At 45.7% G+C, this 115,463-nt stretch overlaps 7 protein-coding genes, 1 long non-coding RNA gene and 1 pseudogene across 11 annotated transcripts; 5 read left to right on the top strand and 4 right to left on the bottom strand.

Annotated features, from left to right (window-relative positions):
* Positions 1 to 265: 265 nt before the first annotated feature.
* Positions 266 to 15,915, top strand: LOC125727761 (kremen protein 1-like). The gene is made up of 9 exons (XM_049004670.1): positions 266 to 553; positions 8,205 to 8,367; positions 8,926 to 9,017; positions 11,305 to 11,429; positions 11,712 to 11,865; positions 12,208 to 12,540; positions 13,331 to 13,531; positions 14,006 to 14,090; positions 14,201 to 15,915. Exons 1-9 carry the CDS (start codon positions 478 to 480, stop codon positions 14,355 to 14,357), a joined length of 1,386 nt encoding a protein of 461 aa, XP_048860627.1. The 5' UTR covers positions 266 to 477; the 3' UTR covers positions 14,358 to 15,915.
* A 117-nt stretch (positions 15,916 to 16,032) lies between these two features.
* Positions 16,033 to 34,739, bottom strand: LOC125727760 (E3 ubiquitin-protein ligase znrf3-like). Of its 2 annotated transcripts, none has more exons than XM_049004669.1 (8): positions 34,044 to 34,739; positions 27,899 to 28,021; positions 23,665 to 23,739; positions 23,416 to 23,547; positions 22,853 to 22,960; positions 22,508 to 22,648; positions 20,035 to 20,137; positions 16,033 to 19,764 (listed from the first exon to the last, which is right to left on the bottom strand). In XM_049004669.1, exons 1-8 carry the CDS (start codon positions 34,254 to 34,256, stop codon positions 18,227 to 18,229), a joined length of 2,433 nt encoding a protein of 810 aa, XP_048860626.1. In that variant the 5' UTR covers positions 34,257 to 34,739; the 3' UTR covers positions 16,033 to 18,226. The 2 variants fall into 2 exon arrangements, with proteins under 2 accessions (XP_048860626.1, XP_048860625.1); XM_049004668.1 differs by having other exon boundaries at positions 22,853 to 22,963; positions 34,044 to 34,738.
* A 6,442-nt stretch (positions 34,740 to 41,181) lies between these two features.
* LOC125727759 (X-box-binding protein 1-like) lies at positions 41,182 to 43,692 on the top strand. Its single transcript, XM_049004667.1, has 5 exons — positions 41,182 to 41,557; positions 41,794 to 41,890; positions 42,026 to 42,142; positions 42,413 to 42,579; positions 42,687 to 43,692. The coding sequence occupies exons 1-5, from the start codon at positions 41,325 to 41,327 to the stop codon at positions 43,219 to 43,221; spliced, it is 1,149 nt and encodes a 382-aa protein (XP_048860624.1). The 5' UTR covers positions 41,182 to 41,324; the 3' UTR covers positions 43,222 to 43,692.
* Positions 43,693 to 47,642: 3,950 nt separating this feature from the next.
* On the top strand, positions 47,643 to 51,912 carry LOC125727757 (heat shock protein beta-1-like). Of its 2 annotated transcripts, XM_049004663.1 has the most exons (6): positions 47,643 to 47,804; positions 48,957 to 49,083; positions 49,326 to 49,722; positions 50,173 to 50,236; positions 50,398 to 50,524; positions 50,662 to 51,912. In XM_049004663.1, exons 3-6 carry the CDS (start codon positions 49,347 to 49,349, stop codon positions 50,812 to 50,814), a joined length of 720 nt encoding a protein of 239 aa, XP_048860620.1. In that variant the 5' UTR covers positions 47,643 to 47,804; positions 48,957 to 49,083; positions 49,326 to 49,346; the 3' UTR covers positions 50,815 to 51,912. The 2 variants fall into 2 exon arrangements, with proteins under 2 accessions (XP_048860620.1, XP_048860621.1); XM_049004664.1 differs by lacking the exons at positions 47,643 to 47,804; positions 48,957 to 49,083 and having other exon boundaries at positions 49,098 to 49,722.
* Positions 51,187 to 54,386, bottom strand: LOC125727758 (heat shock protein beta-8-like). Its single transcript, XM_049004665.1, has 3 exons — positions 53,653 to 54,386; positions 52,743 to 52,806; positions 51,187 to 51,622 (listed from the first exon to the last, which is right to left on the bottom strand). Exons 1-3 carry the CDS (start codon positions 54,005 to 54,007, stop codon positions 51,454 to 51,456), a joined length of 588 nt encoding a protein of 195 aa, XP_048860622.1. The 5' UTR covers positions 54,008 to 54,386; the 3' UTR covers positions 51,187 to 51,453.
* A 9,343-nt stretch (positions 54,387 to 63,729) lies between these two features.
* On the bottom strand, positions 63,730 to 68,776 carry LOC125727766 (uncharacterized). The gene is made up of 3 exons (XR_007388843.1): positions 68,241 to 68,776; positions 66,927 to 67,142; positions 63,730 to 64,860 (listed from the first exon to the last, which is right to left on the bottom strand). It is a non-coding gene; the product is annotated as an uncharacterized LOC125727766 (long non-coding RNA).
* Positions 68,777 to 69,135: 359 nt separating this feature from the next.
* LOC125727765 (serine/threonine-protein kinase TAO3-like) lies at positions 69,136 to 73,309 on the top strand (annotated as a pseudogene).
* Positions 73,310 to 83,223: 9,914 nt separating this feature from the next.
* LOC125727762 (uncharacterized) lies at positions 83,224 to 85,288 on the top strand. Its single transcript, XM_049004671.1, has 3 exons — positions 83,224 to 83,354; positions 84,232 to 84,365; positions 84,675 to 85,288. Exons 1-3 carry the CDS (start codon positions 83,303 to 83,305, stop codon positions 85,098 to 85,100), a joined length of 612 nt encoding a protein of 203 aa, XP_048860628.1. The 5' UTR covers positions 83,224 to 83,302; the 3' UTR covers positions 85,101 to 85,288.
* A 7,828-nt stretch (positions 85,289 to 93,116) lies between these two features.
* LOC125727771 (calcineurin B homologous protein 3-like) lies at positions 93,117 to 106,016 on the bottom strand. Of its 2 annotated transcripts, XM_049004689.1 has the most exons (8): positions 105,091 to 106,016; positions 100,827 to 100,896; positions 97,501 to 97,581; positions 96,334 to 96,476; positions 94,518 to 94,579; positions 94,322 to 94,429; positions 93,373 to 93,420; positions 93,117 to 93,235 (listed from the first exon to the last, which is right to left on the bottom strand). In XM_049004689.1, the coding sequence occupies exons 1-8, from the start codon at positions 105,149 to 105,151 to the stop codon at positions 93,164 to 93,166; spliced, it is 645 nt and encodes a 214-aa protein (XP_048860646.1). In that variant the 5' UTR covers positions 105,152 to 106,016; the 3' UTR covers positions 93,117 to 93,163. The 2 variants fall into 2 exon arrangements, with proteins under 2 accessions (XP_048860646.1, XP_048860647.1); XM_049004690.1 differs by lacking the exon at positions 100,827 to 100,896 and having other exon boundaries at positions 105,091 to 106,015.
* Between the last annotated feature and the right edge of the window lie 9,447 nt (positions 106,017 to 115,463).

Below are 115,463 nucleotides of genomic sequence, written 5' to 3'. Positions count from 1 at the left end.
AATACAATTCGCCCCTCGGGGTAATTTACCGGGGGATTTCCCACTTAATTAGAATTTCTTTAAGCTTTCTTTTAACTTTGCATTTTTTAAGTCATTGGTGTTTGATAACGGAAGGCATTCCTCCTACGGGGTATTTTCTGTGCAGTTGGGTGCACTGGCTTTAGGAATACGTAGTGCTGACAGTTCTGCGGCTCTAATGGTCCCCCCCCCCCATCCCAATACACACCCAACGTTTACAGGTCCAAGCAATTGGGCAGATCTGCTGCCATGTGACCTGAAATCGGATCTCACTGTCACCGCGGCCCCAGTCCGCGTTCATATCTGCCGCTTGTGGGGCAGAGCTGGCCGCACTTAGCACCGGTCGCAGCCACGTCTGCTTCGTCCCTTCAGCTCTGATCACCTGCGATCCACCTCCTGTCTGCTTGGACGGAGAGAGAAAAAAACCTACATTCCTTTGTCATTTTTATAAGCGTAGCGATGAACTCGTTTTTAGCCTCTGTGCTGTTTTTTGCTGGGTTTTTCTGCAGAGCCACTTCTTATCAGTTAGGCACAGGTAAGTAGCCTACTTTAATGTCACCTATTCTTCCCCCCCCCCGCACCACCAATTCTGATTCGTCTCGAAATGTACCGATTGATCTTCTTTCTTGTCCATTTACTATCTGGATCTTGCAAAACACGTTTTGATTTACTTTAATTAATCGCGCTCACTTAATTCTGAAAAATCTGATGATCAACGGTATACCATGACAGTACATCTCAGCTGCAGAATCCTTCAGTGTTCTCTATTATTCTTCGTAGGCATTATACATTTATTGTCGAGAAAGAGGTGATATTTCCATCTATGCCGGTCTCGGCACCTGACACTTGCGGTAAAGTTTAAAAAGCTGTTGGATGCGTTCCTATTAATAATCTAGGACTCATCTGCAGGAAGATCTGACGAAGGCAATACTTTTAAATTAAGTCCTACTTATTGTTTTATATTTGCTTTTAACTTAATTTTTTGTTAAATAGTGTTAAGGCAAACGTTCATACCCTATTTCACTGATATTGTATTTCTTTTTCCCTGCTTGTCCAAACCATCTTACAGTTTTACTGGTTTATACAGTCGGATGTTTTAATGGAGCGTTAAATACATTCTAACGATGTAAAGGTATCCCGGTCCCCTTTTCAGACCAGCAGTCTTCAGGTTGTAAATCAGAGTCCTCCAGAAATGCAGAATCTCTTATTGCATGTCATAGTTATCTACAGAATATTTTTCCGTTTTCACTCTAGTACCCAAATAGGCTTTGACTTCTTAATGTATTTAAGCAAGCATCGTTGCGCAGTGCAGAATGATTTTTCACGTGTTTCCCGACACGAGTTTATGTGTCTTTGCCACGGCGAAATGTGTTTCTTATTTGGGTTAGTGGAGCGTTAACTTGTTGAGGACCGGATCGCTGCGGGAAACCAGAAGCCGCGGCGAAGGACGGCGATCCCCGCGCTGTCTGCCCGGACCCTCTTCCTTTTAGCATTGCGTGGGTTTCTAGGTACAAGTGATGGAAACCAATGAAGATGCGCCCGGTCACCTGTAACAGTGCATAGTGCCTTACAAATTACGTTTTAAGGATTTCTTAAAAGCTTGATGTTCGGGATGATTCAACGGTGTACTGGCTGCCAGCCCACTCTAATGTATGTATTGGACTAGATGATAGATTTTCTATTGTTACGTGAACGAATTCATTCACTTGGAAAAAACAGGAACCAGAGCATGGATTTTAATGTATTCCCAGTTTTTGCAGTTAGTGTTCTGGAACTTAAACGGCTTGGATCGCTATGTATCATATATTTGGATACCGACTTATTTCGGAAACAAAATATCCTGGTCAAATTGTAATTTTTTATTGCTTTGGATTAAACTATGAAAAAATGACGTAGTGATGAAACGATTAGAGTGAAAATTTATTTAACTGAAAGGTTTCGGATCTCCAGCCAGGTAGAGGCAGCTGCAACTGACAACTGTTGCCAGGAGAAAATTTATATATATATACTCCTTTTGCTAAACAAGTAGAGCATTGTGATAACAAAGGTTGTGGGTTCTAATCCCAGGGAGAACACATAAATTGTAGCGCTGTCATTTTGGATTAAATTGTAAGATAAATGAATAAAAAAATACACGTATATTCAACTCGTGTTCTCAGTTCCTGTGTAATGTGTAAATCAATGTGTCCCGCAACTGAGCTAGCTAGTAATGGTGAACGTCTGTCAGAAATTTGGGGCTGTAGTTGGTTTGGAAGATTATACTAGGGATAGTACAGATCTTTATGACTTTGGACGGGACATCATTTACCCGGAACCGGACACGAAGGAGAACTCGGCTTCTGTCTCTTATTAGAGGCCCGTCCAAGGCCGTACACAGAATGTTCTGGGTTTTATTTCAAACAAGCAAACACCGCTTTGTTTCTTGATTCTCGCCAGATGCTCTTGGTAAACAACTTTCCAGATGTGGCCTGGATGCTGCCTGAGCTCGCACATCAAAGGGCACGCCGAAAGGACAGGCATTCCAGGCCTCCTTGTCATTAGAGCCTTTCCAAAGTGGACCAGGGGCAGGTTAGCTGGCGTAGGCTCTGTTAGTAGGAATTAAGCCTAGTTTGTGTTTCACTTGTCCGCATGCTGTTAGGCTGCTCGTGTGGTTGTGGTCGCAGACTTCTGCATGCATACTGTATTTGTCAGTGTACGCAGATGGTCGTGGGTGGTGTTTACGTATGGCAGTGATATTCCACCAGAGCAGCAGGCTATCAACTCTTTGCACATGTGCAGTCAGCATGCAAAAAGTCAAACCCTAATGACATGCGGACAAGTGAAGTATGGGGTTGGTCTTTGCAGTCCCCTTGACCGACTGACCCTCTGTCCTCTGTTCCGTCCAGTGGAGTGGACAGCGTGGGCACAATGAAGGCTGTTGTGCATACATACCACCCTGTACAGTTCTGGCTTGGGGGGCAAGAGGGTTTGATTCCAAGGAGGAAAAATGGGGTTTGCATTCTGAGAAACTGCATTTTGGATTTGTGATGAAAGGCAAATCTGTTGCTGGATGGGGATGGATGTTGGACTTCAATACATTTACTTAATTTACAGAAGATTCAGGAACATGACAGAAGGCAGAGAAACATCCTCCCACTGTCCTGCGCTCAGATCCGATCAGAGACTAAGTGTTTTCATTACAGGGGTTCATCCTGGCCTCGCTGGAAGATGTCATCTGTCATATTCTGTGGCATGAAGATTTCAGCTATTCTTATTTAAATTTACTTGAAGGATTTAATTATTGATTTCTAAGAAGTGAGTGCTGTATGGTAAGGTCCTTTCCGGCCCATCTTTGGCTCACTAAATTAGAAGGGTGAAGATTTATTGCAGGATCTGAGGATGTAGATGCCTGCTTGACAGACGTATGCGGTGCTTGAAACTCTTGGCGTAGCTCGAGGAGCTCCGATGGCTTTTCCCCAGTGACGCATTGGCAGGAGAAGCACATCATTCTGGGCCTGTTGTCATGGCGTCTGGCGCCTGACTTGCAGGACCGGGTTTTGGCAAACGGGCACTTCAGTCTTCATGGCCCATGGATTAAGACAGAAGTTTGTTCTGGCTCATGATGGTTGATGGACATCAAAGGCTAAAATTCACCCCAGGGGTACTTCAGGAACTTCCCGAATAGAAACGCATAACTGGTTGCTTAGGCTGGGGTCGTGAGGACCAGTTACCAAACCAGTTGTCTTCGCTGCAGATTTTACGCTGTCAGAAAGTTTAAAGTAAAGTAAAATAGTTTTTATTGCGGAGATGGAAACATGACAGGATCCGCTGGCTCGCCCAGTGCCCTCATTCTGTGCTGTATAGCGTAACCTCTTCAAAGACATGAATGCCAACCAGATCATGAAGGTCTTCTGTTTCCTCCATGTCATCTGTGTACAAATAAAAGGTTGACAGACTGTGGGATAACTTCTCACGTCTCTCCCACTTATTCCTTTGTAAATGCTTCACGGTACAGAGGTTAGCAGTACCACGGACGGGGCTCCCAAAGGCACATTGACACGTTACCCATCTGTGGCATGTAACTCCTTAAGGTACCTAAATCGGCCTGGCATCCTGCCAGCACCGTGGAAAAAATGACAAGCTCTCTAAATAAAGGGAAGCTGTTTTTTTTTTCCTTCTTCTTCCCGACTTTCCCCACCCTCCATTCCTAGGCTTCATTCCTAGACCAAAACCACTATATGGCTTCGGGAGCAAATTGTTTCCTTTGCATTATCCCAGACACTTTGAGGCGCCATCTCTGGCAAAGGAGTGTACTGCAAGGGGTGCATGACTTGTAGGTCTGTTGTCTCGGCGGGAATTTGCAGAGAAATTTCTAGGGGTTTGTTATAACCCAGTTCAAATGAACTCCCCCCCCACTGGTGTCACCTCAGTGATCTGTTTCCTCGAGTTACCTGTCCTGCTATTCAGGTATGAACCAGCTAGTCTCTTGCTTTAATGTAGCCGAGATGGTGACTGATGTCTGACAAACGCTTCAGAAGGGCAAGGTGATATAAAGAATATAGAGTAATTAGAGTGTTTGGGTGGCGGATTCTAATGAAAGGTTTGGCTTCTTTTTTTAACGCTTCCAACTCTTACAGATTTTTCACGGCTCAAGCTGTTCACAGTTGGAATTGGATTCACTGTAATCATGGAGTTTGTCTTGGCACACTTGGTCCTACTCAGCATGAAAACAAGATACGACGACAGCGAGGGCATCACAGACAGTACTCTGACAGACAAGCCTGCAAGTGCAACTATTGAGACCTCTAATTGTAGTACAGAGACTTTCTTTGTACTGCAACTGCCGGGGTAAAGTTCCCTGTTCAAAGGTACAACTATTAGCCCCTGGGGCAATCCTAACCTTCCAAGTTTCAGCGGTGCCATTCAGCCTTGCAGTCACAGCAGGAAAAAAACAAATAAAAATGCAGTACGACAACCAAAAAGAAATTCATAATTCAAGCTAATTATGGTTCTTGATTCATTTGTAGCCCTTCATGAAAGAGTGGCCTTCTTGTCCGTCTTCCTGCATGCGTGTTTGCGGCTTATGTACGTACGCGCGTGTGGGGGAGCAGTGACGCTTCACAATGCCTTTATTTAGAATGAGAATGAGGCGGTTGTCGGGGTTTCCTGATGGAAATGTGCTGGGCCTGAGGTCAACCTTTCAGACAGACGCCATCTTGAACATGCAGGAATTAGCTTCACTAGGCAGACTGGCTACTGGTCTCTCACGTGGCTTTGTCTTCTGAAGACCTTTCAAAGACGACGTTCTTCCTATTTAAACGTCTCGTCGGTTGTGGCTGACGTAACGGGATCCTTCTGAGAAAATGTTTTTGACCACAAATGTGTATTTTTGTAGTTGCTTACAGTAATTTCATTCTTTATTTTTGAATGGCTCGTGTGTTTTTCAGTGTTGTTTCAGAGCTCAGTGGACGATCGTCCATATACGCATCACGGCCCCTTTCTTAGCCTGTTAAGTCAGTAGTCCATTTAGGTCTTTACGCAACCCTGTAATTGTGCAATCTTAGGAACTGGGAGTTTGCCTTGGTGCCAGCACTGGACCCAGAATGCACAGACTAACCCAACAGGCACAAAGGGCACCGGAGACCAGTGGGGTTTGGCTGCACACTCTGACCAAAACCACCTAAACTTAACAAGCTCAATAGGTATTCACTTTTGGGCCTGAGGTCTGAAGCTCTTAGAGGTGGTATTGGGAGAGGCCGATGTGATTGTTAAGCTAAGTCAAGTTGCTCTGAAACACAAATAATTGGTCCTAGTGTCTGTGACCAGGAACTCGGACGGATGGCACACGCTGGAGTCCACCAGGACTTGAACCAAGACTAGAATGATGGGTGAAGAACCCTGGTTAATTTAAAAAAGAAAAATTCTCATGGGAGTTTTACTTGCACAAAAATATTCTGAGGGTAGAACAAAAAAAAAAACGATTGGTCCACAGAGATAACCAATCAGATTGTAGAGCAGATGGGTCCAAGCAACTAGAGGAGGTGGAACATGATCTCTCTGAACCAGTCTTTTTTTTCTGCTTTCAGAGCATTATTTGTGCAAGTAAAAAATGCACGAGTAAGTAAAATACTGTACTATATTTTCCTATTTCAGGAGATATGAAACACATGCAGTGCGTACACGCTCTCCGACTCTCTGCTTTGAATATGTTGTCCTTTGACCTCCATTCTTTACTTTGATAGAGTAATTTGCACGATAACTTATAACAGAGCGAAACAGAAGAAACGCATTAAAGGTCGGTCTTGACCACGAGACTGAATTAGCAGGACTTGACCAGCAATGGAGCAATTTGAGCTTCTCTACCTTTTGAATTGGAATGATTAGGCGACTTTGCATCCCTGTGCCTTTAAAAGGCACGTTTTCATTCCTTCCAGAAGCAGAATGACATGCTCTGATTGGATCATAAGGAGGACCCGGGCTATGGCGCACGTTTCGTTAAGCGCATATGCGTCTCTTGCAGGGCTGTGTGTCTGTTTTTAACGCATTTGTATGAGGTCCACACATGTGAGATGGTAGGAGATGGTTCCTTTATCACAGGCTGAGATGTTAGCAAAGTGTTCTGGTCTCTCCAATACAGCCGTAAAGATTTTTCTTTTTATTAAATATTTTTCCTCCTTTTTCAAATTACTGTGGTTGTTTTCGTGGATATTTTAGAAGAAAAAAAAAACCACAGGGGCTCCAAGAAACTTCCAGAAAGACGTTTATTTTGTGCCTCATGCTCTCTTGATGGGCCTTATGCTGATTTTCATGTTGATTTTTCTAATATTCTTTAAGCCTTCATTTGTTTCATACGCCGCAACCTTTTCATCATTATCCCCCCGATTCACTTCATCTGCTTTTCTGCTATTGGACATTTCCAGTAAAATGTTCACCCACTGATGCCCCCCCCCTCCACTTGCTCTGAACCACAGATAATTAACATTCCACTCATGCCAACAAACCATAGGCAAAATACGGACGGGGGGGGGGGGGCTTTCCGCATTTGCGGCCCCCCGTGACATCCGTGCCCATTCCCAGGGCACCGTTGGCATTGAGCCATTTCTGAGATCTTCTGACTTTCCCCCACGGCCTGCCTTCTTACCCAATGAATTGTTGGGCCCCCTTGGCAGCTTGAGGTTGATGTTGGCCATGAAGGGCAGGTATGTTGGAGCATCTTAGGCGAGGGAGCTGCAAGTTAATAGCATGGCACACAACTATTCACATGGGCTAGATTCTCCACGCAAGTTTTCATAGGTGAATCATCTTTATTATCTACCTGGGTTCTATTTACCTGGGTTTTATGTACCCTTTCATACAGGTTAATCTGGTCCACAGATCATCTAAATGTCTCCAGTACATGTGGGACACAGAATGCATGTACTTGCATTTCGGGTTCGTTCCCTCCTTACTTTGTATGGAAAAAACTCAGAGTTCACATGTCTTTGGAGTGAACCAATAGCGGACAGATCTTGGTCTTTAACTGTTGAACCAGTCTCACTCTGTGTGGGTGAGGCACGGGAGATGGCTGTCTAGTAGAATGGTACGAATAGCTCATGCTCGATATAATGATGCCTTCCTTGGTTCTGAAGTGCCATTCTTGTTTTTCCTGATGAAAATGGATGGTTTTCTGAGGTTAAGTTTTCTCCTGGGGCCCTGATGTGTTTTCACAGCCCTGCTCTTCCCGTTCGGCCATCGCCTCCCCGCCGTGCCATGGTTAGCCGCAGAATCCTTTCGGGTGCCAGAGTCTCTAAACCAAGTGCCCAAAAAAAGGGCAAAATGGACACAATGCCTGATTTTCTTTGGAGGTGCCCCAACTGGCATAATTGGACTTGACAGGCTGCTTTTGGGCCTGGTCTCCTTTCATTTCCTTTTTCCGTTTTGAAACGACCAAGTCAGTAGAAGTATCTGCTCTGCACTTGTGGAATCGTCTGCAAAACCGATCTCAAACGATTCAGTTTGCAAATTCCCGTTCCAGTATGGTTTTTGGGAGAATGCTTCTTCTACAATTTCGAAAGGAGAAGGCATAGGACTTTGAAATGTTGCTAACTGCGAAACATGCATCAACATCCATGCGGCTGACTAGTGACAGATGACTAAGGTATGACCTCCTTGTCCTGGCCTGAGGCTTTGCTTAGAGATGGTATTGTAAAGGGATTCTCCTGTTCTAGAGTGCTACACGGCCAACGGTGAGGACTACAGGGGCTATCAGAACCAAACTAGCCTCCACAACGGTCTGCAGTGCCTCTACTGGAACGAGACTCTCCAGCACCCCTACAACAGCGTCAAGTTCCCCAACGGAGAACGGGGCTTGGGCCCACACAACTACTGCAGGTAAAAGTCACTCCCCATCAGTAGTGCAGAATTAGGCCTTTTTTCATTCACATGAATACCGAGTGTGAATAGTAGTCAAACTTCAGGTCTGTGTTCCTGCTTTGATTATTTGTTCTGGGTGAATGAGTGGAACATTTGAAGGAGCAAAATGTTCCAAAAGAATTGAGACCTGCTGGCTTTCCCAGAAAAAAATCAGTAGAGGGAGACCCAAAGGATGACAATAGCTATAAAGGCCTTTTATTGCTGTTCTGCTACATTTTCTTGTAGCAAAAATGAAGTGTGCACATGTTAAATATCCAAATCCATTGCTGTTTGCATGTTCAGACCCTAAACAAGAACCCTAGCAGACTCTTTAACCTGGGAAAACATTACTGACAAGTTCCTTAGTCTAAATTGTTGCCTTGAGTTTTTTTGTCGATAGAAGATTCCTGGGGGGATTCTAGAAGTACTGACCAGTAAGTCCAGCATCGCTAATCAGAGAAGCTCTTGCCGATATGTCTGGTAAAGTCGAGCTGAGGAGGTGTCCTTTTGTAACGACGCTCTGCTCTATCTCTCCAGGAACCCCGACGGCGATGTGGGGCCGTGGTGTTACGTTGCAGATAATGAGGATGGAGTCTACTGGAAGTACTGTCAGATTACCACCTGCCAGAGTGAGTCGAGTCACTGGTCAAGGCTTAGTTTGGCCATTTGAAGTTTGTAATCCAGCCCCATTGCTGCTCATACTATTGGGCGAAGAGGACTTTAGGGTGAGCTGAGACACCCCAGTAAGGGCACACGGGAGTGTAGGTTTTTGCGTGTCTTAATAAATGCATCCGCATTCGGCAAGTCCTTCACCGTAGTGGTTGACTAGACATTTCCACATATTTATTTTGTGGACACTCTATTCCCTCGTCTTTGTGGTCCATCTGGTGATTCCTACACCCTTCTAGTCTAGGCTCTGCATTATTGGAATCTCAGTGGTATGGGTCTGGACCAGCGTGTTCCAGTGAACAATAGTCTGTTGTCCAACGAATGATGAACTTTAACCAGCAGCTCCTCCCCCAGTCCTGGATAAAAAGTACCCCTCTTGGAGGTGGTGGTGGTGGGGGTTGGGGGGATTCAAGTTATGAATGTTATTTTTGAGCAAAACCATGTTCAGAGAAACTGCAGACATTTACTACTGCACAGTATCAGCCTGTCAGATCGGAACAGTCTGGTGTGGAGGCGCCTGTTTGCTCCAGATGGACTTTTTAACCCCTCAAACCTGTATCTTTCCATCCGTATTTTTCACTCATTCTGTGATCTCCGCCTTGTGACCCAGAGGTGGCTGCAGTTTCCCCGGTCCGGGTCGGCTGGCCGCGGTCTCTCCCGCCACCCTCCTTTCTCTTGACCCCCCTCCTTCAGAGAAGCGGTTGCAGTAATTTTCCTGAAGCCTGAGGCAGAGGCAGGGACGGCTACTTGTGCTATGCTTTGAAATCCGCCTACACCTCGAAGGGTGTCGCTTTTAACCATGCGTGATATGGTACGGCTTAAACGCCGACCGTATTTGAGTCTATCTGCTTAGTATTAGCTGTAAGCAAAGCAGGTGGTCAACGGCACCTAAGATGTTTCTAAGAGTGGACCGCTACCAAAGAATGTAATATGGACAGTCCTGTCATTTTCCATCTCCAGCGGTAACAATGCTAGCATCCTTTAGTGCTGGTCGAGCCCTGAAGGAACTCTCTCCACCCCCCCCCCCCCCCCTTGAAAATGCTCCATAAATGTTATTGAAGTGGTCTGCGCACACCTGCACAGCATGCCTACAGGGAAACCCACCTGAGTGTTGCCCACCCCCCAAGGAATTCACCTGTCAGCTCCGACATGAGCCCCAGATCCAGGTGGGGTTCTGTTACGCAGAAGAACCACAATAGGGAACAAAGACGCAGACCACGTTAACTAACTAGCAGACCGTTAAAGTCCCAAGAAGAAAAAAACTACTTGAAGCAAGGAGACTTTGAAGCCCACGGTGGGAGGAATTATTATGGGCTGTTAATCATTATGTAGGATAACCCACTTCCCACTTGGTTGAAATGGCGCTCAGCAGTGTGCAGTATAAAGACGGCGCACAGTAATAATAACACCTTCGGGTTTAAAGCATTTGTTCTGTAGCTAGTGGAACCTTTGAACGATGTGTTTACATACATCTCGCTGCAATAAACATCCAACTGGGTTTTCAAAAAATGTTTGGGTAAAAACACAGGCCTTAGGAAGCACAGCTGAAAAAATTAGATGAGGTCAGGAGGCTCACCAGTGAGACCTTTTGTTTCTAATAGACTCTGTTGTATATTAATAACGGAGGTGGGTGGGTGGGGAGCAGAAGGATGCAGAAGCTTATACTTCAAAAGAACGTTTCGGAGCCTCTTTGAAAACACCCCTTGTGTTTTGCATTGATAAACTTTAAAGCGAAAGCATGCACAAACGTCCTGGAAAGCACGTCTCCATGCCGACGCCGGTGCTAGACCGTGGCTGTTGGACGTCCTGATGCAAATTACCAGGAGACAAAGATTTTTCATGTGTGTAGACCTGGCCCTGCTGTGGAGGTCTTTATCCTGCTTATATTAACGTCATATATACTTTGGCTTTGTAACAGACGCTCTCCTTTTGGGGGGGGCGGGGGGCTGATGGCCTAGCCACGTAGCCTTCCCACTCGAAAATCTCTGTCTATTAGAAGATTAGCAGTTTTAACTTGGCTGGCATTCTGATCACGTTGGCAGAGCCATGCACATGTGCGCTAAGCAGACCCCAGTAGGGTAAGACGACAAGGTCTGGATCCCTCCCAGCGCATAATCTCATTCGCAGGAAGGTGCCGTGCGAAACCCACCGACTTGAGTGCCATTTCCCGCTCATCTGAAGTCAGCAGGGGCACCATCACTCTGTGCTGTTTGTTCATCCGCCTTTCCCTCCTTTTTTAACACGCAGTGCCTGGAAACTTCGGCTGCTTTAAGGACAACGGGGACCCGCCCACCCTGACGGGCAGCACTGAAACCTCCAACAGGCTGACCATTCATGGCTGCATCAGCTACTGTAGGGCACAGAGGTACAAGGTAATATCACCTCAGCACACTGGCACAGCATTTGCCCCTTTTTTTAAATTACAGTGCAGTTTCAACATCTATGAAGATAATGTGGGCAGGGACTGATAAACTGACAAAAAGAAAGTATTGTTTTGGGAGGAAGTGAAACTAAAATCAAGCTTGTGGCCTGAGAGGAGCGGAGGCATCACAAGACTTTATACGGAACTAGGGGCAGCTAGCAGTAAGCAGTTTGCGGAACCTAGGTCACCTGACATCTCTTGGTTTTGTGTGGTCACATGACATGGTCTGCAGCTTGCTGGCATGGAGGCTGGATATGCCTGTTTTTGCGGCGACCACCTTGACTACACCCTCCACGGGGAGATGCCCAGTACCGAGTGCAACCACGTGTGCTTCGGAGACCACACCCAGCCATGTGGGGGGGATGGCCGCATCCTTGTCTTCGACAGTGAGTTCACGGTGCCCACCCCGCCGAAAAATAAGCCCACCAACCCCAGCCTACCATTTACATCTCGGAGTAGGTATTGTACCTCATGGGAATTTTATTTTACAAAAGTCTTCTGAGGGCAGAACGAAAAATGATTGCTTCAGAGAACAAACCAATCAGATGTCTTGGGCAAGCCTCCTCTAGTTGCTTGGACCTACCTCCTCTGTGAACTGATTGGTTATCTCTCTGAACCAATTATTTTTCATTCTGCCCTCAGAACATTTTTGTGTAAGTAAAACTCCCATGAGCCTCAGGAGACGCAGTTTGCATTAGTGTTGGTGATGTGTCCCGCTTGCTTTGCAGCAAGGGTAGGTTCCTGTGGTGGGAACTACACCTCCCCGTCAGCGGTTCTGTACTCTCCGGACTTCCCTGAGCACTACCAGCCAGGTCGCGTCTGCTACTGGACCATCCAGGTGCCAGGAGCGGAGGCCATCCTCTTCGACTTTGCCCTCTTCGATGTCCCGGACCAGACGGACATGGTTGAGATGCTGGATGGCTACACCAACCAGGTGGTGGCCCGCTTTAACGCCGGCAACCCACCGAGGGACACCACCAACATCAGCGCCGACTTTGCCATTCTTTATTTCTACTCGGACAGTGCTGAGCAGGCCCGAGGCTTTGCCGTGCAGTACCGAGGTGAGACAGCTTGGCTTGATTACACGCAAATGGACTGTGGCACAAACTAAGAACAGCATCACAAACATATGACATTCTTAAAAGACTAGAAAAGAGTTAGAAAGCAGTATCAGAGGAGATATTAACTCCTAACAGCAGTTATATGGGGAGGGGGGTGGACTCTGGGGGCCATCTGGCTGCCAACTCCCTGCCAGGCAATAACCTTAAACAGAAAAGTGGTGATGTGAGGGACTTTGAATCACATGGTGGATGGGAATTCCACATGCTGTGAAATCATTGGCTGGTTTAGCTCAACAAGAGCCAGTAAAGCGACCAATGAGAGGCATGGAAACAAATCCCACCACTACAGAACAGCTATCAGCCACAAATCCTTACTGAGAAGAGTTCAAATATGTGAACACCTCTGCAGCACCAGAACAGACCCAACATGCAAAGGAACCCAATCGTATCCTTAAGGTCCTCCGAGAAATTGCCCGTTTGTTATCCCCAGTGGCCTCCTGTGTGTCTTCATTGTGCCCGGGCCTCCCTGCAGATGAGAGCCTGCAAATGCGTTGCAGACATCTAAAAGAAAATCCCTCCCTGCTCAAGCTTCACTCCTTATAAACAACATCTGTGCTTTGGCAGATCCAAAAAGTGCATGTCACAGTCTGAAATGATAAAGGATTCTGAAGAAAACAGCCCACTGTCTCAGAAATGCTAGCGGGAGAGGGGTGGACATTCCTCCTTTTCACGTTTGTCGTCTTCAACCATCCCTTTGCTCTGTGCTCGTGTGTGCGTGTGTGTGTCTTAGCACTGCCAAGACGAGGACACGGTCCGCTGGAGCACGAGGAAGAAGAGGAGGAGGAGGAAGAGGAGGACACTAGCGCAGCCGACCCGGAGCAGGAGTCTGAGACCACCACAGAGCGCTCCAACAGTAGTCTGAGCGGCCACTCCAACCAGGTGGTCTACGTCATCACCTCCACGCCAGGCGAGGTGGACCACAACATCCCAGGTGCTCACAGTTCTAGGCCCCCTGACAAAGCCATGCAGATTTTAAGCAGTTGCCCCCTTTGAAAAACATCTTTACGTTGCTCCCCCTCCCCCCCAGACTTTGGGTAAGTGCAGCGCTCTTCAAATCTGAACCTCAATCTCAAATCCAGGCCTTGTTTTCAGTTTTCCCACGTAGTTAGTTTAATAACGACCAATTCTGATTGGGCGCAGAGGAATCACACCTGGCTCGCAAGTAAAGGAAGGCTAAAAAAATCAGTGCCCACCCCCGATTTGAATAGCCCTGGGTTAGTGTTGCAGTGATAATCTGAAATTAAATTGCTTGTTCCTTTTCTAAAATGAAGATGTTTGCAGGGTAAACAGTACAGGGTGGCAATTTGTCTCTCAGCCTTTTGTCATCCCTATCACCTGCTTTAATGTCTCCTGCTTCCTCTGAATACTTGTAATTCACCTTCACCGTCATCTCGTCCTATCACAGCATGGACCATGTACGCCATGGCAGCGCTCTTGACCCTGGTCGTCATAGCGACGGTGGCGAAATTCTTGCTGCACATGATTGAGAGGTGAGATTACATCCGCCGCCGATGGCCGTCAGTCTGCGTAGACGTGACCGCAAGTGGCGCAGTCTCTCTCAGTCTGAAGGCGCTCACCAGACTCCCGTTTCTCTCCGTAGGTCCTCATCCTACCCCGACCTTGCCGTACCAGAGACCTGTGCTCAGAACACGGCCAGCGACCCCTGGGTCATCCTGTACCGACCATCCACCATCTCGCTCTTCAAGAAGAAGCTAAAGAGTCACCAGGGTGACCTCAGCCCCCTGGTGAAACACTAGCAGCCCTGCAAGGGACCTGTCTCCTGTCGGCCTTTTGGGGGAGGGGTTTATACCAGAGGAAAACAATGCAGCATCGCACAAAGCACTTATGGACCAATCAGATGTGGGAGGGGAGGGGCCAGGGCTCTCCTTGGGCCGGCACTGCTTCTGCACCAGCCACTCCATCCCTGCTTCTTAAGCTGCTTATCCTCCTATGAATATGGCCAGTGGCCGGGTCCATTGGTTAGAAGACGCTATTACAGGAGGAGAACGAGGTTCGTCTTCACGGCCCCATTCAGGACAGAAAGCGCAGCGCCTGCCGCGTCTATGGGTGACTGCAAGCGATGGCCCTCTTCACCTCTGCACTCAAGCCTTGCCGTCACGCCTAGTCTTGCTAGAGGACTTCTCCAGCCACCATTGGGGCATTAGGGAACGCTGAGCAAGGGCCCAACTTTCCGGAGGAATTCCATCATCATATCACATTAACTGTAGTATGAATCCACTTCACACAGCACTTCTGTAATTAATAAATTGAGTAGTCTGAGCTTTATGTCCCAAAGCATGGATTGCAGTGAGAGCATTTTACGTTTAGAATCTTTGAGCCAAAGCAACGTCCAGGTGAGTCAAATAGCACATTACAAACTCAGGCAGCCCAAAATCTAACCCCAGGAACTTCAGTACATTAGTACTGACTTTCAACTAATTCAGCCACCCAGCCATTTGACTGACACTCCTATACAAATCACATTTATATACCAGGAAGGACTCATGGGAAATGGGAGAGTTGAAAAGGGGGGGGGGGGGTCACATGAAATGGTAAAATGTTATGCATTTCAACATAGAATGAGGGTGGCAGACAATCAGGATCCGAGGCACAGCTGCAACAGCAGGAATTCAGTACGAGTTTCTACGCCGCACTGGCCGACCATGGAAATGGCGACCGGAAAGGGCAGGCAGGGAATGTTTCAGGAGAAGAAAACATCACAAGTGCTACATTCATGGCTCACGGAGTACAGGCTGGTGGGATGTGGAGATGAAGAGACTGGACGTTGTGTTTGGGCGATTTAATCGGCGCTCGTCAGGCACATGCAGAGGGGGGCCAGTCGCTCCCGAAGAAGCGAGCGGCTCCATTCATTGTCTAGGTGCACAAATAACTTACTAGAATGACAAAATACTAAGAGGCAACCTGTTATTTATTTGTTTGTTTTTTTGGGGGAGGGGGTTTTTTATGGGGGTGGTTGTGTGTGAAATAATGCAGCGTTTACGCAAGTGCCTCTGCAGCAAGCCTAAAATGTTTTCACCACAGCGCCACCTGCTGCCTTTGTACAAAAGGGAATTTTATACAAATGTGAAATGTTCATAGGTGTTTAAAGTCATAAGTACAGGTTTAACTGCTATATACACTATAAAAGTTATAACTTGGTTTGGTTAAAAGTAGCTTGGTGCCTGTTGGCCACAACAGAATGCTAGACAATATAGTGTCACCTACCATGTAAAATACCGATAATTATTTAAAAACTTTATTTTTGTCTGTTTCAATGAATGCATCTGGTGATTTAATAAACAAAATAAGCACTCATGTTTCGAACTCTTCCCACGAGCAGTCTAAGGGCAGTGTGAGCGGATTACGAGGGAAGTTGATATCCACTGTGGAGCAAGACAGGGAGGAGTCCATTCTGTCACACAGAAGCTTGGGTAGAATGTGACAGTGCATTTAATTCTTAAAACACTGGATCCATCAAAAAATATTTTTTCCCCTATACATCCCAAAATAGGTACCAATTTTACATCAGATTAAAAAATATGCACCATTTTTGGTCAAACGCAATCTTTGTGTACACATTAATTACATCACTCAAAGACAGGGCATGAATAAAATAAAATAGCAAATACAACACAGGTTCTTTAGATGTTTGGCATATGCATAAAGACTGATGCACATAACACAATAAACATTTAAATGTTTATGACATTTATACATGAAGTGCTGAAAAATAGAAAACAAATCAGACAAATACCAAACCCCCCCCCCCCCCCCCCCCCCCCCAAGGGGGTGAAATTCTGTCTTACGAGAATCACAGGATCCACAGGTTTCTGTATCATGTTTTTCTTTCTTTTAACTGGTTTTTGCTGGTGTGAATGATTTCGTCATGTTGCCAATTTACAGTATACATTTTTTAATATTGAACCAGCCAGGTAATGTTAATTAGCATCTAGGTATTTTCATTCCAGGTTTTGCCGGATCTCCACTTAAATAAAATGTGAGCGCTTCAGTTGCCTAAAAGGGATAAGGACCTCCGTTCAGTCCAGATATGCAGCAAGATAACTCATGAACACAGCAGTAACCACTAAGCCTACGTTTATTTACTTGTCTGGTTTCCATGGGAAACCAAGTCTGCAGCTCCAAATACAGCAGTCAGGTCCGAGGGGTGGAAAGACACATTCTTTCCTAAGTACCTACAGCCCCCCCTGGGTCTCACGTGAGCTGGTTGCCATTATGTGCCAGACAAGCATCTCCAACAGTCTTAGTGAAGTAGACCTTACTGCCACCTGGGATGCCAACCACCCTCCACGCCATATTTGCACAAAACAGTAGAAATTTCGTTACATAAAAATATGTAGCCAAAACATTATATCAAAATATACATCATAAATAGATAGAATGTCTAAAAGCCCATCGATGGAGAAGGTGCCGTGGTTCAAGCATTAAATGAAAATTTCATAAAATTCTATATACACACATTCATACCTGGGTAATGCCAACATGCCAACAGCAGGATAAATTCTCCAGAGGGCAGTCGCTACAAACCAGCTCCGAAAACTCATGCAAGTAACGTAGTTCAGTTCGAGCCTTTGCTTTGAATATATGCAGACAAGCTCAGCTTTACCTATTGCAATTAAAATTGTTATGCTGCAACAACTGGGCAAAGAAGTGCCTATCATGCGTAATCAATACAACATTCAGAAGCATCGGCAGGGTGTGAATTTCTGCGAGGTACCAGAAAGAAAGAAAGAGAAAGTTTCACCCTGGAGGAGGGCAGAACGGTTCTCAGGATGGAAGAGCCTGCATTTCCCATGCTGCTCCCATAATCCTTTGCTCCCACTTCTCTTCCTGGTCAGCTTCAAGTTTGCATGGAACGTGTGGGGCTACCAAAAATGTATCCACCTGTTCGACGATGGGCAGGAACCACAATGTCAAGAGGGAATACTGAGACTAGGCATCCATCCATCCATTTTCCAAACCGCTTATCCTACTGGGTCGCGGGGGGGTCCGGAGCCTATCCCGGAAGCAATGGGCACGAGGCAGGGAACAACCCAGGATGGGGGACCAGCCCGTCGCAGGGAACACTCACACACACACCTATGGGCAACTTAGCAAGTCCAATTAGCCTCAGCATGTTTTTGGACTGTGGGGGGAAACTGGAGAAAACCCCACGACGACACGGGGAGAACATGCAAACTCCACACACGTGACCCAGGCGGAGACTCGAACCCGGGTCCCAGAGGTGTGAGGCAACAGTGCTAACCACTGCACCACCATGGCCCCTGAGACTAGGCACTATAATTTAAAATATTTAACATCTTTGCTTCGGATAAAAAAATAGCAAAAAAATATGTACGATATTTGCATAACTATACAATCTTGAGTATTAAGTACTACATTCCAAAGAAATTAGATGCTCATGGTACATTCTAAGCTTGTCGTGTACAAATGCGCAAGTTCACAATGGGCCCACAGGATTTTGGGATCCCGACTCTGAAGGAGGCCCCAGACCAAGGCATGCTGGGTACTCATGCGTAATGAGGTAGAACATGCACCTGGGATAAAGCGAGTGGGCGTGGCCTCTCCATACACTGTCTACATTAACCAGCAGCACTGAGGGGCTGTGTCACGTGGGGAAGCAGGCCTTGGGCTCCCCCTGCTGGCCGGGACACATGTTCCGAGAGCATGCTGAATCTCCATCGCTCCCCACGGCATGATACACCCCAGCTAGCTCCTTCCCCTCCCTTTCTGCAGGAGGGTGCCTGAGGGGGTCTAGGTGCTGTGGTGTTCTGTGGGCCTGACAACCCGGTCTGCAGAAGTTCTCTGTTCTGCCTGTGCCGGCCCGGGCCTGGTCAGAGGTGGTCCTGAGGTGGACGCAGCAGCACTGGCCGCTGTCCCAACCAAGATGGTCCTCCGTGGAACAGCCACAGGGCTGGTCCTCTGCGTCTGCCTGATCCACAAGACCGTCGTTACATGGGCCACTTGCATGGGAAGTTTGGGTCAACAAACCCTGGATGCGCTGTTCATCAACCATTTCCAAAAACGTAGCCTCTCCAAGTTGATAATGTTTTTCTTTAGCGGCAGCAGGCAGGATCTTGAGATGGCAGCCACAGGCCACAGTGTGACTACCTCGGTCATCCTGAACCACAGCACGGGAGTCCACTCTGGCGCCCTCTACAGCCCCAGATGGTGTAGTACCATTTCTTTCCATTGGTTCACTTGAACTACAGCTTCTCCTGTCGACGTCAAAAGTGCACTGGGTGAGCAGGTCTTGTCGCCTTTGAGAAGGGGACCCTGGCCGCCCATGCTGGGTGGGGGGGCTACCGTTCCTCATGTCCAACCCCGCACTCCCGCCAAGACTCCCACTGCGGAAAACGAAGGGGTCGTAGTCGCTGCTCAGCGAGCTGCGAAAGGTGGAGCAGCTACCAAACACGGCCCGGTTGCTGATCTCCGTGGAGTCCAGCATCGAGTCGCTGGAGGAGGAGCGGCCACCTCCACACCGGGCACCACTGCTACTGTCACTGCCAGGCCCATCTCCCAGGTAACCGCTGCATACTGACTGGTTGCCATGGTAGCAGGTATGGGCGGGGCCAAGGCAGGAATGGATGCCGAGGGCAAAGTCTGTGTGGAGCAGCGCGGGGCAAATGGGGCTGGATGTTGGGAGGACCTGTTCAGCCCCAGGACTGCTCGGACCCTGGGGGAAAGTTAACCCTTGGTAGAAGTAGTGCTGGTACATAGTGTCGTTTGGGGAGACACAGGGAGTTCTGGGAAAAGAGCGAGCATGAAGCCTGGAACGCCTGAAGGTGGACGAGTAGGCTGAAGGCTGGTGGTATGCCCCAGCGGGCTGGACGCAGACTCCTGCAGGCTGGGAGTAGTCCGCCGGGAGCCGGGAGGAGGCCCCACCTGCTTGCCGAATGGGGGGGCAGCCACGGAAGGTGGCGGAAAACCGTTGGGCGTACAGTGCGCGATCGGCCCGCCCACCCGTCGGTGTCCCTGTGGGCGCCAGGCTGCCACGGAGACCTGCGGCACTGGAGTTGGGGTATCCAGGGGTGGTGCGGTGCACGCGGCCTGGGTGGTGGGCCGGGAGTATCACTCTCTGACGACGACCATGCGGTGGGACCCCCGAGTTGATGCAGGCAGAACTAAAGTTTCCTTTCTGATGTTCTACACGGAGGAGAAACAGAAATCTAAGAATGAGCAGCAGCCCCCACCCACCCAATCTAAAAACTGGCCCCCGCACAAAATATCCAGCCATGACATGTAGCCGAGGGGCAAACCAATTAATGTACTTTAATTTCAAATGGACCAAAATGTTAACGTCCATATAAGCTGCAACTCACAGCAGCTCCACTATTCCAAATAGCTCATGTCTGTACCAAGACCTGAAGCAAAACCTGCAGCACTGAGCGCCCTGTAGGTGCCACAGAAGCTCACCGATGATGTTGCGCCGGCAGTGAGGACAGGTGTGGTGCTGCAGGAGCCAGGGGTCCACACACCTCCTGTGGAACCTGTGGGCACAGGAGATCACCCGCAGCTCCTGGGGGGGAACCAGCAGGGGGCGCTGCAGTTAAAATATTTTATTTTCAAGTCATTATTGCTGCTGCACTCAAACAAACATTTTCTGCGATTTCTCTTTCGATGAGCCAGACAAAAATCAGCCCTGACCTCACAATCCAATCTGATTTCAATTCACAAGTGCCAATTTGTCAATTTTGTCAAAAGCGTCTTTAGAACGTTCGTTGCGTACAATAATGCCAAACATTGACATTATTTAACCAACAAACAAAAGGTAATGTAGCTATCATGATGCCCTGTTAAACAACCAGAAAAGACTAGCTTTTGTGTCGGTCTTGCAGTTCATTTAGTTGTTAACATTTGATGTTTTCAGCACATAGCTAACTTAATTTTTTACTATTTAGACAGGGCTTGAAACAAAACATTCAGAGAAAGCCTGTTCATTTTTGACAGTGGGAAGGATTTTATGCAAAAAAAAAGAGAAGTTGGTCAGCATGATCAGGTGTGAGACGACAGTAATGAGGGAAAACCACGTGAAGTAGGTACTCCAGGTGACGAGGAATCGCGTATACATCCCAGGACTTCCACACGTCTGCATCCAACCTATCCTGGAATCCACTAGCCATGTTTATTTTCAGTCTGATCAGAGAGGGTGTATGTTTGTATACAATTTTTAGTCCAAGCTTCTTGCCGATTCTTCTCATCTTCCTCACCAATGAACGATCAAGGAACGCGTGCATTACTGATTGGATCGTCCTCGTTTTCATGTGGGTGCACCTGATCTGGATGATGTTACCACAGGCGGGGGGGGGTGGTGTGTCCGTGCGAGCCGTACATATGACATATGTCAAGGAATGCTAAAATTCCTGCATTGCACACTTTGCAGATGGCTTTGCCTTTGTCCAACTCCTGTTCATCGTTTAAGTTTCTAAATGCAAAATGCTCACGAGCATCTGCTTAAAGGCCCAAAGTCACTGTATACAGAGAGCCACCTTCTGCCATTGTTGTTAAGGGTCTAACTTTATGAAATTTATTAGTGAGAATGGAAACAGCACACCTATACCAGGGGTGTCAAACTGCAGTCCTGGATGGCTGGAGCCCTGTGTAGCTTATTTATTTCCCTGTTCCACCACAAATGATTCAGCTCAAGAGTTGTGAGGTAATTAGCACAAGGAGTTGAATCAAGTGTGTTTAACGAGGGTAAACTAAAAATTGTGCAGGGCTCCGGCCCCCCAGGACTGGAGTCCGACACCCATAAACTATACGATAACAGGACTAATACAAGTAAAACTCTATGAAAATATTTTCAAAGTCACTGGGAAAAGGCATATATTAACACTGTAAAATTTTATGGATTGATAATGAACTATCAAAAAAATCCATAATTTCTCCGAGCCCTACTGGAGTCAGAGAACACAGAGAAATCATGGGATGGGGGGGGGTGGTCGAGGGACTTCCCTTCTATGTTTAAAACCCACTGTTCCTCCATTTAGAAGCTTAGTCAGGATGAGAAGCATTTAAAAACCAGCTTTCTAAAAGTCAAAGACCTTTATTTTGAATGAGCAGCTATTTAAGCAGACAAATGTTATCGTCGTCGTTCTTCATTCACAGTAAGTGTGGGACTAAATCCACATAGGAACGTACATTTAATTACTTCCATCTGCCATGCTCCTCCCGACTGGGCCTTTTACGGGGGTGAGGCATTTTTCGTTTACTGGAAGACAACAGCCAAACACTGGGCATTTGTCACACTGCGTTAAACACCATTTTTTATTCACTTAACCTTGTTGCACCCCTCCCTGCCAAATTAGGTTTTAAATGAGTCTCGCTGTTCAACACCCAGTACCGCAGATACTTCCTGGCTCATTACAACATCAATATCGAACTGGAAGTGGAACTGAATTTGATCTCTGGGGAGGGGGGGGGGGGCTCACCACACGGCATTCTGATAGACTCCCACAGTAATGCTTAATCGTTCAGCTTCAGTGAGTGGTTGCATAAAAGCTTCTTTCAGTAAAATATAAAAGGTGCGTCGCAGGTGTTGTCGGTCACCGGTTACATAAGCAGGAGGCAGAGCTCATAAAATAAAGGTCTTAAAGTTTATCCCTTAATCCCTCCATCGAAATCAGAAACAAACCAAAACCTTTCATTTGCAAGCATACATTTCTAGAGAAAAAAAAAAAAACACACCATTTGTTCATTTTACCCTGCAGGTGGCAGCAGAGCTGCAGGCTGTGAACCTCACTGGCACCTTACTTAGGACGTCTTGGGAAAAAAGCCTCGCAGGCAGAGTTGATAAGCTCCCCACAAAGTGCAGCTGTTAGCTTAGTGGTGATTATCTGAAGTGGTTTACGGTGCAGCTGCTATAACCAGACCCCGTCCGGCGACTGACCTCCCCGTCGAGGTACCGCTCCAGGCAGATGGCACAATCGGAGGCGGAGCTGCCGCAGATCGAGTCTCGGTGACCCTTGGCCTTGAAGTGACGCGTCTCCATCTTCTCCAGAGCCTGCATGGCCGCCCTGTTCACCGACCCCTGCCGGGAGAGGAGAGCAGCCGTCCATCAGAGCACTAATGGCCGCTAGCCGAGTTTCGAGACCGACCGTGACGCCATGGAGATGCTTCAGAGTGCCAACCATAGCTCCTGCCTCGGGGCTGATCGGGAGCTGGCCCGGTGCCACGTTACAGAATGAGGTCTACGGGGAAAAAAAACGACGCCAAAGCGAAAGGAGAGACTCGCCTGGGCTCTCCGCTGCTTGAGCTTGATCTTGATGAGCAGGAGGAGGCAGACGAGGGACACCGCCACAAAGAAGGCCAAGAAAACGCCCATGTCAAAATACTCGGCCGGCTGCTGTGGAGAGGAAAGCTCACATAAGTGGGAAATCAGGCCTTTCCAGGGGCTGATTAACCTCCAGATTGATGGTAAGTGGGACGCTGAGAACATGCCAGGAGATATTAAAATGAAGAGCCCCGCAAATGGCAGTTAACACCAAAATCATTACTCGTCAACCCGGAAAACGGTGAAACCAGGGTCCAAAACACATTAATTTGCTCATGCTGAAAACCTGCTATGATCTCAGTTTTAGAATTGGCAGATTTCCCCATTTCTATCAGTGTCACGATGACTTATCAGTATTTCAATTCACCACTGAGATTATCATCATTCCTGTGGTTTCACACCAAAACTGGGTCTCGTCTTTTGTTCCTTGCCAACACGATACTTACACGCGAATTCAAAACACACGATCCAGCCGACACGCTTCTCACACACTTTCACGTTTTCACACGCTTCTCGTCGCTCACCTGGGGCGGTCCGTGTTGGATCCTGGCACGGGCGACCTTCTGCTTGTTGACGATGTTCATGAGCTTCACCGCATCACCCCCTTTCACAAACACCACCGGCCTCTTCAGGGGGATGTCCGAGCCCTGGTCCAGCTTCAAAGACGCACGAGACACGTTGGATATGACACATGCCATCAGCAAATACTTTTATACGAGATTATTATCCTTGTTCATCTTTTACTAAGCAGAAGGTGCCAGAGGTTGACCAACCTGGTCAATGGCACCAGGGTCCTCAGACACATCCAGGATGACTGCGGTGGCCCCTCTCTGGACAGCTCTCCTGGTCTGGATGGAAAACAAGACTGATGAACTAACATCTTCAGGCTTCAACGCAAAGGCAAGAAACTATGGTCATGACTACATGGGAATCCCCATCGGACCGGGCTGGGAAGGTCGAGGCTGCACTCACTGCACAGCGACATTCTGGGGCCAGAACAGGTCACATATTCTGAAAGTGCCCAGTAAGGAATTTGTAAGAAAAGGGAACAGTGCCTTTACAGTGTCGCAAACAGAAAGAAACAAAACAAAGTATCGAAATCTGGTGTTTGACTTGTCTTTTCTATTGCTGTGCCGATTTCCTTCCTTTAGTTATACATCAATTGATACTGAGATAATATGTACATGCATTCAATTTTTTTCATTGATATCTAAAAGCAATTCGGCCAAATTGCATTAAAAAGTTCATGGTTATTTAAACAAATCAGGATCGAGCTGTTTGTGCCCAGTGGATCCCCAGGTGCGACAAGGTAACCGGAGACAGTGCGAGCCATTGTGATTTCCATCCGGTGTGTCATTAACAGAAGATTCTCGTTGCGGTTTTTGATAGGTTGTTTCATGAAGGGACAGAGGCTAAAACTCCCCAAGTTTCAGATCCTCACACCTAAAAACAGTGCGATTAAAAAATCCATTTCACAGATGACAGGCGAAAGTGGACACAGTCATGAGAAGAAAAGCAGGACGTCTAATTGAGGCGGGAAACGAGGCAACGTCACAGCCATGACAGCAGTAATGGAGCCGGGCTGCGGAGGCCCCGCGGAGTCCTCCGCGATCCAGGGAGGCCCCTCAGCTCTCTGCCACTGCGTGACGCGAGTCCCGAGTAACGGTGCCAAACGGGAAGAGGGAGGTGGGGAGGCCGGGGGCATCTCCAGGAGACCACACAGCGCCCTGGGGCAGAACGAGCGGCGCTGTGTGCCGAGAGACCGAGCCCAAAAACGGCACCAGTGCTAAGAAGCAAAACGGGCTTCAGACCTGATTAAAATCAGCCTCAGGGTCAATCCATCACCAAGGCAGCCTCCCCGCTTGTAACCAAACACCAGATTAAATTCATCCGCTCTGAATGGAAATTCACACCATTTTCATCTCGAGAGCCACCTCACCAGACGCAGGCCTTTGGCAAAGCATCTAAGCGGCTTGTTATCCTGCAGGGGAAGGACATGCCCAGGTCTGATTTTGTGTCCTAACCTTCCATTACAGCCAATCAGAGGATCCCTCAGCCAGTATAATTAAGGCAATTAGGACTTTGCAGTACCTGCCCTAGTACAATCTGAGGTTGTATAGCAGATTTTTATTTCACACTTTTCTCCTTGATACCTCCAACTCGGTCTCATGACTGAAAGGACTGTTTAATGATTCCACACAGACTTTGATATGAGTGGCATGATCCGGCGATGGCTGCTTATGACGGAACCGAGGTGGGATCTTCAAGGAGCTTAAGACACTCTGCTTTCCTGCAGGATACTGGCCCTCAGCCTATCACCAAGCTTCTTTGCATTATGCAAATCAGATCAAAAAAAAAAAAAAAAGAGCACACAGAGGATCAGGTTTATCCAAGTCAATTTATTATTATTATTATGGACTTTGAGGAGAAACACACTATGAACAAAGACTCTATTCCCACGTCAACTAGTAAAAAGGCTCCAAACAAAGATTTACGAGTTTCACCCAAAAATATTCAAATCTAATGTTGAATCTGGAAGAACAGAAACTAGAAAAAGATGGAGGAAAAGCCGGAAAGATGATTACGTTTAGATCAGAGAGATGAAAGGCGTTCGTTAGGACATTTACTGGGAGAACAGGTCGAACCAGAGGCGGCCGTCTGATTCGTCAACTGGACATGAAAGACCAGTCACGCTATACACGCCCAGACGAGCACATTAATGACCGAACCATAAGAGAGGGAGACTGCTGTAAACTTGGCTCAGCATCTAATCGCTATGTAAACTTGCCTAAAGCACTGTCTGCATCAGCATTGTTCGCTAATGTCACACTGTCGGCCTCTGTCCGCCCTTCCTAACACCAGAGCACACCTGCCGTCGCACACGGACGGCTCACTGCATCAGGGATTTCACGTTTAAGTCGGAATTCACCAGGCTATGAATGCAACAGCCACAAACCAGAGCGTCTCGTTTGTTGGACCTTCCCATCAAGGCCAGGCTGCTCATGGTATCACTTCCCGTCGTTGAAGCTATAACCAAGTTCTCCAAGCTCACCTGCAGCATTTTACCAAGAAAGGCACATCATTTAAGGGGAAGGATTTGCAATGCCACCATAGCCCCAGTTTAAAAGGTTCAGGGACCGTGGTGAAATTCCGGAGTGCAATGCCACCATAGCCCCAGTTTAAAAGGTTTAGGGACCGTGGTGAAATTCCGGACACGGTGATTGGCATCCAAATCAGACAGTGCAGGACATCGCGCACACCTGTGCACCCACAGCTGGATGATCCCCCTACATCATGCTTGTATAACTTCCTGACCAAATTACATCACACTCTCTGATGGGAGGGGGGTCTGCTGAAAGGTGGGAGCAGGACCCCTATGGTTTTCTGGGGTTCCGATACAGCCAGTGCTGGACTCCCCAGGAAGATCACAGTAAACCTCAGATTTTGTGCTGCAGGCCGAGATCTCACTCAATACCCTTGGACAGGTACTTAGGAGATAATTCAGACCCTATTGATAAAACATGCCAGAAAGCACATTAGCAAGAAAGTAAGAACTTCTAATGAGTTAAGCCTCAAATTGCCCAAAGGTGAAAACCTCATTTAAAAGAACATTTCAAAGTGATTCAATCATGCTTTTACTAAAGCAAGATCTTAAAAGGCACATTAACAAACGCTTAACTTGGAAAAGGGACAGGCAGAAACTCTTAGTTGGCATGCAGAGTTTATAGCATGGGATATGACTTACGAGGCTCTGCAGCATGCTTTGCGGCTCAGGCAGACCGACGTGTGACATTCACGCACTGCACCACACAAAGCCTTCCTTGTGCCCTCGCATTCTTCCCTTCAGTTTACCCCGTCGCAATATTTAAAGGTCAAACATAGTATAACTGGCACTTCCTTTGATCTGACAGGGCAGGAGCAGGGAGATGAACATGACAAAGCTGTTCTTGTAAGCCAGTGTACAGTGAGTGATGTCTTAGCACGTATTAACAGAGCTTTATCACTTATTTTACTTTATCCAATTCATTGCCAGAAATCAAGGAATCCAAACAAACATCCCACGCCGTACATCGCAGCAGCCAAGGTTAAACCCGTTTTTTAGCAGTGGGGGCTCAGGAACATGCATGTGTTCTGAAATCCCTGGTCTGTCAGCTCAAACAGAACAAGCGGAAAAACCCACCAAACCCCCATTAGGTTGCCCCCCCAACCCCCACCCCAGCTGGCCCAGAATGAGACCCCATGACCTCTGAAACCTAGACAAACTGCTCTGAAATGAGGCGAGGGGCGAGCGGCGAGCGAGGGGCGGGGCGAGCGAGGGGCGGGGCGAGCGAGGGGTGGGGCGAGCGAGGGGCGGGGCGAGCGAGGGGCGAGGGGCGAGCGAGGGGCTGCCGGCGCCAGTGGAGTTTCATCTTCAAAAGGTCTGACAGCAAACAAAGGCGGAGCCTCAGGGCACGGCGGGCGTGCAGAGGAGGGCGCCGCCATTCCGCCCGGAAACTGGGACCGCCGGGCATGCTGGGACCTGACCGTTTCCAAAAGGCTAGAACAATCGCAGTGACTGTTTTGTTTTATTCTGCAAACTGACGCACGTCGGTTCAATGGCCTTTTCAAGATGCTGCGACTGACAGTTTCATCCCCTTCCCACCTCATTTACCCAGAAGCCTTTGCACACCCCCAGTTGGCCCCACCCTCCTCTCCTCCACATCAACACCACTACTGCCAAACATAGCCCAACAGCAAAAGCAGTGAAAATAGGATTATAGGTGTGCATGTATGTGTGCGTGTTGAGGGGTGATCTTAGATAATGCGCAGTCACTCACATCACTGCCCGCTATTATTCATCAGCAGGGTTCAGTGGATGTTACCGCCAGCCATTTTGTTTGCAGATTATTTAGGGGGACAGTGTTTTAGTGGAGTTTAATTTATAGGAAACACACTTCATACACTCAAATAAAAGCTGGATGTTGATGGCGATCACACAACCTCACAGAGGGGAAAATGCGGTCCTACCTTCCCGAGGACTGTGAGGCAGCTAGGGTCCAGCTCAGGCTGCTCCAGCTTGACCACACCCACCCAGCCGTAATCATGGAGATCCTCCTCGTTGTTGCCGTTGCAGAGACCCAGGGGGTGGACCTGAAACAGCCCAGACAGCAAGTCACACATCCAGCCACCAGGTAGCTGTGCGCACGCCAAGCGGCAACCTGCCAAATCAATACCACAAGGGGGCGCCGTCATCTGGCATGGGCGAGGTCATGGGTCAGGTGTCTCTTCACGAACCGGGAACTTCAAACGCAACAAATCCCACCTCATGGTTACGACCCCTTTGAAAACATGCCACTAACCACGGTAACAAAAGTAATTAAAGTGTGTGTAAATGTAGCTTCTTCTGGGAGAGGGCCGGGTGTCTTCAGCTAACGTAGATAAAAAGGCTTCCATTTGGCTAGATTTAAGCGATACTCTGGGGATGCGCAATTAGTTCAAAAAGTCAGATATTTTAGAGAAACCTTGACATCCTTTGGTCTCGAAGTATTTCACTGGAACAGGTTTCACCCAAGTCATGCCTTTTAATACATAAATATAAAAGCTTGTCCGAAGAACAAGTACCGTACAAGTCAAATTTTCACATATCTGAGCTATGAAAGTTACCAAAATACTGAAGCAACATGAGTACAACCCAAAGCATCTTGCCCTCACACACGCAGCAGCATAAGAAAGTAATTATGTATTCGCCAAGGACCGACACCACCAGGAAAACAGATTTTTTATAACCTCCATCTTCAGTTATAAAAACGCCCAAATGCTTTATAAATAAGTTATTTACTGGCTGTTTTAGAACGTTTTTACTGAAAATTTACTGAAACAAACAATGACGAGGTCCCTTAAGCAGCAAAAGGCTAATTTATTCCCCAATAACCTCATGAATTAGTATTACTTCAAATGCTTTGATGGACTGGCCTGATCACAAGCTCCCAAAAGCCACCCCTGCGCGAGAGGCGGCATCAGGGCGATGGACACCCTCCCCCAAAGGGCGGAGTCAGCCTCACATTAAAGAGCCACATCAGCCTATCACAGTGTGGGTGTGCAGGTTTCACAGAGTGTCAGGTGCACCTACTTGGCACCAGAAGGCGTCCCGGCACCCATCAGGATCAGGTGGCGGAGGATACAAAGGACCACATGTATTCCCAGTGGCCGTGTTCTGCTAATCGGGAAGGAGGTTCTTGCAGAATAATGAAGCGCCCTACCAGTAAAGGGTGGGGGAGAGTCGGTAGATCAAAGCCGAGAGACCCCCTAGGGGCAGAGCCAAAAATGATCCCAGTTCTGCGGCTACCCTCACGCGCACCCCCACCTCGTCGGAGTGCCCTTGAAGTCATGCCGGAAAGATGACACACACACACCAGACGGACCGTGGCATCGCTGGCGAGGGATTTGCAGCGTTTTCCCATAGTCCTCCCTTCCCAAAGGGGATAACGTTCAAAAGAATCATAACTTGTGGCCTTTGGCCTCTCCAGAAGGTCGGTGCCGTTTGGAAACCCCCAGGGAAACCCCTGACCCCAGTCCGTAGCAGGGGACTTTGGAATGAGTAGATCGCAAATTTGCTCTTAAAATGTCCCACACACACACACACACATACACACACACACACACACACAACCACATGTTTTAGGGGGTGGGGGCGGGCATATCAAAGAGTTCCGGGAATGTCATTTTTTTCCCAGAAATTTTACAAGAAAGTCAATTAATCATACGGTAACTCATCCCACTCAAATTATCCATGTCAAGACTGGCTCAGACCAGTTGAGACCCTAGGATGTAGTAATTATTTTGATGCCTTTATTAAGATTCTGGCATTAGCAGCATCAACCCCCCCCACCACTGAAGGACTTTTAATACAATTTAAAAATTAAGCTTAGATTCCAATAAGAACACGAGTCAGTCTGCACGTTTCCATCAGTAACTGCTTCACCAGGAGTTCAGATTAACAGGGCGACAAAGCTGGGCTTGTGAGCCAGTCTACTGCGAGTGAAGAGAGTAGAGGTCAAGGAGAGGTCATGCGAGCTGACAATTGCGAGTTAAACGGAAAACATTTCGTTGACCTTTGGGAGGAAACTGAATTACACAAGATCTCCACACAAACAAAGCAGAGACTGCATACAGCTGTATTAAGTGTCCTGAAGGTAACCCTACCCACCAGAAGTCCTACACTGACTGGATCCAGTCCACTGCTACTCCCGAGAACCCAACAAGCTTGTTGATCATAATAGAATAGCCACTCTACTACCATACACCATACCACAAGCTCAATGCTGTCTCCATGGCTACAAAAAGCCCACCGCTGCTGATTTTGAGCTGTGGTTGCTCATGTTCCGTCAGATTATATGGCCCATGGGTGGCAGCAGGGAAGCATGCATGTCAGACCCATCAACAAGAGAAGCAGCCTTCTAAGGCAGAATGTGACACAGGGCAAAACTAAGCTCAAGCCTGCGCAGGCAGCAGCCCAGTAGAGCGAGTGGTAAGTGGACCAGGCGCCCGTGCAGGTTAGGGACTGAACCAGCCCAGCTCAGTCTCTCAGGGGTTGGATATTACCTCCAAGGAGCGTTACTGATGCTGCCGCCCGGGATGGCAGAATAAGAGGCTTCTCTATCTCTCCATCATCCAAGAAGGTGCAAGTGAGCTACAATGATAGGAAGGAGATGTAGCCCTTTTGATTGCCCAAGCTCGATCTAGCACTTCCATGGGTTCCACTATATACCATCCAATGCAGATCTAGTCCAACGTCAACATATTAACCCTAGACCTCAGCATTAGATATCAAAAACCCCAACCAGAAGACTGGAGAGCATAAAACTTCGATAATACACCATTGGAAAGACAAGAGTGGATTGTGCCAAGATAGTACCCAGAAAGTACAGTGCATTCTGGGGGGAAGTCACTCTGCACAGAAGCCCAGACCATGAAAGAAACTGCAATTCCTCCTGGAAGACATATTAGTAGGCTTCTGAGATTCAGCCGCCCAATCAGGTGACTGTAGTTAGTAGGTTAAAAAAAAATTTTTTTTAAATCCATCCTACATTTGCACTTAAAGCCTGGTTTTGCAGGAGATTGGGGCTCTGAAAATTGTCCGGATAATATGCAAAACTCTGAAGTTTAAAATGAATTTGCTTACAACACTAATCTCGGTGAAGCCTAATCCAGCAAACAAACACTGTCCTGTTCATTGATATAAATTGCTTAGTCACACAGAAACGGGAAAATCCTGCAGCAATGGCCAAATGGTAATAAGGCAAGGTCAGGTAGCCCCCTGTGTACATGCCACAAGAAACCGGAAAGACCTGATATGATGCATACATTGGCTCTCCAGTGATGAAAACACTCAGTCACCTCGCATTAGAGCAACTGTTGACTGAACCTGAAGGCCTGAAGCTCAGGATGCAATTCTGGCTGCAATTACGTTGGATGTGAATGCTGCTGGTGTAGTTAACGTGTTTGTGGTTTAACCATGCCACAAACATTTCCTGCTTCAACAAAGTGCAATTCTGGACTGAACATTAAAACCTCCCTAACCTCCCTCCCGTTAATTGGCTCAACTTACCATAAAAATTAACCATAAACATATCAGACACAGGTAATGGCAACCCAGAGACAGACAGGGACAGAGAGGAACTCAAAGGGGGCGCTGAGGTGACAGTTCCAGGACAACAACCGACCGAACGCATGCTTAACTGCCTGAAAGACGACGTTCAAAGACATACAGGATGATGTCACCTGGTACCTGAGGCAACCAGAGTCATGAAGAAAGAAAGAGCTGTAATATAGGTTTAGTGCCGGTGGGAAGCAATTGAATCCTTTTAATTATCTACAAACACAGAAACTGCAGCAGAGTGTGTTACGGCCAGCGGCCATGATCAACACAAGGCTCTTAAATGTACCAAATTCTCTTGTTGACATTTTGTTTTTGGGATGAGCCCTTATTCACACAGCCCTTGAAATCAATCCAGCCAAAACCAGGCCGCACCGGTCTGGCACTCATAAGCATACCTGTATTCTATATCCACACTGAATTTGGACCTTTCCTCCAGTAAGCTGGGCGTGGGGAGGATGCTACAGACGCAACAGGGGGGCTACCGTGCCACTTCCGACCACACCAGACAGTGACTACCCTGATCCTCATATTGGGCAATTTGGGAGGGGGGTACGATGACCAACAGAATACGGGAAACCCATGCGAGTCGAAAAGTCAACCACCAACCCCCTTGCACAGAGCATAGAAGTTTCACACAAAAAGAATTTGAGGACAATGAAAAATGACTGGATATCTCTCTCGACCAATCAGACTATAGAGGGGGTGCTAGTGTAACTAGAGGAGGTGGGACCAACCAATCAGTTTTGATCATGACTCCTCTAGTTGCTTGCGCCCACCTGCTCTACAAGATGATTGGTTCTCTCTCTGGACCAATCACTTTTCATTCTGTCCTCAGAACATTATTTTGTATAATAAACTCCCACGAGCTTCAACGCAACCAGACTAACGGCTCATAATACAAGTTTGCCATAGATGACAGAGAGCAAAAGCTCACCTGATCCCCAACGCCAAAACAAAGCTGAAAATGTCAGTGCATTGGATTGTATGATGTTAGCAAACTCAGAGGGGCAGGGCAAACACACACAGAGCAAAGACTCTTCAAATTACCAGATCCACCTGCTGTCTCCAGAGAGACCACCCAGCAGCATTTCAAAGACCAGAAGAGACTCTTTCATGACACTATGAAAAACAGGAGCATTAGCATTACTTCTATTACTTTAAACAGACCATCAGGTGTAGTCACGGAACCAGTACAACAACCAACGGGGGTTAACTCAGAAAGACATTTGAAAACCACTGGATTATAAAGCATTCCACGTGGAGTTAATAAGCAGTTTGAAGTCCAGCACTTTAACCAGTAAGCGCCCGCTGAGAAGCTGCTACTTTCAGGAAAGCTGCCCCAGTGAAGCTTTCCATTATGATTTTTGCTGGAAGAGGCTAATTAGAAATACGCAACGCCTAAAAAGCCACATTCGGTCACAAACGCCACATGAGCTCATCTGGACTCCCGCCGCCTATGCAACTATACGACTTCAGGACAAGCTTATTTCAAAAGGGCCCAAAAACGCTGGCTGTAACATAAACAGGTGATTTTAAAAAGCAGCATTATAGCAATTTAACGCCACTACTGCTTAACGGCCCATAAAAAAAATCATTAACGAGAATGTCCTGTTTGTTTGATCTTACAACCCTATTGGTTCACGTTTCCTTCATCTTACACGTAGCAGTGAAATATATACTTAAACACAGCTAATTTACATGCAATACAATAATAAATTTCTTATCGGATGACAGAGAACAAATACCAAAAAATGTTGATGCAATCTCCATTCAGCTCCCCAAAAACAGCTGCAATAAGTGAAGCTGACGAACCAGGACCATGCCACACGCCATGTTGTTGTCAGAGACGGAAAACTATCCAGAATTCACTGGCAAGCAGCGGAGATCACGCCTTCTGCTGCACGAAATCCATAGTGCTGGGGCACCAAAACGTGGCGGGACGCTCACTGCCATCACGACCGGGCTCATCTTTAACTGGTATCAACACCAAATAAACACTGGATAGATTTCCCACCTGTCTGCATGAAGCCCAATAAAACCAACTGATTCACGCCGAAGTCTGAAACAGCGACTAAGTCGCACAAACGCAGTGATCTCCATCTGCATTGCAATACTGTAATCACATTCAACGGCTCGTGTGCAATTATGGGCGATTATAATCCACAATAAATACAATTAGTTGGAAAATGTTTTGCAACTTGTTTTTACATACTCGCCTTGAATCAATATTACGATTAAAGTCAAACACAAAACACACCGGTCATCGAAAGCTGTCAGGTTGAGTTACCAAATAACTTCAAGCAGGTTACGGATATCAAACAAACGACAGGGTGCCGCTTGCAACAAAAATGTATCTTTGAACCCGAGTCGACGTCCACGACAAAATAGGAGCCATCTTGGGACCACCCCCTCCAAAAAAAAGTTGGGGGTGGAGGATGATCAAAGTAAAAAGAAAAGGCACCGCATGCTGCCCAACATGCGTGGGGATAAGCAAGCGTTTCCGTGACCCCGTACCTGTACGATCTCGCCCTCTGCACTGATAGTGGCTCCAGCTTTGGAGAAACGACCTTGCAGACCCGTAGTGTAAGTCGTGTAATCCCCATTGGGACTGGACTCGAACAGAACCACTTCCACGAAGGCGGTGTCCTTGGCAAAGGCGCTTCTTGAAGCCGCCACGGTCACCAGGATCAGGAAGGCCACTGGATCGCTCCGCGGAGAAGTCATCATAGTGCCGTGCGAGTCGACGCCGATCGAGACATAATTCCCACTTGCTTGGGGAATGCCCCTGACTCAATCTGAGCACTTACGAAAACTCAAGAGATCGCAAAAAACCGACGAGCAAACTGCGAGAAATGCACGGAAACGCACTTATTTGCTCCCTCACAGACTTGTCATCTGCGAGGCGCCTCGCTTCTTTTGCACTTCCCTCGCCCGCTGTTATTTCTAGTCCTATAAAGCGGACCTCTTTTGATCTTCAAACACGTGATTTTTTTTTCCCAAAAGGGTTATCCCCACCCACAATATTCCTGACCCTTTACTTCCCACTCCCAGTTTCCCGCAGCTACTAAAGTTAAGGGCGCGCTACACTGCCAATTATGCTGAAAGGAGAAAAAAAGATAATCTTTTTAGTTTTACTTTCCTTGTGGTAGATTTGATTTGATTTACGCTCAGAAAATGCCTCAACGTGTCTACTGTCTAGGTCTGAAAACAGGTCTACGTGATAACAGGGCGCACCGAAGAACAAAACACGTTTTCCAAGAAAATTACCTTTTCATTCTGTAACCTGTACTATCGAAAACTAATCGTCTAGCTTCTTAAAACAGCACTAACATTAATTTAAAAATATTTCCCGAATTTACTGTGGTATTCGTTCCCGAAATATTACGATTATTTCTTCTTTCAGAGTTAGAAAAAAAATAACTGAAGCAAAAACTACAAAATTGTCCCTGTTTGGGAATAATTTCGACTAGCAATTTGAAATAGACGAAAAAAGGAGATATTTCATTTAATTTAGATTTCATTTATCTGTTAGGAGAATCAAACAGCGCGTTGACATTTGCCGATTTTGTGTAGTACTGTTGAATGCTGTCGATGATATGTGGCTTACAATGACACATAATTGTTACTTTATTATTGGTTATTGTTATTATTGTATTGTTGAGTTTTTACATTGTGGCAGTCAGGCAGATGCCGAATACTGCCACCTTCCACAATCTGCGTAAACTACGTGCTAAAAGATGTTTACATTTGCATCCCTCTCGAGTTTCATTCAATGGAATGGAGTCACTGGAATGCAAACTAACATTGAATAGAGGTTTGTTCCCCTGGTCCCAGACTAAACATTTCCCCCCTCCGTGTCTTTTCACTCAGAGGTATAGAAGGAGGAAACAGCCAAGAGAGCTGCCCATTTTTCCCCAGGGTCCACACCTACCCTCCCGAGTCAAAACTGACTGGAAATGTGCTGCAGGACTTACAAAGGGGCTGTGCAACTTTAGAAGTATCAGTACTTACTGGCAGCTTGAGGTCCCATCCCCCTTGTTTGAAGAACATGGCGGAGAACCAATAAAAAGGAACAATTTATTGTTAATTTTCCGCACATTACAAGCATGTGGGGAGAAACAGATGAATCACATGGGAGGTCGGACCACAAAACAAGACAGCAGTGAAGAAAATGCTCCTCGCAAATGCAGAACAGATTGATAATTGAGTTTATTTCATGCAGTGCCTTATGATCAGGGAATAAGCCCCCTTCCCCCCACCAATCATCTTGCGCTTGGTAACTGCATATTCCAGTGTCCCGTATTCCCTCTCCTCCATACCCCATCCCAACTCCTGACGCCTACTCTACCACATGTCACTGCCACACGGAATCCTACTTCCCAGGGAGCTCACAAAACCAGCCAATGGCACTGCTGCTGCTAAACAACCGTGGCTGAAAATGTGCTTGTGTTCGCAGTACAGGGCAGCATTCTGTACGTGAGAACAGGCCCCACGTCTCCACAGATCTACGCTACCTGTACTTGTTTTCCCCAGTGAGATTGCAAAAACGGAAAATAACAGACTAGTAAACACCACCGTGCTCACTTCCCCATATTCAGAAACACAAAGCTGTAACATATGTCAGCTATAAACTGCCTTGAGTCCCCCCCCCCCACCATACACCAGCTGTTTCTGAAAGCACGCTTTGAAAGTCTTCCACACACAGGAGGTTATTAGTTTCATCTCACTTAACTGGAGAGCTGCCACCAGGACATTAATTAAACTCAGAGTATGCTTAGTAGTAAACCTTAGAAGTTGTTATATTCAAAGTAGAGTCCATATGATAAAAAGGACAAGAGAAATGGCGACTAATTGGCTGGAATGAAATGATCTAATATAGTGACCATCATGGTCAATAAAAAGTTTTGTCTAAGATATGGTAATCGCAGTTCTGAAGAACAGTGCATTTTAACTGAATCGTGTTAAGTTATGCCGCCCTCTTGCGGTTGTGTGTCGTCGGGAACTGATGCTGTTTAACGTCCACTTTCAGAGCAAATCTTTGAGAGGCGTTAATGGTAACTGGACTGGTCAAAGTCCACGTGACGGTGTTCATTTGGATACCCCAGAATAGCATGAGCAAATATTTTTTAGAATTTAATATCTATACTATATATACAGGCTATGAAGTGATTTTGATGGTTTTGAAACCAATTCACTGCTTCTTTTAATGACGTGCACATTAGCTAATGCATTGATAAATTATGTAATGTTACTGTACTATTCCATTCATCCATCCATCCATCCATTTTCCAACCCGCTTATCCTACTGGGTCGCGAGGTGTCCGGAGCCTATCCCGGAAGCAATGGGCACGAAGCAGGGAACAACCCAGGACGGGGGGCCAGCTCATCGCAGGGCACTACTGTGCCATTTACACAGAGAACTGATCCGTTGTCATATTGCAATACTCAATTATGACAGCAGGTGGCACTAAAAACCAAAGAATCATTTGTACTAGAATGGCCCACCAGAAGATTAACGCATGTCCTGGTTTTAATTACATTTAGGCTTTCAAGCCTAATCAATTTCAAGGCTTTCATCGAAGACGGTAGCTCCATAATTACTATTTATGGGCCTCACATACAGCTGGACATTCTTCTTAAGAACAAAACTGCATTACACCAGTTTCTTATCATACAAAGCAAGGAACATTCAGTGTAGGAGAGGTTTTCCTCAAATTCTATAACTGCGATGTTAATTAATATTAGAATGCATTGCTGTCCTCTTTGCCCCATTTGCAAAGCATTTGCAATGTCAAGCATGTGCGAGCTTGCTTAACATCATATGACGAAGGAATTTAAATCACCGAGCCTTGTTTCCAGTATCTCCGTGCCCATAGAGCCGAGGTGTGTTATTATTTTCCATTGTGTGTAATGCAGAGCTTCATACTATTGGTTTACACTTCATAGGAGGGCAATTCTGGGCAGGTACCTTAGGGGGACTTTAGCACAGCTCCCTTCAGACTGTCATTAAATGATATCTGCTGGCTGTAAGTTAATAAGTAAGCAAGAAGTAAAATTTACAGCTATCCCAGAATCCCCAGCAGCTGCGATAATATACTGAAAGTGTCAACATTACCCATATGAATGGATTGGGGTTAACGAACCGGAAGTGTGCTTGTTTCTGGTTCATGGGGGCCTTGCTGAGCTCACACTTGGACACTTCTGAAACCAGTCAAACTGAGTTGAGTTAAGCAGAAGAATTCAGGCATTAATCATATTAAAAAATATATGTCGATGATTTGGCTTGTCACCCAGATATATGGTGTGAAAGACTTGTATTGGCTGCTGAGTTGGGGAAGAAAAGGGAGGCGTCTTGATCTGGAATCATCAATGTGTCCATACAAGGACAAAGGGGTCTATGGCAAGACTCATCTACACCATACAGACAAAGGCACCTCTTTTTCATTGAAATCAAGTATTTCATTCAGATCCATTGCCATAGCTGGATAAAATCAAGCACCTAGTCAATACCACTCTCCCCATAAACAGCATCTCACCTTGCTTTGACTCCCCAGAAACTTCACCTCACCTTGTTTTGACTCCCCAGAAACTTCACCTCACCTTGTTTTGACTCCCCAGAAACCTCATCTCACCTTGCTTTGACTCCCAGAAACCTCATCTCACCTTGCTTTGACTCCCAGAAACCTCATCTCACCTTGCTTTGACTCCCCAGAAACCTCATCTCACCTTGCTTTGACTCCCCAGAAACTTCACCTCACCTTGTTTTGACTCCCCAGAAACTTCACCTCACCTTGTTTTGACTCCCCAGAAACCTCATCTCACCTTGCTTTGACTCCCAGAAACCTCATCTCACCTTGCTTTGACTCCCAGAAACCTCATCTCACCTTGCTTTGACTCCCCAGAAACCTCATCTCACCTTGCTTTGATTCCACATGCTCATGCTGTCATCTTTATTTCTCCCTGTACCGGCATCTAAGACGGACGTTGGTTCCTTTTCCCTAACAATCAGTATTGAACCCCCACCCATCATCCCTGATGCTCTGGCCAGATGTTGTCCCACATGGGGAATATATAAATTGAGGTACTGACCGTATATACTTACCTAACTGCTATGCATGGTGGGAACCTAAGAAAGTTATGAAGCACCCAGAGAAACACCAGAGAAGATCTGACCTTCGCCCACAACTCTGGCCTTGTTAACTGAATTAAATAGAAAGTTTCATCATCTTAAAAAAATGCTATTTCTGTTTCTTTTGTGTTTTGAGACTATCGTGCTGCGAAAGATGCGATATACGATAAAATCAAAAAACAGTATAATGAAATTCATTAGTTCCTCGTAATAATTGTGTGCTTCATAAAGTTGTTCCCTATTTCCATTTTTAATGCCTTTCCATGCACTCTCTTGAAAGAGAAAATAAAACTTTGTAAGGTCTGAGAATTACGAACGGAAATGCCTCAAACTCTGACTCTCTGCCTCAATCTGATGCCTGTTTTTCAACTATCAACTTTAATCAGTGATGATATCTGATTCTCACAGAAGCTCAAACATCCGTACTGTATGTTGTTAAAAGAGTATAAGGTTTTTTTAAAGTAATTGTTAATGTGTAGATTAACGTACTCTTCTGTAGATAGGATTAATTGTATTAAAAATCTGATTTTCATAACATTGTATAATTGAAAGGCTGGAAACTTGTTTAGCACTGTTACCCTCCATCTGTAGACGCAGGTTTGAGTCTCGGGTTGTGGCGCCACACGTGTACAGTAGCATTCCCTGCCGTGTCACCAGGGGTTTTCCTCCAGTTCTCCAGTTTCCCCCCACAGTCCCAAAGCACGATAAGGTGTATTGCAGAGTGTGTGTCCTGCAATGGATTGGCCTCCCATCCTGGGTTAGTCTCTGTCTTATGATAGTAGCTTCCAGGAAAGGCTTCTGACACCAGTGACCCTGCATAAGACAAGCGGGGATGGATATAATACTAAAGCATGAAGTAATAACCAGGTTCAAGGTACCTGTGGACGCCTGGGAATGCCATCCTTCCTACGGGTAAAAAAAACCCAACAAAACCGCTGCCTTTGAAAATATACTACCTACCACTGACCTACCCACTCCCCCTCAGCTAATCCTCAGCAATCCATTTGGCAAATTTTATTACTGGGGACACCCCACCCTCGTAAAGATTTACCCCCCCCAGCTTGAAGTACAATAATCACTACAGGTTTCTGAGCCTGTGCAAATATTAGTGTAATGTAGCCTCACTGTGAATCAAGAAAGCGTGCAAAATAATTACATTGATTCTCAAAACATCTCTAATGGTCATTTTCACCCAATCCCAAGCTTTCCCTCCCCCTCTACACATGGTCCAATAAGGACCAAGAACAAGATGCACCCTCCATCAGTAAGTGTGTGCAAACACCGTCTGCTGCTTTTGACCCTCCTTTGTCAAACAACGTAGCACAGTTGCGGACGGCAGCCAATCCCTCACTTCCACCCGCAGAACTGTGGAGAGAGACTCTGCCGTGAAAATATTAGAGAGCCGGTCTATTCCTTTAAATCGCCAATTCCAAAATACTTGTGTCATATTTTGTGGCCCAAAATATATGGATATCTGACTGCTTTTTCTTTTTTAATGTGCTGTGATCACCAAGATGCGTTGGTGATGTTAATTAAATTGTTTACATTGACTAAATTAAATATTAAATTAATTTAATCGTTATATCCACTTGCTTCCTTCCCTCGAAAGAAACCAATGGACTTTTCTCATACTTTTACGACCGACAGCGTTTCATTATATATTGTGGCCTCTTAATTCTGATGTCGTAACTAGCCTTATGTTCCATGCTTTGTGAAACTACTGCCTGTTATTGCATCACTCATCTGTGGACAGCAGGTTAAAATGAGTTTACAGGAGAGGTACCACCTATTGGTCATCCCAAAGAGACGCATAAATAAGCGATGCTGAATGTAGTAAATCATTACTATAAATCGACGTCTAGGGTAACGTTTTGCAACCCTGTATCTACTTAGGATTGTCCCATACATAAAAATGTTTCAATTATAACACGCATTTATAATTTTGCATTTAACCCGGCAGCTTCCACATTTTGTAACACTAAGGTAACTATTTACAGCTTTAAAAAATCGTTAGCAGGTGCATATATGTTAAAAACAGCGAGAAATTATGCAAATCGTACGAAACTGCATATACAAGAACTGAAAAGTATGCATGAAACTACAAAAACTGTCATAACCCCGAAAGTAAAACCAATTTTAATATGCCAAGTGTACATGCTGGTTCACCCCCGAAATCCTATGAAAAAATATTTTGAATACCGCTATTTTCTATTTTGTGGTTCTCTTAATTATTTCAAATAAATTACTAATCATTATAAATTTATCACATATATCACAAACACCCATAGGGCGTAACAAACATGGATGTTTGAAAAGTTTATTGTGACTTTCGTGGATACATAATAGCAAATAATAGACAGGTATTACATTACAAGGACGTTAGGTGCGTTAAACGTTGCTGCTGTCACGGCGACAAAATTGCATACGGTAACTGATCAGAAAAAAAATAATCCAATCAGCTCACACCTTGTATTGACGTCAAACCCGCATACACCAATCACATCTCACCACGCCAATAGTATTCAGCTTCAGACGGAAATTCTGTGGATCATTAAGGAATCGGGAGGTGGGGTGTATCAGTGGGAAATATTACGTTTTTTTTTGTTTTTATTCTGACTAAAAAGTCCTGTTTTTTCCCCATAATATAAATTATATAAGGTACCACTATGGTGGTTGTGACAACAGGGACAGGGGGTGCCCATAAGATATATCTCATCTCCGGGAAACAGTCCGCGGGGTCCGGCGCAGCGGATGGGAGATTCAGCCGGTCGGTGTCGGTCGTCTTGCCCTCTCCGGGGAATCAGGCATCTTCGGATACAGACTCTCAGGGATCTGGGCCGCCTCAGCGCAAAAGACAGCGGCTCACACATCTGAGCCCAGAAGAAAAGTCACTGAGAAGGTTGGTGGTTTTTTCCCCTTTTTTATTTACCATTTTTTATCAAGTATAACAATTATCCGGAAGAGGCTGTCTACAATGAGTACTGTTATTTATTTTAAAATAGTCTTTTCCTTTACTAACATACTTCTTGCTCGTGGTTGGATTCCCCCCCTCCCCATCCCGATGTGCTGTCCGCGTGGCAATATGGCCGCCCCTGCGCATCCGAAAAAAAAGCCTTTACTTTGCGTTTCTTACAGGAAGCTGAAAAACAGGGTTGCTGCCCAAACAGCAAGAGACAGGAAAAAAGCCAAAATGGGCGAACTGGAGCAGCAGGTTTCTGAATTAGAATTGGAGGTGATTAATTTATTCCCCCCCCCCCCCCCATCTAAAAAGCTGGAATGAATTTTATTTAGCAGATATCACACATATGTGCCGGTGTTGATATTTTAAGAGCAGTTCCATATACGTGTACTGTCATGTCTCCGTCAGAACCAGAAACTTCACTTGGAAAACAAACTGCTTCGTGAAAAGACTAAAAGCCTCATGAATGAAAATCAGGAATTTCGTCAGAGGCTTGGGTTGGACACCCTGGGCGTCCAAGAAAAGGTATGAAGATAAACTTCTCACCTAACGTCTGCTGTTTTGTTTCGGGGTCAGGTTGTGTAAGCATGATGCAAGTCTTTCTTATAGAGGTGGTTTCTCAATTTCAGTCAGAGATTCGAGTCCCCCAGAGCTGTTGGGGTGTGACTTTTAAATGTCTGACATGTCTGTTCATGTGTAGCTGCATGTATTTCACGTGTAACTGAGGGGGCGATCATGTGGGCTGTGGCCGACTTAGTCCAGCCTCTGACGATCCCTCTCTCTCCCCTGTCGCAGTTCCAGAATGTTCCGTCCAGCGTGGATGCCCTCAGCGTGGTGATCGGGTCTTCTGAGTCCGCAGCACTCAGGCTACGTGTGCCTCTGCAGAAGGTGCAGGCCCAGCATTCATCAAAGCTGAGGAGCTCCAACTGGATGTGTGCAGTCACAGCTCTGCAGATCCTGAGGTGAGTGCTGGGGGGGGGCATTTTAAGTGGGTGGTTTTTGGGTTTCCTTTTGTGCCATGAATTGCATGTGCAGGAGTTGGTGCTAATTCATTATTTCTCCATTTGTCTTCCCAGTCTGATCTGCTGGGCATTCTGGACATCCTTGACCCAGAATTGTTGCTCAGGTGTGGCTCCCTGGACCAGGAGGCCGTGCCGGAGTTGGGCGGGGTCGAATCAGATCCAGTATCTGCCCCCTCTCATACAGATGTGGGGGCCCCACCGACAAGGCTGGAAGGCCCTAATGAACTGATCCACTGGGACCACATCTACACCCGGCCCGTGGAGGTGGAGCAGGAGGCCACGGCGGAGCAAAGTGAGGAAAGCGACCCTGAGGTGAAGATGGGCGGGGAACGGGACCTGGAGGCGGAGCCGTCGGTTGAGATGCTCTCAGTCAAGGAGGAACCGGAGGAGAAGGACTTGATCTCCCCACTAAGCCAAGGTGACTTGCTTAGTCCTGGGGGTCCTGAGGAGGGCTGCTACCTTTCAGAGTTGTACAGCGACTCTGAGTACGAGCGTTCCCCTTCTCCTTTCGGAAGCATGTCCTCTCCGCTCTGGGATGACATCTTTGCCAGTGAACTCTTTCCCCAACTCATCAGTGTTTGAGATTCCAGCTCCATAATCTTGCTCTTACATGTAAACACTGCCTAAAATTGCTTCATTAGACCAGTAAGCTCATATACTGCAGTAGAGCCCACTAAGCCCGTATGATCACTTACCAGCTTTCTTCAGGACTGCTGCAATGAGTCTCCACCGATGATGCGTAGTTACAGTGCTTGAGTTACTCCTGGCTTCGTAATTCTGTAAGTGTATGCTTAAGGGATTATCTGTAATTTGAGTGGTATGGGATTCAGAATGTTGGGAAAGCATTTCTGTACTTTGTGCAGGTGACAAATGCCGGATAAAAATGAGAGCACTGAATCTATTTATTTGTTTGGTCCGTTCCGCCATGTGTATCACAAGATGGAGCGTTCTTGCTGGTGTGATTTAACCATGTTCTTTATTCCTTTGTACATTTTCATACTAAGGGTACGCTTTCCTCGCAAATTAAATGTGCATAAAGAGAATCGAGCATTACATCTTCCGTGTTCCTCGTCTCCTTCTCTGGTTCTTGTGTGTTCAGTGGTAAAGGGTGGGGCAGCACTGTGGTCAGTAATATAAACGTGATGCCAGAAGGATGTGGGCTCCAGGTCCTGAAACGTCTTTCTGTCACAGTCTTATGAATAACAGCGGCCGCTCCCGTATTTTTGACACCTTATTAGCATAAATAATATTTATGCATTATTGAGATACAGAGGCTTCCATTTTATTGTTGCTAGTAGTTTTTTTTTTTTTTTGCGTAAATGTTCTAGAATTTCTGTTTTCTCCAGGAATCAAGCACCAGTGAAATTGACCTCACTCAATGCTCTTATTGTTTGATCAACAGGTTCTCAGACAGGTACGTCAGATGTTATTGTGGGTGCAAAGCAGGTGTAGCCGTACTGACGTTCCTGTCCAGCCTGCTTCTTATTGATCTTGTGCCAAATTAGATCCAACCCTTCTGAGCAGATTCGTATTTTTTAAAATGCGAATTCCATTAAAGTCCAGCTAGGCCCTGGGAGTCTCTACGTGCCAGTGGAGTTTTACCTCAGGAAAAACATACCCCCCACAGCCTTATCTGTAAAGTGCTGCGTCTATATCTACCATGGCTGCTTCTGTGTTGATATCCCAGCCACATGTCATGCTCTCCGTTCAGTTTTTTTTCTTTTTAAATTGACCATAGGCTTTATCTTTAAAAAAAAAAAAAAAAAAAAAAAAAAACATTTCCTCTTCTGCTCCTGGAAATGCGTTGCTCTTTGTTCCTGTTTTTGATGGCTTCCTGTTTGAGGTTTGATCTTCATCTAAAAGTTGCTCAAAATCCCCGGCTTGTTTTCTCCGCAGCTCTTATCGCCGACAGAAAAACAACGCTGAGCAGAGACTCGTAGCTTCATGCTTTGACCACACTAAAAAGAAAATATCACCACCTGAACATAACACGAGTTAAAAGCATTAGAAGTTGTAGAGTTCAAAGTATCTGTGGGGTGCTGTATTTTCTGCTCAAGGGCATATATGGGTGACGATTTTGTGAGTAAGTTTGTTGAGTGGATTACCTTTATACACAGTAAGATGTCCCACATGACCTGCACAAGGATCTTATTGTGTCACAGCAGTTTGCACTCGTCAGCTTCTCCTTCCTCCTCTTTTGTCATTTTTGACTGAAACATGGTCAACCGAAATGTAAGATACCCTTGTAGCCTAATTTAAGGACCTAGACTGAAATACCCTTTTCTGGAAAATTCAGCTGTCTGATATATTGCACTAAGTCACAATGTTTAAACTCTTGTCGCAGAGCAACCACATTTAATGAAGCAAAGGTCGAATGATCTTTTATCTGAGTGCCCAAATAAAAACGCCCTGGTGTGACTCACGAGGTATTTCAGTCCGTTTACGATTTCACAATCGGCATCCATTTTTGCTTGCCCGTCAGATTTTTCTGAAGTTGAATTACTTTTAATTATTAGTTTTAGTCTCAGACTGAATTTGGGCGTGTTCATCTGGTAAAATGTTGTCAGTCTGCGGTGCTACTTAAAGCAGATTCCTAGAATTCCTGCCCTTCAAGTTTGTCACCTTTCTGTGAGTTTGGGCGTTTTCCTGAAACTCAAGCTTGTGGCACAAAGGACATGCGTGTCGTTTCAACGATGGAGAAAACGCGCTGACATTCCAGAGCATAGCATGCAGCCTGTGCCTTTGCTACTTCATGGTGCTTTGTGGGAGTCCTCACGAAATTCACCTCCAGCTGGGTCGCCTCCCTCCCTGAACACATTATAAAGCACAAATTCTTCAAACTGGGGTTTCTCTAATTGGCTAACTAACAACTGGCCGATGGACTGAAGTGAAAGACCAGCCAGGATGGATCGCTTCCCAAATATGCTTCCGGCTTCCTACAGGATCTTGAAGACACCCAATAACTCGGAGTCACGAATTATGGAACGTCACCCGCTTTTTTAATTTTTTGTCTTATGTTTGTCTGCCAAGGATTAATGACAGAGGGATTCTGGCTGTACTCAGTAGGATTATATGGTGTGTGAGTGGTCACAGATACCGGCAGCGCCACATTTCCTGCATTGTGATGGAGCGCCAGTTACAGCCATGTGGCGCGATTCCCTGAGGGTGATCCGGCTCGCAGGATCCTCATCGCTGAGGACCCGAGCGGCTGGACCAGGCCAGGGGGACGCCCATGAACAGCTGCTTGCAGCAGATAGACGGCCATATGGGACTAAACCCCATGTCGGCCTGGGGGGTTGCCAACCGGGATCCCGAGGTGTTTTGTCGTGTGGTGGGTGCAGCGACGCGCTGTACCACTGCATGCCCCCCAACCAGACCTGACCTATGTGGTCAGAGTCCCAATTCATCCAAACATTTTAAAACAATATAAATAAGAATACTGTCATTAGGAACAATGACATATATGCTACATTCTGGGCTCTCAATGGATTTTGTCACTGCCTGGCACTAACTGACTCAGGAAAAAGTTAAAACATTTCAGTCATATGACCTCAATGAAGGCTTTCCTCTGGCCGTTTGATATCGGGTGGCTCCACAGCATTATCGTGACGGCTGGAGGCCGCTCTCTCAGTACCCGTTCAGGCCTAGCATTCAACCTTTAACAGCCTTAACACCCCGACAGCACTGCCGCTCTCGTTTTGGAAACAGAAACCGAAGCTGAGGCTTCAGTGGCTGAGACCCAGCTGCTGTAACCAAAGCCTCGCGGCATCGGTGGGTCAGGCTGCTCTATCAGTTGTTTAACGTAACTTTCCTTCGTACAGCTTTATTCCATGTACGTCACTATCAAGACGTCATTCAAGGATAAGTAATTGAAATAAAATTTTACTCTTCAGTGTCAGAATACCTAATACTTCTAACGATAGGCAAGTAAGATATATCTCATAACAGTGACAATTAAAGATATGCGCTGCATGCCTTTATGTAATATGCAGATTCATCAGAAACTACAATATATAAGCATCAATAAAAATCCCCTTCACCACCAGCGCTACGTGGAAGGGCTTGACGTGTGAGGGGAAGAACATGACTATTTTTTGCATTACTATTTTAACGAGTCGTGTGTTGTGTTTTTCATCTTAATCTGAAACACAAAACACGCATATACAGTTTAAATTACAACATTCTTGCAGACTGATCCGGAAACCCGATCACACAGTATCTATAATAAGGAACACAAGGAACTATGGGTAAGAAATGTTCTTATTTAGGATAAAATCATCTGGCCCCAAGTTGGTGAACTTGCTAAAATGTAAATGTCGATATACATTTTTTATTATTAAATGGAACTTTCTGAACATCTCAACACCTAGACCACCCCCAAGGCAGGTCTGACATCCGTCCCTTACAATACGCGATCCTCCCGTATTGGAAAATAAAATGTTGCATCCTGTATTATAAGGGACGGATGACAACAATACCCTCAGGAGAAATCATTTATCGTCTTACGGACAAAGCTTCTATTACCTTGCTCTTCCAAATACAAAATACGATATGTAAACACGATGGCTGAAATTAACAACTAGGGCGCCATCTCCTGGACATATCGGAGTACTTCATTTATTTATTTTGTAATTTCAGAGTAAACAGCTTATCACTCAGAAGATTTTAAATAATCATGTTTTGAGCAGTAACGACCAGAGATTCACACACTTTTTTTTGTTTATTTTTTAAGTGTGCTTTTCTAGCCTGAATGTTATACTAACACAGAAAGCAGCATTTGTATATTGTTCAAATATCCCAGAATTGATGTATAGGTATGTCCATACGAACATCCTGTGACTGCTTGGAATCTGCAAATTCTTTTCATTTCTGTTTTTATTTAGACAGTTCACCTATTGTGCGGGGCGAAGTAAGTGAAGCACAATAAATGTCAGACGTGTTTAATTTCAGTAGACCCTCCTCTGCCAGAGATTATTGCAAGGACGAACTGTACTTTATCAAACGGCAGTGATCTCATTTGCCGAGGGAGTTACAGCGGCAGAATATCGCATCGTAACTGGCCTTGACTATAAAGTTGCCTAAGCGAAGGGGCGTAGACTGTGTTTATCACAACTTCGGATACTCTTGGGAAATGTTAATGTTCTAGGGTTGTACCCAGTGGGCTGGTGAGTGCTGAACTTTCGGTCTGATCGAAGAAGTTTTCTTTGAATGAGAGTGATTATATGTTCTTACATGACCTTATAACTCCGATTTTATATTTCTCTGTGTTAGTCTGCGACCGTATAGATCGTTTGACAATGTATATCGATCTCCAGTCCATTTACCGAAAACGTCTCTTTTTTCTGTTATAATTAGTATTATTATTATTGCTGCTGCTGTTGTTCTTGTTCTTATTGCTGCTGTTGATGTTCTTGTTATTGCTGTTATTGTTGCTGCTGTTCACACCTCGCCTACTTTTTTGCACGAAATTCCCCCCGCGTTCTCCAAGGCGGCTCCTAATCCATTAGATCCCAGAAGAGACCCGCAGGGGCCCCGCCCGGCACTGTCTCCATCGGTGAAATTCCTCACCACCCTGCTGACTGTACAGCAGTCCACCTGCCGCTGTCAGCCTTGCTGTATCTAAGATAAACAGCTCTCTGATTATCCCCTGATAACGGAAATATTAATTCATCAAAGAATGCTGCATAGCCATGGGCTCGCCATCAATTTTTTTAGACAGGAAAGGTTCCTCTCTCACATTACAGTATTTTTCATTCATTTATTTTATTTTTAGCTGGGACTAGCATCTTTTATAGCACTGAAATCATCCAAATGACATTCCAGGCTTTTGTATTATTCTTTGACTTTGAATAATTAGCAATGCAGGCCAGTTATAATATCAAAGCACCAAACAAAAACTGGTTGAAATGTGCATTAGTTAGTCCTCATGATGATCAGACGCAGAACAAAACAAAAAGAATTAACAACAGTGGGAACTCCCCGGCGGCCATCTCCATCAAACACAGTACCTTCTTTCACAGCTCAGAGGTGGAATATAAGCCAGCTGGCCCCCAGCAACAGGGGTCTGCATTCCCAGATCTCTCCTGCTGGTTGCCACTGGAGCGAGTCTCCCTGAAACTGTCCCGGGCGACGCCTCCTGCAGAAAGCACACCTTACCGTGCAGCAAGCACGCATCTCCATGCTGGGGGCCCCAGGCTCCGGTCACCAAGGAGCCAACGGAGCTCCCTGGGATATGACGAGATTATAGAGGGCAGTGCCAGGCAGCAACAGCCCTGTGACCACAGTCATCCGCCAACTATTTGCCATTTCCCCTCTAGGGCTATAAATAGGGGCAGTCAGCATCTCCTTCTCGAAGCGGCTCGGCGGTGGCACCTCCCTCGCCACCTACCAGGAGCATCATCTCCTCCCCACCTTTCCCTCTCATAGGATCACTGTTCCTGCTGAGTAAGTGTCACTGCAGGCAGCTTGGATATATAAATGAATTCTCTACAGTACTGAGCTATTGTTACTTTAAGCTCTGGCCATTAATCTGCCTCTCCCCCCCCCCCAAACTTTTCTAGAGAAATCCAGTGGCTCCTCTTGGCTTACAATTGCCTTCCATTTAACCAGACGTTACAACAGCCTTTGGAACTGTGTTGTATTCAAGCTCTTGCTGCCAGTTGCATCTCTCTGCATCCTCTTCCCAGACTCCTGCTCCTCGCTACACCATGACTGACCACAGCAAGGTGGTACCACGCCCGCTCTTCCACCGGGACATGAACTCGGACCCTTTCCATGGTTGGGCTCGGCCGAGCCGGATCTTTGAGCAGGACTTAGGGCTGCCTCCCTTCTTGGAGCCCGGGGACCTTGGCTGGATTAACTGGGCCCGACGCCGCCTTGCTATGTCATCCTGGCCAGGGTATACGCGGACCCCGCTCTTTGCCTCATCCGGCCTGCCTGGCCCCCAGCACCAACACGAGGTATCTGGGGGGGTGTCGGAGCTCAGGACCGGGCCCGACTGCTGGAAGATTGTGCTGAATGTGAAACACTTCTCACCAGAAGAAATCACAGTCAAAACCAAGGAGGGCTACCTGGAGATAGCAGGTACAATGAAATCATCTGCAATTTATATGTGATAAGTGCAAAGAGACCTTTCGATCTGCCACCTCACTTCATTTCTGAAAATCTGAACTAACGTATCAAGCAGCTACATAGATGTTATGCATGTAGATAACTTGATATTTTACATTTTTGGTAGCTCACAGTATTGAAAACACTCCATGAATAGCTTGTCCCCACGTCTTTAAATTCCAAGGTGAGAAAAGAATGTAAATATGCTGGTGGGTTCTGACAAATGATCTGCTCCCTCCATTTCACTGAACTGTAAACTGTGGCCAAATTGCACTGAAGCGTGTGAGCTTTCGGAAAGTTATGGGGCTGCTCTCCGGATGAAGTGTTCGTGCAAAAATCCCTGGACACTCTGCGTACATAGTCCAACCTTGTGGTTTACTGTGTACGTCTTTATTTGTGTTGCATGCTGGATTTATTGTTCAGGGAAGCATGAGGAGAGGCAGGATGAACATGGATTCGTCTCCAGATGCTTCACAAGGAAGTACAAGTAAGTAGAGAATGACTGAAACTGTAAATTCACACGCTTAGAATCCTGGAATTACCGCATAGGGTTGCTGCTACTTTTTGATTAATGGAGAGCAGACAGTGTCTCTCGCTTCTTTATGTCACCGCTGTCCCCAATCAGGTGACTGTCCCTCTCCTCCACAGGCTCCCTTCCGGGGCAGACCTTCTGAACATCAGCTCATCGCTTTCTGGGGACGGCGTGCTGACTGTGGAAGCCCCGCTGATGCCCCTTGGTCCCACGCTCACGCCCGAGATCGTCATTCCCATCCAGGTGAAGAGATTGCCGAGAGTCGAACCATACTAGTGTTTTGTTTTTGCCTGCATTCCAATCGAAACATCGTTTGAGGCTCTAGAGTTGATGCCCCTATTTTATGAGTCTGTGATAAGAGATTAACTGTGTTGATGCAGGTGGAAGAGGAAGGAAACAACGGGGGGAAGGATCTGAGAGAGATGAAGCAGGGGAATTTAGAGGAAACAGCACCCCCTGCTGGTGGGGAGGAGCACTGGGCAAGAGAGGAAAAGCCCAAGTCTGGAGTTACGCCTCATGCCATTAACCTGTAAATGGGAAACCTGGTTTGGTGCAGTGGACCAGCCTGGCTCACCATCACAACGTGCTTGACGCAGACCTGCTTTCAATGCTGTACAGTCCAACCCCTGATAACACATGACCTGCACTGAGCAGACGTCTGGGTCAGGGAGGATTAATGATGCGACGCAGCAGCTAGTAACAAGTCACCGGCTTTGGCAGGACACCTGACTGAAAACGGGGTTGCATATCGAATATTCAGCATAAACTAAATATAAATTAATTGAATGATGGCTTCTGAAGGAGCTGCCAGGACACTGAACATGCAGTCAGTGTGGTTCCCACTGCTTGTCCTTAGTTAACTGTAAATCCACTTAACCTGTGTTTTTTTCAAAACTCCAAAAAGGTTATCATTTAGTCTTCTGACTGTTTATTTATATAGATTTATATACCACAATTATACGTACTGGTAAAAAAGAACACAAATTACTTATAAACACTAATAATCTCAGGAATATGGAAGATGCATATTTTACAGTCCATTTCATTCAGATTCCAACAGAAAAGAAAGGGAATTATAATAGGATGGTTGGTGGGGGTTGGGGCCGAGGATTGTGGGGCTGGCGAGGTCTTTGGCATTGTCCCACCGTGTTTGAGCTGCACATGTCCCTGTGTCAAGCCATGGGTGTCTCCTGAGCCCTGGGTTCTGGCTCCCCACCCTTGATGCCAGCGGCATCTCTGCTGAAGAGGTAATAAGGTGGGGTGTGTGGAGCCTCGATAATGAGGACACCCTCGGGGGAGAGGGAGGCGAAGACTGCCAGGGGGTCGACAGTGCCTGGGATCCTGGGGACAGAAATGAGAAACGGAGCTCAATCCGGTGTCCCAGCATGAAACCGGGCAGCGGCTATCAGGATCTGCCCCAGCTGATTTCACTCAAAACCTGTCCACAGCTCCACTGACTCACTTAGCAATTGCATATATTTTGTCTACTGATAAATATTCTTCAGAATAATATAACTGATATATATATACTTTCTGAGTATTGTGTTAGGTAGCTACAGAGTTGAATATGTCGTACACTTTTTAAATGTAAAAATTATAACCATGCTAATAAACTATTCAGACAACACCAATGAAGATCAGATGTTTTTTTCTTTTCAATTATAACACAAATGTATATTCTAGATAATTTTTTAAGTACTGTATCTGATTGGCTGACAGGGACAATAGTAATTGTTTGGGATCGCCATGGAGACCCGGACACATGAAAGTCACCCAGGGCAGCATCTTAAGCAGCGAATGCTCATAACTCTGTGGTGGAAACAGCTGCAGCATCACCATCAGCTGTGTGAGCCTAATAAGGACACAGGGCCGGTCTGCCAGTGGCTGGGAGCGGGCTGTCAAACCCCCGAGAGCTGCTGCATAACTCCAAACTTCGCGCACTTTCCCCACAGCTGAATGCCACCCAAAGCGGGAGAGAGGTCAAAATGACATCGCAAAATAAATATTGTGACTGGAACATTTGTATCATTCATACCTGGAGATAATGGTTAGTGGCGTTGTCACGGAAACTACTGATCTAGCAACCTCCTGGAGATGCCATGTAGTTTAAGTGTATCAGGGTTATGAGCATTTTAATGGAAATACTTTCCAATAAACACAAAGTTTGAGGACGAATTGCTGTATTGACTTTAGCTATCAAATCTATATTGTGATGCCCACAAACATCCACTACCGACGAGAATCACTGTAGCATTTATGAGCTATGTCCAAATGTCACCTGAGAACGGGTCCCTCCTTGATGGTGCATGTGACAGGCCCGTCACAGTATTTTAACAAAGCACTTATTCTGATTGGTTGAATTGGCTGTCAGGAAGCCGGGATCTGAGGGGGATCGGAGGAGGATCTCATGGGGATCTCATGGGGATCTGAGGGGGATCGGAGGAGGATCGGAGGTACTCACTGGATCCTCTTGTTGAAGCTTTTCGTCACGGTGCCCCCCTCATTTTGCTTTTCTTCATGCTTCCCTACACAAAGGAGGACACAAAAGGAGGTGTGTGAAGTCATTTACGCGATTCCCATGGAAGACACATTCATGCCCCTAAGAGACTCTGAGCAACGGGGTATGATAGGGTGTTTAAGTATAGGAAGGTGTCTAACGTTCAGGGTCGGGACAGGAGGGTGATATAAGACAGGAGTAATTCCTTTGCCCTCCAGGCACAGAGCTACATAGCAGAATCCAGACTCCAGAGCAGCAGCCTAACACAGCTCTTCTGTTTAATAAACACTGTCTTCCTTGCCGAAGGTCTGCTCAGGACAATGTTTTCTGCTTCTCGCAAAATGAAAGCCATCATAAGAACTCTGGTTAGCGACCCCGAAGCCCCACAGTCGACGTGACTGACCTCTCCCCTCACACACACAGCCCATGAGGTCGCACATGTCACCTAACTGTCTCTTTAGGAGACCAACCATCTGCCTGCGCAAGGCCAGTCAGCAGTGTGCTGGTTTGGTATGCAGCAGAATACTCACACCTCCGATATGTGTTCCATGACACTTTGTGACTGCGGTCAAGGTTAATTCAAAATAGCTTAATTTCAACACACTGACAGTCTTGCTCTGGTACACAGTCCACGTGGAAAGAATCACACTACTGAAGTGTGATCGTTGTCACGACCCATCTACAGACTGTGTGGTTCAAGACCTCTTTGAAGACTATTTCGCTATTAGTTTCATAAATCGAATAAAAAGGTAAAATATACCCTACATATTTTGTTTTAATAACGACCTTGACAAGTCTTATTCAAAGTGGAAAAGTGATGAAAAAAATGAAATGTGAGCACAGTAAATAATACTACTTAAGATGTAGTGCCTACCAGAAACCTCGACATATCCGTCTTTGGTTTTGATGCTTATCTCTTCTGGCTTGAAGCTGTTCACGTTTACGCAGACCTTCCACGGGTCTCCGGGAGTCTCAGGCGGGTCGCCGTGCCGTGAGGCGCCCCCGGGCGCGGCGCCCCCGGACGTACGTGGGAAAGACGAGCGCAGACCGCCGGAGAAGGGAGAGCTGAGTCGGGAGCGAGCCCATGTCGGCCAGTCCATGGACAGATCGTCGGGGAAGGACGGCATGGTAAACTGGTCATCCATGAACCGGGAAGCGAGCGATTGCTCCCCAAACGGATCCATCGGTATCCTCGCCCTTGCCCGCGGGTGAAAGTGTCCTTCTGCCATTGCTGCCCGGAAATTAACAAAAACTCCGTAACCTGTACTTGTCCGCTATTTAAAATAATCCGTAAACGACCCTCAAGCTGAAACTTTTCAAAAGTCAAATTTACGCGTAAAAAGATTTAAATGCACACGGCCACGGCTTAGAAGTTATAGTGCCGCACTTCTGTAGCTCCTTGCTTGCGGGATCGCAATGACCGCACGCACTTTTCCGACTTTATATAACGGGATTTACTCAGGCGGAGTTTAGGATCACTTGCGCCCTGTAGTTTGCCTAAGTTGTGAGACATTGACAAGTTGTGCTTTTTTGCGCAACAGCTGACGTTACCCTGGGAGTCACCCGCTGTCCTGGCCGCTGGCCCGAATTTTCTATTGATTCCGAGTGCTGAAAAACATCCAGGGTCCTGGCATGTAACCCCGCCTGTGACCATCATGCACTTTTAAAATAGAAATGATGTCAGCACCTATGGAAGACATACAGGTTAGCCTGATGTCAGTGGACATGCAAAACCGGACCATTCACTCATGAAAATTTTGAGTGTAGTTATTTAGACACTAGCTGTAAAACCCCCCATAGATTAAAAAAAAATATTTGCAGTCTCTAGTTTGGTTATTTGTAAAACTATGAAATGACTATTCCCATGAAGAAAGTGGGTAATTTTCACATATCCAGTCTTGCTTTCATTGAAGGCGATAGATGGGCAAATGACCTTATGTAGGGGACTAGACTGACATCAGCACAGACACTCAGGTGTGGCTCATTTCAGTAAGCATGCGATCATAAAGGTAAATAACACAGAGGCCGTGGGTGAGAAGGTCGCCCCCCCAGGAGGGCCGCATCCAGCTACCCTGCAGCAGTTGGGGTAAAGGTCAGTGGTGTCAAAAGGAGTTTGACATGGGGGGGGTGGGGGTGCCATATATATTGTTACATCGCGATGGGAATGGAGACATCTATCTATCTATCTATCTATCTATCTATCTATCTATCTATCTATCTATCTATCTATCTATCTATCTTTTGGGGAATTGAGGGGGGTTGCCAATATTGTGAGGGGGGGGGGGGCAGCCCTGCCCCCCCATTTCTGGGTAAGGCACCTGCTCTACGGTCCAGTAATGATGTCATTCCTCTTCCGGTCATGAGATTCAAACTCACAACCTTATGTAGACAGGCCCTGTTCATTCAAGGCAGTTCAAAATGGGCTTTTGCTCAGACTCACAAAGACAAGGTTTGTGCAACATTCAATACGCCCTCACATAAATAACTTTTGTTAGTATAATTTATTCTGGGACATATGTTTGAGGATCATGTCATTTTCACAGTCATGGAGAGAAGCTGGGAGCCTCTTGGCTGATGGATTATAAACTATCGAGGAAAATACAGGTTTTAGTTTTACTGGAAACTCATAATATGAAAAAATCCAGAGATCTGGGCTACAGCGACTCAAAACACTGTAAGATAACATATGAATTAGTATAAATGTAGCTTTAAACAAATGTCTTAAAAATGCTTATTCTAAGTTCAAATAAAGAACAGAAGTGAACTAAAATCCAATATAAACACTCACTGTCTAACGCAAAGAAGCTGGACAAATTAGGACATAGTTTTTCGGTTTTAGGGGTCTTTTTTTTGGGGGGAGGGGACTATTAATTAGCTGGGCTGACAGAGTTTGGTGATGATCTTTTTACTCTTCAAGGGCATTGTACTGGCGATTATATGGTTCAAAAGTGGCCCAAGCAGCTGCTGGGTCCTTCACCTTAAAGTGGCACTCTTTAGGTGTCCCACACAGTGCCTGACTTTGCGCAGTACACAAGCTTTTAGCTTGTCAAGATACTCTGTAACTATGGCTACAGAAGGCTTTGTTCAATGTAAGACCACCTGTGGTCCTGCCAATCACATGATGTCTAAGCCATAAAAGGAAAATCACAGGAATCCTTTGAAAGTTCTGATGGACAGAGACAGAAATCAGTACTGTCTGCTGTAGCGAGCTACTTCAGGAATGCGCGGAATGTAATTCACCACAGGACAATTTTGGCTGACTAATGTTGTGGGGATGGTACATATGAAATGATCAAAGTTTAAATAATCTTGTTCAGGGACACGATAATTAAATATACAAGAGAATCAGACTCTTTCCCATTTATGCAGACAAAATGCTTTTGTACAAGTACAGATACATTGGACTGTGTTTTTTTCACATATCGCATCTTATTAAGACATACACACATTATAATGTTATAATAATGTTATAATAAGGTTATAATGTGTATTCATCATCAGTGCATTAAATAAAACTTTTAAATACATGCTGCAATGTATTAAACAGACAGTACCACCTAATGGTTGAAAAACAGGATAGCAAAATATGGACCCCTGTCCTTCGTGCGGTGTTTAGAATATACTGTCATGCGTTTCATCTGTGTGCATGTTAAAGATGTGTTTCAAAAGAATGAGCAGTGGATTTTCAAACACTGCAGCAAGTTACCATTGAAAGGCTGTTATCTGAGTGCTAAAGTGATTTCTCCATTATCTCCCCCATTAGCTTTACCAGCTGAATCACGTGGGAATTTGTCTAAATGCGTCGGCTTCCTGATTCAGCACGATTTTAGGCAAAACTATAGATCCGTGTCGTATCCCTTTATCTCCTTTATTTTGGTGTCTTGGTCAAAGATTTGGTTAAAAGGAGGCAGATGAGTCCAAACAGAGAGTTTCAACAAAGCCAGTATAGAGATTGTCCCTGGAGTGGAAAAAGTGGCTATTCAGAAGGTCTTGGATCACTGTAAAACACACAGGAAGGGAGGAAAAGTGGGTATTTCACTAATGTAACGTGAAACATTTTTATCACTAGAGCAAAAGCATGAACATCGTCAGAAAGGGAAAAGAGGAGTATGGCATTCCAGGTCTGCACGCACTGTGTGGGATTAGATCAGCCTGCCGATGTTTCCAGATAAAATACCTCTAACATACTTTTCTCGGTGTGACAGAAATATAAAAAATGATACAAAGATCAAATCAGTATGGTGAATTAACATCAGCTAAAGTCTAAGTAAATGACTAAGTAAATGGAATGAAAAATCGGAAATCCTGAAATGTATTCCCTTGCTACCTCAAATATTTTATTTTTTTGAACTAATAATTTGAACTAAGGTGGGACAGCATGGTGGTGCAGTGGTTAGCACTGTTGCCTCACACTTCTGGGACCTGGGTTCGAGTCTCCGCCTGGGTCACATGTGTGTGGAGTTTGCATGTTCTCCCCATGCTGTCATGGGGATTCCTCCAGGTACTCCGGTTTACCCCCACAGTCCAAAAACATGCTGAGGCTGATTGGACTTGTTAAATTGCCCGTAGGTGTGCATGTGTGAGTGGATGGTGTGTGAGTGTGCCCTGCGATGGGCTGGCCCCCCATCCTGGGTTGTTCCCTGCCTCGTGCCCATAGCTTAAGGATAGGCTCCGGACCCCCCGCGACCCAGTAGGATAAGCGGTTTGGAAAATAGATGGAATCTGAACTAAGGTGTTCAGTAGATATTAGGAGTGGATTGAGGCACAAAGCAGGACTTCAGATGCCAAGATTGCCTGTTGGTGGCCAGGGGCACCATTGCCAGTAGAGGGGGCTGGAGAGCCCCCACTTAGCTGCAGGAGGGCAGGATGTTGAGTGCAATCAACTGAGAAATAGCTTAGAAATGACTTTGCATTTCTGTGTTCATGAATTTATCGGCCATCAGAGAGACTGATGTGGCTCCCTTGAAGCACGTCCGATCCTCCCAGTTATAACTTAATTGGATCATGCTGTGATTAATTATGTCATATTCAGTAATGACCTGTCTCTCGGTATGCCCCTTTGGAAAACAAGCAGTTTTACCGTCTGGCTGTCCCGTCTGCCTGAAGATATGTATCTATATGATGCGCACAGCAAATTATGGATAACTGGACGTTGGCATGTCACTGTGCCTGACAACATGGGGTTTCCACCACACTTTTGCAGCAATGCACCTTTAAACTGGATCATGCAGCAAAAATGCAACATGCATTACTGGGTTCACTGGAATTAACGGGGCATTTTTTAAAATTATTATTAATCCTGAATGATTTTTACAAATATTATAATTTTTTTCTGAGTGCTTTGGTTTCGAAATGATAGTGGTGGTGAAATTACACAGCAAGTAGTCATAGCTGAAAGGTAGACTACTTTATGTGAGCACAGTGCGCGTGTTTTACTGTGTAAAACGGGGAGTTTTACACCCTGTACTGGTTCATGTCTTAATTTCAATTTCTTTCCTCATACCGTTTCCCACTATGCACCACAGATAAACTGGGATAATATAAAACAGAAATGTAAAAAATCCTAAACATAATCGTCCATCCATTTTCTGTAACTGCTTGTTGTATTCAGCGTTGCGGGAGTCCAGAGTCTGGCGGGAAATTCGAAGAACGCAGAGGAAACTCCACGACAGCACAGGAGGAACATACAAACTCCTCACGTGGATCCATGGTGGGGATTTAAACCCTAATTAGCAACAGTGATAACCACTACGCTACCCCTCACACTTAATCAAAATCTAAATATTTACCTCCATGAAATCTTACTATAATACGTGTTTCAAACTGATAACTTGGTGTATATTCCCGACCATTTTCACAGCGACTATGTAAGCATGTTTATTAATACTTACTGTCATGTCTAGATCTGGCCACCAGAGGGAGTATGGGGTAGCGCCAAACTCACGCCATACAGTTAACCTTTCTATTATTAAAAGATGTCATTATTAGTTAGTATCTGGTTCGGTTCTGGATTTAAAACTTACCTTGGATAAAATTTTTTCCAGCCCTGAGCCAATCTGTCTGGTGGGCTTTTGGTTTAGTTTCAACCGCATTATCTCTGAATTCAATGTCATGTAAAACTGACCAATTTTGATTTTTTTTGTGCAGGTCCATACATTTAATTGCTCAGTAATGACAGTGTCGCAGATGACTTTATTGTATGAGACATATCATTAATAATAATCTAACACAAGAAACAGGACTGAATTAACATTCCGATTAGCCCTCGGGTTCTGAACACATCGTCAGCGAAGATTTGCAGCCAATCTGGCAACTGCGACCGTGGCCTTACACGATCTGATACATTGGCTCACTTCTGACCTACTGGCTCATAATTTAAGCTGATGTGCTGCGTCGAGCATCAAGTCGTGAGGCTAATGTGTTGGCTTACCTCTTCATTTAAATAAATACATTATCCCGACAGCAATAAAAATGTTATGCAGGCTCGCCAGTACTAAAGGTGATGTATGGGTTTGTGGGTAATGAAGCTGACATATTGATGGGCAGCTGAACCAAAGCCAGAAGGAATTCCACACAGACATGGAACCCCGTCAAAAGGGCTCACTGCAAGTCAGTCACCTCTGAGAACTTTCACCCGCTAAGGAAGCCAAGTAAAATAAATTATCGAGATTACGGACATCGGATCGTTCGGCCATGCCTCTGTAATGCAGTGTAGTCTGCATTCATGTATTCTGCATGTTTGCAAACCTGAATTAATTCATGAAATCATCAGTTACTTAGGTTGTTTTACAATTTATGTTTTGTCACCTCGTAAGCATAAAGGAAGCCGTTCTCAATGAGAATTAAAAAAAAAGCATATGCTAAATATAGGAAAGTCGTTTTAATAATTGGATTCACCGATTGACAGAAAACAGAATCACTAAATAGGGCTAAAATCTCTTTTATGTTTTGTAATTTTCTTTCTAAATGGGTAAAAATTCAATTTTACTGTGAAATAACTAAAGTTTGATACTTTTGGGTAGAAATCCAGTTCAAATAAATATATGTATGAAAACTTTCCGGCTTTTAAATGTATATGAAAGGCAACCAAGCCTGAGAAATATCGCATTTTTATTTTAAGGTAATTTTAAGGTAAATAGTGACAGCTATGTACGTCCAACTGATTCAGTGAAAAAACAGACACAATCTGGATAAAGCCATGAAAGCCATAACCACTGTGCGGCAGCATTGATTAGAAACAAAACGCGAGAGAAGAAAAACGGCACAGTCTGAAACGACTTAACCAGTTTACAAACTGATGCGTGTTTCAAATGAAACGTTTATAGAATTAGACTGGGTTAGTGCACGATTTCGCACGTACAGTCTTAATTTTATACATGCGTATATATGTGTTGCACAATGACTAAAGTAATAATAGTGAGAAATGAAGAAGAAATGATCAGCAGGACGATTTATGAAAAACGACGTTTGAATGAAACACCCTGTCAGCCATTTGTAAAACTCCACACGGTTTTGCGTGATCGGAGGTAATACTCTGCTCGGACAGCAGATAGCAGCAACACACAAATACTACTGCTATGACGCTTATCTGACACCAACATCGCTGAAGGACCCGTTACACGCGCATACGTTTGGTTCTCAGTGAAAACAGCAATAACCGTTATCATTTACTCGAAGTAGTTTTTAGAATTACCCGGGTAACACTTTATTTTCTCGTCGTATGTGTCCATAAAAACGTTTGGCGCAGTTCTTTGACCAACATTCAGTTCATGTACGAGTGGATTCCAGAGAATCAAAAGTGGAATGATCTGGAAGGAGATACTGAATGTAGTTCAGTAGTGTAGCCTTTAGTGAATCCTCACTATTGTAAGTCTGTGCTCCTGTTCCAGGATAAGCAGCTGGAAGATCGATGAGTATTATGCACATACATTATAATGGCCAACATTTCACTGCACTTCAGAGTTACTCCCATAACAATATGGGAAGTTGGCAGCTAGACCTGGCGAGAGCTTCCTGTAGCCTGGCCTGCATAGAATTTCCTGGGCAGTTCACCAGTGGATCACACCCATGATCCATGTGGAGAGTGCTGGTGCATCACTAGTGATAGTGTGACCTGACTTTCGCTCCACATACTTTCTGAATTAGTTCAGTGTTTATTTTAAAATTGGTTATATGTCAAAGCTATCATAATTACTTATCATTTAAGCATAAATACTACCTTTGTACTGCATTTGCATTTTGTCTATTTTGCGCTCTGTGTATGTAGGGTGAGCCACCTAATGCATGTCAGAAGGCATATTATGAGCTACAATGGGATTTGCAAACTACTATTTCAAATAAAAAGGACCCGGATTTCTCTTAAGCACTGAGTTCTTGCTGTGTGCTGATTGGTCAGTGTCCTACAATCATGCATGTGTCATTAATGCTAATGCTAGTACTTCAGATGCTTGGTTTAAGCATGAAAGAGCAGGGTCCTCCCCGGCGTCTTGATTGTTTTAATGTGTGGTGAGTTTGGCCGCTATTGTGACATGCACAGAAATTCCTCCAGGCTGCAGTGTGCCTTGGCTGGCCTTCACGTCACCTCCAGGCCCCGTCGGACGGTATGCCTCACCCCCGCTGTGTGACTCAATGGCCCCGCTGCGATGCTGTGACCTCACACGTCTGTCATACTTCCTGCAGCTCCCACTCATCAATTTATTGGCATGTTACTGGTAAAAGTTAATTTGAAACATGCAACTTTTAGCAGTTCCTGTACTTTATTTATAAGGACACTGCCCTGTCCAAAATCACCCGCTGTAGGCTTACTTGCTGTGTGCTTAGCTGGTGAATTTATTTAAATTAATGATCCGATCTTTTGGGGGAATCAGATAAATTCAGAACACAAGGTTGCAGACCCTAAGAAGGCCCAACAGTTGGCACTAATTTAAGCATAGCTGCTTATTCAATTTGAGATTCTTTATGCAAATCGCCTGACTTGTTTGATGGCCACAATATTCGCAGAATTTCCTTTCCCCTTTGCTGGGGGACCAGAATGTCAAAGCCCACTCCCAGAAAGCACTACAGTGTAATTTAAGTCTTTTTAAAAAAGCCCCTTCAGAAGCAAATATAATTCAGAACTCTTACTATTCAGACACGGTTTCTCTGCAAACTCGAGCCTGTTGGTAACACTAATACAGTAACATAGTAGTGCATGGCTGGGCCTGAATGCTCAATCCCCTGCTATCTACTGCAAGTGCTCCCAGCATGCCGTGCGGCTGGACCTAGGCACACAGCTGCCAGTTTATTTAATGAGTTCACCAGGCACAGACTGACCGACTGACACACCAGTAGTACGTCAGCTGTCTCTCCACCCCAAAGCCAGCAAAAGGGCCAAACGCACCATGGCATCACTGACCTGTAGGCTTAACTTCCCTTCTCCGGAGATTCACGGGGTGACCCTTGTGACAAGGCCAAGGAGCAACAAGCTTCCTCCTGACCAGGAGCAGGCCCTGGGATCAATGCAACACATAGAGTCAAAATGGGAAATGGTTTCAGTGGGTGAGGAAGAGGCAGAGACATTGCTTTGTGAGTCAGGGATGTTAGAAAGCTAAAGAGGTGCAGAGGGCACTGCGTGGTTTAGGGCTGACGTCAGGTCTGTGGTCTTAGCTACCGGTAACGACAAGTGCAACTAACCGACACAAATTCCCATGACTTGGCCAACCACAGCCCAACCCCCTCCCCCATCCAGACACTACTATTTGAAATCAAAGAAAAAGAATAAGAAAACAAAAAACAAAGAATACAAATAATAAAGAATAATAATAGAGAACAAAAAACTAAGAATAAAAATAATAAAGAATAACGTTGTGTAGGAGAACTTTCCCATACTGACAAAACCCAGTTACGTCGATATGCAAAACCTGCCGTTCGTGTCCCCCGAAAATTCCTGTGAGCCCAAAAGTTTCTGTGAGCCTGAAAGCTCCTGTGAGCCCATCAAGTAACCTCAAGATACTTATTGCAGGTAAATAAATGGCAATAGTTTGTGTTAATGCTTAATACATTTAAACAATCATTAAAGATGCGATATGAACATTTCAGAAAAGTCACCCAAATTAGTTTGATCCTCCCTCCATTCTCAAAATAGAGCTGGAATACCCGTGACTCACTTCCTACTTCTGATAGGCTGATCTGCCCGCAGGTGGTGGTCAGCTGGAAGATCCGTCCTTAACCTCAACAGGCCTCAAGTGGCCTGATGTGTCTTCCTCCCATCCTGCGTCTGCTGTGACTGCTGCGAACTTCCCATAAACCACTTTAACAGGTAACCCTCGCTTTGGGATGATTTTTTTTTTAATGTGTGTGGGTTTGTCGTTCTTTAATTTCCAGACACTGGGTGTAACTCTGCAATTTCTCATTTTTGCACTCCACTAGCAAACTGCCTGTGGTTTATTAGTGACGTATTCGTGACGTCCCCTTGCAACGTCTAACCAGGGAAGCTTCAGCTTCCGAAGACAGCTTGTGTGTTTCCAAAAGCACATCATGCAGATCAGAAAGAACAGTTTATAAATTATAGATTGTTCGTAAATTGTTTTTTTTTTAGCCTTGAGGTATTACAGGAAACAACAGTGTGCTCGACGGTGTATTGATAGGACAGAAGTTATGTGGAGAGAGTTTTTTTTTAGATTAGTTTAATCACAAGAAAGCTCCAATGTGTTATATAAAGAACACACGTAATCGTACTAGACATGAGGGTGACATGAGCATATGTCTGGTTTCAAAATAGATATGGACCAAATTAGCTCCCAACTCCCTAAACCAGGGGTCTCCAACTCCGGTCCTGGAGGGCTATCGTCTAGTAGGCTTTCTGTCCTACCGGCTTCTGATGAGCCACACCTGTTCCTGGTATTTACCTGAGAGCAGGTGTGACTCATCAGAACCCGGGTAGGATAGAAAACCAACTGGATGGTAGCCCTCCAGAACTGGAGTTGGAGACCCCTGATCTAAACGCACATGGGAGTCCCACTGTATTGGGAGAGAACTTCATTGCAAACTTTTGCTCTTGATGGGTGGTATTAAAAACTTTCCCGATCCTTGATGTGCATTGTGTCTTAGAATCATCGGGTGTCACAGATCACGTATACTATACATGTGTCAAGAGGCGTAATACACGGACGATGTCAATGCAAACAGCCCCCCCCCCCCCCCCACATATGGGGAGCATGATTGGCAAGACTGTTTTACTCACAGCAGTGCTTACAGCAGTATTTCCCAATGCAGGCCTCCGGGACCCACAGACAGTCCTCCCAGGGAGCAAAAATGTGGGGAGCTCGGAGGGAGCGCAAATGTGAAGCAGCTGCGGGTCGCCACTGATTTTCAATGCTTATATTCTATAAGCTGCGGTTGGTTCTCATGGTCCATTTGCTGCAGGGTTGTGTGGCTTACAGCAGCCACCGGACATGAGTATGGTGCATGGTCAGGAGAGCTGCCTGGTGTCGCCGACCTCACAGGATCTTGTGTGGTCTTCATTTTCCTTTCAGCTATGTTTAGCCTTGATTTTGTTGACGTTTCATTTTCGATTGACGTCTTTCAAAAAGTCCAGCGTCAACACAGGCATCCGGCTCATTTTTTTTCACTATATGTTTTGCAATAGTGAATATTTTGCGCGAAAGACTAACATCCTGCCCAGGGTGTCCCCTGTCCTGTGCCCTGTGATGGACTGGCATCCTGCCCAAGGTGTCCCCTGTCCTGTGCCCTGTGATGGACTGGCATCCTGTCCAGGGTGTCTCCTGTCCTGTGCCCTGTGATGAACTGGCATCTTGCCCAGGGTGTCCCCTGTCCTGTGCCCTGTGATGGACTGGCATCCTGTCCAGGGTGTCCCCTGTCCTGTGCCCTGTGATGGACTGGCATCCTGCCCAGGGTGTCCCCTGTCCTGTGCCCTGTGATGGACTGGCATTCTGCCCAGGGTGTCCCCTGTCCTGTGCCCTGTGATGGACTGGCATTCTGCCCAGGGTGTCCCCTGTCCTGTGCCCTGTGATGGACTGGCATTCTGCCCAGGGTGTCCCCTGCCTTGTACACTTTGCTTCTTGGCTCCAGGCTCTCTGTGTCCCTGTATCAGATAAATAGTTGGAAGATGCATGGATGAATAATTGCATGTAGAATATTGGGTAACCACTGATTAGAAAAAATGTATTTTTGTAGGAAACTGGGTGCTGAAATGTTTGTAGCATTTTTTTGTTGGCCGTGCATTTGAACAGTAAGCAACATGCATTATTGGAGATCTGTGGAGATAGTGTCACCTGATAGACATTCACAGCCCTGACAGGAAGGTTCCAGAAAACCCCCCTGGCATGGATGTGGGTGGACAAAAGGCCTGGAAGGGTGGGGTGGTGTGAGGGGGGGGGACTATATCAGCTCCCAACTTGACTCATAGTCATACAAGATACTAAGCAACCAGTTACACAGATGACTCAGGTAAACAGACATGTTCCCAAGACATTATATTACAGTCCTTAATAAACCATTTGCTTCATGAATCCTAAATATTTTCAACTTGGAATGATCATGTATCTATGGGTGTCACCTGTCTGAGGACATTCATGGGTTCCCCAAGTCAAGTCTCAAGACACTGTAATGGTAGTGTAAGTCAGGAACTAGAGAGTTTGCTGTTACAATGCTATCATTTACAACTTAAACTTAACTCTCACGCCTACCTTGGGGTCAAATTGACCTCCAAGGGCACACGTCAGGCTTTTCTTATAGTAACATAATTGTCGTAGGAGCGTGTAAGAATTAAGTTAAAAATGAGCTTTTAGATGTTTTCTGAAGCAGCAGGATGTAAGGATCTCATCCACACAAGATGTGTCCTAGTGTTGATGTTATTGTCTGATATGTTGTAACTATGGTTTCCTTTTCATCCTGACCGGATTCAGGAAGTGATGTAACTGGTTGACCCCCAGGATTCCCCACACAGTCAAATCTCTGTTCACCTCTGGGCTCAATTTAAAATTAGAAGGAATTGTAAGTAGGATTTAGGTCAGGTGTTTTAGCTATTTAGACTTAATGGTAAAGAAAAGCCATTTTCACAAAAACAGACATTGCCATTAGATTTTAAGTAAATGAACTGAATCTGTTCAAGTTTAATTGCAAAAATTGCAATAAAAGCGAAAATTAGGCAGCTAGCATTGTTATTTTGACTAAACAAAAAAGGTCATTTTCTGAAACACAAATTCATGGCATGCATCTCAAATAACTTCGAAAGGCTCGTTAATGAAAATATTGGAAGTGGCTTGATCGATCCCATTTAGAAACACCATGTTTTACAGATGTTTCTGCCAAGACAATTCCTGCCCTCTCGATTCTGAGGAAATGCTGATCAATTAGTGAGGGATTTGGCAGGGTAGTGCATAAAAGCATTGCTGCTTGAAATCAGTTTGGGGTATCTGATAGTCAGGTTCCCCTTCTATATTGATCCATTTCTGTGGAAGAAGAAGGTGACATTCAGTGAAAATCTGTACTGTGTCTTTAAATCAGGAGAGAAGAGAGAGAGAGGGGGGAGAGGGAGATGGAGAGCAAGGGAGATGAATAGAAGGCACTAGAAGCAGACCGTTTATGAGCTGAAAGCACGGCTGAAATGTGATAGAAAAACCAGCAGAGATACTTGGAAGATTGGGCTGTGGTGCTGCCTCTGTGCTGCGCTCTCAGTGCTGCAGAGCTGAGCGTTCAGAGGCCATTTTTCCAGCCCCGGATGACGGCGATCAGACAACAGAAGAAGACCGAATGACAGCTCCCTTCTAAGCGGCCCAGTGACCCTGAGGCAGGGACGACTTGCTGAGGAACTACTTTGTTTTGCTCTCCTGCATCCCTTTCTGGTGGTCATCCACACACTGGGGTCTGTGGCCCCCTTACTGGGATCCCTCCTCCCTCCACGCTCCCCCACCCAGGGGGATTTTTGCGTCTTTGTCGCCGGAGAGAGGAACGAAGGGACGAGGCCGACGTGGCTGGCTCATCGCTGCCTCCCTGCAGCCGGGCAATGAGCTTCCCGTAGCAGGGAGCCGCGGGAAGTAACAGGGCCTGCCGGGAGGGGGGGGCCCGGGCGGGGGGGGGATGCGTGCCAGTGGGGGGGGACGGGGAGCAGCAGCAGCGACGACAGCGGCAGGCCGAGGGCGAGCTCACCGGCTCCCTCTCCCCCTTCTCCTCCGCCCCTGCAGGACCATGCGCTTGTGAGGGATGGGGCGCCGCACCCGGAGCCCAGGCCTGAGCCACGGCCTACCTCCCCCGACCGGGGCCAGGCCCACCACCACCGGAACCGGGAGCGCTTCGCCACCATCCAGTCAGCACCTTTGGTAAGGCCCGAGCCTCCTCTTCCTCGCCGTCTTCCTCCGTGCCGCCCTGCTGGCAAAAAGAAAAGCGTTTTCTCTCCGGTCTCCCCGGCGCTCTCCTTGTCGGTTGTCATGGCAACCCCATCTCGTTACAAACAGCCGCCTCTCTCAAGCCACCCCCCCCCCCCCCCCCCCCCCCCCCCCCCCCCCCCCCCACTCCTCCATCATCTCTCATCATATTTTAATCGTTAATCTCGGTGATGTGAAGGCTTTGCGCCGAGGTGCGATCCGTGTGTCACGCGTCGGTTATTTTTTGCCGTGTGCCTGAAATTATGCTGCGTGACATTTCCATGTAGAGTACGACTGACCTGCGGGTGGTTTTTTTTTTTACCGCCTGATTTCCCCTTCTCTGCAGTTTATGTGCATGTGTCTCAGTATGTGTGCCTGTGTTTGCCTGTGATGTCAGTGCCTGGCTTGCATTTATGTGTGTGTGCGTGTTTGTGTGTAAGTGCGCCAAACCGATTTGCATGTAGGGTGATGCCAGGCAGGGGCGACGTCGCCTTTGAGGGCCGACATCCAGGCGTAATACTGTAACATCGTATCGTAATGTGTGTGCATGAATTTGGTGCGTGCCTGTCCACACGTTCCAGGGGCCATGCGTGAACGTCACCCCGTGCTCATGCCTGATTAGCATCATCAATGCTAAAGTCTTGTCATGGATCATGTGTGCATTTAAGGCGCTGCTGCTGCTGGACTACAGCTCATTATATGTTGCCATTTTACAGAATCTACCTCCTCTCTTTGGCAAGTGCTTAAGTTTAGAGACTGTTGGGTGACAGTCTTCTTGCTGGAGAGTCAGGCTGTTTCAGTAACGATGTTCCTTGCGCTGGAGGAAGGAATGTAGGAATGAACCAACAATTACAATCTGAGTTTACGATAGTGGCCTCTACATACGACCCCCAGGTAGCAGTGTTCATGTTACAGGCCAAACAGCCTAAGTCTGAGACATTCCACAATGTTCCAGAATATGAAACCAAAAGTCATATACAGTCTGCCCCATAAAGTCAAAAAACATCATTTGTATGAAGACAATAGACCAAAGCACGATTGTCAGAACTTAGCTGGATTCTGCTTCTCCACACCCCCCCGCCCCTCCTCCAACACTCACTGAATTCTGGAATAATTCTCCAGAAATCAGTTCTGGCAGCTTGGTAACTTGGCCTGCTAGGTCATCTGAGTTTCTAGATGAGAAGTGATGGAAAACGGTCAGGGGGATTATTTTTGTGATGGAGAAGATCTTTAAATCAGAGCAATTTTGACATTAACTCATTCTGTCATACAGAGACATGATGCTATTGTTATTTTTGACAGTTCTGTGAAGTTTTTACCTTATTAGAATTTACTAGTATTGCCTCAACCAAAACCTATAAAATCATTTTATGTCTGCCTTTGGCGTGAGCCAGACATCTCACATTATTGTTTTTTATGGCGAGTGCAATTGTATCCTAATATTAAATAAATTGCTGAAGCTATAGCCTTTGATCTGAAAGTGTTTTGTAGAATTATTTCTGCATATTTTATCTGCATTTTGTAACATTGGATTATCCATCCATCCATCCATCCATGCATCCATCCATATTCTACTTACTTATCTTAGACAATGTTGTGGGGGGGGGGGATATGGAATTTTGTCACTCTATTTATTGGAAAATTCTCATTGTCAAAGGTTTTATTCAATGTGCATGTATGTTAGGACTAAAATTAGAGTGGACATATGGTTAGGATTAAGGTTATGTTCATATATTCAGTTGTGGTTGTTGAACATTTTGCTTGGTGTGTATGTGTGTGTGAATATGCATGTGGAGATTCTGCACATACATCTTGCTAAACGTTACGCCACCCATTAACATCCAGAATGAAAACCTCAGCCCAGTCTGTAGCAGCCGTGAGGAGCATCCAGGTTTTTTGGATGCTGTTAGGAGGCACTTGTCCACCAGGTCTTAACCTTTGAAACCTGACCCCCCAGGTTACGAGGCAGATCCAGGAGCATGAGCAAGGACAGCGAGCTACGAGATCCGATGTGGGGCTTCAAGCGGATGCGGCGGGCAGCACCAGAAGCAGCTGATGGCGTTGGAGAACAAGCTGAAGGCTGAGATGGACGAGCACCGGCTTCGTCTACAGAAGGAGGTGGAGACGCACGCCAACAACGCCCACATCGAGCTGGAGAAGCTGGCCAAGAAACATGCTCTTCAGCTGGACAAGGAGGTTAGTGACCCTGCTTGGCATCTTGTGGACCCACACAGGTGGTATCAGGTGTCCAGATCTGAACCGCTCTCTGAAATCAAAGCAGTATTTGATTCCTTCAAGCTCGGGAATCCTCTGCCCCCTGAAAGAGGTCCTGAGAGAAGGTCAAGATTAAGTTGCAGGAAATTGCGCTACTTAAAATTTTGTCCCAAAATCGGTGCTCCGAAGACAGCTGCTGGTAAGATGAGGTGCACATACTCATTCCTTTCTGGCCCGCTTTCCTTCCCCCCCACCTCTAGACGAAGGCGGCAGCTGCCGATGAAAAGAAGTTCCAACAGCAGATTATGGCCCAGCAGAGGAAGGAGCTGACCACCTTCTTGGAAAACCAAAAGAAGCAGTACAGACTCTGCAAGGAGAAGATCAAAGAGGCTAGTACTGTTTTCCAGTTCTCCTGAAATCCCGCAAGCATGGGTCACTCTTCTTCTTGTGCTTGTATGGTTATGGACTCCACCATTATAGGCACTGGATGTTTTGTTAGACACACTGGAAACACTAGCAGTGGGCAGCATTTGTGCTCTTACACCCAAAGACTTGTTGTCAGTGTGATCGAGGTTCCTCTGGTGTTTCTTCCACTCTGTCTGCCTTTCTTATTTCATTAGTCATTGTAATCAGTCACCTCAAAACGAACGCAAGTGCCCATTGAGTTCATAGTTGTAGCATTTACAGAGATTGTGGAGGTGCTGCATATTGGATCTTCCCCTGAATACTCGGCCATGAGCAGAGCTGGATAATTCAGGTCCAGAGTGTAAAAATCCAGACCAAGATTTTGTTTCAACGAAGCAGTTGAATATAAGGAGTCACAGACACATTTTGAAACAAAATCTTGGTCTGGACTTCTCTCTCGACCTGAATTATCCACCCCTGGCTGTGCGCCTAAGCTTGTGCCCTTGATTCCACTCTTCCTTGGTGTTGTGACTTAGGAGATGAGTGAGGACCACAGCACACCCAAGAAGGAGAAGCTGGAGAGGTGTCCAAGCACAAGGAGACCATGCAGCATTCCCAGGCTGAGGAGGAGGCTCAGCTGCTGGGGCCAGCAGAGGGTGTTCTACGAACGCAACTGCCGCGCCTTCAAACGCAGGATTCTCAGCAGGAAGCACGAGTTCGAGCAGGAGCAGAGAGAGAGGCAAGACTACAGCTTTATGCTGGAGAATTGCACTTCATCTCAATGTTAACTCTGATGTAATAGTTTAATTAAAATTAATTAATCACACAGTGTCATTATTTTTGGATCTTATCTTTCAAGATTTATCTACCTGCTGCCACAATGAGTAATTTCAAGCCTAATTTTGTTTGTTCTCCTGGTCTTGCTAGATATTTAATTGTATATCCATTTACAGTACCAGTCAAAAGTTTGGATACACCGGCCAATAGAAAGGTTTATTTATACTGTTCTGTACATTTTTAAATAATTAGAATAATGAAGATAATAAATAATTAGATAATAAAGACATTAACACTATAAAATAACATATGGAATTATGCACTGAAAAAAAATATATAAAAAAACATGTATTTGTTGGGGGCAGCTCTGTGGGTTGGGACTAAGAAGGTTGCTGGTTCAAATCCTATGGTTAGCAAAGTGATGTCACCATTGGGCCCTGAAGCAAGGCCCTTAACCCCCAATTGGTCCAGGGCCAGGCTGCCCTACTTTCGCCTCTACGCTTGTTCATGAGGTGCCTCCTGAGATGTTTGGTCCAGCTGTCCTGAAGGAGGCCCCAAATATGCTGAGCACTCATTGCTGCTTTTCCTTCACTCCCCGGTCAATCTCCTCCAAAACATTTCTACCGTGATTAGGTTAACTGACCGGATCACACAATGTGACACTCTGTCACTCTCCTTTGTAGACCACTTGGCGTGTCCAAACTTTTGACTGGCACTGTGGGTATCGGGCTTTTCGCCAGCTCATCATTGTATACCAGTATTAAAGTATAGTTGACCATAATGAATGGCAGGAGTCAACAGTGTTCTCTTGTGTTCTTGGCTGCAGGAACTGAACAAGAAAAAGTCCCAGAAGGAGATGGAGCACGCCCATGCTAATCCGGCACGATGAGTCCACCCCAAGAGCTGGAACAGCGGCAGCTGCATATCCTGCAGAAGCTGCGTGTGGACCTCATCCAGCTGCAGCACCAGACGGAACTGGAGAACCAGATGGAGTACAACAGCCGCCGAGAGCGTGAGCTGCACAGGAAGCATGCCATGGAGCTCCGGCAGCAGCCCAAGAACCTGAAGGTCTCGAGCATCAGTGTCCGTAATTAGCATTTAGCATCACCCTGTCGTATTACGAAATAAAAGTATAAATGAATACAAAATATCTACTATGAGTATCTCACTTTCAAATGCGATTCTCTGCTTGATGAGTAAGAACTGATAGGGCTCCTACAGGGTATCACTAATGGTACGTTTCTCTGAATTAGCTTATAGTTGTCGATCCCTGTGCTAGGCTTACCAATGCGAAGTGTTATCCCAGCTTTTAGTATATTTTTTATGAAGAAAACGAATGGAACTTCGACACCACCCTGCCTCTATTTCTTATAGACTTTGGAGATGCAGATTAAGAAGCAGTTCCAGGACACATGCAAGGTACAAACCAAGCCAGTATAAGGCCCTGAGAAGCCATCAGCTGGAGGTCTCCCCCAAGAGTGACCACAAGGCCATCCTGAAGTCACTGAAGGAAGAACAGACGCGGAAGCTTGCTGTGCTGGCGGAGCAGTACGAGCAGAGCATCAACGACATGATGGCATCGCAGGCGGTGAGCGGTGAACTGAATACACTACAATACCTGGTCCGATGCAGTGAAGAACGTTTAAGTAACTCGCATTCCCAATAGTACAGCTAGTTGGATATGATTGTATTCTGATGGTGGGTTCTGGTTTGAGGCCTTCCAGTCGATGCTACCAATGTTCAGCAGTCAGGTGCATCATGCAAGTACCTTAGACTAGTTTGGCTGCCCTCAGAAAGCCTAAGTCTAATCCATCTCGCTAACTGGTCGAGCAGGTTCGGCTGGGTGAATCCCAAGAAATGGAGAGCCAAGCACTGAAGCAGCAGCTCCAGCAGGAGATGGAACTACTGGGTGCCTACCAGGGCAAGGTCCTCATGCAAGCCGAGGCACAGCACAAGCTAGAGAAGCAGAAACAGGAGCAGCAGGCATCGATCCGTAGGACCCATCTCGAGCAGAAGGTGGGTGGGCTTCCTCGGAGCATCTGCTTTTTCTATGCGTCTGTCTTGGGTTGAGAATCACCGATATTCCCAACCCAAAGCAAACATCGTCACGGCTGATAGTACTAAAAGGTAACTGGGATATAGAGACCCCCATTACAATGAGAACTACAATACATATGCTTGAGTCATTTTAGGAACCAGTAGGTAAAGATAGGTGGGAGGGCGGATGCAACCAGTGGTTAAGGAATTATACTTGTCACTGAAAGGCTAGTTTCACATACTAGGATCTTATGCAGTGCAGTGGTTGAGTGCAGTGGTTGAGTGCAGTGGTTGAGTGCAGTGGTTGAGCGAGCCTCCAGTAGGACATCCAGCTATATGAATAGGTGAACTGTAGCAGGCTGGCTCTTTAAGTGTGGCGGCGTGACACGTGGCCGGTCGGGCTGGGCTGTCTCCGGTTTCAGATCGAGGAGGAGTTGGCCCGCGCTTCAAAAGGAGAGCACGGAACGGGTGAAGCACCTGCTGGAGCGGCAAGAGAGGGGAGGTCAGTGCTTTCGACACCGAGAGCCTCCGCCTGGGCTTCGGGAGCCTCAGCACCCTGGACGTCCCCATCGAGGACAGCAGATGAAACCAGACTCGCCGCTAGCGCCTTGTCTGCCCCTCCTCAACCAGGGGCTGATTCCCTGCCCTGTCCCTCTCCTCTCACCTTCCCCACCGCACTGGTTATGGGCCAACTTCAACTGTTGCCATCTGCTGCCCCCACCCTCACCTCCAGCCGAATCCCGTTCCATGCCCCCCCCCGCCCCCCCGAGTCAAGATGCTGGATTAGTCCCTCCGTTGTCTTTAAACCCAACGTCGTGATGTCGGACATGTCTCGTGCAATTACAGCGATTATGTGCGGTCAAACTGGTTGAAAGGCGAAAGCACCAACAATTGTGGATGTGCGTTGCTTCGAGATCAAGCACCGGCGACAACATGCTTGACAAAAAGAAAAAAAAAAACACAAAAGTATTTCGACTTCAAGACACTTGCAGCCGTATCTTCTGAGCTGCTCCACTTTTGATAGGTCATCAGGAAATTTTTATTAGGGTCAAGCAATTTGATATGTTTAAATATGATCTCTTTGTGTGTGCATTGGTATTTCAAAGAGGTTAATAGGGAAAAAATACGGCTGGGGGCTAATGCCCAGAAATTGGCTACGTTAAATTCCGTTTCACCCCCATGAGAGTAAATACCTGTCTAAAAACCTTACCCAAGTCCAAGATGCTAAAGGCTTGGTTTGTCTGGTATTTTTATTGCAAGAGAGGTTTAAAAGGAACTTTTTTTTTATTATTTTCATATACGTCTTTAATTGGTCAGCAGAATTTGAAGTGCTTTTTAATTTTTTTTTTTGCCTTTTTTTGAGTTTTGTGCTCAGTGTGATGTTCTATTTGAAGTAACATCTAGATCATTGTCACAGGTTTAGCCACTTCTGAGCTGCGTATTTTCTTACGATGCTCATAAACTCATAAATGCTTCATTGTTGCATGCACTTTAAAGAAAATTCAGGTTACAGAGAGAAGCATGAATCTGTCAGAAGTTTTAATTCTATATTGTAAATAAACATGCTCACCAGCGTTTTTTCGTTTCCCCGATAGCTAACAGTATCTTGCGTTCATGCCGTATTTGATATGACACTTGAGATTTTTAACAATCTTTATTTGAGATGTGCCTATGGATTGGTTTGTTTTTGATTAACAAAGCCAACATTGTTCTTTGTTACGTTAACAGCCAACATTGTAAATGATTTAATGTTGAATGTCGTTGGTGTCACCCGGTAATCATCACTGTTGTAATGGCAGTGACCATTGTACTGGATGTAAAATATTTTGATAAATATTTGTAATTAATTACCTAAACACGCGAGCCAGAAGCAGGGGTCATTCATGTAATTGTTGTCAGCTCAAAGTCATTGTAAAGAAGTGCTGTTAATGTTTGGTATTTAATTACATTAGTGAACAAGGACTCAGTGCACAGAACGCATTTTGTGAGCGCAGAACTGAAAAGCACCCGATGTAGTAAATAGGATGCTAGTTTTGTCAGTGGTCAAATACAGTAGCTGATTTCTCTTTCGTATCTTTGGACAACATTCTGAGACGTTTTCTTTTCGTGACCCAGGCGGTGAAAGTTGATGTGGCTCTGAGCCAGTTATACGGTAAAAAGTCTAGATTGGCAGAAGCTCCAGCACCAAGTTATTTGAAGCGCTGGGCATTTTCGAACTGCTGAACGTGTTTATATTTTCAAAATCAGTGTGTGACCAACAGCTGAGTCCTCGATGCCAGTGTTGATGTTCGAGCCCTTTATAGTCATACACCGACACTCCACCAGGGGGAGATGCAGAATAATGTTAAATTTGGGCTACCGGTGTGCCAACCTATTCTTGGGACCACCTGTTTATACCCAAAAATCAATGATCTGTGCCACTTGGGTTGTGTGTGTGTGTGTATGTGGGGGGGGGGTTCAGGAATGCTGCTAGTTTTAGCCCATGCACATGTTTGTTGACTGTTTGAGAAGATTTTTGATATTTTTGGCCAACCCATTCAAAGCCCCATATGGCTAATTTATTCACCAGAGCACAGAACATACGACAAACTAATGGAGAACTCCTTATTATCTCCATCAACTGGGGAAACAATGGACTCTACTGGCCTGTGTCGGAGCAGCCTGACCCACGGTATTCTTCTTGGAGTGGTGGTTTGGGATTTATAAGCTTGTTTTACTTTCCTCAATAGTTCTTAGTTTCTTTTACCGCCAGAATGCTCTTAACCGCACTGGCAGCAAGTGGGTCTTGCGGCCGGGTTCTTAGTGTCTTTGTCAAACTGCCTCTTGACATTTGACCTTTAACCCTTTGGCATGCCGGATGGGAAATTGCCTGATTGTGCCTGTGGATCTCATTGTCGTAGGAAAGCCTGAGCTGGTTGTTCTTGCTGCTGTGTCTGTGATATCGGATGCTGAATAATGCCAACTGAATGCTGGCATTTGGCTCTAGAACAGTCTCCTTAGGGCCTCTTCTCAGAGTGACCCATACATTGTTTCACACACCGTTTTTAACAATTATTTATTAGTATTATTAATGTTATTGCTATTTTGATATTTCAGAATCCCTTCATGGTCCACACCTCTTTTTGGCTATTTTTAGTTTTCCTATTTTGGGTCTGTAACACAAATGCGAGACATTCGTCTTTGTGGGTATGAATCAGAGCCACGAGTTCTGTGATTGGAGCTGAAGTGATATCACTCCCCTGGTAATGAGTTAGACGCCAGGCCTCATTGGGAGATCAGGCTCACTAAACATCTGCCTTTCCCATTCCATGCTCATTTTGCTTTTGAATGAAAGCGGCTTGAACGGTTTTAAATCATACGCATTCACCTGTCCACATAACTGCATGATTTTTTTTTTGGCTAAAGCATTTTGCCTGATTTTTCTTGCTCAGGCCGACGGCATCATCTTGGACTCAGTTTGTGCTCTATGACCAGCTTGTGCACAAAAGTCCATCTTTGGACCACCCATGCCACTGTCCACACTCAGGACAGCTAGAAACAGCTTACATAAGACAGCTGTTTCCTGTCTGGCAGCTTTAGCTTTGTGGGACAAGTGTGTCAGCAAAGTGGAGGAATTCTGACTCATGAGTCATTCAGAGATCCACATCCCTCGAAAGAGCCGGATGTCCCTTGAAACTGGGCCTCCGTTTCTTCTGATTATGACCCCAGGGTTCCAGATGTGTAGGATAATGCGTGTAGGATAATAACTGCTTTTAAACGGGGTTGAAACCAATGGTATTCTAAATAAAAAAAAAATAAATCACTGAAAATGTATATTATTAGGTCAGGATAATCCCTGAATGAGTTCGCCTGTGGCACTGTTGAAAGACAGTGTCATGTTAAAGTGCAATGATTGTGATATATAAATATAAATAAATAAATAAATATATATATATAGATATACACACATATATATTTTTGTCCATGATAGTGTGGGGAATATAAAGGAGCATTTAGAATGCTCAATATTTTCTCTTAATCGATACGTTTTTAATTTCAGGTTTTTATCAGGTGTGTTATTCACTGCATAATTAATTTAAAGAATTGCAGAGTAAAGCTTAACAAATGAATGGAAATATAAAGAATCTTCGAATCTTCGTTTCATGAGTGATAATTTATAAACCGATCTGTGACCCAGCCCCCTTATTAGTGAACTGGTTAACTGTGACTGGCTGATTTTCCTTCTTCTTCTTTTCTAAAAAAACAAAGAACAAAAGCTGAAATATTATGTGTCAGATATATGGATTTATTATGAAAATTTCATTTACTGTGCGAGACACAATTCTAGATTGTACAAGGTGAAGGCGAGAGAGAATATTATTATTACTGAGATGAAGAGTGACATATGACTTCTTTTGGGTGCTGTATTTTGAAGACTAACATTGTAACAGGAAGGTTGTTGTATATGTGGTGCTGTATTCAATAAAAGGCATAGAATTTGACAAAAGACGCTGTCGTTGGCCCCTTGTTTCCCTGTGGGCACCTCAGTGAAGGTGCCGGCAGCTTGACCTTATACCCTCTAACCAGGTGAGTGGAGCATGCGATCGCTTGGACATGCAGGAGAGCCAGTAAGGAAAACAAAAATAAATTTTAAAAAGGCACAGATATTTAAGAAGTTCGTAGTTCGTAATTAGCATTCCAGTGCAGTACCATAGGCTAACAACTTCTACATATCCACAAATTATAATGTTGTGTCAATATAAAATCCAGTTGTTTTGACAGAATGTGTGTTGGGAGGATGGCTGATTTTATAGCTGTGTTAGTCTATTTCCCTTAATATTTTAATCCAGCTGCTTTTGACACAATGGCAGTTCACATATAAATATCAGTACAGAGGCTACGATGGTCCATGTTATGATATTTTGACTTTATGATGGGTAAATGTGTTTCACTTTCAGTACATTATTCAACAAATTACATAAGATATTCAACATATTATTATAAAAAAGGTGTTAATGATTTTCCTCAACTATAGGCTAATGTAAGTGTGCTAAGGGGAGAGGCTGACCGCCTGGTGTTCTGGTGCATTCAGAATAAACTGGAGCTTAACACGCTCAAGACTGTGGAGATGACAGTGGACTTTAGGAGGCACCGTCAGGCAGTTCTTCCTCTCACTATATCCAACAGCCCTGTGGCCACAGTGGAGACCTTCAAGTTTCTGGGAACAAGCATTTCCCAAGACTTGAAGTGGGAGCCCGACATCAACTCCGTCCTCAGAAAGGCCCAGCAAAGGATGTACTTCCTGCGGCATCTGAGGAGGTCCGGTCTGCCATGGGAGCTGCTGAGCCAGTTCTACACCACTGTCATTCAGTCTGTCCTTTGCTTATCAGTCACAGTGTACTTTGGAGTAACCACTAAGCAGGACCAAGGGCGACTGCAGCGAACAGTGAGGGCAGCGAAAAATGTCATCGGTGCCCCCCTGCTCTCCATCCAGGACTTGTACTACGCAAGGACTAGGAAACGGGCAGATAAAATCATTGCAGATCCGTCACACCCTGGACACCATCTTCTCCAGCTTCTCCCCGCTGGCGGCCGCTGCAGAACTCTGCACACAAAACCCACCAGACATGGGAACAACTTCCTCCCTCAGGCCATCGCCCTCTTAAACAGCTAAGCTGTGTCACCTGCCTTCTGTAAATTCCCCCCTCCCTTAAACTCTGTTTGCACTCAACCTCGCCACCTTATACTTGTGCAGTGTTACCCATGTGTGTATATTTTCAAATTTTATTTCTTGTATAGGGGCGGCATGGTGGTGCAGTGGTTAGCACTGTTGCCTCTGTGACCTGGGTTCGAGTCTCCGCCTGGGTCACATGTGTGTGGAGTTTGCATGTTCTCCCCATGTCGTCGTGGGGTTTCCTCCGGGTTCTCTGGTTTCCCCCCCACAGTCCAAAAACATGCTGAGGCTAATTGGAATTACTAAATTGCTCGTTGGTGCGAATGGTGTGTGAGTGTGCCTTGCGATGGGCTGGCCCCCCATCCTGGGTTGTTCCCTGCCTCGTGCCCATTGCTTCCAGGATAGGCTCCGGACCCCTCGTGACCCAGTAGGATAAGCGGTTTGGAAAATGGATGGATGGATGGATTTCTTGTATAGTGTACAGTGTCATTTATTATTTGTGTACTAGGGAGTCTCTAGCAGCCGAAACCAAATTCCTTATGTGCCCCAGCACACTTGGCGGATAAAGCTGATTCCGATTCTAAGCTTGTTTAAGGTAGGCTAGGCTAGGCTATGATGTTTGTTAGGTTTACGATAAGTTTATAGGAACGTAACTCCATTGTAGCCTGGGGAGAGGCTGTATAACCAAACAATCTCTGTTTGTCATGCTGTTTGTTAAAAAGGGGCTATTCAGAGGGGAGGAGGGCAGGGTCAGGTAGGCAAATAGTTTTGCACTTCATCAATCCTCTCGTTCCTCAATGCGTTAGGGCAGTCTTTCTCAACCCATTCCTTGGACAGCCAGCATTTTCGTTCTCTCTCAGCTGGGAGCTGGGAGGGAGCAAAAACATGGACTGTGGGGCTCCGCATGGGCCTCCTTGGAAACACTGTCTTAGAGAAACATTTGGATCCATTTTCCTCTTTCCTCCTTCTCAGTTGTATGCAAGCGGCGTACCCCTTATTATTTTTTTTACTAGTAGCTTGGAATAAACCATATTCCACACAAGCCCATCCTGAAAATCCTGGCAGGAGTAAGCACGCCCCCTGCTGGTTCTCTTCCTGTCCAACTTTTTTTTTTTTTTTGGATGGAGTTCATCCTGTCACCACATAACCACTCCTTCCCCTGAGCAGGGGCACGGCTTCCTCCCGATAAAGGTGTGTCGCGATTCTGCTGCCGCCCCAAGCAGAGCCGCTTTTCCGCCGCCCATCCAGACCTGTGGTTCTGCGCCCTGACTCGAGTTCTCTCTGCCTTAGGATCGGTGCCGTGAGCACATCCTGCCGTAAGGCCCAAACATCTGATCGTGCACGGCACTCCAAAAAAAAACCCCTTCAGGGTCAGTGATCTAATGTTAGATGTGCCAGAATCTGCAAGAAAGAAAAGGGGGGGGCGGGACTTTCCTCAGCAGACTGCTCAGCACTTCCTGTGTCTGGGGCACCTCGAACCCGCTTCCAGTGCAGCTCGTACGTTTGTGCGAATTCACTTGAATTGACTAGGGTGCTACTCATATACACCTGATTGCTAAATGCCTATAAAACAATTAATGACTTAAATAACATTTGCAAAAATTCTATGAATTGCATGAAGTGCTACCTGGAGTGTTTTTTGAAAAACACAGGAGAAGTGTAACACTAAACTGAAATACTGGAAACATTGCGTGTGTGTGGGGGGGGGGGGGGGGGGGTCTCACTTCGTGTGTCTCCCTCCCCTGCCAAACCTTGTTTTGCTTGGTTTGTGGTGCACCTCGGACTCCCCTGCCCTGAAAAGGGAAAGGTCACTGATAAAGGTCAGCTTTGCTTTTTGAGATCCACTCCCCCTCGCCATCGCATGCCTCTGTCCTTGAGCCAAACCGTGCCACACCCAAAAGACCAGGCCTTCCTCCAAAATTATGGTTTATCAAAACACTTGTATCTGCAGTCTTTGGCTGTGATGGTGCCGACAAAGTTTCTTTGAATTTAACTGAAAATGAGGTGAGGTTTGGCAGGAAGTAGGGCAACTCTTGTCTTCCCCCCCTCCAAGGTCTGACGCTTTCCTGTGCCTCACTGGCGTCTCTCTGTTACTCTATAGGTCCCAGGGCTTTGATCTGGAGCCATCCGGCAGTGGAGGGGGTGGGGGGTCATGGCTGTGGTGTGCTTTTGCAGAAACCCGGCCACAATTCAGGCCACTGGGTGAGACAGCCAGGTACCAGAAAGCAGCTCGGAAAGCACCCCGCTGCCCCTTCCCCGATGCCGACAATGAGAGAGCCAGATCCGGACGCGTTCCACTGCTGATAGGGCAGCTGTGGAATTCCCTCCCCTGCGACTGGCTGCTGCTCATGTTGCAGTGCTAAGCTGACTTCATCCTGGAACATCATGTCTGTCAAGTTAGTGTCTTATAGTGATTCATGGAGGAGGAAGGAAAATGCTATATGCTGATGTCATTGATGGTTCTGGCTTGTTTTGGCATCCTGGATGAAATCTGAGTAACCTGTACAGGCACCCTGTCGGACCCCATGAACGATGCTGACCTGGGAATTTGCCCGTCTTGCCCCCCACAAGTCCATCCTGAAAAACCTGACAGGAGTAAGCACGCCAAGCGGTGTGAACCGGAAATGTATTTCCAGGCTTTGTTTTGGGCCTATAAGAGCCAATGTAATCCATCTAAGGTCTTATTAGACCTGATTAATTCAAAGAAAAGAAATACCACCTTAAAAGGAAATGTTCTTTTAGATCTATAAGATATTCTACATCCGGCCAATGAGATATGCTGCCTGCTGCTTACGATAGCTAAGGATCTGCTTATCTTGTATCTGTGACACAAATACAGAGCCACTTTGCCTGGTGGTTTTAGGGATGCTATAATTGAAACATAACAGGGCCTCAACAGCAAAATTGACCTCAAGCAAATTTCACATGGCAAACCAGATGCTCATATTTGGGAAATTACCTGAGGTAACTCACACACACCCTTCTGAAGAATTAGCATCATGCACACAGCTAAGAGTAAAAAAAACAAACTTTTTTTCATGCTGTAGTCTTCACTTTGGCTGAAACCCACAACAATGATTACCAGGAAAGCTCACAGCCTGACTGAAAATCTCCGATGCCACCAGCCTCTTTTTTCAATCGCATGTTTTTTTTTTTTTTTTTTATTTCAGTTAAGTTTTGTTTCGTAAGAAAAGGCACTTCGAATAAATGTGTCAAGCTCCCTGCAGCAGCAGTCATGAAAACATTGCACAGTGGCTAAATGCCTGAACCAGAACTCAATTCCTCCCTCAAACAAATACAGATCTCCTAGGTGCATCAACAAGCATCAAGATGGCCTTAGCAGTGAAATATGTTACAGTGTCACATATGATCCAGGTGCTTATTTTCACACCAATGTCTATGAATACTGGGAAACCATCGCTATCAGCCACGAAACTGTGAATGCACAATGGCGTTTAGCGGACCGTTCATGGTTCCCCTTATCGCTCGTTCAGTGCCATGAGAAAGGCTGCTCGGACATAATCACCTTCCATTATACATCTCTCGTTTACCATTTTGGCTGCTGATGCAACATTTGCACAATTTCTGAATGTTAAAAAATATGTTTTTGTACAAAGCTGCACCATCTTATTACTCGTTTAGAGTTATTTATATAATGTGTCTTTTTTGTAAGCCGTAAAACTTGGAGCCACATCGTCTGGTTCCACATGTATACAGTTGAGATGACGATAAAGTTGACTTTGACTTTGACTCAGCGTTCTAAGTATCATGACCACAGTTTACCAAGCTGATTCACTTCTAGAAAGTGCTCCAACCTGCACAATACCTGGAGCCTGTCCTGCAACAAAAAACTCCTCCTGCCCCCAGCAAAATGGCAGTTTTCTACCTTTTTTTGAGCTCACTGTCCCATTTCTGCTCAACCCCCTCCTCACTAGCAAGGTTTCACTAAAAGAAAAAAAAGATAGTTACCACTTTGCCATTTTACATCATTCTCCTGGTCAAACTAGGTGACACTGAGTCTTAGTGAAGAAATTACGTTACACTTTCCTAATCTTACGTTTTAATTCAGGAACACGGCTAATTGTTTTGAGAGTGTAAGAATGTGACCTGGAGTAAAGAGGCTCTTTGCATCTTTGAATTAATAAATAAAGAGTGTACAAATATTCTATCCTTTCTTGTAATGACTGTGCTTCTATAATGAAATTTAAAAGGTAGCACTATTAGTAGCATTTTAGCTTTTGTCAGTGTTACCTTGCTTGCAGGACTGTGTGATATTTTTATGTAGCTTTAAGGATTTGCAACAGTTGTTGCAAATGTTTTCTCCTTTGCAACATAGACTGTGCAGGGTAAAGAACCATTTCTAGATGACCACACAACCACAGACATGAGATGCCCAGCGTGCTGTGACGTTTCTCTTTGCGTGTGATGACGTGATTCTACTACAGCATCCTATTGTGAAAGTACTCCGGGCAGCAGGGGTTAAGGATCTTGCTCAAGAGCCCAGCAGTGGTGTGATTACTCTGATCCCATGGCTTTTCAACCCACAACCTTCCAGACACAGATCCATCCATCCATCTGTCCATCCATCCATCATCCATCCATCCATCTTGAACCTGATTCTCCTGCTGATGGTTACAGTTAATAATTATCTTTATTACTCATGACCCTGTTCTGGATAACTGGCTGGGCAGATTAGTAGCATGTTCATGCTAAATAATCCAACTAATACAGGCTGCAGAATCTCAAATATAGCCGCGTCACTGACCATGCACATGTCTCTGAAACACTTCCTACAGATGAATATTGTGCTCTGAATTTGGGCGAAGCCGTAAATCGGTTGTTGACTGATGCATAGAAGGAAGGGTGGAGGCTAGTTGAGGTGGGGGTGTCCATAAGGATGAAGGGGAGTGAAAGTCCTGTTGCAAGTGTAGCAATGCGATTCTGAGAAGTATTGCCCCACATCGACATTACTGCGTCATTTCCTCTTATGACAAATCTGTGGTTAGACTTAAAAAGTTTTTGCGCGGCGCCGATCATGAGTAGTTACCGCCGAGCGAGCCGGTGTCACCACATGCATGATGCCAGGTCATAGTTACCGTCTGCTCCCAAGTGCTCAACAAGCTGTAGGTAAGTACCATTAAGCAGTATAGCCCTGGTCATACCATCATAACCTAGAGCTGGAAGCCAGGAAGTCTGGTTTGGATGGTGAATATGTGTGTGTGTGTGTGTGTGTGTGTCTGTCATTCTGTCTGCTCGAGCCCATGCGTGCGTGTGTGACACTGCCGGCTGGTGTGTCGGAAAAGAACTTGCATACATCGGTGCTGACCATAGCCTGGTGCTGGTGTTTCGGAGTTGGAGCCCTTACCCTGATCGGCTCCTAGACTTTCAGTGGTTTACCGTTAGCGCTGCGCTAGCAAGCAACATTCCTTCGTTCCATCTACCAGCGGTACCACTCAATGGTCCCTGAACGCTCACTCGTGTTGTGCTTTGTCTTGTGATTTCAGTTGATGTCTTACTATGTTCCCGCTGTGTTTCAAAGGCGTCGTATAGCTCTTGCTCCAGTGCTGCTTATACCAGTGACTGGGCATTCGCTGGAATCTCAGCCAAGACTCATTTGCAGAGGTGGAGATTCCAGGTCCAGAAAGCACTAATCCAGACCAATATTTTGTTTCAACCAACCAGTTGAGTGCTCTGTGACTGTGATTCTTTATACCCAATCGGCTGGTTGAAACAAAATCTTGGTCTGGATTTACACTCTCTGGACCTGAAATGACCACCTCTGCTCAATTGTATATTGCTGTCAGCAAAAGCACCTGCTTAGTAAAGACATTTAAGTGTTTGCATAATGTAAAGTTTTAAATGTCAATTATTACTAATGCTATTAAATATATGTGTAGTTAGGTCTATCATCTACTGCCTTAACTTAAAATACGAAATGATAAAGTGTGGTAAAATAAGTGTCCTTGCAGTGTCTGTAACCTTAACATCTTCATGCTCTTCACAGCTTTGTGGTTGGTTCTGCTGGTCTACATGAGTAGGGCTGCTGCATGTCGCATTGAAGCAAACTCTGTTTTACTGAAGAGCATTATGCTTGCTGATCTAATGAGGAAGGACGCTGGGGAACTCCGCAGAACGTATGTAAGTATGCATCTTCCATAGTGATGGATATGGCAGCTGGGACTCTCCACCACCAGCTTTATAACTGCTACAGTGACCGCCACAGAATAACCCATGAAAGCATGGAAGACCTTTATGTAAACCTAGACTATTGGTCTTATTTTCTTCTTAAGTAAATTCCTGTTGCAAAAACTCTTGCAGTTTCCACTAATATATTGCATTAGACTAAGCATTTTCGAATGATTTGTGCAAGACAGCACTCTTGTTTGGTAGAAACGCATATAATTAGACTTCCTTAAATTTATATTTTGCTTGTCTGTTGATTCCTAGATCAGACGCCAAGGGGATTTCATGAAGTCGTTCTGCCAGATGCCAGTGGATAACGCCCCAGATCCTGAGATTACTGGTTTTGAACCTGCAGAGAAACTTCAAAGTATATACACCAAACTCAAGCTGTTCCAAGAACACCTGGCTGCGGTCCGAGAGCAGCAGACACAGCTTCAGGACCCCTCCAACTCACTGCTCAGCAAGCTGAGGAGTGCTGGTGAACGCTTGGGCGACCTGGCAGGGAACGTCAAGACAGCCCTGCAGTGTCTGAAGCCCAACGAGCTCATCACGGTGAGCTCCATAAGCGACTCACCAAGGAATACCTTCCAGCAGAAAGTGTATGGCTGTGTGGTTCTGACAAGGCACAAGGAATTCCTGTCTCGAGTTCATCATGAGCTAAAGAACCTCAGGAACAAAGTTGGACGATGAACTGTCAGGTTCTCAAATAGCTCCAGGGGACATTTTTGGGTTCCGTTATAATATGCCTATAGACCAAAGAAAAAAGATGTTGTACATTTTTGTATACATATTTATTTTATTTAATTCTTAATTTATTAATGTGGTCTGAAGCTACTGTTCACTAAAGACTATTCCAATGATCTGCAGGGTGTCATTAAAGGTGCAACTTCCTTTCTTTTATAAAACAGCTCTCATCTGTTTTATTGCAATATGACCCACGAATCACCCTCTGCCATAATATTACATTGAAACCTGTTGAGTTTGATATATGATGATTATGCATTACAATAGGAATGACCTGGTGAGTGATACGGACACAAGGGGGCACTGTTTTCTCTAGGACAACATTTAGGTAAGGGCTGGGTTCGAATTCAGGGGCTGCATCTTTCTAAGGCTGCATCAGAAGACTGAACGCGTCACAGTGACGTCCTAGGGCTGTCCTAATTCAAAGACTCCTTCAAACGTGGCCCAGAAATACATTCTTCTTTTGCCCATTCGTGAAGGATCCACCTGCTGACTCCATCCACCTTTGCAGCCCAACATATCCCAAGATTCATTGCATGGACCTTCGAAAGATGCAGCCTCTGAATTCGGACACAACCATGGTCAGACTGGCAGAACTGACTGTAAGGCAAGCAGATGTTAACTCGAAAATGACTAGGGTATCCCCAACAGTGACAATCATTTACCCTCAATCCATTTTTAGCGTACTGACTGGATACATCGGATAGCATTAGTTTCAGCACAGTTTTCTATACTGCGTGTAGCAGTTAGTTTCTCTGTAAACAACCTAGTTTTGGTTACCCAAAGTCAACTTATTGAAGATTTTTATGTGTCCCTTGGCTAAACACTAACAGCTATTAGGAAAAGGTAAAAACTACAGGGGCTCCTTGCTTTACGATGGTTCGACTTACGATATTTCATCTTTACGACGGTGTGATAGCGATGCACATGCAATAATCAAATTTGAATTTTGATCTGTTTCTGGGCTATGCAGTACAATACCTTCTACTGACGTGGGCCGATGGCAGCTTCCACGCAGCGTCTGATGTCTGTGCTGATCATGAGCATAAACATCTCGTACAGTGTTTGACAGCGTTTTCTTTCTGTGTTTAACCAAATAAACTTGTAGTCATTTATTTACTTTTCAAATACTGGTATTTAATTAGTTAATATTCGGTGACAGTAATTTTTTTGTTTATTCAGTGACAGCAGTTATTTATCTACTTATTTATTATATCATACTCATAATTACTTATCATATCGTACTCATATTTGACTTACGATATCTTCCTCTTACCATGAATTCATTGGAATGTAACCATTTGAAATCAAGAAGCATTTGTAAAAATACCAAAATGAAATATATGCAACTAAAGACCTTGGCGTCCTCTACCAGGGTGAGCTCGTGGAAATCTTGACTGAAGTCAACAGGCGAAAAGCAGGAGATCAAGGATGGTTCCACCCCACCCTGGTCATGTGATCTAGCTACTCAGCCAGGTGATTGTTGCTCACCCTGTGCTGTCTCCTGCTTTGTGGCGGTCATGTGAGAGCTACTTCCCTGATTCCAGGGGCATTAAGATGTGGAAAGCGCAACCTATTCTCTGCACACAATTGTTTCTGGCAGCTCAATAATAGTATGGTCAGGAACTCTGCACACCGTTACAGAAAGCTCTGCTAATGTGACTTTGCTATCCACACTGCTAAAAAGTACCGCTAAATACACAGCTCATGCTAATGTAACTCCAATAACAGCATGGCTAAAACATCAAAGCACTGCTATTCAATTAAACCTTATTTGCTATGTGTACAATACATTCAAACTAATGTAACTCTGGTAGCCACACAACTGAAATGTCCACGCCCTGCTATACAAACAGTTCATGCTAATGTGACTCTCTTATTAGCAGAGATGGAAAGTTCAGGTCCAGAAAGTACAAATCTAGACCAAGGTTTTCATTCAACCTACCAATTAAGTATAAAGAGGCAAAGTCACTGAACTGGTTGTTTGAAACAAAATCTCGGTCTGGATTTGTACTTTCTGGATCTGAACTTTCCACCTCTGGTTATCAGTGATGCTAAAAAGTGTACGTACTGCTGTACAAAAATCTCATGCTAATGTAACTCTGCTAGGCCTGCCTATGCGCTGCTAAACCAGTAGCTCAAGCTATCATGACTCTGCTAGCAGTGTTGCTAAAATGTCTATGCAGTGTTATACAGTTGTCTCTGCCAATGTGTTAGCCACACTGGTGAAATGTCTATGTACTGCTATGTACAGCTCTTCAACCCACAATTCATTTGCCAACACTGCAATATTGACAGCTGAAAGTAGTGATGGCACTAAACATCCAATATTCTTATATTAGCATTGTTATATTAGCATTTACAGTAAATTCATGTCGGGGCACTACACTTCACTACAGGGTGCAATGAATGCCACGAGTGTGTTTCTCTGGCTGCGCCTTCTGCCTCTTGTTTTCTCGGCAAACGCTAGGACCAGCGGAAAAAGCACTGCAACTGCACCACACACACTAGCCTCCAGCTAACTGTCCCTAACCTGAGTGCCACCCACGCAGCATAATTGCGACACCGGCTGTCCAGCCATTGCACTTTTCTATGGCGCGACGGTCGGCGCGGGCATTCCGCCACAAGTCACAATCACACGGCAAGCTGGACGCTCAGAGGGGCTACTGCAGGTCAAGGTCAAGTTCCCCCTTTCTACTGTCTGCATTTCTGGGTGTGACTTCTGTTTTTGGGGGGGGGGGGGGGTCGAGGTTTAAAGATTGTGTCATGAGTTATGTCAGAATTATTCACACATAGAAACAAATGAATATTTCCAAGCACATACGCTGGAAAATGTGCTTGTTTTGCACGTATGTACCTGAGGACGAAAAAGAAAGAAGATGAATGATGCGCTTTCAGGTTTTGCACCTAGAGCAACTCGAGCCTCGCAGATATCTGAGCTATCCAGGTCATCAGGAGGATGTTAGTGATGTCACCAGCACGGAGTCGAGCGATAAACCAAAGCCCTGTATCTTTAAACCTCAGCTGTGTCGCCCGCCTCACACCACACAGAATGGTGTCACCAAAGTGATCCAATCCCAAAATGACTGGCCAAAGCCCCCAGTGTCCTAAACACTGGGAGATACATAGAAGGAGATGAAAAGTCGGATAGCACTGCTTCACTGACGGTCTAGCCTTTGTTTTTCAGCTTCTTTTCTGCGAATAAGTGCATTTTTTTCCACTCTTTGTTCCTGAAACAGCAAATGATTTCAACATCATCACGGCTCACACTGGATGAAAGTTAAGCGAGTCCTTTCAGGGCTAAAATGTCATCCCTAGTCTTTTTTTGTCTTAAACAGCAAAAAAAACCTTCTCCTGCTTTGTGCCCTATGCTTGTTGGGATAGGCACCTGGGTCCTGCTCATGACCTGGATCACACTGGATAAGCGCTTGATCAATGATACTAGGGGCGGAGCTACGTGGTGGCTTGGGGGGAGCACTGGTAGAAGCTGGGTCCCCTTCTGTTGCCCCCCCCGTCCCGGACTGCACATCACTGCAGACAATCACAAAAAAAGTTTTGCCACACAATGATTGGCCTGTGAGCGATAGTGCATGGCTCTGATAGGCTACTGTCCCGGACGAAGCGTACATGCAGCAGTGGGAGACTTCGAAGACACTGCACAACTAGCCAACGGTAAAACCAGGTCAGTTGATGATAGTTTAAACATTAATGCTATGTAAGTTGATTTAGAAATGTAATTTAAGGTGGTGGAATTTGTCATGGAAAGTGAACTGAGTTGAGCTATCTTTAGCTAGTGGTATAAAGTATGGTTAGCTAGCATAAAGGTTAACATGGTTAGCTATCCAAGCTTACATGTATGGTGTTTAGCAGACACATGTAGTCTATCTATTGCCGTTATTAAATTAGCTACCGTAAATTCTGAAAGATTGTGAATAGTTTTATTATACCAAGTGCCAACCCCAATAAAATGACTTGACCTAGATGTCCTCCTCCAGTAGATAAGTGTTGGATGGTTCCTATAGGTACCCACCTGGTCTGGTCTGGATATATGGTTGTGAAACACTAGCATTTGCGAAATCGAAGTTCAAAGTTTCCCGTTATTCATATGCAGTCGTACTTGTACAACACACGGTGAAATGCTTATTCCGCCAGGTCCCCTGGCTATGCCATGTAAAACCAGAGAAATCCCCCAAGGGCGTGTGAAAATGCTGCTGGAATGCATCCACTCCCGGCTGCAGCAATCGCAGGTCAGCAGAGCATGAATAGTGTTTTTACCTTTTTGGAAAGAAGATAAAAAACAGAAATATCCTGTGTGGGAAAGATGACAGAGTGAAATGAGCAAGACTTTGTATTGTTTTTGGCGTGGAAGGAAAATGGGGAGTGAGTGTTGAAGCCCCTGTAGACTAATCATGGTGAGAAGGGTGGGCAGTGAAAACGAGGGTGTTTATCTTAAAGCCGCAGGTTTACAGTAAGTTCATGCTGGGGCACTCTGCTCCGAGGTGCAATGAAGGCCACATGTTAGTTTTTTTTCGGCTCTTTCTGCCACTTGTTTTCTCTAAAAAAACATTTCAGCTTTCTTGTGGAGAGGTTTTCGCGGTTTCTCTGAGGGCTGTGGAATCGTCTGCCCTGAGCTTCTGCGCGACGCACCGATCCGGGGCCTGACTGTCAGTTCACTTTCACGCAGAAACTTAGTGAGACACAAAACAGGATGCATGAAAATGACAACGTTGCCAGCAGATGCAGATGATGAGAAAGAGATCTCGTTAGATGAAGGGCGTTCAAACCACGCTTCATTACAAGTCATTTACGGGAAATTTGCCTCCTATAACTGGTTTAATGAAACGGGTAACCGGTTAGACGATTGGTCAGACGGCTATAGGTTTCTGTCATGGGATCATTGTTGATCTTTTCATATTTTAGTCCTGTGTGACTCAAGGCTGATTGTCAACATCAACCTGAGAGGTACTTGATTTGGGTTGAGGCGGTTTATGTTATGGGTTCCAAACCCCCGATCCACTTTCAGTCCACGGGCAATATTCTACCAGGCTGTGGAACACCGAGGCTAGAGTTGCCAACCATCTCATATAGGATGAGATAATTAAAAAATTGAATGCTACGTCCCATATTGATCCACAAAAATACACGATTTGTCCTGTATTTCTGTACACATTGTCCCCCCGCCCTCCCCCCCAAGTTCATGAAATTTTTGCTTGACGCAGACTGGTTCACCGACATCAACATGCTGGGAACCCCTGGTTTTGCAGGATGGGGGGGGGTGTTTGTTGTCATTAGATCTTGAACATGCCCCACCCTGTGACTGGGCCCGCTCTTTCAACTTTAATCACACATATGTCATACTCACTTTAAATAGCTTGTTGTGGCATTTGTGCATGTATGAGCCTACTGGCAGATTCCAGGCCATTTGCCTGTCCTTCCCTCTCCATTAAGCCCAAGGCCACCTCTATATGATGTGTTTGACGTTTCAAGCGGAATTCGGGGACCATGCAAGGAAAACTAAGGGGAAAAAAAGAAAAATTTGTGACAATAGGTTTTAAATATTTTATTCGACAAATATATTGTGTTCATTCACATGCAAACACTTGTCGATAAAAACAAGCTATTATGGAAGGCACAGTTGGAATTTATACCAAAGTAAGAGGACCTAACAGCTCTTTTTCTAAGAGAAAGTTTAAAAAGATATTTCTGCTCTTTGTAGACGTTCCAGAGAATGTCTGTCATACACATGAAAACCACTAGAGGGCAATACTAACAAACAAAAGAGGAGAAAAAAAATAAAAAGTCAGCGATACCCAGATCAAACAGGTGCTAGTCTGTGCGTGTAGAACTGCAGCTCCACACTAACCCAGTATGAAGACGTTTCTGCATTCAGTCATACCATACAGGCCACTAACATTTTGGGAAGGCTTAAGATTACTGTTCTCAGCAAAACACAGAGATTTTTAAATAACAGTCCCTATGTTTGATTTGGAAGGAGGTAACTTCAATGCAGGTCTCCAAAATGACAAAAAAAAAAACCTCTCAGAATATTGTTTAACACTGTATCTGTTAACCCCTGACAGGCTGACTGGCACCGAAAGTTGTGCGATGGTATTGATTTTTGTTACTTAGCTGAAGCTCGCATTTAACATGACTGATTACTCATAGAACGTAATGTAAAGAGCTTAGATGGCCGTGCTCATAGGTCACAGCCCTAAACACTGCTCCACGGGCTTGCTGACACGTGTGATGGAACCTGGACGTGAAACATGCATGGAGAGAACCATGATGTCTTTATTCCTGACAATATTCTTGGAATATACACCGGTCAATCATAACATTAAAACCACTGACAGGTGAAATGATTAACACTGGTTATCTTTCTAAAATGGCACCTGACGAGGGTTATTTATGTTATTTATGCGAGGGAACAGTCGGTTCTTGAAGTTGATGCGTTGGAAGCAAGAAAATGAGGAAGTGTAGGGATCTAAGAGGCAAACTGCGATGGTTAGACGACTGGATCAAAGCATCTGCAGACCGGTAGGTCTTGTTGGATGTTCCCAGCATGCAGTGGTCAGTAGGAAGGGCAAGGAAGGCCAAACAGTGAACTGGCAATGGGGTCAATGGTGCCCAAGGCTCATTGATGAGCGTGGGGAGCAAAGGATAGCCTGCCTAGTCCGATCCCACAGGAGAGCTACTGTAGTTTTAGAAAAAGTTAATGCTGCCTATGACAGACAGGTGCCAGAACACTCAGTGCATTGCAGCTTGCTGAGTTTGGGGCAGACCAGTCAGAGTGCGCATACTGATCCCTGTCCACCTCTGAAAGCGCCTACAACATGTGAGAGTCTGAACTGGATCAAGGGGCAATGGGAGAAGGTGGTCTGGTCTGATGAGTCACATTTTCTGTTGCATCATGTGGGCTGGATGTGTGTGTGGGGATGAAATGGCAACACTGCGCATTTTGGGAAGAAAGCAAGCTGACAGAGGCAGCGTGATCCTCTGGCCAATGTTCTGCTAGGAAACCTTGGGTCTAGACATTCATGTGGATGCTACCTTGACACATACCACCTAAATAACCAGGTACACCGCTTCATGGCAACAGTATTCCTCGATGTCCTCTTTCAACGGGATAATCCACCCTGCCACCCTGCAAAAAAAAATGTCTAGGAATGGATTGAGGAACATGAAAAAAGGTTCGAGGAGTTGACTTGGCCTCCAAATTCATCAGATCTCAGTCTGATTGCGGCATTCGTGGTGATGTTCTGGAGAAACAAGTCCAATACATGGAGTCCTCACAACTTACAGGACTTAAAGGATCTTCTGCTAATATCTTGGTTTCAGATACCACAGGACACCTTCAGAGGTATTGCGGAACCCATGCCTCAGTGGGTCAGTGGTGGTTTTAATGTTATGGCCAATAGGCCTATATCTTTCCCCTTCTAGTCTTAATAATTGATGTGTGCAGGTATTTCCATGCAAATATATAGGCTTTTCATGGGGATGTGTATATGACAATATATATGGAAACCCAACAGTGTTTACTCATATAGTTCTCATGCCATTTAATGTGTGACTGATATTTGTATGCTGGTGACAACATCCGTCTTATTGCACATAGTAGAATACTGCATAGTGTGCGTGCATCTAAATGTAGGGCAATGGAAACAGGCACCAGCAAGTACATTACGTGCATATTATTGCATATTTCTGTATTATTTACTTTTTTGAGCATCTCTAGGCATCACATAGACTACAGTGTTAATAGAGTTGCATCCGTATTCACTAAGTATATTTGGTCAATTCTAGATCTGCATAGATGTGTGAATATATGGGTATTAATTTGAGTAACAAGGTCAAAAAAGGTGCATTCTAGAATTACATTCTAGAAAACATCACTGATGTTTTTTTCCTATTTGTTTTGCTTGTAAAAGTCTACTTGCCCGTTTGCAAATCTTGGGAGACACCATGTGAGTGCCGGAGCTGGATATGCGGCCAGGGAGGAGATGAGCTCATTAACACAGCGCACAGGCATTGTTCTGGAAGCGGATGTGCATCTTTGTTTCGATCTCAATGTCTTTCAGGATCTGGAAAGTTGAGGCGTGGGGAGTTAGGGCATGTGTGCGTGGCAGGGGGCCGCGAACCAGCCAGCCTCTCGCACCAAGCATGTATTTCTTATCAACGCAAATTTGCTCATCGCGGCACGAAATGGAAAATGGCAAACCTTTAAAAAGTGGTCGAAAGTGATGCCTTCATAGAAGTCCTCAGGGTTCTGAAAGGGAGAAAAGTCCAGGGTGTCATTTCAAGGTAAGGAGGGTTCAGATACAGGTCTTGTGATTCACGTTGCTTTCGCGCCATGATGTTGTGGGCTGTTATACGTGTGATTTAAGTGACTACCAGCAAAGCATTGTGGACCTGGGTTTAAGACAGATTATTGGATTACGTCCATGTCCATAGTACTGGACCTATCGACTCTATCTGAATTTACAAACATCATTTTGGTTCTCCTGTCTGGTTATATGCTTATTTTTTCTGCGAACAATAATCTTTTCCATACTTTTCATGCACTGTAATGAAGGCTAAGAGGAAATAAGAATGTCTCCATTTAGATTTGACAGAGCATGCTATACACTGTTAAATGATTTGATAACTATTTTAAAAGTGCATTGGACCCCCACCCCCATCTAGATTGGTCGATTCTAGCTTTTATCTTAAAAGTCATTGGGGGGGGGGGGGGGGTTAATGTTATGTCATGTACCCGCTTCTTATCACTGCATGTGCTGTGGACTTCTTCAAGCAGGTTAACATGCTAGCATGGAATGTGCTATTTGCCACCTCAGCACTAGGGGTCACTCTAGAGCCATGAGAAGATGAGCGAGCCTTTAAACCGGGGGTCTCCAACTTTGGTTCTCCTGAGCTACCGTCCAGTAGGTTTTCTATCCTACCTGGCTTCAGATGAGTCACACCTGCTGTCAGGTAAATACCAGGAACAGGTGTGGCTCATCAGAAGCCAAGTGGGGGCAGAAAACCTACTGGATAATAGCTCTCCAGGACCGGAGTTAGAGACCCCTGCTTTAAAGCCATGCAGTGGGTGGCGTCACAGTAAGGACTAAACCCAGAATAGAATTAGTGCAGTGTGATGTAACCAGCCAATCGTCTAGTTGCACAGGTACCATGCGGCCCACTGTGATGCTGGCCACTTCCAGCATGGCGGCATCAGCGATCCCCTTGGCGGTCTCCTTCCCTATGGCGCCGCTGCGAGACAGGAGCTCCTCCACCACCTGTGGAGTCAGGGGAATCAGAAATGGTCAGAAACTCTGAGTGGAGGCATTCGTATAATGCCAAGCACCCAGGTGTCGTGCGACTTACATGCTTGTATTCCTCCAGCGTGATGGTCCCATCATTATCGGTGTCGTGCATGTTAAACAGGACTGGCGAGGAAAATAGAGAATGATTCCGTCCAGTTTGTTTGAGTTCATCAAATTTTCATTCTTCCTTTATGTATCCTGAATGGTACACTGGAGAAGGTTTAAGTTACACAGAAAATGACAGTGTCTGCCACCAGTTATAGTGAAAATCATGGATTTTTCCCGAGTTAACTTCCAAGAATGGCAGCATGATGGTATAAGAGAATTAAACTGGATTTGTTTCACAAGCACGGAACGAGGGATTTGATTGGCTCTTGCATGTGTAGTGTTAACCGAAACTGAGAAGACAATTGAAACCCACAGGTCCAGACACTTCGCCACAAAGCAGCAATCAGTGTTTACATTCTGTGAATCATAATCCGAGAAAACACATCCACAAAATGTCTGTGTAATGTCTGGCTGCAGGCTTTACTCTCAGGCCTGCCACTCTCAGGCCTGCCGCTGTCAGGCCCACCGCTCTCAGGCCTGCCATTCTCACACCCATCGCTCTCAGGCTCCACCACTTTCTGGCCCATCGCTCTCAGGACCCGCCACTCTTAGGACCCGCCACTCTCAGGCCCATCGCATTCAGGCCTGCCACTCTCAGACAATATCACTCTCAAGACCCGCCACTCTCAGGCCCATCGCACTCAGGCCTGCCACTCTCAGACCACATCACTCTCATGCTCCGCCACTCTCACGCCCACCGCTCTCAGGCCTGCCACTCTCAGGCCCATCGCTCTCAGGCCTGCCACTCTCACACCCATCGCTCTTAGGCCTGCCACTCTCAGACCACATAACTCTCATGCTCCGCCACTCTCACACCCATCGCTCTCAGGCCTGCCACTCTCACACCCATCGCTCTTAGGCCTGCCACTCTCAGACCACATAACTCTCATGCTCCGCCACTCTCACACCCATCGCTCTCAGGCCTGCCACTCTCAGACCACATAACTCTCATGCTCCACCACTCTCAGACCACATCACTCTTAGGTCTGCCACTCTCAGGCCCATCGCTCTCAGGCCTGCCACTCTCAGACCACATCACTCTCATGCTCCGCCACTCTCACGCCCACCGCTCTCAGGCCTGCCACTCTCATGCCCACCGCTCTCAGGCCTGCCACTCTCAGGCCCATCTATCTCTCAGGCCTGCCGCTCTCAGGCCCTGCCACTCTCAGGCCACATCACTCTCAGGCTCCGCCACTCTCTCACACTCTCCTCTGTCAAGCTCGCTACTATCAGTACTCGCCACTCTCAAGCCCCATTGAGAATGTAATAATCAAATTAATATCCAGAATGCTTCAAATTTTAAAAGTGATTGACAAATATCTAGATCTAACTGCTGATTTCAAACACTTTAAACAGATAAATTGCACTTTGAAAAGTCGCAAAATTGATGAAGTACATGTGTTAATCCAGCCGGCAGGGGCCTGAGAGTGGTGGACCTGAGAGTGGTGGACCTGAGAGAAGTGCTTAGAGTCCACAGCTGTATGTTATTGAAATGTCAGTAAAAATACATATTGGGCTTTGATGACAAGGCAGAGCAGGGCAAAATGGCTGCCCATTTGGAACCCACAACCCCCCCTTCCTTCATAATCACTGAAAACTGTGCTTTTATAACTCTCACTATAACTGTCCTTACTGCTCCGTTTAAAAGGTATTGCGTGTAATTCAAAAAGGAGCAGCAGGCATATATACAGATGCGGAGACAAGGGGCTAAAGTTTCTGCGCATCTGCAACCAGGACGTTCAGGCGGTGATGCCAGCACTCATGCTCACAGCGGAGTTTCTCTCTCCTCATGCGTTCCCTCTGCTCTTCGGTCATGTTGTGCAGCGGCACTGGTCGGAAATGCGACATGACGACGACGAACTGCTCGAAGCTGATCTCCTCCACCGAGCCCACGGCGTTCTGCCGGAAGTTCCTGTGGTGGGGGTGGGGGGGGGCAGGTGGGGGTCACTGTTGTTATCGTCGTTCAAACACACCCAAAGTCATCCATAATACTCACACCGCTTTTCCCCAGTGTTTCAGGGTTGAGGTTTGTGGTTAAAGCCCAGCTTAGATAAAAATATCCATCTATGCTGTGGCCTTTTTGAGAAATTGATATTATACTAGATTTATTTATCTTGCTAAGAGTGTTTCCCCTTCATTCGTCTTCTGAAACCATTTATGCGATCATTCAGGAGACCCAAAGAATGTCTCAGTTTGCATCCTGGATGGGACACCAGTCCTTGGCAGAGCAAAGATATGGATCCTCACACCCACAAACTTACAGAACTGGCAATAATTAAGAGACCTGAGCAAAGGTTTCAGTTTCACTCATTTCTCAGTTTATGAGTTTGCTTCTGTGTAAAAATTTTTTTGCAAACTGCAGCCAAGTTCTTATCTACTTCTCCTTGAGGAAGGGCTTCTTCCCTGCTTTATGGGTCTTCAGTCCTTCTTCTAGGAGCCTGATATGAACTGTCCTACCAGTGCACTTCATACCTACACTTTATGTTTCCTGTTCCTTTTGAAGGTCACTTGAGGTCATCCTCCAATTTGTGGGGCACGGCTGGATAAGTTGACATCTCTGCCATTAGAAAATTGCTTCTGGTTTTTGGTTATTGCCAGTGTCTCCTGTTCCACCTTGTTCTTGTGTACTGCTGTCTTAGAAACTGAGCCTGGAAGCAGCCTGCCTTGCAGTATACCCTTCTGGCAGCAGAGCCAGAATTAAACCAGGATTTATCAATGCAGAATTTTTTATATAAATATAGAGTGGTGTCTTAATTTTTTCAAGAGCTGTATATCCTCAGTCATACAGGTGCCACAAACACACACATCCATGCAGATGGGGTGTCTGGAATGGAAACCTGCCAGTCAGTGAGTGTCAGTCAGTCAGTATCAGTCAGTCAGTGTCAGTCAGTCAGAAAACCCTCAACATTGTTTTTGCTCAGAGTTGTGTGTCCTACCTTTTGTCGAAGAAGGCTTCGATAATTTGAGTCCGTATTGGGTTACAGGCCAGGTCCGGGATGTTATTAAAGTCATCTCTCCTACAAGACAGACAAAGGAGCAAGGCAAATGTTTACTCTGAGAGGCAAGATTGGACACGCTGGGCCATCATCGGATTTGGGTCCTATTACTGGAAGGCATCCCATCATGTTAGAGCAGGAGCCACAGGTGATAGCTATGGTATTATGGATACAGAGCAGAGCTGAGCGATATCGTATTGATATTATATCATGCATGTGCAATAATCACCAGGGCTTCAGATTACGGGTGAAATATTTGACCAGACGCCAGCTTTTCCATACTATACGGATGTTTATTTACACCCACAATTTGATAAGCAGAATAGCAGTACAGCTGAAATATTAATGCGATGTGTTTTGTGACACCTGGAAGTTAGTAATCTGTATAAACTCAGTGTATATTTATCTTTATTAAATTTGGTTAGCGAGGCACACCACATAATGCTGTTTTGGTGTACTATGGTTAGGTATACTTCAGTGCGATACGCACCGTAGCGGGACACACCACATGGTACTGTTTTGGTGTACTATGGTTAGGTATACTTCAGTGCGATACGCACCGTAGTGGGACACACCACATGATACTGTTTTGGTGTACTATGGTTCGGTATACTTCAGTGCGATACAAACCGTAGTGGGACACACCACATGATACTGTTTTGGTGTACTATGGTTCGGTATACTTCAGTGCGATACAAACCGTAGCGGGACACACCACATGATACTGTTTTGGTGTACTATGGTTTGGTATACTTCAGTGCGATACACACCGTAGTGGGACACACCACATGATACTGTTTTGGTGTACTATGGTTCGGTATACTTCAGTGCGATACGCACCGTAGTGGAGCACACCACATGATACTGTTTTGGTGTACTATGGTTTGGTATACTTCAGTGTGATACACACCGTAGTGGGACACACCACATGATACTGTTTTGGTGTACTATGGTTCGGTATACTTCAGTGCGATACGCACCGTAGTGGAGCACACCACATGATACTGTTTTGGTGTACTATGGTTCGGTATACTTCAGTGCGATACGCACCGTAGTGGAGCACACCACATGATGCTGGGACACACCAGTTCGGTATACTTCAGTGCGATACACACCATAGTGGGACACACCACATGATACTGTTTTGGTGTACTATGGTTCGGTATACTTCAGTGCGATATGCACCGTAGTGGAGCACACCACATGATACTGTTTTGGTGTACTATGGTTTGGTATACTTCAGTGCAATACGAACCGTAGCGGGACACACCATATGATACTGTTTTGGTGTACTATGGTTTGGTATACTTCAGTGCGATATGCACCGTAGTGGAGCACACCACATGATACTGTTTTGGTGTACTATGGTTTGGTATACTTCAGTGCGATACGCACCGTAGTGGGACACACCACATGATACTGTTTTGGTGTACTATGGTTCGGTATACTTCAGTGCGATACGAACCGTAGCGGGACACACCACATGATACTGTTTTGGTGTACTATGGTTTGGTATACTTCAGTGCGATATGCACCGTAGTGGAGCACACCACATGATACTGTTTTGGTGTACTATGGTTTGGTATACTTCAGTGCGATACGCACCGTAGTGGAGCACACCACATGATACTGTTTTGGTGTACTATGGTTCGGTATACTTCAGTGCGATACGCACCGTAGTGGAGCACACCACATGATGCTGGGACACACCAGTTCGGTATACTTCAGTGCGATACACACCATAGTGGGACACACCACATGATACTGTTTTGGTGTACTATGGTTCGGTATACTTCAGTGCGATATGCACCGTAGTGGAGCACACCACATGATACTGTTTTGGTGTACTATGGTTTGGTATACTTCAGTGCAATACGAACCGTAGCGGGACACACCATATGATACTGTTTTGGTGTACTATGGTTTGGTATACTTCAGTGCGATATGCACCGTAGTGGAGCACACCACATGATACTGTTTTGGTGTACTATGGTTTGGTATACTTCAGTGCGATACGCACCGTAGTGGGACACACCACATGATACTGTTTTGGTGTACTATGGTTCGGTATACTTCAGTGCGATACGTACCGTAGCGGGACACACCACATGATACTGTTTTGGTGTACTATGGTTTGGTATACTTCAGTGCGATATGCACCGTAGTGGAGCACACCACATGATACTGTTTTGGTGTACTATGGTTTGGTATACTTCAGTGCGATATGCACCGTAGTGGGACACACCACATGATACTGTTTTGGTGTACTATGGTTAGGTATACTTCAGTGCGATATGCACCGTAGTGGGACACACCACATGATACTGTTTTGGTGTACTATGGTTCGGTATACTTCAGTGCAATACGAACCGTAATGGGACACACCACATGATACTGTTTTGGTGTACTATGGTTTGGTATACTTCAGTGCGATACACACCGTAGTGGGACACACCACATGATACTGTTTTGGTGTACTATGGTTAGGTATACTTCAGTGCAATACGAACCGTAGTGGGACACACCACATGGTACTGTTTTGGTGTACTATGGTTTGGTATACTTCAGTGCGATACAAACCGTAGTGGGACACACCACATGATACTGTTTCGGTGTACTATGGTTTGGTATACTTCAGTGCGATATGCACCGTAGTGGGACACACCACATGATACTGTTTCGGTGTACTATGGTTTGGTATACTTCAGTGTGAAACACACTGAAGTGGCTGTGATGAAAGGAACAGGCAGTTTCTCCATAGAGGGCTGGGTTGATATCACGTCAGGAACATCTCAGCAGCTTCGACACCTTTTATAAGAGCGGATCTTGTGGATAAACAAGGTATAAAGACGTCTGTGGTGTGGCAGTACTTTCTACAGTTTAAAGTCTAACCCATTTGTTAAACATAAGCATATACATAATTTATACTTAATAACTTTTGGGCGTCATAAAATGCCTCATTAATATTCTCGGCGTACTACTAATCTGCTTAACAAGCTAAATGAACATCTGATCAGTACTGGAAAGCTGGCATGTGGCCAAATGTTTCGCCCATCATCTGAAACCCTGGTGATTATGTGCCCGGCTGCTGACAGCGCAGATTCTACACAGAAGTTATAACTCAGCCTTTTGACCCACTGAACTGGCCCCCAAGCCTCAGCCCAACCCCGCTGAACCAACTTAAGCTCCTTGGTCATGACAATCCTGGAGTCAGAGACCAGCCAGTCACAGACTCCTCCCCCTCACCCCAGAGCCATCAGGATTACCGTAGTAAGTCCTCTTCGTTGCTCAACTGCTTAAACCTCTTGTGCAGAATTTGGATCTGCTCCGGGGAAACTGGGGAAACAAGCAGGACAAAGTACTGAGGTCCCGGGTTGGGGGGGGGGGGTAGTCCGCTGCCCGGAAGCAGAACCAGTCTGGAGACATCGGCACTCTCTAGTCCCGTGGTGATCCGTTATCTCACTGCGGACACCGTGCAACATGATTCACGGCATGACGGCCGTGTTTGCAGACTTCAGATGTCAGCAAACGTGTAAATATGTATGATGCATAAACATGTCATGACATCGTTGTTTACCGAAAGATGACTTGCATATCAAAACACTGTCAGCTGTGGTGGATTGTGGGAAACAAATCTGTCAGACTGACTTCAGAGCAAGGTTGGATAAAAGTAGAGACTTTTATGTAAAATAAAGGCCCAAGGACCCAGTTCAGCAAGAAAAGGTGTGAAAAATTGTGACAGCTCCTTAAAACCAAAACTAATATTTTAACCAAACTTTTTCTGTCACAGAGATGGACTGTGGCCCCCACCATCAGGGTTGTGGGTCCCATCCCAACCCCCACTCTGTGTGTTGGGCCTCCTGCTCTCCCTGGGTTAATGTGGCTTTGTCTTGGTACTCTGGTTGCCTCCACCGTGTGTGTGTATGTTTTGTAATCGTAACATTGTTGGGACAAGATCTACCCATAATGTGATGAAAACCTGTAAGTTTTTTACCTTGTGAGGACATTTGATAAAAATCTGTGACTAAAACTAAAAATGCTTGTATTTTGTTTGGTTACTTATGGTTAAGGGTAGGGCTGGGTTAGGGTTAGGGTTGTCATAGCTGGGATTAGGATTATGCCCACAGAAATTAATGGAGAGTCCCATTAAAGATACGAATATGTGGACTGTGTGTGTGTGTGTGTGTGTGTGTGTGTGTGTGTGTGTGTTTGTACCCTTTGCTCCAGGCTCAGTAGATGAGCAATACAGAAGATGGATGCATGTTACAAAACTCTCCCCATGAGAACATCTCACGCTCACAAAATCCATTCCGCTCTGGAAGGTCACTGCCCAGAAAGCAGATTTATTTCAGCTGAGCTTTCCCCACAGCTACCATCACTCACCCGCCTCTCCCCCGAGTCATGCTACCATACACAGTCCTGCCGGACCCTGCAGTCTTGCATTGTCGCCTATCTATTCTGCACTTGCTAATGCGCTATTTCTCCCTCCCCCTTCCGGAGGTGAAGCACTCGGAGGTCCGGATAGATGGAGCCCCCTGCCTGCACACAGGTCTGCCTGCCCGCCGCCTGCCTGCCGGCCGCCTGTGCCCCCCCCCCCCCCGCCTGCTTGCCGTCTGCCTGAGCCCCCTATTTGTCTATCTGCCTGCCTGCTTTGCTGTCCCGCCATCTGCCTGAATTTATCTTGCACTAAATCATGTAAATTCGCACATCCCCGTGCTGACCAGTTAAGGCCGGGCCTTCCCTTTGGTTCAGGGCCCTCCTCTCTCCGAGGGGGTTTTTCCCCTCCTCTATCACCTCAGGCTTACTCCCCAGGGACCACAGGCCCGGGGTATTGCAACAAAACTCCTTGTTAAAGGTGCTATACAAATGAGCTGAATAGATGGATCAACTTAAACTAACAAGCTAATAGGTGACGTATTCTGCTGTACTTATGTCTATTTAGAGTGATCCTGACTCAGGTGTTTCATGGGTACCGATGAGTCATGCAAAAATGGATTTGAATATTCTGCTGCAATGTAAAACAGGCCAAAACCAAATCTGCACTCAGAACTTCGTTATCAGAAACAGAACTCCCATGTACTAATGTCATGACATTTAAAGTCCATAATTCTCCCCACAAAAATATTTATGAACATGAAAAAAGTATAATAAACTGCAGGAGACTTGCAAGACAGCAGTCTATTTGATATGGTAAATCTGTACTCGCCCCCCCCACAAATTTTATTGTAGTCTTACCTGTGGGTGGCTGTAAGCCAGAGCTTTAAATTATTCACGGTGGCTCATTTTAAACTTCTACAGCTGGCCGTTTTAAATTCACATGGTTACGCAAAACGCTGTGAAATTAATACATCAGTACGTAGTGTAACTGCCTTTAGGCCATGAAGAAGGGGATGAATTAGTCACAAGTAGAGAGAGCTAGAGAGCTAGAGAACTGATCCCTGAAATGTACAGCACTGTGAACTCAGTGACTGAGAAAAAAATCATCAAAATAACCGGTTATTATTACACTGTGGGGACATTTGGTACCCACAATGTAATGTATACCTGGACCACAAACACACACGTATCCACTTGTCTTTCTAAAAAGTAGTTATTAAGTGCACACCCTTGGGCAGCTAACCATGTCTCTGGCTAAATCCTGGTTAAACGTTTAAGACTGCAAGGAACTCTTTATAGTTATGGCATGACAGAAAATAATCTATTTGACAGCAGTCTAATGCTCTGGCTACAGAGCATTCTCCAATTCGGTATGGCGCAACGAGCGGAAACAGCCCCCTGAACCTGCATACAGCCCCGCTAAAGCAGACGGTAGTGAAGTGAAACTGCACATTACCCAGGATTTCGGGAAGCCTAGAAGAAACAGAACGCGTAACTTGCGCTACATTTCTTTTGGAGCACATGATGTCTTCGAAGGCACAAACTATCAATTACTTCTACACCTGCCAGTGAAGTAATCACCTTGGTATGGCACGGAAGCGCTTCATTTATTTTTCATGGTTGGTCCTGTAACCTCTTCTATACAGTCAGACATTGAATAATTCATTACAAAACCTTGGACACACCAGCTGAACTTAAAACTGCGCAATTCGACAGTTCTCTTCCTCACTTCCTAAAATATTTTACTGCCGTGATAGTCAAGCTCTTGCCAAACATACCCTTTCAGATAAGTGACAACACATTTTTATGGGGTTCCTATACGCGCCTATTATTTACGCCAAAAATATGTCGATGTGTGCACTGTGCAGGTCGACCGAACGTAACAAAACATTTGTCTGTATCTATTCAACTTTGAACTTAACATAAGCCGCGAAAATACTATATTGACAATGAGATTGTCTATAACGATTGCTCACCTGACAAAACATTTGTCCATCAGTTCAGCTTTAAGCTATACTTCAAACGACAGATCGTGCTAAGATGACAGAAAGACAGCGTAAAGTTAAAATGACAAAGACAAATGTTTTGCCAGGTGAGCAGTCGATATAGGCAACCTCATTGTCAAAATAGATTTGTTACAGCTGAAGTATAGTTCAAAGTTGAACAGACACAAGGGCATAACTTTGGGTTGACCATTAGGAGGGGGGGGGGGGGGTGAGGTTTCCACCAATTTAAGGGGATCCAGGGCTATTGGCTGGCTTTGAATATTGGAGGACAACAACACCCCCCCATCCCACCTATAATTTACGCTCCTGAATAGACACAGACAAATGTTTGGTTACATGTTCAGTCGACGTGGACGGTGCGCTATTGACATATTTTGGCACAAACGGAACCCCACAAATAGACAGAGACACATGTTTTGTTACGAGGTACATGTTCAGTCGGTCGACATGGACAGTTCGCATATCGACACCAAATCTTAAAAAAAAAAAAATCACCGATCATCTTCGTGGATATAATCAATCTCCAAAAGAAGCAAGAGTCCTGTTTCCTTTGGGTTGTACTTAAAATAAAGTGTTTACATGAAACAAGTCTATTTTTTGTGGATATATCGCCTGAAGCCAATGAATAAATATATAAAACTCTCCTTTATTCTAAAGATGATCCTATATTTAGGGTGACACACACGTACAGTGACCAGACGCACTGTACGTGAATGCTGATGTCTCAACTCTATAGTGCCATATCTGGATTTACAGTACACACAAAAAACCCGTCGCAGAAGTTTTCGGACTTCTTACTGTACCTAAATTCAGATTATCCTCTGTGGGTGGCAGGGCGTTCTGTGTGACATCACCTACACTATTGAACACACTTCCTCAGTCTGCGAGAGATACAGTCTCTTAACATTTTCAAGCTACAGTTGAAGACTCATTTATTCCACGAATGCTATAATGTAACTACTACTATGTAACATCCCTGTTGTTGTTCTGCTGTTATTGTTGCTGCCGCGTGTGCATTGTTTTCTGTATCATTGTTTGCATTGTAAAGCGTCCCAGATTGTGAGAAAGGCGATATATAAATAAAACTTATTATTATTATAAGACACGCGCACAAAGCCCGGCGTTATCACTGTTGAACCACACTTACATCCCGTCTTCTCTGATAAATCTTGGAAGTGGTCGTCTGGCGCCGAAAAAAGGGTTCCCATCTCTCGGATATCCGAAAAATAATTTTTGCATAGAAAATGACAACAGACAGGATGCCCTTGTCCGGCTGGTGACTAGTTCAGGTGCTCAGGGGCAGAGAGGCAGCCGGTTTTAACACCGGTTATGTGCTGCCTGCAGTACGTATTGCTCCCCTTCAGTGAAATTCAGAGGGCGTCCCCGCGGTCCTAATGCATTTGAAACTACACATTTCACTAGTGCAAACTTCCGTGATGTTGGTTCCCTTGTGCGTAACACACCAGTTGAACTGGTGGAGAAGACGTTGCAGCATATTAGAGCCACAAGAAGCCGACTGACGATGTACGGAAGATGTACGATAAGCTGTGACCAAACCAAGGCGATCGGCGCGTCCCCGCAGCAAACGCACTTAAACGAGTTAGAGCAGTTGGCAGCATTAAAGCATGTATGAGCTTGCAATGCATAAGAAAGACAGACTGATCCCGAAGATTGCAGTTGGGCTTTTCCTGGAACTAGGTGACACGTACTGTTATTCTAGTTTCGCTTCATCGCTGATCAGAGATGTGTAATTATAACACGTTACGTGTTAACATTAGGTCAAGGATATAGGCAAAGATGTACCCCTGGGCAACGCTTCATTTCCTGATTGATGCATTTATTACCCATGACTTCCAAAAAATGTGTAAAACAGTACGCTAATGCGGCATTGTTAATATTACCATTGTTATTTTTGTCGTTTTCGCTATTGTGATTCTTAGATCGCTTCTCGATCTCCTCTGCAACAACGTCTGGGACAGTGTGGGCAGTCTGTAATGTTTCAAAAGGCGTCGCTTGCACGCCCATTAAAGCCACATTGTCTGAATTTTCATAAAATCTATTTCCTATTCCGGGATTCACAGAAGCGCAGCCACCAGGCCGCCGGTCTGTACTGCAGTGCTTCTGTGTAAGGACCCGGCGATTTTTGTGAGCACACTGCAGTGCTCATTGGTTATTCACCGTACGTGGTTTTAAACGGACGGAAGCACTAAAGCCGTCAAGGGCACCCGTGTCACAGTGTTTTTCTGTCTTTTCTGCACCATGTATTACTCTCTCTCTCTCTCTCTCTCTCTCTCTCTCTCTCTCTCTCTCTCTCTCTCTCTCTCTCTCTCTCTCTATATATATATATATATATATATATATATATATATATATATATATATATATATATATATATATATATATATATATCTCCCCCTTAATCACATATATATATCAGTACTGGCTAGATTCTATGAATCATGGTGCAGTGGATTTTATTCAAAAGCAGCATAACTTGCACTTTCTGCATGTTTGGGATGAGTTAGTTGTTTCAGTTTCAGTGTTCAAGTCCAGGCAAGCTGAGTGGGCTTTAATGTCATACCTTCCATATACTCCTATAAGCCTACAGTTGCACAAAATAACTTTGCCAAGATCATGATGCAACATGCAAACAAGTGTTTGCAAATATTTGAAGTTAAAAAACAAAACAAAAAACTGCTACACAGAGGGTCTGGACACAGGGGGTCTGGACACAGGGGGTCTGGACGCAGAGGGTCTGGACACAGGGGGTCTGGACACAGAGGGTCTGGACGCAGAGGGTCTGGACACAGGTGGTCTGGACGCAGAGGGTCTGGACACAGGTGGTCTGGACACAGAGGGTCTGGACACAGAGGGCCTGGACACAGAGGGCCTGGACACAGGGGGTCTGGATACAGAGGGCCTGGATTAGGGGGTCTGGACACAGAGGGCCTGGACACAGAGGGTCTGGACACAGAGGGCCTGGACACAGGGGTTTACACAGTGCATTGAAAGTTGTATGTTAAAATAAATAATGCAGCAGCACAAATGGTGGAATAATTAGCTTCAGTTGATTGATAATAAAAAAATTCAATGTATAAGTTAAGTATCGACCACAGTTTAGTTGGCTGTTGGAGACCATATTGATTTTTTATCCACACAGTCAATGTATGAAGACATTATAATCTCACAGTGAAAACTCCCTTTGCCACAAGTGAGATATATTCCCTTAATCACTGGCTGTTATTTAACCCATCCTTTGCAGTCACCTGAGTGATTAAAACGCAATTAGCAATTTATTAAGATCACACAGGGCCCCCCTAGCTGAAGAGAGTTCATTTGCAACAAAGCTGTCCTGAACAGCAAAGAAAGTGGGCAGTGGGAATGCCTTTACAAATGAACAGATGGCGTGAAATATGGCATGGTGAACGGTCCCAGTGAAACCCAAGTGATTTCTGGTGTTTTAATTGTTCTGTGGCTGCACCACGAGGATCGAACATGGAGCCAGCCATGCAAGGGCCAGATCCTAAGCATGATGGCATGACACCAGTCCTGTATTCATAATGAAGCTGTTAATACTGAAGGGAATGTTTGCTACGTAGTTATAGGAAACATGAACAAGAATTAAGGGCCAAAGATCTCCAGACACCACAGTGGCCTCTCATCACAGAATTAAGTTATAGTAGTCAGGGACGATGCTACAGATTTTGGGCCCCATGAAAGCACATCATATTGGGCCCCCAAGCCAGACCAATCCAGTTATGTTCCAAATTGTTTAGGGCCCCTGCCACTCAGCCCTTGGAATCATTCTAACTTTTCCTGTCTTTTCAACGGCCTTTGACAAGCCACCTGCTTATTTGATTAACCACTTTACAATTTTGTTCCTGCATCGAAATGTACTAGGAATTCTATGACTGTTCTATGGTTATATTTGGTATTTTCAAGTTATGAGTAAGAAAAGAACAAGCCTTATAATGCAGAAAGTTCTCAGTTGACTTGTGTAGCTAATTGGAACTAGTGTTAGGATTATTTGGTTAATACTTTGTCATTTCATTTTGTTACAGGCGTACCAGGATCAATGACAATATCTTTATGAGACCACAATAGTAATCCAAAAAGTCTGAAATCAACTAGTTTAACATCTAACTGGATTAAGTACGGGGCAGCATGGTGGTGCAGTGGTTAGCACTGTTGCCTCACACCTCTGGGACCCGGGTTTGAGTCTCCTCTTGTGTTACATGTGTGTGGAGTTTGCATGTTCTCCCCATGTCGTCGTGGGGTTTCCTCCGGGTACTCCGGTTTCCCCTCACAGTCCAAAGACATGCTGAGGCTAATTGGACTTATTAAATTGCCCGTAGGTGTGCATGTGTGAGTGATTGGTGTGTGAGTGTGCCCTGCGATGGGCTGGCCCCCCATCCTGGGTTGTTCCCTGCCTCGTGCCCATTGCTTCCGGGATAGGCTCCGGACCCCCCGCGACCCAATAGGATAAGCGGTTTGGAAAATGAATGGATGGATGGATAAAGTACTGAATTCCCACCACTAGATGGGAGTATTACATATACATTTAGAGGGAGTCCAATTCAGAAGCTACATCCTCTGTAGGATGTGCTCTACATAGCCTTTGTAGACCACATCCATCTAAAAATCCATGCAGTGAGTCTTGAGATCGGTTGGGCTGCGAAATTGGATCCTTTGCGGCCCCAGCAAATGGAGGCCCAATAATACATGGCTGCAGCCACCCTTCTCTCTTTGACCCGCCACTCTCAGGCCCGCCACTCTCAGACCTGCTGCTCTCAGGCCCGCTGCTCTCAGGCCCGCTGCTCTCAGACCTACCATTCTCAGGCCCGCCACTCTCAGACCTGCTGCTCTCAGGCCTGCTGCTCTCAGGCCCGCTGCTCTCAGACCTACCATTCTCAGGCCCGCCACTCTCAGACCTGCTGCTCTCAGGCCTGCTGCTCTCAGGCCCGCTGCTCTCAGACCTACCATTCTCAGGCCCGCCATTCTCAGGCCACGCCACTCTCAGACCTGCTGCTCTCAGGCCCGCTGCTCTCAGGCCCGCCGCTCTCAGGCCCGCTGCTCTCAGGCCTACCATTCTCAGGCCCGCCACTCTCAGACCTGCTGCTCTCTGGCCCGCTGCTCTCAGGCCCGCCGCTCTCAGGCCCGCTGCTCTCAGGCCTACCATTCTCAGGCCCGCCACTCTCAGACCTGCTGCTCTCAGGCCCGCTGCTCTCAGGCCCGCCGCTCTCAGGCCCGCTGCTCTCAGGCCTACCATTCTCAGGCCCGCCACTCTCAGACCTGCTGCTCTCTGGCCCGCCGCTCTCAGGCCCGCTGCTCTCAGGCCACACCACTCTCAGACCTGCTGCTCTCAGGCCCGCTGCTCTCAGGCCCGCCGCTCTCAGACCTGCCGCTCTCTGACCCACCACTTTCAGGCTCCATATTTGACTGGTGACGTATACCCATTTGCAAATTAATTGAAACGGGTTGTCGCAAAGACATGCATGCAGTGCCAACAGGGTAGAAAGTGCGCTTAGTGGATGGACAGAGGAGGCACTGTGCCCACGGACTGGTAGGCCTGCTTGGGAAGGTCAGAGCTGGTTGGTATGACTGTACTTCAGCCATCCTTGTATGTTTCAGGTGAATGCTCTGGGGTTCGGGTGCCTCCCTGTGTTGTCATGGGGTTTCCTCCAGGTTCTCTGGTTTCCCCCACAGCCCAAAAACATACTAAGGTTAATTGGAATTGCCAAATTCCCCATAGGTATGAATGGTGTGTGTGCCTAGCGATGGTATTGGCGTCCCATCCTGGGTTATTCCCCATACTATTTTTAGCAATCCTAAATCCAGACCAAGGCAATAAGTATAATTTGACTGTGCTGTCAGTCTGTCTGCATATAGACAACTTATTTAAATTAATTTGCACAAGGGTGTTCTTTCTAGACTCATTCAACTGTTTCTAAGTAGTTGCTAGATTTCGGGAACGCCATGTGACGGGGCACCTGGGTCAGGGCCGACATGATCTAAAGGAGGGAGAATAAACAGCCTTCGATTTAAGATCACAAGGCTGAGGCCTGGGTGCTGCTCTCAGTCTGGCCGGTTACTTACCATGTTATGGGATAACATGAATGATCCCCTCCAGTTAGGATGAAGACCCTCCTGTTTATTAAAGCCAGGAAAAAGGTCCCATTTATCAATAAAGGCTATGTTTATAGATGCATACCACGTCTCTAACCAGTGATTTAGGGAAGGTAACCTACTATAGGTTACATCCCCACTACAAAGAATTAGTAAGGGACCAGAGATAATTAGATTCTGACATTTTGTTCTGACATTTAATTTTCGCACACATAGAAATAAAGTTCACCTTTAATACCTCGGATTGTCGGGACTTTATATCATTGGTTCCAGCATGAATAACCAATGTGGAGATTATTGACTATTGACTATCCATCCTTTCCAGCCCCAAATAATTCATTCGTTTATTGATTGTTTAATAAATTGTAATGCGATTGTCTGTGGCTGTTTATTACCACCGATACGGATGACTTCTTATGTGTTCTTGTCAAATAAAATTATTTCTCCTCATAAAGATAAGGCTTGGTATTCCGAAAACGTCTTCCCACAATATAGTTGCTGAAAATGTGGGCGGTTGTCTTATGATCTTAAAGTGTCGCGTTTTCCCTGCCAGTCTAACTCACAGTGGGAGCTGCTTGGAGTTATGCGGACTAGGATGGGATTCCATTCCTTATATATAATAATTCATTGTCTAAACGTTGCAAACATGGTGCTTTTAAAACAAGATTAAGGGATAGTATAATAAATAATACCATGGACGAGTACTATTATTGCTATACTACTTAATCATATAGAGATACCTATAATAGAAATGGAAATATATATAATATTTATGATTAAATAACAGTGCACAGATTACAGAAGACAGATAACTATTGTCTATATGCAGAAATTGTAATACAAATAAAAGGCCGATTCCATAATCCTATGGGTAAATGTGACCACTAGATGCGCTATTACCTCATAGCTCTATCTTGTATGAGTATAAATAAATTTCTAATTCCCACATTTATACAGCTGGGTTTTTAAACAGCAGTGAACCATATTAAGAGTCATGCCATCTGGTCTAGCTTTATCTTAGCAAGTGCAAGTAATGGCTAACAGGGCAGATCCTTTGGCTGAACCGTATTCCACGGTCCTGACCTGTCCAGACGAGACAGAGGTGAACAAGGGTCTGTCAGTCTCCTGCAGCTAGTAGGTGAGCGATGAAGCTGAAGAATCACTGGCAGGACCTGAATCCACTCTGCCCAAGCTTGCTAGTTAATGTGGTTTATCTGTAATGCAGTAAATCTGACTGGGCAATGACGCCCATATCTAGGCAGTCTGCCTCCTGTTCCTGAAAAGGACCCTCTTTGCAACCTGTGTGCAAACTGGAATGGGGGTCACGTGACCTTGAGCCGCAGCTTGTGGTCGTCACTAAATCATCAGTTGCCTTTCTTTGAGGTTTTTAGGAGAATTATTGGGACTTTTTTATTTGCCACAGCGGGGACTTTTGTTGCTCAAAAGAGAAGCTTTCGCTCACTCATGCTTGCACTTCTGAGAAATGAGCTTTTAAATGAGCTCCCCCCCCTTGCTATAGGAGAAAGCACTTTGTTTGGGGGGGGGGGGGGGGGTGTGGTGGATTGAAAACACTCTCATTCTTCTCTTGTTTGCCTGCCTCTGGGCGAATTACAGGTCAGTGTGTGTGACGGGTGCAGACCTAAGGCCCCCGAGGGCTGGACGCCTGTGGGCTGGCGAGGATGAGCTGTAATTATCGTCCTGATTAACTCTGGAAACAGCAGGTGATACCCGATCCAATTACTTGTTTCGTAAAGAAATTAAGAGCTGGGGTTTAGTTAAAAAAAAGAAAAAAGAATTGTTTATGAACAAAAGTAGGGCACTTTGTTTTTGAAATAGACTTTCCACAATAAAAATAGGACACGTGAATGGGAGTTTTAAGGGACTAATACTCCCAGATGTGGAACGTCAGTTGTACCTTTGAGCTATATTTTTTTAACCTTAGGATATCACTTAATATACAACAGCGAAGTGTGAATTTCCATGCAAGGGCCTTTTCGCTTCGTGCATAACTGATACAGCGGTATGTCATGTAGAATTCAGCACAGATTAGTCAGGAAACATATTTTTGGGCTCAAGGGTGTAAAAGGATGTGCACCGAATGGTAAAAGTTCTTCTGGACGTCCATTTACTGCTCCAGGTGTCCTCAAAGGTGAGACAAATGCCCCACCCCCCCCCCCCCCCCCCCCCACAACGTCCTGCCTGGAAGCCGCTAGATAAGGACCCCGAGCCCTCTCACCATCTGTTCGGGCCTGTCGCCATCGACAGCACACGCTAACCGCAGGCTGGCGTGCCCCCGCCCCCCCACCATGATTCATCTGCATCGCTTCCTGTCACCTGACGGTGGGCGACAGAGGTCAGGCTCTGCCCGAGATGAATCGTCTTGACTACGTGATGCGGCGTTCAGTGCAAACGTTTAAACCAAACCGGCTGAGATCGTCACTTTCATTGCCGTTCACCATGTAACGGCAAATTCGCTTCCGTACTGTAATAATCACCTCTATTGATCTAATTAGTCAGCCTGCCAAACTCATGTCTCCTTGAAGGATTTCAGGTACTGAGTTCCAGCCTAGTGCCTTAACTTGAGTGGAACTGCATTGACAGATATGAGCAGGATGCGTGATATTATCCACTTCATAATTATCTGTGTAGTTTATTAGTGTTGTGCCGTTCGGGGCAGTGGCTCGTGCACCTGCGTCTTGGTGCTGCTTGTGGCCCGGGATGACCTGTCGGAAGATGACATACCGTCACGCAGCAAAGTGCTGATCCATGCGCCTCCTGTATGTGTCTCTGTGAAAGCACATCTTTGAAGGACCAAGAGACCAAGTGTCCCAGGCTGTTAAGCGTTACAATGCTGCTTAAAACCTCGATGGCTTTGTGGGGGGAGGGGGGGGTAACTCAGTGTTATGTCTTTATGGGAGGTGCCCGGCGGTCTTCACCTGCGTCACCTCACAGTCGTACAGCCGTCTGGTACTGAAGGTCATTGTTGCTGTACCTCTCAGTGGGCTGTGCTTCTCAGTAAAAGTGCGGTACAGTGTAGAGAAGGAATCCGGCCCTAAATTTAAAAGCAAGAGCTATGTAATAACCTCCATTATAAACGTGAAGCAGCGTGGAATGGAGGTCTGCAGCAAGGTCCGACGTCAGGACAGCAATAAGACAGACGGAGAGAGAGAGGCGAAAACCTAAATGCAATAACAAGAAAATGAGAAAAGGCTGAAAGGCGATGAGCTTCCTGCTGCGTGTACCCAGCTGGCCTGACAGGAAGCCTGAAAAGCCGATCAGGGCCAGCTGGGTGTCGTTAACCTGCGTACCGATAATTCGGGCTGGTGATCAATGGGTAATGAAAAGCAGTGCCACCCCTTCCAAGGAACCGAGTGCCCCTTCTTCTTGTGGTTGAGCAGAGGCGGGGTAAAATTGGTTTCATCCTACTAGGGAGTATTTCCTTGCCACTATTTCCTCTGGTTGCTAAATGGGGCTTTGGGCAGGGATAATGTAAAGACCTTGGAGAAAATGTAATGAGAAAATGCATTACACAAATAAAGCTGAATTGAATTGAAATTGTCTAGTACTTTATCTTCTGAGGGGACTTAGTAAACCAGTGACAGTCCTTCCTTTTACTGGCACTAACCCTCCTGGTTGATAACCTGGCTGTCAGTACCAGTCACATGCCCCCCCTCCCACACACACACACACACACACACACACACACACACACACACACACACACACACACACACACACACACACTATGCCCTGGGTACCCCTCAAAAATTCTACACAGCCCCGATGAAAACAATCGCAGGAAGCGCAGCCCAGTGTTGCTGCCTAGTAACTCATGCAAAATGACTTTTTTTTCCATGAATATCAGTCCTTTGTTTCATTTTTTCAGACAGATACAAGTTGCAATTTCCAAATAAGATAATCAAAGGTTGGAGCAAGGCTGAAATTTTGCCACAGCACAGGACTGGCCATCACTGAGAGCGCCAGAGGACAGTTATGAGAGCCGGCTGGAGGAGGGAGGGTGCTGTTTGGAAATTTTCTGCACAAATGATGTGATGTTCTTTAAAGTGCTAATGGCTACCAGCAGCAGCTGGAACTGAAGTGATTAATATTTGCACAGATCGTCCCAAATTGCACAGTAAATAATGCCATACGTGGTCTTATTCCAAGCAATAGTCCGCCTCTGTTTTTTGCTGTTGTTTTGTGCTTTTCCTGCATAGCTTTAGTCACTCGTGGTGGCCAGTCTGGGGTTTGTGGTCCCAGCAGCCCCAGCACATCATCATAGCTTCGGGGTGTGGTGGATTCACACTTTTAATGCTTGTGATGCCATTCATTGCTGTTTGTGCTCTCCAGTCTGTCTGATCATCGTTCTAATGTATGTTAAAATGGGTATGGAAGCATTTAAGCAACCAGAAAATGCATCCTTTTTATATGGCAGTGAAACCAACTGGGCAGATGTACAGATGACACAGACCTCCTGCAGGAGGCAGTCTAAGCATGTACCTTCAACTCCGTCAGGATGCACGGATGCAGTGGAGGCACTGGACCCGTCTTGGACAATTGGAAGGCCTGACTGAACTGGGGTGGTGCTGATTAGCTGGAGGCCCAGTCTGACTCTGGAATCCATTAGGCTACCCGCGCTAACGGTGACATGAGGTGAGTGAATGATGGAAAGGAGGATGAGAGGAAAAGAGAAATGGAAGAGAAAAAAAGGGACCGAGGGGGACTGAGAAACGGTAGATGGGTAGATGTGATGCTGAAGTGAGAGAACGCTGGAAAGCAGGGAGACTGAAGAAGAAAGGGGAAGGAGGAAGAAGGATGAGAAACAGATGGGGAAGAGGAGAAACTGGAAAGAAAGAGAAGAGGTGAAAGTGAATGGAGGGAAAGGGAGAGAGGGAGCCGGCGGAGGGCGGACTGCTTGGCATGCAGGGATGCTTCTCTCCTCAGAGAAGCTGACAGCAAATGTGTAGCCTGCAGCTTCCAGACAACAGCTGCTCCCATCTGTGAATGTGAAGGAGTTGGGGGCCCCGCGGGCTGCCGGATGATGGGGCCGAGAGGGAGGTCTGCCCGGGGGGGGGGGGGCCGGGGGGGGCACCGAAGCTGCACCGAAAGTCACCCGAGTGGAGAGCGGCTCCGCCAGGGAGCGGCCGACTGGCTGATATCGCTCGCGGTGCGGCTCTCCTGCCCTCCTGCCTGACTGACGCTTGACAAATGGTGGTGGAAGATAATAAGAGCCGAAAGGGTCTTTTAATGGTACCAAAGCAAAACGTCTCGCTAACTTTATGCATGCTGCCCAGCAAGGTCCTATAACGACTGTAAGAATAATCAGGAGCTGTTTTCTTGGATGGCATGGAGGGGGAAAAAGCATAAGCTACGTTTTGTACATAAAGCTTTCTT

This window comes from Brienomyrus brachyistius, unplaced genomic scaffold (assembly GCF_023856365.1).
Source record: "Brienomyrus brachyistius isolate T26 unplaced genomic scaffold, BBRACH_0.4 scaffold117, whole genome shotgun sequence".
Taxonomy (NCBI): domain Eukaryota; kingdom Metazoa; phylum Chordata; class Actinopteri; order Osteoglossiformes; family Mormyridae; genus Brienomyrus; species Brienomyrus brachyistius.
The sequence above is the reverse complement of the archived record's forward strand: the minus strand, read 5'-3'. Positions and strand labels throughout refer to the sequence as shown.

Bases quoted from the DNA above. Each gene is read 5' to 3' on its own strand.
- LOC125727771 (XM_049004689.1), bottom strand. From the start codon at position 105,151: ATGGGAACCCTTTTTTCGGCGCCAGACGACCACTTCCAAGATTTATCA. The intron at 100,897-105,090 runs GTAAGTGTGGTT...TTGTTTCCCCAG, and splicing joins TTTATCAGAGAAGACGGGAT to TTTCCCCGGAGCAGATCCAA. The intron at 93,236-93,372 runs GTTTGCCATTTT...TCAACTTTCCAG, and splicing joins CTTTCGACCACTTTTTAAAG to ATCCTGAAAGACATTGAGAT.
- LOC125727758 (XM_049004665.1), bottom strand. From the start codon at position 54,007: ATGGCAGAAGGACACTTTCACCCGCGGGCAAGGGCGAGGATACCGATG. The intron at 52,807-53,652 runs GTAGGCACTACA...TCCTTTGTGTAG, and splicing joins CGGATATGTCGAGGTTTCTG to GGAAGCATGAAGAAAAGCAA. The intron at 51,623-52,742 runs GTGAGTACCTCC...TTCTGTCCCCAG, and splicing joins AGCTTCAACAAGAGGATCCA to GATCCCAGGCACTGTCGACC.
- LOC125727761 (XM_049004670.1), top strand. From the start codon at position 478: ATGAACTCGTTTTTAGCCTCTGTGCTGTTTTTTGCTGGGTTTTTCTGC. The intron at 11,430-11,711 runs GTAATATCACCT...CATGGTCTGCAG, and splicing joins GTAGGGCACAGAGGTACAAG to CTTGCTGGCATGGAGGCTGG. The intron at 14,091-14,200 runs GTGAGATTACAT...TTCTCTCCGTAG, and splicing joins TTGCTGCACATGATTGAGAG to GTCCTCATCCTACCCCGACC.
- LOC125727760 (XM_049004668.1), bottom strand. From the start codon at position 34,256: ATGATGACTTCTCCGCGGAGCGATCCAGTGGCCTTCCTGATCCTGGTG. The intron at 28,022-34,043 runs GTACGGGGTCAC...GGGCTGTTTCAG, and splicing joins CAGAGGGCGAGATCGTACAG to GTCCACCCCCTGGGTCTCTG. The intron at 20,138-22,507 runs GTCAGTCGCCGG...GTTCCCCCCCAG, and splicing joins AGCGGTACCTCGACGGGGAG to GAGCTGCGGGTGATCTCCTG.
- LOC125727762 (XM_049004671.1), top strand. From the start codon at position 83,303: ATGATGCCAGGTCATAGTTACCGTCTGCTCCCAAGTGCTCAACAAGCT. The intron at 83,355-84,231 runs GTAAGTACCATT...TGCTCTTCACAG, and splicing joins AAGTGCTCAACAAGCTGTAG to CTTTGTGGTTGGTTCTGCTG. The intron at 84,366-84,674 runs GTAAGTATGCAT...GTTGATTCCTAG, and splicing joins GGGAACTCCGCAGAACGTAT to ATCAGACGCCAAGGGGATTT.
- LOC125727757 (XM_049004663.1), top strand. From the start codon at position 49,347: ATGACTGACCACAGCAAGGTGGTACCACGCCCGCTCTTCCACCGGGAC. The intron at 50,237-50,397 runs GTAAGTAGAGAA...TCTCCTCCACAG, and splicing joins TGCTTCACAAGGAAGTACAA to GCTCCCTTCCGGGGCAGACC. The intron at 50,525-50,661 runs GTGAAGAGATTG...GTGTTGATGCAG, and splicing joins AGATCGTCATTCCCATCCAG to GTGGAAGAGGAAGGAAACAA.
- LOC125727759 (XM_049004667.1), top strand. From the start codon at position 41,325: ATGGTGGTTGTGACAACAGGGACAGGGGGTGCCCATAAGATATATCTC. The intron at 41,891-42,025 runs GTGATTAATTTA...TGTCTCCGTCAG, and splicing joins TTTCTGAATTAGAATTGGAG to AACCAGAAACTTCACTTGGA. The intron at 42,143-42,412 runs GTATGAAGATAA...CCCCTGTCGCAG, and splicing joins CCCTGGGCGTCCAAGAAAAG to TTCCAGAATGTTCCGTCCAG.